At 47.5% G+C, this 121,896-nt stretch overlaps 1 protein-coding gene and 1 pseudogene across 4 annotated transcripts; both read left to right on the top strand.

Annotated features, from left to right (window-relative positions):
* Positions 1 to 6: 6 nt before the first annotated feature.
* On the top strand, positions 7 to 368 carry LOC119506761 (annotated as a pseudogene).
* Positions 369 to 43,964: 43,596 nt separating this feature from the next.
* SLC7A1 (solute carrier family 7 member 1) lies at positions 43,965 to 121,496 on the top strand. Of its 4 annotated transcripts, none has more exons than XM_037799983.1 (13): positions 43,965 to 44,187; positions 80,522 to 80,753; positions 93,401 to 93,783; positions 96,148 to 96,306; positions 98,031 to 98,205; positions 105,112 to 105,233; positions 105,828 to 106,050; positions 106,828 to 106,967; positions 112,181 to 112,283; positions 113,923 to 114,140; positions 114,394 to 114,560; positions 115,849 to 115,957; positions 117,086 to 117,189. In XM_037799983.1, the coding sequence occupies exons 3-13, from the start codon at positions 93,414 to 93,416 to the stop codon at positions 117,187 to 117,189; spliced, it is 1,890 nt and encodes a 629-aa protein (XP_037655911.1). In that variant the 5' UTR covers positions 43,965 to 44,187; positions 80,522 to 80,753; positions 93,401 to 93,413. The 4 variants fall into 4 exon arrangements, with proteins under 4 accessions (XP_037655911.1, XP_037655913.1, XP_037655912.1 ...); XM_037799985.1 differs by lacking the exon at positions 43,965 to 44,187 and adding an exon at positions 50,817 to 50,838; XM_037799984.1 differs by lacking the exon at positions 43,965 to 44,187 and adding an exon at positions 56,652 to 56,850.
* The last annotated feature ends 400 nt before the right edge of the window (positions 121,497 to 121,896 follow it).

Consider the following 121,896-nt stretch of genomic DNA (forward strand, 5'->3'; position numbering starts at 1 on the left):
GCAGCCATGTGTGCCAAGGAGTTCGTGTTGGCCCGGAAAAATGGAGACTTGGATAAGGTGAAAGACTATGTGGCCAAGGGAGAAGATGTCAGCTGGACACCAGAGGGTGGAAGGAACCTCTTCATCATGCAGCAGATTATGGCCAGGTTGAAATACTGGAATTTCTGCATCTGAAAGGAGCAGATATTAAGGCTCCAGATAAACATCCTATTACCCCTCTCCTGTCTGCTGGCTGTGAGCACCACGTTTCCTGCGTGAAATTGCTTCTGTCAAAGGGAGCTGATAAGACTGGGAAAGGTCCAGACGGACTGACTGCCTTTGGAGCCACTGACAACCAGGCAGGGAAAGCTCTTCCTCAGGGTGGTTGACCCTCCTGTGGCTTCACATGGCTGCCTGTCTGTCTGTCATGCTCTATCTGCCACCTTCTCCAGCTAAATACCTTAAGTGGGGTGAAGGGAGAGAGAAATCCATAACAAATCAGGCTACTAGAAAAGAAAAATGTTTTGGAAGAGGGGGAAATTACATTATCAGGCTTTTACCAGGATTCCTGATCAAGTCTGCCTCTTCCATTTCTAATAAAATATACAGCTTATACCCAAGGAAGACCAAAGACGAAACACACCATTCATTAACATTTGACCCTTCCAGCTCCCTGGCTAATTTATTAATTTGATTGGGTTGAAGGTCTGATTATACCAAGGCCAACGATACACATTTGGTAGCCCTAACTGTGCAAGCGGGAGTGGCTGCTATGATGGAAACAGGGTGCTGAGACAAGTGATTAGCTACAGCCTTCTGCCTGGGATTTCTTGGCATAGTTACGAGGACTACCTGGGGTTGGTGACCAGATCTTTCCTCGGTGCCTTTAAACTTGAGGTGAAAGCTCAGTTAAGATGAGGAGGAGCACACTCTTAAATTGCTGGATGACTGAACTTTGGATTTCCTCCTTTCACATGGATTTCATATATCTTCAGATAACACAAGTAGTTTTATTTATAAAATCTTAAAATTTTGTTCTAAAGGAAAAAATCATTCCAGTAAGAGTATTTGTTTGTCCTCTAGATTCAGACATCTATATAACATTGAAATACGTGCAAACTCCTGCTGGTAGTAAAAAGGGATTTAAAAATAGAATCATAGCAGTATGCTTATTTGTATCTGTTCTAGTTTGCTAATGCCGCCGGAATGCAAAACACCAGAAATGGATTGACTTTTATAAAAGGGGGTTTATTTGGTTACACAGTTACAGTCTTAAGGCCATACAGTGTCCAAGGTAATGCATCAACAATTGGGTACCTTCACTGGAGAATGGCCAATGGTGTCTGGAAAACCTCTGTTAGCTGGGAAGGCACGTGGCTGGCGTCTGCTCCAGGGTTCTGATTTCAAAATGGCTTTCTCCCAGGGTGTTCCTCTCTAGGCTTCAGTTTCTCAAAAATGTCACTCTTAGTTGCTCTTGGGGTGTTTGTCCTCTCTCAGCTTCTCCGGAGCAAGAGTCTGCTTTCAACAGCCATCTTCAAACTGTCTCTCATCTGCAGCTACTCTCTCAGCATCTGTGTGTTCTTCAATGTGTCTCTCTTGGCTGTAGCAAGATCGCTCCTTCTGTCTGAGCTTATATAATGCTGCAGCAAACTGATCAAGGCCCATGCTGAATGAGCGGGGCCACACCTCCATGGAAATTATCCAGTGAATGATCTCGCTCACTGTTGAGTGATCACATCTCCATGGAAACATCCAAGCAAAAGTCTCCAACCCAATCAACACCAATACGTTTCCTGCCCACACAAGACTGCATCAAAGAAAATGGCATTTGGGGGGACTTAATACATCCAAACCAGCACAGTATCATATAAAGAGAGCAGTTGTCTATGGCTTTTCTTCATTTGCTGTTTGAATGGATTGAGCTCAATTGTGTTTGGAGAATCAAGGAACATTCTTTGGAATGCCTCTCTCAGATCCATCTTGGATGCTGATTACTTATTGCACCAAAGCTATCACTGGGGTGAGATTTACTATTTGGACAAATTTAACCTCATCCCTTCAGAAACTGCTTGTTAACTAGGTTTTCCTGAGTTGTTGATAGACTTCTGCTGGCCATATGCCAACCCTCCTACATAATATATTTTTATTTGTTGTATAAATCTTGCATTGCATAAACTGTGACACTTTCAGATTGTATTCTGCATTCTTAGATTATAATGCCCTAGAATGATGTTCTTACAACCTGCAGAAAATATTTGGACACATCCCAAATGTTTATTCCATAAGCAGTGCAACTTAATTATTAATACATATACCCTTAAATTTGAAACCTCGCCTTTAAAATAATAAGATTCCTTTGACTTGCCATCTGTATAAGCTTACAAAAATATTATGGTTTTTCCTCAGCCATGTCCTGTACTAACTGAATGTACCTCACAGTTCTAAAAAGGGGGAGAAGGGTGAGTTAGGAATTGTATTCAGATTGTGGATAATAAGGAATTAATCATCATTTTTTTTCAGGCATTGTAGCATTCTACAGCAGGGTTAAACTTACCGAGAACCATCAGCCTAGCTAATAACAAATCTTGTTGATCAGTTGCTGATTCATTGGTTGGCGTGTGGGTTTATGTGTTGTGTGTTTTTCTCCAGGAATCCTTTTTATAACCCATGGCTTTTTCCCTCAAAACTAGCCTAAACCTGCAATTTTCCAAAGTCCAAAAAAAATCACAAAATAGTAGTGTACGTACTTTCATGTACTTGGCTAATTCCGCTGCCTAAAAATTCAGTTATCAGTACTCTGTTACAACACTGAACCAAACTATGGAGACATCCTTACTGGAAATGGACAGCACTCTGTTAGTTTATAATTATCACGGTAGGCAACACGGTGTTCTGTTATGTTTGTTTTCACCTCTTAGCATAATGTCATTTAAAAACTTTGAATTTTGCCCTTTACAGGATTTCCACCTTTACTTTCAAAGTGTTTTACTGTAGTTGGCTATTGCAGAGGACACATTGTCTCATCATTCCTGAACCTGGTCTGCTCTCTACAGTCACTGACTTATATTAAGCCATATAATTCTTTGTATAGTTTTTCCTGATGTTCCTTGTAAGGCAGTAGAAGGATATTTTTCCCTCCCTCTTCTTTCTCAGCCATTTTGTAAACCCCATCATTATGAAGCAATTGCTTGAGAAAATAACATGTAGAACATAGAATAGACTGACCAAGATGGTTTAACATTTGTTTTTTTTTTGTCTTGTTTTGTTTTAACTAGGTTATCTATAATGTACTTTTGAACTACTTGGCAGAGAAAAGTCGTAACACTTAATATTCATATTTTGAGTAGAGGAAGCTAAAACCATGTCTGCTTTTTGGTACTACATGCATTAGTGAAAGGTCAGGTAAGTTTTGTTCTCCACTGAAGTAATATTTAACGTCTCAGAAAAATCTTGCATGTTCTGTAGTTTTGTACTAAATCAGTCACTTCATATGCATTATATCAAGTGAAAACAGGATGATTTATCTGTTTACATTAGTATACTAACAAATTTACCCTTCATGGCTTCACACTGGTATTTGTAGACTTATAGTTCAATTCAGCACCTGAATATACACAAGTAGTTGTATGTATAGCACACCTTTCTTTTTTTCTTTTCTTTTTTTTTTTTTTTAGCAAACTATCTGGTTTTTAAAAAAAATTTTATACACTTTTATTCATGCACCATACATTCCATCCTAAGTAAACAATCAATGGTTCCCTGTATAATCACATAGTTATGCATTCACCACCATTATTTATATAAGGACATTTCCATTTCTTCCACAAAGAAAGAGGAAGGGCCAAAAAAGGTAAAAAGAAAAAAGAAAAAGAAAGAAAAAAAGTGACAACTGAAAAGAAAAAATAAAATTAAAATAAAATACAATTAAAAAGTCAGACAACAACACCAACACTGAGAATCTCATACCCCTCCCTTATAACCCCCTCTCATAGACGTTTAGTTTTGGTGTATTGCCTTTGTTACAATTAGTGGAAGCATATTACAGTGTTACTGCTAACTATAAACTCCAGTTTGCATTAATTGCATTTTTTCCTCCAATACCAACCCATTTTTCACACCTTGCAAAGTTGGCATTCATTTGTTCTCCCTCATGTAAAAGCATATTTGCACATTTAATCACAATCGTTGACCACTCTAGGTTTCACTAAGTTATACAGTCCCAGTCTTTATCTTCTTTCCTTCCCCCATCATCCTCCCTGCCCCTAACCTTCCTCCCTCAACCTTACTCACAGTCATCTTTGTTCAGTGTACCTACATTATTGTGCTACCATCACTCAGTATTGTGCTCCAAACCTCTCTCTCTTGTCTTTTCCTGTCTGTCTGTAGTGCTCCTTTTAGTATTTCCTGTAGAGCAGGTATCTTGTTCACAAACTCTCTCAGTGTCTGTCTGTCTGAGAATATTTTAAACTCTCCCTCATTTTTGAAGGACATCTTTGCCAGATACAGAATTCTTGGTTGGCAGTTCCTCTCCTTCAGTATCTTGTATATCACACCACTGCCTTCTCGCCTCCATGGTTTCTACTGAGAAATCTGCACATAGTCTTATCAAGCTTCCCTTTGTATGTGGTGGATTGCTTTTCTCTTGCTGCTTTCAGAATTCTCTCTTTGTCTTTAACATTTGGTAATCTGATTATTAAGTGTCTGGGCATAGATCTACTTGGATCTATTTTGTTTGGGGTACGCTGTGCTTCTTGGATCTGCAAACTTATGTCTTTCATAAGAGATGGGAAATTTTCAATGATTATTTCCTCCATTATTGTTTCTACCCTTTTCCCTTCTCTTCTCCTTGTGGGACACCTGTGATGCATACATTCATATGCTTCATGTTGTCATTTAATTCCCTAAGATGCTGCTCATATTTTTCCATTCTTTTCCCTATCTGTTCTTCTGTATGTAGGATTTCAGGTGTCCTGTCATCGAGTTCATGAATCCTTTCTTCTGCCTCTTCAAATCTGCTGTTGTATGTCTCCATTGTGTTTTTCATCTCTTGTATTGTGCCTTTCATTCCCATAATTTCTGCCAATTGTTTTTTCACACTTCGAGTTCTTCCTTATGTTTGCCCAATGTCTTCTTTATGTCTTTCATCTCCTTTGCCATATCTTCCCTCGACTTGTTGATTTGATTTTTGGATTGATTTAGGAGATTTTTTTGATTAATAATTAGTTGTTTCAATTCCTGTATCTCAGTTGAAATGTGAGTTTGTTCCTTTGTCTGGGCTGTATCTTCATTTTTCCTAAGGTGACTGGAAATCTTTTGTTGTCTAGGAATCTGGTTTCCTTGATTACCCCAATCAGGTTTTTCCAGACCAGACGGGCCCAGGTCTCAGGAGGAAAGTGTAATCAGTATCAAGTTTCCCTGAGGAGTGGGTTGTCTGACTTTCCTGTGAGGCGTCTAGACTCTATGCATTTCCTATCCTGCCCAGCAGGTGGCACTTATCAGCCTGCAGCTCCCCACTGGTATGAAGAGGTGTGGAGTCCCTTTAATTCACAGTGGATCCTGTCCTGACCAGGGGCTGAGGGTGTCAGAAGCCAAGCTTAAGTTGTTTCTTTTTCACACCAGGCCAGGGGTCTGAATTCTCTGAGGGAGGGCCACCACCTGAGTTGGGTCCCACCCCCCTTTTCTTGAGGTAGATACACCCTTTAGGGAGTTATCTTCTACACTTGAATTCCTCCTTTGTCTCTCTGACAGTCTTAAATCCTCCCTTGCCTGGGTCAGTGCTGAGAATTGAAAATGTGTGAGGCTTTCTCTAATAAGCTGCTTAGAATGAGAGTAAAAAAACGAAAAAGAGCAAAGGCCCCTTTTCAGAGTTAGCCCCCAGCCCCTCGGTTTTGCCGGTCAATAGGTGTTTGTACCCAGTTGTCTGTGCCCCTTTTCTTAGGACACAGCTGTTTTCCAGTATTCTGAGCTCAGCCATCTCCAAAAGCCTCCATTTTTATTTAGCTGTGTTTTTTTTTTTTTTCTTCAGCCCTGCCTCCTCTCTGCTGGGAGGAACCTCAGATTCCTGTTCGCTCAGGGCTTATCTGTCTTGTAGCTTGTATTCGAACAGTCCATATTTGTTAAATTAAAACTGCAGTTGGAGTTTGGTTGAGCTACATTCCTTTGCCCCCGGCAGGAACTGCTTCTTTCTCCCACAGCAAAGTTTTGCAACTCAGCCTGCTGTGCCGGGGGGGGGGGGGGGCACTGGCTCTGCAGTTTTACTTACAGTTCTGTGCTGCAGTCTCAGCCATTCCACCCATTCCTGACTGGTGTATGATGTATGAACAGTCATGGTTGTCCCCCAACGGTTGTTCCAAACTATTTTCTAGTTGTTCCTGGCTTTTTACTAGCTGCTCTAGAGGACTAAGTAAATTCTACACCTCTCTATGCTGCCATCTTACACCACCCCCCTCCTGCAGCTTTTTGATATAACTTCAAATTTACAGAAGTTATATCAAAAACTTGCCCCACTTCCAAGGCACACCTTTCTTAAACCACTTGGACACAGAGGACAGGTAGGTAGGTGGCAGTGTGTAGAAGCTGCAAGCAAGTAGGCTCTTTGTTCATTGATTTCTTTCCCCAGATAGTGGATTTTAAATCTATGTATACCTATTTGAAATTTTTTTCATAATTACAATTAATACTTCAACCGAGCTGCTGTTTCCTTCCATGCAATATTGTATACTCAATTGTGTTTAGGAGAAACTAGTGAGAGTGCCCTCCTACATAAGCAGTTGCAGTGTTTTGCATGCAAAAGTTTAAAAAATTAAATTGTCCTTATTCTGTTTTGTAAATGGAGAAACAATCATATCTTTCTAAGCAGTAATGGAAGAAAGCTAGTGCTTTGTCCATTTTGATATATTTGAGTTCATTTTTTTCCAAAAGAACATGTAAATATCCAGTATCATCACATAGTTGTGTGTACATCACCATGATCAATTTTTTGACATAATTGGATTTCTCATATTACCCCAGTTCATGTACATCCGAATGCTAAGTAATACTGTTTAAGTTTTGTGTTGTAAGAACAAATGGAATAGACTTGAATTGTGCTACAAAAAAAGTAAAAGGATGAAAAAAGTCATACCACATAAACACCAATTGAAATAATGTTAAAATGACTATATTAATATCAAAGTGACATCACTACATATCTTACAGACATTAAAAGAATAATAAGGAAATAAGCAACGTTATTCTAACACATTTCGTGAGTTAAATGGAAGGGACGAATTCCTTGAGAGTCATAAACTCCCCAAGCTCACGCAAGAAGTAGATAATTGAATAGCCCTGTATCTATTAAATAAATTAAATTTATAGTTAACAACCCACCTACAAAAAACACTCCAGTCCCATTTGGCTTCCCTGATGGAATTCTACCAAGTATTTCTGGAAGAAATAATGCAAATTCTATACAAATTCTTTCAGAAAAATTGAGGAGGGACCGCTTCCTAATTCATATTACAAGGCCAATACCCTGATACAAAAACAATAGCAAGGACATTAAAAGAAAACTATAAACCATTATTCCCCATGAACATAGGTACAAAAATCTTTTAAAAACTATTAGAAACAAATATAGCAACAGGAAACATTTTACTGGACCAGAAAGCCAGCAGGTGCTGAAAGATTGAAAGGGACATGCAGAATATCTTAATATTCTTTCATCAACAGTAACAAATATACCATACCAATACTATGGGTCAATAATGGGGGGGGGGGATAAGGGGAATGGGAGGATTTGGTCTTCGTTTTAGTTTTTATTTCTTTTCTGGAATAATGAAAATATTCTAAAATTGATCATGGTGACGTACACACAACTATGTGATGATACTGTGAGCCATTAATTATATTCTTCCGATAGTTTGTATGGTGTGTAAATATATCTCAATATAATTGCATTAAAGGACACAGGAGCTGACTTGACTGCTATGCATTATAATTTATTGAATAAAAAAAGAACCCATGAATTCATACTATTACTAAAAAAAAAGTAGGTGGAGGGAAAGTTCTTCTTTTGCTAGTAAATCTACTAGCTAATGAATGTAGAAGGACTAATAGAAAAATTACCATTTTTTGATTCTCAGTGTAATGATTGATCCAAACAAGGACCATGAATGGCTGCTGAAATAATTGGGTAAAATGTTACTAGATACTGGATATTTACATGTTCTTGAAGTAATACCCCCCAAAATAATTATAAATTACAAAGGCAAAAAGTTGCTTGTTTTATACTTGATGATCTGGCAGATAGAATACAAAACAAGTAACCAAACTTAATGTATCAGCTATTTCCACCAAAATGCTGTGTAACAACCCATCTCAAAACTTAACGGATTACAGAAGTCATTTTTTTTTTAAATTGATTTTTAGTTTTTAATATTTTTCAACTTTTTTTTTTCCTTTTTGATATATTTTCAGTCATTTACTTTTATAACTCAAGGCTGTGAGTTGCCTGGAGTTTGGCTGATCTGGGTTGCACTTGACCCAGTGGGTTTACTCGGGTTTTATCTGTGGGTCAGTTGGGAAGCTCGACTCTAGGCTGGGCTGAGGAAGCAGAGCTGGGGCAGTTTGGTCACATGTCTCCCATCCCCCTCCTGCAATCAGCAGCTCTCCCAGACCTGCTCTTCTCATGGCCTTAGTAGAGGACAGGAAAGCAGGTCTAACTGCACAAGTGCTTTTCAAGACTCTCCTTGCATCATGTGTGTTAACATCCCATCGGCCATAGCAAGGCTCATGGCGAGGTCCTGCAGCAGGGAGGCACAACTGGCACCACGGCAAAATTGTGTGGCAATGAGTGTGGATGCAGGACGGGGTGAAAAATTGGGGCCAATTACATTACCTGCCACCACTGGCATCGTCTGTGATCACCAGCAAACTGTCATTAGGTGCCTCCTGATGGGATGCAGGGGAAATTGCTCTCTACCACTGAGGGAGCAATCTGGCCAAATCTTTTTTTAACTTAAATCTAACATGAGGACACAATCAGCCCCTTCCAGAATGTGGGATATTCAGCAAGACATTTGGCCTAGACTCTTCAAAAATGCCAATGTCATAAAAGACAAGAGAGAAACAAAGAAAGAGAGATTGCGAACAAGGGAGAAAAGACGACAAGAGATGAGAAGAGACTAGAAGGGAAGAGAAAAGAAAAATAAAGAGACTGTTTTACACTAAAGGGGACTAAGGAAATATGACAATCAAATGCAATGGAGGAAACTTAATTGGATCTTAGATTTAAAAAAAGCTATAAAGGACGTATTTGGGACAATTTGGGAAATTTGAATATAGACGCATATCAGATGACGTTATTTAGTATCCTGAGTGTGACGTGGGCATCTTGACTGCTTAAGGCCCCTGGAGTAGCCAGAAAGATGCTTAATAACACATCAGAAGAGCCCCTAAACAGAGACTCAATCTCCACCTGAGTTGTCAAAGAAAAATATTTATTACATTATTAAAAATAAGTAACTATCCCAGCCTTCTTTACTCAATTTGTCATTTACAACTCAGAGTAATCATAGCGGAATATTTTATGTCAAGCAGAGGAATATATATATAATAAATGCATATATTTTTTAGGCCACTTCAGTTTCATGGGAAAAAAAAAAGGCAAAATATAGCCAAGGAACGTGAGAAATTGGGGAAGAGGTAAAATTCATCGTCTAGGTCAGAAACTCTCATTCATTCTAATATGAGTAAGAGAACAATGCAGTGGCGGGAGAGCTCTGGCTTCATCCTGAGTGATTCACTGACTCATTCCGGTGCGCTGCCAGTGACATAACTGGTGGGCTTGGAAGCTGCAGGTGCTGCAGTAACATCAAAATCAGTAAAATTCATGTCACAGATTCTGTTCTGAAGCTGCCGGCCTCTGTGGGGAACAGGGAAGGAAGAAACCGTGTGGTTAGGACGAAACTCGCATGCCTGAAACAGAATCCCGTGGACTCCCGTAATAGGTGCTAAGTAACCACTCCATCAGGAAATCGTACTCCAGAGGCAGGCTTTCCACTTAGGAAGTTTCAAAGGACTTTTCTTTCCTCCACTGCGATCTTTCTGCTGGCAGAAGAAAAAGCCCTTCAGAATTTGAAAACACGAGGAGTCAGAGTTTGGCCCCGGCGGATTATTTGCTAGCTCCATCTAGGTCACTTTTTTTTTTTTTTTAAATAAAACTGAACTAGCGAGAGTAATCCCATCCTCAAGCTGAGAGCAGAGCCTCTGCTGCGTTCTCAGCCCGGGTCCGGCGGTCCGGCTTCCCATGGCGCGGACGGTTTGAGCAGAAGTTCCCACGCCCAGTCCTCGCCTCCACCCCCAGAGGAGGACGGCAATGGCATTCTTTTGCATTAAAGAGGGTTCAACGTAGAACACTGCTGATGCTGCTGGGCAAGGAGCGCAGGTGTCCACGTTCCCCAGGGCTGCTGTAGCCAAGAACCACAAACCGGGAGGCTTCAAGCAGCAGGTCGTTATGGTCTCCCCACTCTGGAAGCCAGAAGTCCAAAGTCAAGGTGTTGGGCCGCGCTCCCTCTGAAGCCCGCAGGGCAGCCTCTCCCCAGCCTCCTTCGGTGGCGTCGGTGTCCCGTGGCCTCCTCCCCTCTGCCTGCGTCCACATCCCCTCTTCCTGCAAGGACGCCGGTCGTATCCTACTCCAGGATACGTATTTTAACTCAGTTGATTCCATTTGCAGTGACTCTGCCTCAAAGGAGGTTATATTCAGAGGTATCGGGGTTAGGGTGTCACTGTTTCTTCTGGGGGGACCCAAGTCAACCCAGGACCTGAGATGAAAGGACAGGGAGATGGGGAGTGGGGTTCACCAGTCACTCACCAGGCAGCCAGTTCTCTCCTCATGACGTCCCCGCAGGGTGGGTCAAAGCAGAGAAAGCCGAGGCCCCAGGGAGAGAAGCCCCTTGCCCGAGGTCACAGGTGGGGTCCCCGAAATCTCAACTCATGTCTACTTGATTTCAAACTCAGCTTCTCAAATAGGGGCGTGTCACCTAGGGAGCATGTTAAAATTGTGGAGGCCTCTATCCCACCCAAGATCTGCTGAACCAGCTCCAGGGCTGGGACCTGGGCCTCTGTATTTAATAAGCTCCATTGGGGGGGTGGGAGTGGGGGGCGCTGATGCACATCACCACTGGATTTCACATTGCTGTGGGAAGGGAGTTTCCCGTCTGGTGCTTTTTCCATGCTCCATAGATAGACAGACAACTCTCTGAGACTAGCAAAGTGAATTTAGCATCTTTCTTAGCCTCTCAATTTTACTGGGACTTCTGGAGATATGCTTTGCATTAGCCTTTATGGGGAAAGTTTCCAACGACTTCAATTTCAAACTAAAAACCCCTCCGAGTTGGCATGTGGCCTTGGGCCACCACCTAACTATTGTGGTCCACGGTTGTGAGGGTCTGTCTTGCTCTATGGCTCTGAGGAATTCCTATATGCATCTAAGAATTACTGGACTGGAAATTGCTGCAGGCTCTGACCCATTTATTGTCAGCCTCACCCAATACCACAAAATTTCAGCAGCAGGAAAAATATAGAATCATTTTGGAACACTAGTAACCCCTATTTGATTCTTAATGTTTGGAGAATTTGGAAGTTTGTTTATTGTAGTCTCACATAGTTGTGCACAGCCGTAATAAAATTATTTCTGGCCATTAGATGATGATTTTGTGCAGGAATCAGGCAAATATTATATATTCCTGACTATGTCCCCTGAACTGTCTCAATCTCAAGGAGAAAGATTCTCCTTTGTGCGAGACAGTCCATTATATTCTTAACATCAGCATATGTCATATCCTCACAGATATGGATTTGCCAGGCTGCCTCACAACCAGACAGGAACATAATTTTGCTTCTATGTGATTGTTTGAGGCCCAATTCTTGATTTCTTCCCCACTATTTTAGGAATGCAATAAATTCAGAAACTTGATTTGACTGCAAGGATTGTTAGCTAGTGTCCTAACTGTAGGGGAAAGAAGGAGTACACGAATGGAGAAGATGGCAACATCGTTAGAGGTTGTGTGAATCAGCTCCGTCCTCCCATCAGATGTCATGAGACTGAGCTGAAGTGCACTCTCAGCACGGGGGAAGCCCGTGGGCACGCCGAGCACCGGCGACAGCAGGACCGCAGGCAGGAGCCAGATGCCAGCTGGGGAGACAGAGGCAGACATGGGAAAAAGCAGGCCTGTTGCTTTCTTTCAGTTCACTTTTGTCTGAGGGAAACAAATTCAGGAAGAAGAATTGCTTCCCCAAAGAGCCTTGGCAGAGACTAAGCTGCAGCAGCCGGAAGAAAATTAGGCTCTGCAGAAAGAAGACCAGACCAAAGCCACTAAATTTACCCCTTAAAAGGGGGAATTTTATGGTATATGAATTATTTCTCAATTTTAAAAAATTGTATGGGCGGGGGGGGAGCTACACTAAGGGATACCATTTTAGATGCAATATGAAGGAAGAGAAAGGCATAAAGGAGGAGTAAGGAGAGATAAAAAGGAAGGCCTGGAACCTGGCAGATAGGTTATCAGTCTGCAGAAAGGACAAGCTGGCCCAAGTTCACCGTGTTTGCACAGACACGTGTTCCCAGATGGAGCACCACAGGCCACCAGTGTCACTTTGTGTTGTGAGATTCGCATTCCCAAACAGCCACAGAACGGCGGGCTCCCCGAGATTTAACACCTGTAGCTCCCACTACTATCCAAGGGACCAAAGCTTTTTGGTCCCCAGCTTTTGGTTGGAACCATAGGACCACAGCCTTGCTGTTCAAGCGTGACCCATGCTTCCCCTAGAGGTGAATCATCCACCTTGTGATTCTCAGGTGCCTTTAGGAACATCTGCTTCATCTCGTTTAAAAACCAACCCCAGGTCCAGCTTTGTCGGAGTCAGCTTAACCCACGAAACCTGTGAGCCAAGCTCTGTGTTGTTACTTCAGGCGTAACAGGCCTAAAATATCCCAAGGAACCCCACTGGTTTCTCTCAACCCTCTGTGCCCTCACCCAGAAGGTCTTGAACTAGCATCCAAGCACCCTCAGTGTCCAGGGCAACTTTAACAGGCCACTGTGTTCCCTTCAAACATTGTTCCAGTAAGAGAACAGCTGTCCCTTTAACCATTCAAGTTTTCCTTTCAAACATTCCTATCCCTTCTAAACCAGGATATCTGTCCTTGCTTCTTGCCTACCTTAATTGAACAATGCCCAGGAAAGATACACAGGTGTAAAAAAATGAAAATAAAAAAATTTTTAAAACCTAACATTACATATAGAAGTGCACTTTCTATATGTCTGTATATGGACATATAGAAATGGTCTGAAGGACATCCATCAAACTGGGAAAGAGTGGGTGTCTTTGGGAGAAGGAAGTGAAGCTGGAACAGAGAGCTCAAGTACTTTGCTTTTATTATCTATCTTTATGTATATCTTTATCATGGAAAAAAGACAATAAGTATTTGATGAGTGGAGAAAATTTTAATTGCATGAAATAATTCTTGCCTGGAGCAAAAAAATAAAAATGTTCATAAGACATAAATACCTTCTGAGGGTGAATTAGTTTTCAAAGCTCATAGGTTTGAGTATACATTTCTTCAAAATAATAATATATTATGCATAGTTAAGATGTACCAAAAAAAAAGGAATAAAAACTGATACAATGACGATCAGTCTTTACCACCCAGCTTAAGAAATAAAATACTATTGCAGGTGGGACCAGAGTGAGGCGGCGAGACAGGGGCTGGCGGCACTGGCAGCAGCCGTGGCTTATAACAGCCTGACGGTGCCTGTCATCATGAGCGTGCTCTGGGGCTTCGTTGTTCTCTTTGTGCCCTGGCTCTTCCCTAAGGGATCTAACCAGGGAGTTATCCTGTCGGTGACCTGTTCAGTTTGCTGCTAGCTCTTTTGGCTGACTGCAATTCCAGCCCAACTCAACCCTCTCTTTGGACCACAACTGAAAAATGAAACCACCCAGTATCTCAAGAATCATTGGCCTTGAGGAAGAAGACATCTCCTGCAGTGCTCAAGTCACTGAGGTCACGAAGAGAATTCCCCCAACTGCAAAATCACCTCCAACCCCAGACCACCTTTCTCGACTCACCCATTTGGGCATCAGCTGCCTTAAATATTCATACCGCGTTTGAGAATCTTAGAGAAAATGCAGCATTTTTTCTTGTCACCTTTTGTACACTTTGATGAATGACATCTCTACTTAACCTAAACTGTGCTGACTCTACAAAATGTGCATATGGTCTTCTGAGATGAAAGGCGCTATTCTTCTGAGAAATGTGGTGCTCTCTTTTTGGAATCTGTGGATTTGAAGGTGGCTCCTGTCTGCTCACACCATGAGAATCAGCAATGTGTTTAAGACCAGCCCAGAAACTGCTGCAAGGCAACTAAGACGCCAGTGGGGCACTCAGTGCGGCAGCACGTTCAGAGGGAGGATCTGCCCCCAACACGATATAGAATTACACCAAACTGTATTTTCAGGATGAATTTTTTATTTCTGCCATCCTTTGGAATAAATTATTTTTCTACTTTATATGGAAAAAAAAAAGACTTGGTCCAAGCACCCTGGTCCCCTCTCCCTTCTTGAGTCTTCTGGATCATTCCAGAAGAAGTGAGAACTGCTCCTCGTCCATCTGTAGCCGTCCTAGTAACTGATGGAGGTGTTTTCCTTTGCTCTCCAGATGGGAATTCCAGCAGATGTCCCTCAGGAAGTAGAGAGAAGGAATTTGAGGAAAGCCTCAGGCTGATTAGTTAGCATGTTGTGTTATCTGGGCTAATGCTTTCTTCCTGTGGCCAGAAAAGTTACTGGTGGAGAGAAGGTCCAAAAAAGTATCAGCCCAGAGCGGCCCCTCGGTCATCGAGCACTGGGGACCCCCCTTCCTGTGGACGAGTGATCCCTGGAGATGAGGCTGGCTGCTCTCCCCTGTGTTTCCAGGGTGGGCACAGGGCCGAGAGGCAGCTCTTGAGACCCTAGGGGTCGGTGACACTGTAGCTTTCTGAGAACTGTAAGGCCAAGGAAGGAGAGAGCGCGGTGAATGGAATCTTTTGTTTTTGTTCTTATTAGAGCTTGAGATTGGCTTTTCCCTAGTACATTTGTATGTACTATGAACTCAAGTCCGACAGTTATGTTTTCGGAAATTAATGACGTAATTAAAGGATCCTCCCTCACTAGATCTCTTGCTGGCGGTTACAAGGTGCATTTTGTCTTCTTTTTGCAGCAAAGTTCATGAAGCCCAAGCTGATTTTATGTAAATAAACTAAAGAATGCTTGAAAGATTGGGAAGAAATAAGAACCATAAACTGAATTTTCTCTAAATGATGAAGATTCTGTTTTTGATCATTCTAAACTCCCCTCCCCTCCTCCCTTTTTTTTTTTTTTTTTTTTTTGCCAATTACTGTTTCTGGGTTTCATATTGTTGTTTGTTTTCTGGAGAAATGCAATCTCAATCATGCTAGATATGGTTATATACCTGCAGGTTAAAGCCAGGTGTTGGTGAATGCTTGCACTTTCCCTGTTTTATAGTTGTAACGAGAATATGGCACACTGATTGTCTTTAAAAGTAACTCTGCCAATCGGCAGCATCAGTTTGATGTGACAATTCGGAAAGGCTCCAAGGTGAAGGGCAAGCACACCCAGAACAGAAGGGTATCTCCTGCATCCCCAACTTTAAAGAGGGGTTTGCTCACTGGGTCGGCCCCATCCACCCAACCAGGCACCAGGATGACTGGAAATGGGTCATTGATGAATATATCAGAAGAAGATCGCTCTTCTTAACACTTTCCAAGGGATTTCTCTAACTTGGAAAATTTAAAAGACAATAAAAGCATCAATTGAGAACAATGGAAACCTCAGGGTGTGTGTGCATATATATATATATATATATATATATATATATATATACACACACACACACAGACACACACAAAATATATATACATGTATATTCATAATACATAGGCTATAGAATCATATATATCATAGATGATAATACATTGTGTAATTTACTGAATGTTGACTTAGACATGACTGGACACACCATAAATTGCAAACAACAGTTGTGTTCTCCAATGGGCCTGCTGCCCATGGCCACCCCTCAGCCCTGGTACAGTGCAGAAGCCCTCAGCCAGGGTGGGCCTGGGGTTTTCATTGTGGTTCTAGCATTCTCTGGTGTTTTCGTGGTGGTTCTATCATTCTCTCCTTTCACCATCCTGATTAAGCCCCTCAGACCCACTTCTCAGTCTCAGTCACCTCCACATTTTATGTTGATGTGGTCATAACATTTGTTCTAATAAATCAGATAATATATATGAGGCATAATTATTTTACCCTCATTTTATAGACAGAAAAAAAAAAAAAACCAAGGCCAGAGACGCTCTGACCTGCCCAGGTTCCTGTGAGTCAGTGGGGTGAAGTCAGAGCTAGAATTCTGAATTCCAAGCCCCACTCCCACCCCCGGAAACTGTTCTTTCCTCCAGAACATTTTTGTCTTATAAAGAAGATGGAAAGATGCTAATTATGAAAAATGCTAATTAACCAGTGCACTGGGGAACTCCCACCGTTACAGGAACACATAATATTAGGAGAAAACCCCCACTTCCTAGGCTTTGCCTTGGTATCACACATCTTCTTACTGACAGTAAAGGCATAAATTCTTAGGCTTTTTTTACTAAGATTTGAGGATTGACACTTGATTGAGACAATTGTCTGTTTCAAGGAATCCCAGAAAACCTGAATTCCTGTGGATTTTCAGTATATTTGGATTTGCCTTCAATTTCTCAGCAATTGCATTAACATTTCAAGCCAGTTGGAGATAAGCCAGAAAATGAGAAAATTAGCTACAAGAATCCAATGCCCTTCATTTAATAGCTGTTTTCATGGAGTTAACATCAGGCTCTTCTTTGCCCAGTGATGACTAATTCTTGTAATATTCCATTTTCTACTGCCACAGCTTGCTGAAAATACTTTTCTTGAATAATCTTTCTGTCAAAAAAATTTCTGATTAAAAATAAAAAGCGAACGAAGATGACAGATGAACATAAAAGGGAAGGTTTTTAACCATTTCCATGGAATGAGGCTAAACCGAGGGCCCGGTTTCACCCTCACCTTGAATTTGAACGAGTACCAGTTAGGCAAACGAGACAAGCCGAGCAGAGGAGTCTTGTTCTGTAGGAACGTGGCTCTTTGTCCTTTTGCATTTGAGAGAAGGCTCTCTGGAAGCATTTGCCGCATGCTGCACTTACCCTTGTTTCAAAGATAGCAGGTAGATTGGTCCCCATAACCAGTTGAGTCATAGCTCACACTTTGATCAATTCCCTAAAAGCTGAACTTTGGAAGAAAGTTCATGAAATGCAGGCAGTGATCCTTTGCTTTACCATGAGAAGAATTTTGATGGGAGAGAGTGGGTGGACCCTGTTTGCTCTGAGTGCCTAGAAACCTCATCCAGATTGTAATCTAGACTCCACAGAGTGATCAGGGCTGAACCCGCCACCCCCAGGCAGGTTTCAGGGATCTGGATAATTTCTGAAGTGTCAATTCCCCGAAACACATTGTTGAGGTGTGGTGTTGGCAGTTTTCCCTGTCCCCGGGGCGCTGCATGTCAGCAAAAGAGGACGGAGGGCTGCTAGGGAAGAGGCCTCACCTTTGCAGATTCCCGTTCACATTCCAAGTCCACAGTCCCCATTAATGGGTAGGGGGTGGTGGGCTAAGTTAACATCTTGCATCAGATAGACACGTTGGATTGTCCTGTGGTTTCAGGAAATATCTAGTCCTTGTCATCCACCAAGGTTATTTATTTCTGGCTGAGGCTTCACATCCATCCAAGGTTGGCTGCAGCTCTTCTGCACGTCTTCCCTTTGGGAGCCAGGCTGACGTGGCAGCCCTGCCTGGGACATGCTGGCTCTCATGGCAGAGGGGAAAGAGGGCCCGTGAACCTCACTCTGGCCTTTAAACATCTGCTGGGAATGGGCCCCCATCACCTCTGCTCATGTTCTGTTGGCCAAAGCAAGTCTCACTGCCACACCTGGTATCAATTGGGTGGGAATGTGTAATCCTCCCCAGGGAAGGGTGGTGGGTATTTGTGAACAAATAACTGATTGGTAGTGCTGATTAAATGCTAGTGCATGGTCTCTTTCTAATGAATTTTTAAAAACATTTGACATATGTTGTAAGATTTGAGTTGGGGAGGGGAATTTTGACCGGTATTGTAAAGAATTTAGAGATTAATTTGGGAACAACTGGCACTTTAAAAATATTGTCATCCAGACTAGGAGTGTGGTGTTTAGCTCTCCATTTATTCGGATATTCTCTTTTGTCCTTTAATAAATTTTATTTTTTTTGTCCTTATGAGTGTTAGCTTTTGCTTGGTAGATTTATCTCAGAATTTTAGAGGTTTTGTTGGTGTTATGAATGGAAGTCTTTTTACAATTACATTTTCTAATTGATGTTGGTTAGCATATAAGAAAGCTATTGCTTTGTATGTGTTGACTTTAAACCCATCCACCTTGATAAGCTCTCTTATTGGCAAAGTGGGTTTTAATCTATTCTCTTGGATTTTATGGGTGAATAATTATGTCATCCTAAATCAAAGACATTTTGTTTCTCCTTTTCAATATTCATATCTTGTTTCTTTTTCTTACCTTATCACATTGGCTAAAGACATCCAGAACAATGAATGGTATACCAACTTTTCTTTGTTCCTCTAACAGTGATGCTTCTGGTATTTCATCATTCAATATGATATTTGCAGTCGATTTCTGGCATAAAAAAATCAAGTTCCCAATAAATTGATGGCATCTGAAATAGCCTGCTCTGAGGAGGGTTTGTTTATAAAAGGCCTGTTGTGGGGGTGGAGGTGCCACAGGGAGAAGGCAGCCTGCAGGGCTCAGGAGCGGCTGAACTTTCACCCCCTCTAGGTCAGTGGAGGATGGGAGGGAGCACTCACCAGCACCCAGAGGGAGAGTCCTGTGGCGTCTGCTGCCTCAAGAGGGAGGACAACAACCCAGATGACCTAGTAGGGAAGGGGACAGAGGAACAAGTACCCTGACCTCACCTTCCTCCCTCCCTCGAGTCTTGCTGAGGTTCCTGTTGGTCAATCGCAGCAGGAAACCAGAAGGTGCAGCAGGAGAAGCGCAGCTGTTGGCAGGGGCTACACAGAGGAGTGGAAAAGCACAGAGGCCGGGACTTAGGGGCCCAGGGAATATATCCAGCATGACGCATCGATTTAAAGGTTTCCCTGCATTCCTAATTTATGAAAGTTTTTTTTTTTAATGAATTATTATTGAATTTTATCAAATTATTTTTCAGCATCTATAGATTTCTCTTTTAATTCGTTAAGGCTGTTAATTACATTAATATGTTTTCTACTGTTAAGCTGCTTTGCATTACTGGAATAACTCAACTTTATCACTTTGTCTTATCCTTTTAATATATCAATGGGTTCAATTTGCTAACATTTTGTTTTGGATTTTTGCATCACTGGTAAGGTGTAAGTGAAATTGGCCTCTTGTCTAGTTTTCCTGTCTAGTTTTGGCATTATGGTTAAGCTAGACTCCAAAAATTAAATCGAAAGCTTTCCACATTTTCCTATGTTCTGAGTAATTTTTATAACATTGGAATTATCTCTTCCTTGAAGATTCTTTTAGAACGCATAGCACTTTCTGGACAATCTCTCCTAATGGTTTTATCAGTTTGTTCTTCATGTTTCATTTTTCCTTTTTTCCTTACTATAGTGCTCTTTGATTGCCATGGTAGATATGCTTGCTATAATAAGCACAACAATTTAAAGATATATTTAAAAAATGGAGATGTTCCTCCCATTCCGGTCATCATGATTACCCCTAAGAAGAGCATTTCTGATAATTTGGATTTATTCTTCCACACCCTTGCCCATGCTTGGACATGCACAAATATGTGGCAAATTTCTTTTAAAAAATGGAGCGCTATACACATCACTCTGCAACCTTCTTTATTCCCACATACAATATGTAATAAATATCCCTCCAGATAATAGATATAGATATAACTCATTCTTTTTTGATAGCTACGTATATTCCATTATATGACCGTACCATAATTTAGTCAAGCACGGACGCGTTTCCTTATAGATAGAGAGTTAGATTTCCTTTTCCTTCTTAACTGCATATGCTGCTGTAAATATTTTGTACACCAGAACTTTTATTTCTATAGCATAAGTTTCCCAACAGAGGGATTCCTGGGTCAAAGGGCATGCAAGTCAACAGGATGTAAAACAGGACTAAATCTTAGCTAGAAGTCCCAGAAGTCTGAGAAAAAGAAATAGCGGCTCTTTTGACATTACAAAGGACATCTACAGGATACACGCAGGACTAGCAAAGCAGGTGATCAAAATCCGGTTTTGAAACTCTTAGGCCAAACCCACTTAAGAGTGAAGAGTTGAGGCAGAAGAGGCCGAGGCCGAGAGGGTTTCTTTGGGGAGAGTTGGTGGGGAGCTGTGGCATCTTCCTCCTCAGGCACCCCGAGGGGAGTGGATGTGGTCACCTGTCCCTCAACTCAGGCACAGGCTCAGGACCTCAGGAGACCCCTGGAGAACTCAGTGTGGTCCCCTGGAGTCTGAAGTTACAAGGAATTGGTGCCTGACTCTTGTCCCCAAAGTTAAATCTGCAGGCAAGGGGCCACTGAAGCCGTCCAGAGCAGCAAGGTGGAGAGCAGCTGTGGGTCTGCACCCCACTTCACTGACCGTGGGAACCAGGGTGGGCGAGGGATTCCCGTGGCCTGGAGGTGGTCCCCACAGGGCAGAGCTGCCCCAGAGCAATCCTGAATCCTGCTCAAGAGGTGCCTGGAGGGTGACGGGATCCAAACACAGGGGAGTCTACGCGGAAAGGAGCACCTGTGCTGAGGAAAGTATTGAAAGTGGCGAAACAGACGGCACTTTGCACACTGTGGAAACAGCCATTGGGGGTTCCCAGCAGCAAAACATCCAGGCAAGCGCTCCCCAAGAAAAAGAGTCGGCTTCACGGATATGCAAAGTCCAAAGAGCACCCTGCTAGTTTATAACAGCCCCAGACAAGCAGTGCCTTCCTTATCTCCTAATCCTCACCACCCCTTCCCACCCCCCAACCCCTGTGGGGTCAGAAACCCCAGATCCGGCTCCCGTGCAAGAAGTGGAGAGTTTGTGCAAGCAGGGGAAAAAGGAGCAAGCCAGCGTGTCCTTTTTTCATTCTGTAGCGCCCACCTCGGGAGGGTTGAAGTAAAACCCAGAATACTGACTTTTAACAGGACTGGGCACTCAGTGTGGACATGAGACTGTTCTGTGAATAAAACTGACCTGAGACGTTTTTTAAAAGTCTAAAAGTGACAGAAAATGTTATGTAGACTGCCTGAGATTTCTGCCAAGAGCGAGGAAAGAAACCATAAAACAGATTTAAGGTGCCAGCAGGGGAAAGGATAAAGTTGCTTTCTGCTTGCACTGTTTGGTGCCCTGCTTTTTCAACATTAGAGATACATGAATTATCAAATTTAATAGGTATGGTCAGACTGCTTTCCAGCAATATATGAGAATGTTTCTTTATCTGAATCTTGGCCAGTACTGCTTATTTTAATGATTGCAATTCTGCTGAATAAAATCGCTTTATTTTAATTTGTACCTTGACACACAAATAAGAGCAAGTTCATCAAAAAAGGATAGCATTTGGAAGCTGGAATGGACATTAGAAATCAATGAAGCCCAGAGACACAGCCCACGTCAGTCTCAAAGTGAACCTACCCTGTTGGTACAATGGTTCTCAGAGCCATGGCTTTCCTTAAAAGCAGAACTCTTCCTGGCAACTGAGTTTTTAAAAGGAAGGACAATCAGCTGTGACCCTACAATTTCTTGCAGTATGATCTCATCCTCATCAAGGTCATTAATTATATTTATTAGGAATGAAGAAGGAAAGGAGGGAGGGAGAAAGAAAAAGAAAAAAGTTCTTTCAAAATAATTGCAAAGCAATTTAAATCTTAACTGCAATCTCCTTTACTCTCTGTCACTCCCCCCTCCCTTTTTACACACACACACACACACACACACACACACACTCACACACACAATACTGATGGATATTCAGGTTCCTGGCTCTTGACTGTTACAAACAGTACTGCAATCAATAGCCACATACATGCATGCCTTTGTGCATGTGTGAATATTCTGCAGCACAAATTTCTAGAAGTGCAAATGCTGCCGTAGAATGATGCACACCTAGCACTTTGTTAGATCCTGCCAAACTGCCTCCCAAAACAACTACCAATTTGCACTCTCACTGAAAGTGAATGAGAATGACCTTGTCTTCACATCTGCATTAATATTTTATATTATCAACCTCACAAAAGCTTTTTGGGAGACCAGTCTAATAGGTTAGAATTAGGATCTCGTTATTTAATTTGCATTTCTTTTTTCTGTTGCATATGTTGTAAGAATTTTCAACCTGTTGTTTGCCTTTAATTTTGCTATGTGGTGGCTTTCACCATGAGGAAGTCAAATTTGTCAAGATATGCCTTTATGTTTTCTGGGTTTCCTGTAGTTCTGGAAAAAAAAAAAACTTTCCCCACCCTAACATTACAAAATACATTTATAGTCTTGTTTTTGTATATATAGATTTTAATCCATTTGGAATTTGTTCTTGTGTAAAGAATGACATAGGAATCTATTTTTCTTTCCAATGGACTGCCAATCATTCCAATATGTATGGAATAGTTCATCCTTTCCCCACTAAATTAAAATATAGCTTATATCATGCACAAAATGTGTGTATCTGGGTATGTGTGTCTATTTCTTGCCTTTTTTTTTTTTTTTAGCATCATGTTATCTATTTCTGCAATAATGCCTCACTATTATACTTACCGTAGTTTTATACTGCATTTTGATACCCGGCGGAGAAAACTCCTCTTTATTGTTCTTCTTGGTTGAGTTCAGGGAAGAGCTGATCAAAGTCCATTTTTAAAATCCCAGAGATTTTTAATGCTATCTCATTGAATAAAGAGACTGTGCGCGGTCAAGCCCCTTGGGGCTTTGTAAAGCTCCTTCCCAGTCGTGGGATTCTTGAAGGCCACTCCCCGGTGCAGGGCAGCGGGCATGCCCAGGGAAGGACTGGGAAATCCCTGACCTTCCCGCTGTCCCTGACCTCGAGGCTCTGCACAGGCAGGAAGTGAGGGCTAAGACCGAGTGGTAAGCTGCCTGTGGGAACTTTGAAGGCATGCCCCTACACGTACATGGAGTCCTTTGAGAAAGGATGGGAGACTGATTGATTCAACGCAGATAAGCATAAAGACATAAAGTTTAAAAAGCTGTCCCAGAAAGTCAACTCAATGACGTGCGCTTCAATCTCAGTGATCACAAGTAGCTAACACAGCCACAGATAAGGGCTACCCTTACTTTACCCATAGAAGAGCTGCTGGGAGAGTATTTTCTGTTAGTAAGAAAGCAAGAGTGGATGTCGGGAAGGCAACTTGCAGTGTCTGCCACAACCTATTTGATTTCTATTTCTTGGAATTATTTTGAAGACAAATAGATTTTTGAAAACCCTAGGTAGTTTTGAGTATGCTGGGTACAATGTTGTATATGTATCAAAGTAAGTTTGCTAGTAAGATTTTTTATTCAATCATCCCTGTCAAAAGAGGGTTGTTAAAGTCTCTCACTGTGATTGTGTACTCAAGTATTTTATCTGGAAATACAAAGCCCTCAGAAGGCTTTCTTAAGAATCAGAGCAAACACTTACAATGCACTTGCCAGTTCAAGTGCTTTACACATATTAAATATCTCAATGCTCATGACAACCCTACGAGGTAGATGCTATTACTATCCTGTAATAAGGAGAGTATATAGGCATACAGATAATAAGTACCAGAGCCAAGATTCAAAGCAAGGTAATCTGGGTACATTCATTCTATCTTTCTATCTCTTTAATATATTACTCTGTTTTCTAAACACTAGAAAATAGGTTGTATACATCATATTTCTTGAACACTTAATATTTCCTTATACATTTCCTAAGAACAAGGATATTCACTTTAGTAACCAGTTTAATATAGTTGTCAAGTTCAAGATATTTAAAATTGATATAAAGCTTACCGTCTATATCCCAATTGTTTCATATGTCTCAGTAAAGTCCTTTGGGGCATTTCCTCCTCCATTATTAGATCCAGTCCAGGATCATGCATTGCATTTAATTGTCATTGTGTCTTTAGTCTCTCTCTCTCTTTTTAAAATTGTGGAAATACACACACACACACACACACACACACACTCACACACACAGTACTGATGGACATTCAGGCTCCATTCAGTGGCATTAATCAATTCCCAATGTTGTACCACCCTCACCACCGTCCATTGCCAGAACTTTCCCATTACCTCAGACAGAAACCCTATACACATTACACCTTAACTTTTTATTCTCACTCCCTTCACCCCAGCCCTGCTAACCTGCACTCTACTTTCTGTCTCTATGAAATTGTACATTCTAGCTATTACATATAAGTGGAATCGTACAATATCTGTCCCTGTTTTCACCTTCATTCCTGAAGAATATTTTCACTGGAATTTCACAAAATTATAAGATGACAATTATTTTCTACCAGCAGTTTAATAATATTCCATTGTGATTTGTCAATGAGATACTATTTCACACCCATTAAAATGTCTGCTATTTTAAAAATGGAAAATAGCAAGTGTTGGAGAGGATGCCAAGAAATAGCAACTCTCATTCATTGCTGGTGGAAATGTAAAATGGTGCAGCTGCTGTGGAAGGTAATTTGGCAGTTCCACAGAAAGCTAAATATAGAACTACCGTATGCTTCAGCAATCCCATTACTAGATATATTCCCAAAAGAATTGAAAGGAGGGGCTCAAACAGATATTTTCACACTGATGTTCATAGCAGCATTGCCAAAAGATGAAAGCAACCCAAGTATCCCAATCAATGAAAGGATAAATAAAATGTGACATGTACATACGATGGAATATTATTCAGCCATAAAAAGGAATGAAATCCTGATACATGCAACAACTTGGATGAAACTTGAAGGCATCATGTTGAGGGAAATAAACCAGACACAAAAGGACAAATATTTTATGATCTCACTGATTTGAAACTATTAGAATAAGCAAATTCGTAGAATCAGAATCTAGAACATAGGTTCCCAGGAGATGAGGAAGGGATACTGAATGAGAAGTTAAGACTTCAAATGTACAGGGTTTCTATTTGGAATGATGGAAATGTTTTGGTTACAGATGGTGATGGTAGCACAAAACTGCGAACATAATTAATAGTATTGAAATATATATCTGAATGTGATTAAAAGGGGAAATGTTAGATTGTATAAAAAATAAGTTTACCAAAAAAGCTCCATAGAATTACACTACACAGGCAGTGAACCTTAAGATAAACCATGGACAACAGTTAATACAACAATTATAAAAATGTGACATCATCAACCATAACCAATGTTCCACATCAATGCAAGGTGTTAGTAATAGAATGGTATATGGGAAACCTGTATTTATGCATGATTGTTCTGAAAACCCACAACTTCTCTAACAAAGGGGAAAAAAGTGATATGCTGATCTAATTATTACTCTTTTTAAGGAAAATTTTTTCCTACAGCTATTTTAAAGATTTTTCCTGTTTTTATTTGGTTTTCAGCAATTTTATTTGCTTTATCTATGCATAGTTTTCTTTTGATTTATCTTGCTTTGAGTGTGTATAGATTTTTTTTTCATCTATGACTTAATGTCTTTCATTAGTTTTGGAAAATTCTTGGTTATTATCTCTTCAAATATTATTTTGACTTCACTATAGTTCTCCTTTCCCTCTGAGACTTCAATTAAATATTCTGACCATATCCTATTTTTCTCACTCTCTTTTCTGGCTTTTCTATTATTTCTACTCTCTGTGTATTATTCTAGCTATTTTCTCCTGACCTGTCTTCCAGTTCACTAATTCTCTCTTCAGCTCTCTGTCTAAATTCCTGTCAAATCCACTCATCGCATTTTGCAATACAGTCATTGTATTTTTAAATTCTAGAATTGTCATTTGGTTCCTATTCATAGTGTCTAACAGTCTGCCAAAATCTCTGTCTTGTTCTTGACCCCTTGGGTATAGTAAATTTGCTTATTTTGAAGTTGGCATTTGATATTGACAATATTTGAAGACCCTGTGGGCTTTGTCTCTGCTAATTCTGTTTTTCTGCTTATTTTTTTTTTATCATGTTGCCTTGCCTCTTTATAGTCTAGAAATGCTTTACTGACTGCTGGACATTGAATTTATGAACTATTTTGTAGAGTTATTTGAAGTTTGCTTCTGGCAGGTGCCTGGGAGCAATAGCCATCTGGTATCATTTTAATGTAGCTTCTGGAACTGATGTAATTGAAAGCTGAGCTGTGGCCCTTGAAAACCTCTCTCTCCTTGTAGCTCATGCTTATCCCTAGGATTCAGCCCTTCAAGGCTGCAGCACAAAGCAAGAGAGGTTCACGAAAGCCCCCCTCACCTTGGCAGTGCCTGCACCCCATCTCCTTTCATTAGCCTGGGGTGCTGTAGTGCTCTCAGCCTCTCTGTGATCCTCTCTAAAATTGGAAAATGTCTCCAAGGCAAAAACAGCCTAAAATTCAAAAGAAAAAGCAGGCTTACCTGCCTGGGCCCCCTCTTTCCCCAAAGTCATGACCTAGGCACTTTTCACTATCTAATTTGCTCTTGCCAGTATTTTTATATTTTTTCTCACTTACTGTCAGCATAATGAAAGATCTGACTAACCTAGCCTAGCATTACTAGATGCCTAAATTGAGCTTTTATTTTCAGGGATTACATTTTTCATTTCTAGAGTTCTTTTCCATTTTCGTCAAGCTTCTATTCATTTAGTTAATGTTTAATGTTAAATATAGTTATTTTATATTCTGTGCATGATATTTCCCTAGCTGAAGTTTTTGCACATCTGTTTCTATTGTCTCTTGTTACTGCTGATTTCATCGGTGGTGACTTTTGGAAGAACAAGTCTTTTGTTTTGTTTTTTAATTATGACTTACTCATTTGCCTTAGAAATTAATCTGTGGGAATTCTTTGAGGCCTCAGTTAAAGGTGAGCTCTTCTAGACAGGATTTTTTGTTTGCTTCTGCCAGTATTATAAACTTAGGGCTACTTAAATTTAACTCTGGCTTAAGGTTTTGGCCCCATAAGTAGCGTGAACTCAAACCAAAATTTATGTGGGGGCAGCTTGAGATAACGAATTCTTAAGAGAAACTACTTTGCCCTCTGCAAATAACAGAAAGTTCAAGACAAGCAGGTTTTTCCATTGTTTCTTTCTACATGTTGGTTTTTATTTCTTTTTTACCCTAACACAGCATGGTGCTCTTGGGGTCCCAGCTGAATGCAGGAAGGAGTGTCTCCCATCAGATTTACTATTTTTAGTATGCTCTGGGTTTTATTTCCTTGCTTGAAACTTGATTAAGTTGAAAGAGATTTTACATTCCTAGAGGGAAAAATGTCTACAGCCACCATATAAATTCTTCTCAAATTAATGTGTAGTTTTAAAGAAATTCCATTCAGCATTCCCGAGTTATGCATGTGGCAGGGAATAAATGTGATAAAACGATTCTAAGAATAAATTGTTGCAAAGAGTAAGAATTTGAAAAACGAAAATGGGAAGAGGGAAGATTTACCCTACTTGCTATCGACCTATATTATAAATCCGTCCAAAGTAAAAGACATAATGCGTAATTAACACTAAATCAGTGGACCAGAGGAAATAGCTCAGGAGTAAACCCTATATACATAAACTTAATATATAATAAAGGACTCATCACAAATCAATGGGAAAGAGATAGATATTTCAATAAGCAGTGTTGGTAACTGGCTACGTGGTTGGGGAGAGCTATATTTCCACTTTATTGCATACCTTAGAATAAATTTAGGATAAATTAAAGAATTGAATATAAAAGAAGCTGTGAATTTGTATTTTATAGGAGTGACTGTTTAATCTCTGGTCGGGAAAAAGCTTTGTAAGCCAAAAGCAAATACAGAAATAACAAAAGGAAAAATAACAAGATAAAAATAAAAAGTATGTATAGCAAAAGACAAACAATTAAAAGGCTAAATACCAACTGGGGAAAAATCATAACCCACCCCCCACCCTGACACACACAAACAGAAGTAAAACAACCCTCCGTTGTTATGACATATGATATCACTTGATTACTTTAAAATATTTCAGTTTCTGCTTTTCCCCCAAAACTCTTATACATCCCTCAAAACGCTGCCTCCAAATAAAATGTATCCATTAACTGGGCACAAGCATGATGACAGGAAGCTTTTCTTTACTTCCTGTAGATGGAAGTTTCAATCTGTTACAATTTCCCTTCAACCTAAAGAATATCCTTTGGCATTTCTTACAGGGCTAGTCTGCTGGCAACACGTTCTCTCAGCTATCACTTATTGAAAATGTCTTTATTTCACTCAGGATATTTTTGTGGGATATAGAATTCTGGGTTGACAGGGTTTTTTTTCTCTCCCTCCCTCTGTCTCTCTTGCTTGCGCGCTCTTGCTCTCTCTTAAAAAATGTCATCCCATTATTTTTTGGCCCCCATTGTCTCTCAGGAGAATTCAGAATTCATTCTTAATGTTTTTCACCTGTTTGTGATGTGTCCTTTCTCTCTTGCTGCTTTCAAAAGTTTCTCTTCATCATTGGTTTTCAGCAGTTTGACTATGGGGCCCTAGGTTGGTTTTCTCTGTATTTGTCCTGCCTGTGGTTTGCTGAGTGTCTTGGACCTATAAATTGATATTTTCCATCAAATTTGCAAAATGTTGGCCATTATTTCTTCAAATGCTGAGCATGTGTTTTAGAGCAGAAAGGAGCTCATCTTCCGGCTGTCCTGAGGGCCTGGCTTGAGAGAATGGGCCCCTTATTGGCTCTGGGGCCCTTGGGCCAAGTCCTTTGAGCATCCAGGAGACGAAATTATAATTCCCTGCCTTGTGGGAGCTTTCTGAAAGTTAATTGCAATGGTGCTTGTAGAGGACCTATAAGGCATAAGTAAGTGGTGGGTATTATTTGATTCCAAGCATTTTTACAGGAGGCCCAGTTAAAATGCACATATAATCAACTATCCTCTAGTAACATTCTAAAAGACCTGTTCACGGAAACAACTGGCAAAGGGTAAAGTTGAAAGGGATGTTTAAATTCTTTTGTTGGGTTTGGAAAGGGGAAAGCACCAGTAAAGTTCTCGGCATGAGCCCCAGAGGTCCAGGAGCATGCTGAAAGAGATGGTGCGGAGAGAAAGAGAGAGAGAGAATTTTGTTGGAGAGGGGGAGTGCACACAGATATTGCAGTCAGTATTGATTAGCTGCGTGCCTTTCCCCAGTCACTGAAGAGTGGCAGGAGAGCTGGTTCACTAGTTCTTATTATCCAATATGTGCTACCCACAACAGAATGTGCAAAGTTAGTGATCTCTGTATTGTAGTGTCCTCTGATACAGCAACACTATGCAGTAGAACAGATGTACTGTCAGAATTCATCATCTTCCAGTTCTCTCCACTCAATTGTCTTTAATCTGATAAGTGTTTGCTTTAGAATTTGATTCTTTGTCTAGGTGTACTTTTCAGCACCAGAAAACCCACAGTGTCACAACTGCAAGAGATAAACAGTGTTTCTAAATTACCGGTTTCATTTCTTTACATTGCACAGAATGCTGATGTCAATCTGTTATCCTTGTGCGGCGGTGGGAGGATGTGTTGGAGCAAGGCACTCTAGAAGTGCTGTTTAGTGAGTAATCATTGAGTGATCATTCCTTAGGGGCAGATGGAAGTCAGGCTGGAAGCGAGTGGGACTGAATGCACTCTGCTGGAGGGAAAAGATGTGCAGATTCGGGTAGGGAGGACATGCTGGAAGGCAGGCTAAGAGCACACGTGTTAGCTGGAGGAATGGGAACCTGCCACAACGTGCCCGTTCCAGGCGAATGCATCTCTGAGTGCATTGGAATGCTGCCCAGGGAATCTGCCAGCATCTCTTTGCATATCTTGTTCCATTTGGCGGGCACCATGTCCAACGAATGGGAAGAAATTGGGGGGTACAGGTCGAAGGTCAGACACTTCTGCAAATACTCTTGGACTTCTGTCCAGAGTCAATCACTCAACAGTGACACTGACTATTCCTTCCATGCTTTACTTACAGGGCTTATAAATTAAGATTTCTTACTTGGGAGTAGTGATAGATAAATCAAAAAGAGTTGTGATGGAAGTACCAGTGGCCACAACAGCCGAAATGTCCGTCAGCAGATGAATGGATAAAAAAATGTGGTATATCCTTTCAATGGAATATTAGCAATAAAAAATAATGAAGGACTTATACAGGCTGGTACAAGGTGGATGAATCTTGAAAACATTATGCTAAGTGAAAGAAGCTGGACACAAAAGGCTACGTATTGTATGATTCCATGTATATGAAGTACCTGGAATACATGAAACCATAGAGTCAGAATGCAGATTGGCAGTTGTCTGGTGCTGGGGGGAGGAAGGAATGGGGAGGGAATGCTTAACAGGCTTGCGGTTTCTGTTTGGCATGATGAAAAATTTCTGAAACTAGATAGAGGCAGTGGTTGAACAGTGTTATGGAAGTACTAAACACCACTGAATTGTTCACTTTAAAATGGCTAATTATATGTTCTGTGAATTTCAAATCAATACATTCATTTTAAAAAAGAACACCAGTGGCAATACTTCTGGATGTCTTTCCTTTAAACAACAGTCACCAGCTCCACTGGGACCCATTCAGTCTGAGCCCTGGAACCACCCTGCAGAGAAGCATGCACTTCCCCACAGCCTAAGGACACACTGTCAGAAGTGGCATCCTTCTGTTTACTTCTATTTACTGAAACATTTGGAGGGGAACCATCTCTTAACACCTGCTCTGCAAAAGTCCAGAACCAGGTAAGTCTGTGTCATCAGTCGCAGTAAGTGCTTTGAAATACTCTCCTGTCCTCTGTTTCGTAAGGATGGGGACGAAGATAACAATGGGTGAAAGGCCCATATTGAGGCATTTTTGGTAGTCTGTTTGGTAGATACTCATTGAATGAACTTGGCCTCCACGAGATGCACAGCCAGCATCTGCTTTAATGTTTACTGCTTGAAAGGGGCCTCAACCAAAGGCTCGCTACAAGGAATGATATAAAACATATTTAACAACCCCTATGACACAGGCACCAACCAATGGGAACAGGTGCTGGGCTCCAAACAACAATTCTGCTGGGCTGGTGCTAACCAGGAGAATATCAGCTCTGCCTGTTGAGCTCATATATTCTCCTCTCACCCAAGAGACAGTGTCCACTGCCAGACAACCAGATGTTCCTCTAGATCAGTAGTTCTCACCTAGGATGATTTGCCTTCCAGAGGACACCTGGCAATTCTGGGGCATTTTTGGTTGTCACAACTTGGGGAGGGGAGAGTTTACTATTGACATCTAGCAGGTAGAGGACAGGGATGCTACTAACCATCCTACAATGCATAGGACACTGTCCAACAACAAAGAATTGTCTGATCCACAATGTCAATAGTGCCGAGGTTGAGAACACTTGCTCTGGAATATCCTCGGTGTGAGCCATAGCCAGGTTCTAAGTTATATCAAACATTTTGCAGATAGTTTTGATGACAGGTTCCCATCAGACTGTCAACTTGGGGTGTGCCATCAATTTACAATGCAAAGCCATTTATAAAGACCACTGCCGCATGCCTTTTTCTCCTTGAAACCTCTTAGAAGTTGAAGAATAAAGCAGCTGGGCACTAGCTGCTTTTGGAAGGCAATTTGGTTGTTTCTGAAGAATGTAAGTTTCTAGAACCGCCATATGATTCAACAATCCCGTTACTAGGTATATAATCAAAGAACTGAAAACAGGGATGCCAACAGCCATTTGCACACTGATGTTCACAGTGGCATTATTCACAATTGCCAAAAGATGGAAACAACCCAAATGTCGGATAAACAAACTGTGGTGTATGCAGATGATGGAATTTTACTCAGGCGTAAGAAGGAATGAAGTCCTGAGGCCTGTGACAACATGCATGAACCTCGAGGACATTATGTTGCACAAAATAAGCCAGGCACAGAAGGACAAATATTGTATGGTCTCCTAATAGGAACTAATTATAATGAGCAAACCCTGGGGTTAAAACCTAGAGTGTAGTTACCAGGAGATAGAAAGAGAGTAGAGAATGGGCAGTGATTCTTAAGGTGTACAGAATTTTAAATAAATTGATTGGAAATGTTTGGAAATGGATAGAGGTGATGGTGGCACATTACTGAAAGTGTAATTACAGCACTGAGTGTGAGTGTGGTTGATCAGGGGAAGTCTAGGGTCATGCATGTCACCAGAAGGAAAGCTACAGGATAAAAGATGGGGCTGTATAACTTAGCAAAACCCGTTGTGGATGATGATTGTGGTTAATTGTACAAATATAAGCAAGTTCTTACATGACCTAGAACAAATGTGTGTCACTATTACAAGGTGTTAATAATAGGGTGGTATATGGGAAAAAATGCAATTAGTGCAAACTATGAGTAAAGTTAACAGTAACATTGTAATGTTTTTCATCAATTGTAACAAAGGTACTATCCCAAAGTTTATAATAAGGGGGTAAGGGGTATGGATTTTTTTTTTTCTGGAGCAATGAGAATGTTCTCAAATTGTGATGGTGAATGAACAACTCTTTGATTATACAGAGAACCATTTATTGTACGCTTTACGTGGCTCATTGGATGGTGTGTGAAAAAACTGTTAAAAAATAGCCGGGTACTGATGAAGGTTAGGTGAAAAATATGAGTGATAATAAATAACAATAGTGATGGTGGCATTTATGGAGTCATTATTACGTGCCAGGCACTGTATAGGGAACTTTCAGGCTTGAGCTCAGTTCTAATAGCACCTCGTTAGATTCCTCATTTTTCAGATGAGGAAAAGGAGGCTGGCAGAGGTCCGTCACCTGCTGAAAGCCACCTAAGTGGCCATCTCCACCGTCTGTGCTCTCAGCCACGGCACTGTGCTGCTTTGACAGCCCACTCTTTTTTTTTTTTTTTTGCTTTGAAATGCTCTATTTTTCCCCCTTTTTTTAAATTGTGAACTTTAACATATATACATAACAGTGATAACTTTCAATGTATGATTTCACAAGTAGAGAGCAAATCTCAAAGAATGTCCTGGGTCACAGTTCCACAACTTCAGCCACTTCCATAATTGTAAAATATGACATACACACAGAAGGGTGTCAATTCTCGATGTATAGCTCAACAAGCCGTCTTATACATAATTTCAAAAAATTATTATGGGTTACAGTTTCACAATTCCAATTCTTTCCTATTATGCAATACAAGGTATATACAGAAAGGTGAAGACCTTCCAGGCACAATTCAGTGAGCAGCTATAGAGCAAATCCCAAGGGATGCCATAGGCTACAGTTCCACCATGTCGTTTGCCTCCTTTCAGCCATTCCAAAACCCCAGCATCCAAAAAAATATATATATATATAATTATATAAAGTTTCAGTGTTCATAGACCTTTGTTCAATCTTATCTTGTTTGTTGCTACTCCTTTTCTCATTTAATCTCTTTCTCCATTTCAGGGATGTCTAAGCAGTGAGCACCCTAACTTGTTAATATTAAAAGGGGTACATCTGATTAGTTAATCTTAATCAGGTGTTGCCTCTGGGTTTTAGGACTTGTCTGGCATAGAAACACTCTGATGGATTCAAGTTTCTGAAAGATAAGACTTAGTGAGTGCATCTTTTTTAGAATATCAGGTAGGGACCTAGGTATTTGGGAAATACTTTTGGTAAGAGCATGGCTTGCTGTGGCCAATTGGGATTTCTAGCTGGACAGCCCACTCTCATAGGAGGAGCGTGTGTTGTAAGATCCAAACGTAAGATGCCTAATTCCTGATACAGAATCCAAGGCTGGGAGCTCGGAGGGGCTCAAGGTGCAGATGGGCTGTCTAGGAATCAGGTTATACTTTTGCTTAACCGAGCAGAAACTGCTAAGGCATTCACGTGGCTTCTGTCTTAACAAAGCAAGGAACATCTCCAGGAAGAACGAACCACCGAGACCAGGATCGGCCAAAGCAAGTCCATTATCCATGTGGCACCCCTTTTAGAAATTCAAAGAAGGGGATGGCATCTGTCAAACCAAATCCCTGCAGAAATTAGCTAAGCCCCACAGAATATAATGATCTAATGAGTGGCCTCCAGGTCTGACATGGAACCCTAAGATCCACAGTGGGTGCCTTCTGCGTTTCAGTGGAAATGGCAGTGGAAGGAGTCAGGGAGCTGGGTGGTGGGCCCTGCTACCCTTTGCTCTTTTCTCCTGACAAGAAGCCAAAGGAAGGAACCACAGGAGGATGGAGGCAAGAGAGAAGATAGCTTCCTCCTCTCATTCATTATCTCCTGCAGTCTTCCTAACAAGCAGTCAAGCATAGATGCAGTTGTCCCCATTTACATTTCAGGAGACTCAAAGAGGTGAAATAATGTGACTAGCGTCACACAGGCCATGAATGATGGACTCCAGATTCACAAGCATACCTGCCTGATGCCAAAACTCGTTTTTCCTACTCCCCCACTCTGCTCCCAGTGGGAAGTGACCTCCTTCTGAAGCTGATAACATTGTGTTCCTGTCAGTTTGGAGCAAATGCCCTGCTTGTGTTGGCAACACATCTACTCAGCTGCAAAGAATAAGGTGAGGACTGCAAGAGCATCTCCAAGGCTTTCCTGTCTCCCACCTTGGGCACAGGAGCCAGGAGCAGGCAGGGCAATTGTGGGAAGCATTTATCTTAAAAACAAACAAACTGATGGAAAAGCAAATGGAGACGGCAGCCTTGTGTTGTGCAGAGTCCGGCACTGTTCTGTCTCTAACTGGTCCTGCGCCCTCCGGGAAGACATGGTGCAGCTATAAAACCAGAGATTTACTCGGGGGTCAGCGCTCGTCTCTTTCAACTCCTACATTTGATCTTCTTGATAAATACAGCTTCCACCATATGTTCCAGAATGTTCCCATGTTTTTTCCTAAATTTAAATGTCAATGGATACAGCATTCAGATATTAAAGAACACAGAGAAGGTATGGGAGATTAGTTAAAAATTTTTTATGGAGTACAAAAAACTTGCAAACACTATGGGAAACCCACTAGGAAACACGTACTATTGGGGTCAAATTCAGAGCAAATTTAAAACTGAGAAGGTGAACAAAGAAGAACCCTCTCTCAGTGATGACATGAGTCAGGGCTTGGGAGTTCTTTGTCAATAAAAATATTTGGGGGAGGATGGGACTAGAGGTAGATTTTTATTTTATTTTTTGCTACAATTCTGGTATTTAATGCTAGCTATTGAGTTTATTGTAAATTTTCATTTTAGAAAATTGAGATAAGTATGCTGTTTTAGTTTCCTAAACTAAACAATGAGAAAATGTTTAAAACAAGGAGAATTTGTTGGCTCATGGTTTTGAAGCTAGGAGAAGTCCAAAATCAAGGTGTCATCAGGCAACGTTTTCACCCAGAAGACGGTGGCTTTCTCGGGGCTGGCTGCTGGCGATCCGTGGTCCTTGGCTTCTCAGTCACGTGGCAAGGCACATGGGGATGCCTTCTCCTTTCTCTTCTGGGTTCTGTTGACTTCCAACTTCTGGCTGCTCCCTGAGGCTTTCTCTTTGTGGCCTTCCCAGTAAGGCCTTCAGTAATAGGATTAAGCCCCATGCTGATTCATCTGGGCCACACCCTAACTGATGGAACCTCATCAAAAGGTCCTATTTACAAGGGCTCACACCCACAGGAAGGGATTAAGTTCAAGAACATGTTTTTCTGGGGTGCATAGCTCCAAGCTACCACATACGCAAAGGAAAGGAAAACTTCCTCTAGGGACAATATTTTCATCTGTTTCCATACTGATTATATATAATATAAAACCCAGAGGCAACAGCCTCTTCAAGAACATCAACCAGATGTGTCCCCTTTTCCTATAATGTTGACACCCCTTTTCAACATGAACAGGTTAGGGTGGTCACTGCCTAGACATCCCCGAAGATCAGGAAAGTGATTAAACTAGAGGAAGGGGCAGCAATAGACAAGATGGAATTTAACAAAGGATTATGAACTGAATCTTCATATAATTTTCTTTTTCTTAGTTGCTAGGGTATTAGAATAGTTAGAAGGAAAGAATTGAAATGATAGAACTGTAACCCATAGCATCATTTGAAATTTGTTCTATAGCTACTTCTTAAATTGTAATTTGGAAGGTATACCTTTTTGTATATATGTTATATTTTGCAATAAAGAAATAACTGAAACTATGGTACTATAACTCATAATCACTTTGGGAATTTCCTATATATCTACTTGTTAAATCATAATTTGAAAGATATTACTTTTTTGTATATATGTTATATTCATAATAAGGAAATAACTGAAACTGTGGAATTGTAACCTATAATATTCTTTGAAATTTGCTCTGCATTTCTTAAATTGCACTTGGAAAGCTATCACTTTTATATAAATCTGTTATATTCTACAAGAAAATATATGATAAAAAATATATAATGTATACAATGTATTTATATATGTGGATATATGTGTATATATGTATGTGCTATATATGTATATATAAAAATTGGAAGTATTCTGCAGATAAAATATGATACCACTCTTTTCATAATATTGTCTGAGTACTTTCTACAGCATTAAATTTTATTGGAAAACATGATATTTAATGGCTGCTTAGTATTCTATTTTATGAAGGCATCTGAGTGTATTTAACAGATCCTTTATTTCTGGGCATCAGGAAGTTTCTTCTTTTGCTACTATCTATGACCCTCTGATAAATATTCATGTACATAAACTTTTGTGGAGCTCTCTCATCACTTTCATATAGCTGTATTTTTTTACAGACATACATTGCCCTTCTTCTGGGCCCAGACACAGCATTTTTGTGGTGGACAGAAAGCGCTTTCTACCCATGGCAGTCATTCATTCACACGCTGCCTTCCAAGGCCTCCTGAAATTTTTGGTAGAGAGCTAATTTAATTTATTAACCAACCCATAGTCAAATCCTCTAAGCTCCAGGGCTGCAATTTGCAATCCGAATGGCCATCAGACATGTCACTTGCTTTATTTTCTGCAGGGGCAATCCTCAGTCACAATGTTTGTAGTTGTTCCTGTCTGAACCAGATTAGAAAAACTCTTAGGGTAGAAAAGCTGTATGACTCAGGACTCTTTTAGATGTAAGTGACAGAAACCCAAGATGAAATAGCTTGGGCAAAAAAAGAGCGTCTCGTTGGCTTGTGTAAGTGGACAGCGTGGTCTCAGTGAACACTGAAGACTGTCAACACTCGCTTCATCTCTCACCTCTGATCTTCCTTGACGTCCACTTCATTTTCTCAGACCTGCTTATTTCACAGGCTGGAACCGTGGCTGTTTGGCAGTACCTGGCTCGTGTCTTTGTAGCTCTGCTGACAGAGAGGAAAGGGATCTCAATTCAAAGGTGCTTGGGAAGGCTTCTCAGGGGGCCCTAGCTTAGGTCATCTGCCCACACTGTGGTCATCGCTGCAACCAGGGGTGCTTGACCAGCTTGGGCCAGGAGCCTCCCACCCCCAACATTTCTATGTTGAGGAGGATAGGGTTTTGTGATATGGCAGTTGCCATCTAATCTACCATGGTGGGGAGAGCTGGGAGGGCCAAGAAACAGGATTTCCCAAAAAAAGGTGGGCACGCTGGTTTCAGGGGAAGGGAAGGGAATGGGCCAGGCAGAACAGTAGGGTTCCCTGAAGAAGGCAGCGACAACTGCATTCCTGCCCTCTCCACCTGCGCTACTGGGGAACCAGACGTTGAGACATTACCACTCAGCCCTTGCAAGGCCTTCCTAGCAAAGGTGTCCAGATGTGCACGAAGAAGACCGAAGGAGGACACCCCTAAAGAAACACTCCTACCTTTAGAATTACGTGTGACCCTGCAAATCAGTCTCAGGTCATACATAAATAATGTTCACTTGCTTCCACTATGTGCCAGGATGGTGCTCATTGCCTATGAGAAGGTTGTCCATTCTTCATGAGAACTAATATCCCTATCTTGAAAATTCTGCAACTGAGTGTGCCAATTTGGATGTATTATGTCCCCCAAAATGCCATTATCATTGATGCAATTTTGTGGGGACAGAGGTATTAATGTTGATTAGGTTGGAATCTTTGATTGAGTGTTTCTATGGAGATGAGACTCAATCAACTGGGTAAGACCTTTGATTAGGTAATTTCCATGGAGATGTTACCCCACTGTTCTAGTTTGTTAATGCTACCAGAATGCAAAACACCAGAGATGGATTGGCTTTTATAAAAGGGGGTTTATTTGGTTACACAGTTACAGTCTTAAGGCCATAAAGTGTCCACGGTAACACATCACCAATTGGGTACCTTCACTGGAGGATGGCCAATGGCGTCCGGAAAACCTCTGTTAGCTGGTAAGGCAAGTGGCTGGCATCTGCTCCAAAGTTCTGGTTTCAAAATGGCTTTCTCTCAGGACGTTCCTCTCTAGGCTGCAGTTCCTCAAAAATGTCACTCTTAATTGCACTTGGCGTATTTGTCGTCTCTTAGCTTCTCTGGAGCAAGAGTCTGCTTTCAATGGCTGTCTTCAAAATGTCTCTCATCTGCAGCTCCTGTGCTTTCTTCAAAGTGTCCCTCTTGGCTGTAGCTCTTCTTCAAAATGTCACTCTCAGCTGCACTGAGCTCCCTCTGCCTGTCAGCTCATTTATATGGCTCCACTGATCAAGGCCCACCCTCAATGGGTGGGGCCATGCCTCCATGGAAATATCTCATCAGAGTTATCACCCACAGTTGGGTGGGGTGCATTTCCATGCAAACAACATAATCAAAACATTCCAACTTAATCCCCACTAATATGTCTGCCCCACAAGACTGCATCAAAGAATATGCCCTTTTCTGGGGGACATAATACATTCAAACTGGCACACCCACCCATTCAGGGTGGGTCTTTATTAAATCACTGGAGTCCTATAAAAAGAGTTCACAGACAGAAGGAGCTCAGAGCTGCAACTTAGAGAGACATTTTGAAGATGGCTGTTGAAAGCAGATTTTTGCTCTGGAGAAGCTAAGAGAGGACAAAATGCTCCAAAAGCAACATACTGAAGAATGCACAGGAGCTGAGAGAGAAGCTGGAACACAATCCAGGATCAGTAGATGCCGGCCACGTGCCTTCTGAGCTTGCAGAGGTTTTCTGAATGCAAATGGCCTTTCTCCAGTGAAGGTACCCTATTGTTGATGCCTTACCTTGGACACTTTTTGGCCTTAAGACTGCAACTTTGTAACGAAATAAACCCCCTTTATAAAAGCCAATCCCTCTCCGGTATTTTGCATAACAGCAGCATTAGCAAACCAGAACACTGAGCTTTAGAAAGGGGGAGAAATTTGCCTAAGTATGTGTGGCTTAGAAGTTGCAGAGCCAGGATTTGAAGTCCTTTGACTCCAGAGCCCGTACACCTAACCTACCCAACATACTGCCTTGGAACTCTCTAGAAAATGGAGGGACTCAGTTTCCTTCATCTGCTTAAAATAAACCACTATTAACTGAGTACCTTCTGTGTGGAGACCTGTACTGGGTGCATTACACAGTGTGCCAATTTGAATGTATTGTGTCTCCCAAATGCCATTATCTTTGATGTAGTCTTGTGGGGCAGACATTTTGGTGCTGATTAGATTTGCTTGGAATGTGCCCCACCCAGCTGTGACTCTGATGAGATATTCCCATGGAGGTATGTCCCCACCCATTCAGGGTGAGACTTGATCGGTGGAGCCATATAAATGAGCTGACTCAAAGAGAAGGAACTGAGTGCAGCTGTGAGTTACGTTTTGAAGAGGAGCAAGCTTGCTAGAGAAGAACGTCCTGGGAGAAAGCCATTTTGAAACCAGAACTTTGGAGCAGACGCCAGCCATGTGCCTTCCCAACTAACAGAGGTTTTCCAGACACTATTGGCCATCCTCCAGTGAAGGTACCTGATTGCTGATGTGTTACCTTGGACACTTTGTGGCCTTAAGACTGTAACTGTGTAGCCAAATAAACCCCCTTTTTATAAAAGCCAATCCGTCTCTGGTGTTTTGCATTCTGCAGCATTAGCAAACTAGAACACACAGATTCTCTCATTTTTACCATGAACTTCAAATCTGTCTGGCAGGGGGTAAATGAAGCTGAGCCTCAGTGTGGATGAACACACTTTTCCGAGGCCAGCAGCTAGCAGGAAGCAGTTAGAACTTGAAACCACATCTATCAGACTCTGATCCTGCACATTTTCTGCATCGGCGTGCCGCCTGAGGGGGCCAGGCTGGGACTTGGTCTCTTCAACCTTGAACTTAGACTGCACTTTCCAGGGCCTAAGTTCCAGCATCCCCTTTCTCGATGGCCTCGGAATCTTGACTTGGTCGTTCTTTGCACTTAATCAAGGCTGTCACTTGTGGGCCCTCTGCCCTGTAATTTGAATCCTGACCTGCCTAAAAGTTAGCTTTGTTTTAGAAATTTTCTCAGTATCCTTTAGCTTTCCCTTGAGACCTTAAGCATAATTACTCCCCCCCCGCCCCCGCATTTGCTCAGGGGCCTGAATATTAACTTTTTCTTCTATTTTAAATTTTTGTGGTAACATATACAGCACAAAACTTCCTATTTTAACCACTTTCAGTTTTACAATTCAGTGGTGTTAATGATATCCACAATGTTGTGCTACCATCACCACCATTAGCAGAATTTTTCCATCACCCCAAACAGATACTGTGTACCCATTAAGCAATAACTCCACATTCCCCTCCTGCTGGCCCTCGAGTAACCTGTAATCTGCTTTCTGTCTCTGTGAATTTGCCTATTCACATTATTTCATATAAGTGAAATCATACATTACTGACCTTTTGCATCTGGCTTATTTCTCTCAACTTGTCTTCAGGGTTCATCCGTGTTGTACCATGTAACAGAACTTCATTCCTTTTTATGTATGCATATGGTGAATGTGTATACCACATTTTGTTTACCCTTCCAGTTATTGATGGTTGCTTCTTCCTTTCAGCAATTGTGAACAATGCTGCTACAAACACTGTTGTACAAATATCTGTTTGAGTCCCTGCTTTCAATTATTTTTTTGGTATAGATCTAAGAATAGGATTGCCAGGTCATGTGGCAATTCTATCTTATCTTTCTGAGGCACTGCCGAACTGTCATCCACAGCAGCTGCACCATTTTACATTCCCACCAACAATGTAGAGAGTTCCCATTTCTCCACATCCTGGCCAGTACTTGTTTTCTTCTGTTTAAATAATAGCCTTCCTAGTGGTTGTGAAGTGGTGTCTCGTGGTTTTGATTTGCATTGCCCTAATGGCTAAAAACATTGAGCACCTTTTCATGTGTTTATTGGCCATTTGTACATTTTCTTTGGGGGAAATGTCTATTTAAGTCCTTTGCCCATTTTTAAATTGGGTTGTTGGTCTTTTTTATTGTTGAGTTACAGCAGTAATTTATCTACTTTTTCTTTTATTACTTGTACTTTGGGGTAAAATCTAAGAATCCATTGCCTGATACAAGGTCTTGAAGATATTCCCCTCTGTTTTCTTCTTAGAATTTTATAGTTTTCATTCTTATATTTAGGTTACTGAACCATTTTGACTTAGGTTTTATATATGGTGTGAAGTAGGGGTCCCCTTTCATTTGGGTATCCAGTTTTCCTAGTACCATTTATTGAAGAGACTATTATTTCCCCATTGAATGGACTTGGCATCGTTGTCGAAAATCAATTGGCCACTCTCTCTCTAGCTAACCCAACTCAGCAGGTGAATTCATTGCCCTCCCCCTCTACGTGGGACCTGACTCCCAGGGGTGTAAATCTCCGTGGCAACACAGGATATGACTCCTGAGGATGAATCTGGACCCAGCATCGTGGGATTGAGAACATCTTCTTTACCAAAAGGGGGATGCGAAATAAACAAAATAAAATTTCAGTGGCTGAGAGATTCCAAATGGAGTCGATATAGATAACCCTTTTTAGATTTTAATGCATTGGAATAGCTAGAAGTAAATATCTGAAACTATCAAATTGCAACCCAGTAGCCTTGACTCTTGAAGATGACTGTATAGCAATGTAGCTTACAAGAGGTGACAGTGTGATTGTGAAAGCCTTGTGGATCACACTCCCTTTATCCAGTGTATGGATGGATGAGTAGAAAAATGGGGACAAAAACTAAATGAAAAATAGGGTGGGGGGGGTGATTTGGCTGTTCTTCTGTACTTCTATTTTTTATTCTTATTTTCACTTTTTCTGGTAGAAAGAAAATGTTCAAAAAATAGATTGGGGTGATCAATGCACAACTATATGATGGTACCATGAACAATTGATTGTATACTCTAGATGATTATATGGTATGTGAATATATCACAATGAAACTGAATTAAAAAAAAGAAAAAAAATCAATTGGCCAAAGATGTGTGAAGGTTCGCTTTTCATTGAGGGTCTCCTGTTGTCTTTATGAAGCCTGCTGGGTGGAACAGCTAACCTGAGGACCACACTAAATCTCCTCTCGCTTCAATTCTGGCCATACCCCCATCAGGGCCTGCAGCACTTGCTCTTGGAATATACAAACACTAACTCTAGGTTGGCTCTTGGTGTTGTCCAAGCAGAGTATTTCTACAATCTACTAAATTATTTTATTGCCAAAAACTCAGTTAAAAAAAACAACCCATATCCATATTTCAGGCACTAAGGGATAATCTTCTGATAAAGATAAAAGGATTTACTCTAAACCGAGGTGAAATACCTTGCAGAAACATCTCAGTGAGTGAAGCAACAGTTCAGATTCAAATCTGGACGTGATGTCAAAGGCAAAACAGGCTCTGAATGACACCTTACGTCCCCTGAGGGAAGGGGGCATCCTTTGGCTGTAGTGCCAGCAAGTAAAAGGGGCTTTGCCCAGGTGTCAGGGAACCAACTTACGCAACTTGAGGACATCATTTCACCACTGTACAAGTGAAACTGAAATTGTTTTAAAACAACACATCTGTAGTTGCTTATGATGCCAGACACTGTTCAAAAGGCTTTACAAATATTGACCTATTTCTGTGTGTTCATAAAAGCCTTTTCTGCATCTAGCACCATACAGTTACATGCTGTATGAATTGTTAGTCTTATTCCAAGAGAGCATAAAATCCCGTGGCTGGCAATGAGCCCACATTATTAGCGGGGTACAGAGGGCGTGGAAAGGACTCAAAGGCCATGTACTTCCATCCATCCGTTTTTCTCTTTTTCTCGAAAGGCAGAGGGAAGCCGGCAGTATTCAACTATGATCAGCTCATCTCCCCCTTGCCACTGGCTACTGGCTCTTCATAGACTGAGGTTCTTGACTGTTTTTTTTGGAGCCCAGAGAGACAGCAAGGCAGGAGCTTGCGGGGTGAGCCCTGTGGGCATTCTGGCTAAAGTTTCTGTAGGATCTCGGAGAGTAACTCCGGAAGTGGGCTGTTTGGACCAGCGCTCTCGCCGAGGGGCACAGGTAGAGCCAGGCCTGGGGACCTGACAGCAGGCAAGGATACGTTATTAAAGGCAAAGAGATAGCAGCTGGCATAATTAAACGACGATATGCACATTTAAGGTAATCAACACACACACACACCTCAAACACCCAAACCCTTCAAGTGCATTCCGAGTCTTTCATTTGGGGGATAGAAAACCCGGTTGGAGCCCCTAGCTGGGCCCCGGGGTCCGCGGCCGCCGCGGGCGGGAAGATGCAGCGGGGCGCGGGCGCGGGCCAGGATGGGCGGAGCCAGGGCCCCACCCGGGCCCCACGCCCGCGAAAGCCTCGGCAGGCGCCGCCGGGACCGTCCCCTCCGCGCGGCCTCCCGCCCCCGGCCCCCGCCCCCCGGGCCCGCGCCGCCGCTCATTGGGGCTGCCAGGCCCCGAGGGCGGGAGCGCGAGGCCGGGGCGGGGCCGGGGCCGGGCGCGCGCGGCTGATGAAACCCCGCGCCGGGTCCTGCCGCCCGCGCTCCAGTCACTCCGCGCGCGCAGGTGTGAGCGGCGGGTCAACTGCCAGGCGCCTCTGCCGGCCGCAGCGCTCACGCGGGCTCCGGCGCGCCGTCCCCGCCGATCGCCGCTCCGCCCGGGCGTCCGTCTGTCCGTCCATCCATCAGTCCGCCGGCCGCTCCGCCGGCTCGGTGAGTGCCCGGCCCCCGCCGGCTCCGGGCAGCGCTCCGGGGCCCGGGTCACCTTGGCCGGGGCCCTGGCGCGGCAGGGGGCGGCGGGGGGGGGGCGCGCGGCGGAGAGGGGAGGGTCCCGCGCCGGGGGCGCTCGCTGGCTCCGGGGCGGCCCCGCAGGAGGGTGAGCGCGGGGCGGGCCGGGGTGTGCGCGCGGGCCGGTGCCCATGCGGCTGTCGCGCCACCGGAGTCCATTTTGGACTGAAGGCGCGGCGTGGTGCATGATGCAACACCGAGTGAGGAAGCGTGGGCGACCCCGCGCCTCGGCGGTGCGGGCGCCGCGCGGCTCTCCCGGGACCCCGGGGGTCGGAGTGGGTAGGGGGCGACCCGGAGGCACCGGAGCCCGGCGGGCGGCAGGGAGCCCTTCCCATACATGGCGCGGGGCAGAGCTCCCCGCCCCGCCACGAGGCCGGGGATGTGTCATCGCAGCGGGCCGGGACCCCGCCCGGCGGCCCCGAGGGTGGTCCCGCGGCAGGTGGGCGGTCTGGGGACCGCGCCTGGCACAGCCGCCCGTGGCCGCGGCGCCGCCCCCCTGCCTCCGCGGCCCCCGGGACGCGCCCTGGCCCCCGCATCCCCGATTCCAGGTCCCCGGGATTACTTCAGGGAGGCCCCGCCTTGGTGGGCTTCCTTGTGACCCGAGTTGACCAGAGAAGGCAGCGTTCAGCCAGCCTTCCAGATGGTTTGGGGTGGGAGGAAGTTCTTCCGGCTTAATAAAGACAAACCTATTCTCAGACTTTTCCTTTCTCAGTGGTAGAAAACTTCCCCGGCGCGCAGGTCGGGCAGCCGCTGTCAGACCCGAGCGTACAACAGGGCGGGTACGGTGCCATGCGGCTGCCCTCGCAGCTACTTCCCCTTTCCCGCGGGTGTGGGAAGCAGATAGGAGCCGTGTTTGACGCGGATGGTTAGGATAGCTGGACATGTGCCTTCTAGAAAAAAAACAAAAAACAAAAAACTACACTTCCCCATACACGGCCACGCTCTCGTGTTTAGAAATAGTCTGGAGTGGGGTTTATTCCGAAAGTTGCGGGAGAATGGGCTGGGATCCCAGTACCAGGTGTATTTACTCCAAAGAAGGAGTTTGAGGAGTACAATTGTATACCAGTTGGCCTCTGGCTGAATTTCTAATTGTGTTTCTTTGAATTATAATTTATTTGTGTCTTATCTTGACATTTCTTGCCCTTTACCTTTGGTTCAGATAATAGGAAACAGTGATACATTTATTCCCCTGATATTTTTAGTTGGTCTCTGTGGAAATGATCATTATTTTTACATGAACACTCCCTTCTGTCATTAAAACAAAAGATCTTATTTAAGTCACCCAATCAGAATAGAATGTGAGTGGGGGGAAAAGGTCAATAATGGATTAAAATAGTTTTCGAGATTTGGCATAGTAAGAGCATGTTTGATCATTATAAAGATAAAACTCAAAGACTGTCAAAGGAGTTTTGAGTAAATGACTTAATAGAGAGCAGACATGTACTCAGTTGCCTGAAACTGGATCTTTGTGCTCGTGGGTACTCTTGTGCATATAATTATTCGATTTAGAGAGAAAAAGGCTTGAGAAACGATTGCCGACCTCTGTGAGTTTGAAGTCTAAGATGTATGTTAATTGCATTTGATTCTTTGATGGAATGAAATACATGTTGACTGATTATTCTCCTTTGCAGTTTCCTTTTAGCAAGGCCAATAAAAATAGGTGATTGTGTTGGGGGCCTAGTCTTATGTGCAATGCGATGAATCCCTTTTTGTTACGAATTAGGTACTGGAGGTTTTGCTCTAGTTAATCCTAGGGAGGAATTGGAACCAGGAATAGGAGCTTCCCTGGTGAGGAGAGAAATGTTTTTCTCTAGCCCAGGGGTGTACGGGCCTCTGTGTCCTCTGGCTGCAGAGGTGTCTTCCGCGTTGTCCATTCTCCCACCTGGTCCTTAGCCATCACGCCAAGGGCACCTGTGCGTGAGGAGTCATGCAATGCCCGTGGGCCAACAGGAGCCGGCTTTCACTCTGAGCGAGGGGCAACCTTTGGAAGTTCAGACTTAACTTTCTAAGGCTCAGTCAGCTGCTATGTGGGGAATAGGTGGGGGGTGATGTCGAGCCTGGAAGAGGGACACCAATTGGGAGGCTGCTCGAGTTGTTTGGGTGGAGAAGGTGGAGATGTGAGGTGGTGAATTCTGGATTTATTTTAAAGGCAGACCCAACGAGATTTGCCAGAGGATTTGAGGTGAGGCGTGAGACAGACGTCAGATGGGATTCCAAGGAGAACCGAGGTGGGGAAGAGCCTGTTTGGTGGAAGTCAGCAGTGGTCGCGGCCGGGGCTGGGGAAGGGAATGGGGAGTTAATGCTTAAATTGTACAGAGTTTCCGTTTGGGGCGATGGGAAAGTTTTGGTAATGGATGATGGTGATGGTGGCGCAATGCTGGGAATGTGCCGCAGGGCCTCCTTGGGAAGATTCCCTCGGTGCAGGTCCTCGGCCAACAGGATGGGCACTGCTTCCCAGTGACTTAGGAGCCGGCCCCCTCGCCCCGAGTGGCCCATGCCTGCATCCCAGAGACTGTCCCGGGGTGACTCGGCTGCAAGGGTGACCACTGCTCCGGGAGGCTGGTGAGCTCCAGCCACACTGTGGGCCCCACTTGGGGAACAGCTGCCTTTTCTCGATCCTTCTCAGAGCCACGTGTGAATTCTTTCCTGCTTACTTGCACTGATTCCTCTGGTGGCTACCTGTAGGACTGAGGATTCAAATGAGTTAATCTGTGTTTGCACTCAGCACAGTGTCTCGCATACACCGTGTGTTTTGTTGACTGTTACACTGGAAAGAAGTCTCAGTTCTTTGATGCAGGCGTAGGAACGAAATAATTTTTATAGCAACTTTATTTTGCTATCCCATTCTGCCAAGGTGTTGAGGCACATATCCAATCCCCCTTCCTTGGGGTGGCATCTCAATTACAGGGTGAGGGTAGTGCTGGGCTGTTGGGGGCTGTGGGCTGCTGAGGCGTCTGCTGAGTTCACCGCCCCCCTGCGTGACTCTTGCTTCTGCACCGCTGTCCCCCTGGGCCTGGGGCTCTCTTACCACCGTCTGTTCACAGGTGGGGTCGTAGAATTCGTCTCTGGGCCGCTGGTGGCCTGGATGGACCTCACAGCCCTTCATGCTCTGGGGTCTCCAGGCCTCCCTGGGCGGTGGGTGCAGGTGTCAGTAGCTCCAGATCTCCCCACTTTCCAGAGTCTTGCTCCCCCACCCCCAGCAACTCTGGCATGGAGACCTCAGAGGCCCTGTCTCAGTGTGTGCCTGCATGCATGTGTGCACATGTGTGTGTGCTGTGTGGGGTGTGTGTGATGCGTGTGCATGTGCTGTGTGTTGTGTGTGTGTTGTGTGCATGTGTAGTGTTTGTGTGCATGTATGTGGTTTGTGCATGGTGCATGTGTGGTGTGTGGTGTTTCCATGTGTGGTGGTGTGCGCGTGTGTTGTGCATGTGTGTGGTGTGTGTGGTGTTTGCATGTATGTGTGGTGTGTGTGTGGTGTATGTGATGTGTATGGTGTGTGCATGTGGTATATGCGTGTGCACGTGAGTGGTGTGTGCCTTGGTTGCATGTGTGCAGTGTGTGTGTGGTGTGCATGTGTGTGCATGTGTGGTATGTGTGCGTTCGTGTGTAGGGCTGGCTGTCATCCTTCTGACCCCTAGATTTTGGTCCACATCCCCTTTAGGGCCTGGGGTTTTGGCAAAACAAGCCGAGAACTTGGGACTGCTCCTGTCTTCTGCCTTCTTTGGGCCCTTCCTGGAGGTGATGGAAGGGCTGGAGGGTGTCATCACCTGGTGGCAGGTGGCAGTGGGAGAGGGGATGGGGAGCAGGGACTGGAAGGGACATGTCCTCACATTGCCCTACATTTTGGGATTCTGCTGCGAAGCCCCTTGTAGGGGGTGGGGAGTGGGGTGGGGTCGGGTGGGTGGGGGAGCTGCTGTGCTGGCCCGGGAGATACCCCTGTACCTTCTTGTCTGCCTCCTGGATAGCTGCTGGGTATCACTGGTCAGGCCCTGAAGGAAAGGGGCTGGGCCCGGATGGGGTGGCACCTACAAGTGCAGACACTTCAGTTGTTGCATCTCGTGTGTTTTCATTTGATCCTCACAACTACCCAGCGAGGAAACTGAGGTAGCTGCCAGGAGCGGCTCACGAGCGCCAAAGCTCAGCCACCGGCCGCCACCCTCCTTGCGTCCGAGTCAGCTCGGGGATGCTTAGCACCCCGCTCTCCTGCTCACCCGCCGCCTCTCTGCTGCCCTTTCTTCCCGCCGCCCGGGAGGCCGAGCCCGGCTCTCTGGGCCCAGCTGGACCCCGGGCGTCTCTGGGGGCGCGGCGCGGGCAGTCCCTGGAGTGGGTGCACGCCTCAGAGGCTGGGCCGTGGGCTCTCGGGGTCCCCAGCGCCCGGCTGGACTCAGAGCTGCCTGCCTAGGCCGCGGGGAGCCCGGCTTTGTTTGCTCTGCACCCCCTGCCTCCCCACGCTCCGCCCCCTGCGTGGCTGCGGGAAAGCCCCGCGCCGGGGGTCCCGTGGGAACCGAGACCCGGCTTCCTTCCCCGGACTCCACCCTTTCTTCTCACGCCCTGCAGCTGTAGTAGTACTGCGCCCCGATCCTTAGTCTGCTTCTTTCTCTAGTGCAGTCATTTGGGGAAGTGTCTCCTTCCTTGGAATGCACCTCTTTGGCGCCCTCAAGAAGCAGGGGTTAGGGCTGTCCAAGCGGGAGGTGGGCAGCGGGCCCGTTGCCCCCGGTGACTGGGGGGTGGTTCCGGAGACCCTTCGCCTGCGGCAGCGTGGGTGCCTCCCTCCTGCGGGGGCTGTGGGCCTTGCAGGGAGCCCCTAGGACCTCCTGCCTTTCTTCCTTTTTCCTTCTTTCTTTCAATTTCTTTTGGGATAGCTCTTCCAGCTTACAGTTGCAGGAGTAGTATAAGCAACTCCTGTGTACCTTTATCTCAAATCCCCCAAAATGCGATCCTTTAATTTTATCATTCTCTCTCTGTTGGCGAACATATATATGCATGTAGATACACACACACACGTGCTTTTTGTTCTGAATCATTTGCAGGAGTGGAAGACATCCTTCCTCTTTACTCCTACACACTGCAGTGTATTTCCTAAGAGCAAGGACATTCTCTTACATAACCACAGTAAGATACCAAATTCAGGAAATTTAACATTGATACAAAGCTGTTACCTAGTCCCTGGTCCCTATTCAGCTTTCAATTGTCCAAATAATGTCCTTTACAGTTGGTTTTTTTTATTTTTAAGGAAATCTTTTAAAGGAGCTATTGCTCTGATTTTTCCACCTCACTAGCCTCTTTTTTCCTTTTTTTTTTTTAAAGGGTTTCTAAGAGGTAGACTATTCATTGTTAAAAATTTGGAAATTACAAAGTAAAAAGGAGGAAATAAAAGCGATTCATAATTCTGGCACAGCGGTTTCGTGCCCAGCCAGGGCTCGCGGAAGGTTCCGGGAGACTTTTCCTCCATTCAGGGGGCCCGACCACCACACAGCCCCCTGCCTGGCACATCCAGGAGACACGGAGACCCAGCAGCCGAGCCCTCGGGCCACAGCACGGAGCAGGTTTGCCAGGTGGCGTCTTTGCTCACCTCCGCCCTCCTTGGACAGCCGCCCACCCCAGTGGGAGAACCTGACCCAGTCGGGGTGCTTTTGTGGTGTCCTGGGGGTAGGGAAGGGCCTGCATTGTTATTAAATAGCAGAACCTGTTGAAGACTTGAAAGAAGAGGCCACAGGTCGTCTCTTGTCTGCGGTGAGCCACTGGCCTGCTGGCCTTGGCGGTGGGTCAGGAACGGGGGCCGGGGCCCCTCGCGTGAATCGTCAGTGGGGCTCACCCCGGCCAGTCGACCTGTCGCCTGATGAAGCTCTTGGGCCCCAACCAGAGGGCCGGTGGACGCAGCAAAGGCGAAGTTCCCAGCTGAGAATTTGTGCCCCGAGTTAGCCCCCTTGCAGGTAAAGAGTTGCCAGGAGAAGATTTCAAAACCGTCATATGAAGTGGGGTTCGGATCTCAGTTTTGTGCCCCATTTACCCCTCTTGCCCCCTTGTTTGTTACCAGAAATAACCCCGAGAGGTATGGCTGCTTCTTCCTGGGTTCTGGAAAGATTTCGTTCTCGGGAGCCACTCTCATGGTGACCATGGCGTCCTACATTCGTGCCTCAGTTTCCCTAAGCTGCAAATCAATGTCGTGTGTGAGAAGGGGCCTCTGTGGGTCATGATCAAAAGCGTCTGGTATTTTGACCTGTGTTTGTTCTTTCTTCCCCTGCCCCAGACCCTCCCCTGGAAGGAGCTGGCCTTGAGAGTGACTTCAGTGGGCGGGTGCCTGTGGCGGGCACCCCCTGCGGGGCCCAGCGATTGCAAACCTGGACAGGCCGTCGGAGGGGCCGCTCTTCAAAGCAGCTCTTTGAAGTGCAAACATTTCCTTTCCTGAAAAGAGGGGAAATTGAAATTAAAACATATTGTTCTGTACAGACAATGTTCTCTTGGATCAAAGAGGGGAGTGGGGTTATAAAAGGAGATCCACAAACCAGACCTTAATGGGGAACGGGGCAGGTGACTATCGGTACCTGCCGCCTGGGGGAGCGTATCGGGAGTTGGGTAAGATCCCATTTTCATTTTCTTATTTTTCCCTTAAGCCTAAATCTGTGTCTCACCTGTTCTGTTTAACTCTGTCTCTTCCATGAGCTTTTATCTCGTGGTAAGCCTTTGGAAATGTCTTTGGGTAAATGATGACACCACGTCACGATGGAATATTAGGTAGCCAATAATAAGTGGTGTTTTCAAAGAATGTTTGATATTAGGGGAAAACCTTGAATGTTAAAAGTGAAAAAAAAGGATGCATTTTCTATATTCATTGTTATCTTAATAGGTTATGTAAGCATTTTCACAGAAAAAAGTACTTAAAATTGGACTTTTTTTGACTGCTATGTGTGCAGCACCTAAAACAGTGCTCAATGAGTATTTGTTGGTCGACTATTTTTGTAATTAGAAGCATCGTGTCATTTTTTAGAGGAGGAATGCCTTTGAGCTGAATGGTCACATCTTGGTAGGTGGAAGGAACAATAAATTATTTTGAATTTCTGTTGTAATTGTGCCCTGGCCTCTTGGTTTGTGGTTTGTTTAGTACTTGGTTATTAAATCACACTGTGAATGGGTGGTTTTGTCTTCTTTTTGTGGAATAAGCCCGTTCTGTTGGAATTAGAGTGTCAGCACTTTAGGGGGATCTTCCTGGGTTGTCCTTAGGCACTGTGATGGACGGGCTAAAATTACAACTCTCTCTCGCTCACCTGGTAGCTAGTGTGCCATTGGTTTGGCCTGTTCCATCCTTTGTTGAGGATTTCTGCAGGCTTGGCTCAATCTTTAGCATCTTTGAACATTGGGACCTTGTTGCTTTCTCTTCCATGTGGACCACCAAGATATTCTGGCACTGTGCCATCCTCCTGGCTAATATGTAAAGTTCTTTAGCAGGCAGCACCTGGTTTCCCCCTGCCACATGGGCTTTGACAATGCCCCTGGATTTGGAGATTTGGTGTAGGAAGGACGAACGGCACTTTGCAGCTGCAGATCTCTCCTGGCAATAAACGTCACCCAGGTTCTCCTTCTGTAGGACATGTCCACGGGGGTTTCAGAGCCCCGGTGCTGTCAGCTCGGTGTTCCGGAAGCTCGGAAGGCACGGGGAAGCTCTTCTTTGGGCTGTGTTTGGGATGGGGCTAGTGGTCCGGAGGACAGTGGCTGTCAAGCTTTTATGGTTGCAATCTGTGATAAGAAATAGGTTTTACATTGTGATCAAGCACACACACACAGACACACACACGTTTATACATCAATTAAAATGAGAGTGTTCCTGAAACAGTCGTTCAGATTCTTAATACCAGCAGTGGTGGCTCACTCTCCTAATTCTTATTGTTCTCCATTGCATGACAAAAGGAGAGGAAATCCAGGTGGCAGGTTGGAGTTTGAGAAGCACGGAGAGCCTGAGCATGCACCTTCGGTTGGTGGTGTCCTGCAACTCAGGGTCCTGGGCCGGAGGCGGGGGGAGGCCTCGGTCAGCACCGGTTTGAGCAATGAAACTCAGGCAGTAGAGGTTTCTTTTCAGGCGACGTGCAGGTTTCTGACTGGGGTGGACTGTTTTCTTTGTTCCCACAGAGGCCATAGGCTTCTGGGGCGAGGCCTGAGGACGGGAGGTTCCATCGTCTCCTCACCCAAGGGTGGCCTGGCCAAGCTTCTGCATTCTTTAGACAGGTCGTACATCTGTTAGTCTTGGTGCTTCGGCTTTTATCACGTTTATTTTATTCATTGTGATTTGAGGAAGAACCAATCTGGAAGGATTTATAGGAAGAAGACAGAAAAGACACTCTTCTAGAAATACTCATTTTTGGGCTCTGAAGTCTGGTGGATTAAAATTGAACAGGTTGAAAAGGTTCAATGGATTTTACATAAATTTAAATCTTTTTGCTTGAGAAGTGTTAGAGGGTTTTGTTTTTCATTAGAAAATAAATATTCTTTAAGTAAGAAGTCTGGGTATATGATTCCTGAAACAGTTGGAAATCATAGGACTTGATTCTACGCAACAAGACTGTAGTAACGTAACATAACTAGAACAAGATAAGTTGTCTGGTTTTGGGAACAGTCTGTCCTTGTTCCTAGTAAACTTTTGTTTACTATGCTTCTCAATAAATAAATTTATTGTACGAATTCAGGGTTCTTAATTTACAGTCTTGTAAAAAATTCTTCTGTAAGTTATAAATACTACCACCACTATCGTTAGCATTTGGTAAGAATCCTCACGAACTTGATATTATGCTATTATAACAATGTATTAGTAATCTCTGGAATAAGGGAGAATCTGCAGTTGTAGTTGTGTAATAATTCCCCCATAAATTCATAACTTCAAAGTTTTAGTGGCTAGTTAAAAAAAAAAAAAACACACACACACACACACAAACTTTTTTTGGAAGAATTTTTTTCTAGCCTGCTTTTCTCCGGGGCAGTCTGGGGATATAGTAGCCAGAGCATTGGTGAACCTGCCAGGTGATGGGGCTGAGCTGGGAAGGTGGGCTGGCTTGGCTCGGTGTCGGGTACAAGCGGAAGGCCAGCCGATCACCAGGTCCAGTCTGCACCAGGCGCTCGGCCCTAGTCACGGAGATGGTCTCGGGCCTGCAGCCCGCTGAGTCGCCACCTGAGACTTCCTGGGTGATTTTGAGGCCCCCGCAGGAGCTCATGCCGCGTTGCCCAGGCTCCCGGCCGCCTGCTCGTGGTCCCGGGCTCCGCGTCTCCCGGGAGGCCTGGCTGCTCGCCCTGGGGAGCCTTCGGGGTGCCGGCAGATCTGGAGCCTCCCAGGGGCTGCTGGCCCTGCCCTCCCGAGGCCCCAGCGATACCCCGATGCCTGGAGGGGCCCTGGGAGCCAGCACTTGGTGCTTTATGGGAGCAGGCACTACTGCCCCCCCAAAATGAGATATTTAATTTCTCAGAAATGCCAGAAATGCCAGTCTGTGGCCTTCCCCTAGAACCACCCTTGTTGCCAGCTGTAGTGAGTTAGCAGGGCCTTAGGGTGGCTTTGTTATGTGGGTGGGCACAGCCTGGGGGCCAGAGGCCCCTTGAGAATTCTGCAGAGGCCCCCAAAGATGCAAACCGCCTGTGAAAATGAACACTGAAACCCAGGAACATGACCACCGTGTAGAATTTTGTTTCTCGGAATCTATCCCACAGAACAAGAGGCATTTCTTTTAATTTTGCATATTGGGTGAATTTTGTGGTATTTCTCCTTCATCCTAATCCAAAAAGCAAATAGCTGAGTACACCCATATAGGTAGGACCCCTGGGCGATAGGGCGGGCATTGAGAGAGGAAGGAATACATTTCCAGTAAGGATGCAAGTTAAAGAATTTGCATTAACATAACAACGCCTATCACAAGCTACCCTTACACTTCAGGTAACTGACAACTGACACCACCTCGCCCGTGGGGCCCCCGCAGTGTGCACATCACCTGGGGATCTCGCCCCGGCATAGATCTGGGCTGGGGCCTGAGAGCCTGCATTTCCCCCGGGCTCCCAGGATCGCAGTCTGCTCAGCAGCTGCCTCTAGGACTGCTGGGGTCCGGGACTGATTGGGGACCTGGGTGCCCCTGAGGCCCTGTGTCGCCTGTACCCACCCAGGGCAGGGCCTCGGAGACAGTGGATGCTCAGAAATTATTTTCTCAACTGCACGGAAGAAACGGCCAGCGGAGATCTCCCTTGCTCTAGCCGGGTGCCCTGGGGCGCGCTGGCCTGGTTATCTGTTTGCAGCACCCGCAGGTGGGAAGTGGTGAGCTGGGTGGGGCTCCCCAGGGTGGTGAGAAGTGATGGTTCGGGACCCACTCTGAAGAAGGAGCCGGGAAAATGGAGGTCTGTGTGTCAGGCTGCCTGCAACTCTGTGCCTCAGTTGCCTCGTTTGAAAAATGGAGAAGCGATGGTTCACACTCTGGGGGCTTGTGCTGAGGAGGACACGATGGGTCTTTATAAAGCATTAATAATTGTGAGCAGCAATCGTGACTGGTGTCTAAGGGGTTAAGCTTCAGCCCTCTGGGAGGTTCCTCCCAAGTGAAAAGTCCTGTTCCCGAGGCTGCACCCCACTAGGTGGAACTGTAAATTAATATGCAGAGCCACCCCCCACCCGCTCCCCACCAAGGGAGACGAGAGGTGAACAGGGCAAAGAAGAGGCTGCTCCTTGCTCTCTTAGAGAAGTCTTAATAGAAGAGGTGGATTTCTGGAGCTTTCTAATTGAAGGGGGGAACATGGGGGGCTAGGCAGGAGATGCTTCTTGCACCCCGGGGCCTCCGGATCTGGCTTGAGGACCCAGCTGGGGAGGCCTCTGAACCCAGGACGACAGCCTCTGGGGATAGGGCTCAGCTGTTCAAGCCTCCTTGCGTTCTGCTTGGGTTTGGTGCTTCGACAGTTCTAAGAACAGATGTAGTAAGGTAAAAAGGGGTGCCCCCCCACTCCAGAAGGAGGTGGCTTTGTCTTTGAATATTCAGGAAAAATGCTTGACTGTCCTTCGATCATTGTTCACTTAAAAGCTTTCTGTATTTCATGTGTTTGCATAGGGAAATTCAGGAGAAAGAGGTAAGCAGAGCAGGTCTCTTCCTCAAGAAGCTTCAGGGTGGTCCTCAGTTTCCCCAAGTGTTCTGCTGCAAATGCCTCTGAAGACGTCTAGAAGTCCTTCGAAATTCCTTTATCTAAGTGGTGTTCTTTTACCTCCACTGGAAGACACCATAAGGGGCGCAGCGGGGAGACGTTTGTTAAGTTCAGTTGTATGTGATTTTTATTTTAATTCATATGCTGGTTAGAAAGCTTTCTGTTAAACAGTATACAGAAATGTCATTTATATTTTTCTTCAAAATTTGGGATTTCTAATGACTCCTGTAAAAAAGCAAGAGTGGGCCCATAGGGAGAGGCCGTGGGTGGCCGTGACGGGGGGGGTCAGGGATGGAGGGGCCCTGCCCTTTGGAAGCTTTTGAGTTTTTGTGTCCTGCGTGCGTTACCTTTATGAAACCCCCATCCTGGCAGTGTTTGTTGGGAAAAATCAGCTTTAATTTATGGTGCCTGTTGCAGGAATGTAGATAGTAGCTTATTGTCACCTTTTTTGTTTTTTTTACACATTCAGCTTCTAGAAACTTGCGCATTATTTGTTTCACCAGTGTTAAGACTAACAGCACATTACATTAGCAGCCATGACCCCTCACCCTGCCTTAGAGCCCCCATCACCTTGCAGAAGGTAACTCAATGTGCTAAGCAGAGGCCTCTTGCTTGTTGGGCAAAGCAGCCTGTGAGGAAATTCAGACCTCGTTTTTAGGTGTGAAAAATGCCTGTGCAAGGTGTGCCCTCCAGACCTGCATGTGTAGGTGTAGGTAGCTCCTGGAAGGTGTTTTCTAAAAGGTGTGGTGTTCCCCTGGTTACAGACCTAGTGAGGAGCTCTGTGCAGATTGTCGTCCACGCTGTAAAAGTGGGTGTCGCGTGGAAACGGTGATCATCAGACGTGGCAGCAACAGGGCCTGGGTGCGGGGCGGTGGCGAGGGGCTGGGGGCCATGGAGGGGCAGGCGGCTCTGGTGCGAGAAGCCGCTGCTGCCCACATCCGTCCGCGGGGCCTGGGGAGGAACTGCTGGGAAGAGGGGTGTTTCTTGCGTGTGCCTTGCGGGAGAAGCAGGGTTGGACCCAGCATTTCCCGGTCTGCTGGGACCCCCTGGGACGCCCCTCCACGGAAAGGGCAAGAGAAACCCCAGAGAAGGGTGCTTTCCGGTTGTGGGGTGGGGTGCCAGACCCAGTGATCTCACCACCGGGGAGGCCACTCCAGAGAGGTTATATTTTGAAAGGACCGGCCTGCCCCACGTTTCAAAATATTTGCAGGCCTTTGTCAGAGCAAAAAGAAGGGATGGCTGCCCGTGTTGACCTACCTGGCTGGAGTCAGGATGCCGCGTTCCAGCAGCAGGCAGCGGAGCAGCGCCGAAGCTCTGCCCGGGGCGTCTAGAAGGAGCTGTCTTCTGCCTAGAAGTGTGTATTTGGGGGAACCCTTCACAGCGTTCTTGCTTCTGCTTCTCCCCTGCCTGCTGAGAAACATCCTTTTCCCCAGTGAGGTAAGGATAAAGGAGTGAGAGCAGCACGTCAGAGTTCTTGCCACCTGCAGAGGTGGAGCAGAGGTGGGGGGAACGCTGAGGACAGGAGCACCCTTGCTACTTGGCAGGCCGTGACAGGGAGCCCACCCCAGGGGCTCTGGAAGGCTGTCTCTCTGGCCTTGGTGGGTGCTCGGGGGACAGGCCCGGGCCCAGGGCCTGCCGGGTGCTTCCATCACTGTAAACCTTTTCAGCAAGAGCCCTCTGCAGCCTGCCCTGCATCCTGGGGATGGCCTGGGGACAGGCAGCAGGACCCGGGCCCCTCTCCTTTGGTCCCTGTGAGGTCCCATAGCAGACCTGCTCTGCGGCTGACCCAGCGTCCTTACTTAGGTATGCAGATGTGTGTATAAAAATAACTCGCCCTCTTCCGGAGCAGTGCACTCTCGGCTGTGCCCCCTGGTCATCTGAGGTTTGCGGGAGCACAAGAGATGGCAGAGAGCCACATTTGCAAAAAGAGGCTTCGATTGTGCAGCTGAAGTTCAGGCGTCTTCAGTATCTGCTCTCTGGACAGAAATCTGGAAAGGGTTGTGTTGCAGAAGAGGGGTAATTTCTTGTTTGCCACTCCCAAGGAAGCCTTAGCTTTCGTTTGGGGATGGAGGAGAGCCCCTAAGAGGTTGAAGAGGAGCCGGGACTGCCCATTCTGGAAGGGCCAAGAATGAGAGATGTGGTCGTGGTTTAAAACCCCTATGGCATGGCCAGGCGAACTGTGGACTATTCCACCAGCTCTGGAAGTCAGTTCTAGAGAAGAAGCAAGTGTAGGGATGTTAGAATGGTTTAGAATAAATAAAAAAGCAAATAGTGCTTTCCATAGCTAGTAACAAACTGACAGACCAGAGGGAGTTGAGATGTAAAAGGGAAATAGGCTCAAGAAGAATGTTCCAGACAGATGCACTGCACACAGGAGCCAGGGCTGTGGGGGGTTATCACTAATCTTTTGAAAATGCTGTCACGGGACATGCCTTCTCACAAAGCTTGCTTTGTGAGCTCCACCAAAGACAGGACACTTGGCCGGAATAGACTAAATATAGCCGGGAAGCTTCTTTCTTACGTTGTTGGAGCACTCTGAATGTGCATCGCTTGGCATTCCAGAACGGAGCAGAACCCACTCGGTGCCTGTTGTGACACCCACTAGGGCTACCTTGTCGAGAGTCTCTTGGTTGTGATAAAGTGCACCCCAGGATTGACAGGGCCCTCCTCTGACTTAGGAGCCCCCAGAGGAGCCAAATTCCAGGCGATTGCCCTGTTCTCTCCAGTGTGTGCCTCTCCCTCCCTGCCCACCTGCCCCTCTGCCCTCCGTAGCCCGGGCACGCCCCCCACCCCCCAGCATCTCCCCAGCAGAGGTGTGGAGGTGCCTTGTGCAATTGGCTCCGGCTGTGGGAGCTCAGTGAAGCTGGCGCCCGGCCCGGCTGACCCTGACCCAATTGGGTGGGAGTGCGGATCCAGAGCTGGCGTCCGGCCAGGCTGCTGCCTGGTGCTACGGAGAAAAGCCAGAGGCAGCCGGAGAGAAGGCGGCCGTCACAGAGAGGAGCAGGGACGGAGAGCCTTCCGCAAGCCCAGAAGTCATAGACCGAAGCCAGCCTTGCTATCAGCGGTAGCTCATGGTGTCTTTCACTAAGTCAGACCACAGCAAAAGTGAGTTATTACGTCTGGATGGAGTTTTACTGGAATTCTAGCATTGACCTTGTATTTCACTCTTGATAAAGAAATTGGTAATGTTTCATAGAGGCATTTAAATTTTTCTTCAAAAGAAATCAGCCATGGAGGTCAGATGCCAGGCATTGGGCTCCTCCGTAGGGTGACATGGATGGGGAGTGGGAGAGGGTCCGACTGGCTCTGTGCTGACCGGGCCTGGGAACCTGGTCAAAGCCTTTCTCCGCTTGCCCTCCAGGACCCACCTTCCCGGCTGCCTGCGAGCACTGAGCGAGGGGCTGCAGATACTTTGCACGGTAGCTGGACAGTGAATTAGTTCCTTCTTATAGTCCGCCTCATTCTTCCATTTACTTTTGAATGGTGCTGGAGAGGCGGCATTTGTTTTCAGAAAGACCACCAGGCACCTGTCTAACAAGGTTCTTAAGCAAAGGCACGGATATGCCGAACCATGGAAATCACGGGGGCAGCCAGTGGCCGGGGAATGTCCCAGCTCCCTTCCGTGTCTCCCATTCTGCAGTTCAGTGGAGCACGGGTGTGATCTGAATGGGTGCTGCCGGTGCCAGCCCTTAGAAAGCAGGGAGAGCTCGTGACCCCGTGATGCAGTGAACACAGTGCAGGTGACCGGTCCCTCGTTTTAAGACCGTGTCAGTTGCTTTAACTAGTTCCCCATGTTAGAAAATTGGTCAGTCTTAACTACATGAGATAAGTTGTGTGGTTCTTTCTACTTGTAGAAAGCATATTTTTTGATGACCCTGCTAGTCCCATAAGTTCACATGGCTCTTACTCAAAACTTACTAGGCAACATTAAGCATTCATGGTAGTTGGTGAGAATTAATAATCAAATAGGGCATCTTTAGCTCGAATTGGGGCTGTAAGGCTCATTGGATGGGTCCTTCCTTGGAAGTTGCAAGGCAGTGGCAGATGACCACAGCCACTCCAGGACCTCCGGCTGAGGACAGAAATACGTTGCCTTGGGCCAAGTGGGCATCGGTATGAAATACCTTTGGTTTAATTTATACGTAAACTGGCTCTTAGCTTAACTATTTTAACTCCATCATAAAATACCTGAAGGTTTAGGGCAGAGGTCGAGCACTCCCGCTTCATACCAGATAATCCACGTCCAAAAAATTGAGCTTGCATTCGCTTGTAAATTCTAAATTTGGGGCCTTTGAGCAGAATGGAAAGTCCACAGCAGCAAAGCAAATGGAGATTTATTTTTAAATATTTGAACTATACTGGGGGCTTATCATAAGTGAGAAGGAGTATACAGGACTCTTTTTAAAATATATATCTTTTTGTTTTAAGTTTATTGTTTTGATAAGATGTCCCTGGGATTTCTTCCAACACAGATCAAGGGCAATTGGCACAGGGTGGGATAAATACTTCTATGTATAAATAAGAAAATCAGGGTGTTCTTAGCTGTTTGTTTGATTAAGGGCTCCTGTTACTAAAGAAGTTACAACGGTTACACAAAGGAGCGTAGAAAAATGCATTTTGAACTAGGTTTGCTTTAGTGTGGGAGGTGGTAGCCTTGCTTGTCACCCTTGTATGTGGGAGTCTTGCCATGTGCTTCATCAGGTGGACTCGCAGGTGTTTCTGTTCTTTGTTTGGTTTTGGCCCGTGCACATACGTGTGATTTGTACTGCAAGTGATCCTCAGAAGCCAAACTGGTTAAAGCGTGAAGACTATTAGGCACCGTGGTGGAGTGCTACGGGAGTTTAAGATTTACCCTAGACTTTGATTTTCAATCATTATGTAGGATTTCAAAACGAGCTCTTGACATAGGATAGCATTCATTCACTCATTCATTCATTCATTCAGCATGACTCGTGAGGTCTGCACGGATGGTGGGGTGGCACGGGCCGCCGGCCGAGGATGCCGTGTCTTCACAGTGAAGCTAACTCGAGAGAGAATGCCGAACTCCTCCGCCTGTTTCCATGCTCCCGGAGACCAAGCTCCTTCTCTTACACGGAAACTGCTCACAGTTGTTCCTTTTGCTCCGTGCTTAGCCCTCCTCCCGCATGGTCTCACTGGGATACGTGATGAGGTTGACCATTCCCTTCCTCGGCAGAGCCTGTCCTTTCCTGGTCTGTTGAAGGCGGTTTCCTACACGCATGGCGTGTGTGGGAGCTTGGAGACGTTGCTCGAAGCTGGGGTGCGGAAGTGCCTTTGTGGAGGGGCCCAGTGTCCGTGGAAATCGGGGCCCACAGTCAGGATCGAGGAAGTTGGAGGGTGGAGCTGAGGCCTTCAGGCCCGAGCTGCCAGCAGCTCAGCCAGGGTTGCCAGGTTTGGCAAATAGGAATACAGGATGCCCAGCTAAATGTGATTTTTATGTACACAGTGAATGCTTTTTTATTATAAATTTTCATACTAAAATGACTCAATGTTGCTGTATTTGGGACATACGTATGCTGTATTTGGGACTTATGCAGTTACTGGGGACATAGTTATACCAAAATATTATCTGTTCATCAGAAATTGAGATTTAACTCTGCCTTTCACAGCACCATGTCTTGACAGTAGTCTGGGGTGGGCTGCCAGGTAAACTACAGGATGCCCCGTTAGATCTCAGAGAGAAGCTGGAGTCACGTACTCCTTTTTCGTTTTCAGAGAAGTAGATCTGCTTTGGGGCTCTTTTAAAAATTGCTCTCCCCCCTGCACCAGGGGGCTCCCGGGATGTGGCTGTTCCCCCGGAGCTGTTAGCAGCCTTCTTTCCCAGAAGTGTCCTCACCCTGTCCCTGTCAACCTTACCTCTGTGTAATGCCCACATCTGGAGTCTTCGCAGATTCTCCCAAACCCAGCCGCTCACCAGATATTTCCATCTCTTCTGCGGGACACAGGACGTTTTGACAGTGTTTTGCTCTGAGGATAGTTTGACTCTGTTTATGTATAAGTATTTGATCAGAAAGTTATCATCACAAATGAATTTCTGATGAAAGTGTTTTCCTGAGTGATCTTTGGTTTCATTTGTTAAATTCTTAGAGCACCTATTTAAAAGTTTCAGTGATTTTCCACTTACAGTTTCAGGAAAGATTTTCTGCATTTATCAGGCTTTTCTCCATGTTGGATTTTAGTGGTATTAGTTTCTGCCACTCTTGTGTGCTCTTAAATTGGTCTCAGTAGATGTAAGTTAGATGTAAGATAAGACGGATAGAGCTATTGAGTCCAGTTTTGCAGATGTGAACCTGTTTCGTGCGCAGGTTGCGTGGGTGCTGACTGCTCCTGGTGTGTGTGTGTTGACCGCTGATCCCCTGCGGGGTCGAGAGCACTCTGCTTCGTAGTCCAGGACGGCGTCACTGGCCAGCGCCGCTCTGTCGCACTGCAGGATCAGTTCTTCCGTAGCCTTCTGGAAGCTTTCTTCATTGTAAGCCAGAGCAGGGAGCAAATGATGACGTTAAAACAGCAGAGCCAGAACGTCTGGCTTAGGTCTCGCCCTCACCGCAAACTCAGTACCTCCAAACCCAAATTTCAGATTTCTCTGCCCAGATGAGTTTTTTCCTGACCTTGCTTCTTTGTGTGTCCTCTTTCTGCCAGTCGCCCAGGCTTGAGCTTTTAGACTTCCCTGTGACTCCATCCCTGCTCCTGCCCCAGTGGTCAGTAATTGATTGATTGATTGAGTCCATCCTTTCCTGTCTCTTCTTTCCATCCTATTGCCCCCATCCCATCACAGTAACCTCCTTAGTGACCCCTTTTGGTTTTTGAACCCTCGGTCTTCCTGAAATCCCCCTTAGAGGTCTCCTCACCTGTTTTTGCCTCCCTCTGGGGCAGGGAGCCCAGTGCCACCTCTTTTGGCCGCCCACAGTTCAGCTCTAACAGGGTGTGAGTGCGCAGGAGAAAGTGCAGGTCCTCACGCCAGGTGGGGGGATCCAGACTCTGCCCGGGGCTAGGGCTGGGGGCTTGGCTGGTGGGGGAGCCCCTGGGGTGCAGGTCGTAGCTCAGGGTTGCGTCAGGCAGCCTGGGCAGGGTCGGATTTGGGCACCCGCGGGCACCTGTCTTCCTTCCCCCACCTGCCTGTGACAAGCACGTGACAGGTAGCCCTGCTCCAGGGAGGGCCTCTGGGAGCCGGTGCCACCCTGGCCGCAGGCCACCAGGCCTCCTGCCCGGCGACATTTCACTTTGACCCTTTCTTTGAAGAAGGTTTTTGAAGCAAGATTTCACACATAAAGGTCAGCAAGGAGGGAGGGCATGATAAGTCGACAGAAATATAAGTTAAAAGGCAGGAAGTGAGGCTGCTTAATAGAACTAGATTGGAGGGGATGAGCAAAAACAAAAAAGTGCCCTTGAAATGATTCTTTAATCATTTTTCTTTACAGATGCAAAATGGGACACAGAAAACAAACATTTCCATTCAGTGTATACACAGTTTGGCAAAACAAATAATCAGGCTTTGTGATATGGGAGCAGCCTCTCCCTGGCTGTTCTGCCTCCCCCAGAGCTAGAGAGGAAGGAGCAGCTCAGAGGGGCCCAGCAGCCGGCAGAGAGAGGCACTTGGTTTTCACTCACGTAACCACCTGACGTGCAGTTACCAAGTTCAAGAAATTGAGCTTAGATAGACGGCTTACACTCTATATTCCAGTTGTTTCATATATTCCAATAATGTGCTTTTGGCCATTTTCTCTGTTATTAGTTCTGGTCCAGGATCATGTATTGCATTTAACTGTCATTGTCTCCTTAGTTGCTCTTTTTTTTTTTTTTTTAATTGTGGAAACATATATACAACATAAACTTTCCCATTTCGACCGCTCCCCAGCACACTGTTCAGTGGAATTGATCACACAAGCTGTGCTACCCTCACCACCATCCATTACCATCATCCCAAACTGAGACCCTACAACCAGTAGGCAGTAACCCCCTGTCCCCTGCCAACTGTCCTCTGCTTTCTGTTTCTGTGAATTTGCATACTCTGGCTATTTCACATAAGTGGAACGAAGACTGTATTTGTCCTTTTGTGTCTGGCTTATTTTGCTCAACGTGATATCTTCAGGGCTCACCCATGGAGTGGCATGTATCAGAACTTCACTCCTTTTTAAGGCTGCTTTTGTTTTTAAAGGAGGCCCTCTTCTGTTTTTGATGGCTTTTTTAGCATTCTCATGACATGTTGAGATGAAGAAGGGATATAGTCACTGCCAGTCCTCCAACCCCCAACACACATGCACTATGGAAACTGGGACATTTAAATAAAAACCAGTATTTAAAAACTCAGTCATTATTCATTATGCTTTTATAATTTCTCTATTTTATTTATGTTTTTAATAGTTTCCAGTCTAGGCAGCAGCTCTCAAGTCTTCTACCATCAGAATTAGCACAGTGGAACTGAACCCCAAACTGTAAATTTATTTTTCTTTTTTTAAACCGAATGTTTGTAGAGCACTCTGTTGATTACAAAATACCTCCAGAGAGTAAAAGCACAGTTTTCATTTTGGGTACTTAGTCTTCACAACACTTTATGAGTTGGCTACAAATGAGGTCTGAGCTCTTCTTTGCAGATTAAGAATCTAATAATGCCAGCGAACACATTGCATGTGCTATGGGGGCTGGCCTCTTTGTTTTGTATATTAGTTCAGCTAAACCTCCCCCAAATCTAAAGTAGCTATTGTTATTATCATCCCCATTTTTCAGACACAGAAGGAACTCAGAAAAGGTGGGTCACTTGTCTACAGCTAATGAGTGGCAGAGCCAGCTTTCAAATCCTGCTTTAGCCGAGGTTTTAACCTTCTGCTCTCCTGCCTCTCTGTTCCGGAATCTTCACAGTAGGAACCTAGTTGTGGCAGGCCTCGTTATCTCGGTATCCAGATGGAGAGTCTAAAACAGAAATGGTGTGGCTTGCCCGCGACCCCCACAGCCAGGGGAGATGATCAGGGCGCCGAGCAGACGTCGTAAAACAGGACCTAGCAAAAGCCTCCTGTATTCACTGTTGATGCAATTCAGCAAGCCCATGGCCTTCCCGCTGTGCACGCCCGGCCCCACGTTGTTTTCCGTGCTGAGTTGAGGGCAGAGGAAACGGAGGAGCAGGACCCCTGGGTGGGCCAGCAGGGTCATGTCATTTTACTCCATGAGTGCCCTGTCCAGATAGTGGGCTTGTGAGGGAGCTGGTTTCCTTTCCCCTTCAGTTGTGAGGTGGGACTCGATGTCTGCAGACAAACTAGATGGAGCCCGTGCCCTCTCCACTGGCAGGGGCTTGGTCAGGCTCAGAGGAGGGTGCTGTGGGGCAGGTGGGCTGAGGGGAGAGGACCCCCCCAGCAGCCACTGAGAGTGCATTTCCTCATTTGTAAAAAGAGGATCAGTGTCAGATTTTCTGGGTGTGTGAAAGCACCTAACGCAGTGCCCGGGGCCCGCCAGCTGCTCGGATTTTATTAAATTAAGTTGAGCATTCTATTTTGATGATGCCCTGTGTTGTGATAACTGATCTCTGGGATCGCTCTTTCTGGGTGGTGATTAGTCGAGTGTAGCTCCAGAGCGGATCACTTCAGAGAGAAGAGGGCATGCCAGTCGATTCTTCACGGCCCTTCCCAGCTGTGAGGTTGTACACGAGAGACATCACACCTGGGACGGCCGAGTTGGCATTAGTCACTGCAGACAACAGGAGCTCCCTCCCTGGAAGGCTGTGGCTGTCAGGGTCCCTGCAGGACACAGGTGGTGCTCCCAAATTGGGTAATTCGAGGAGATATTGATAAATTTACAGAGGTGGGGCATGGTGTGTGTGGAATCCAACTGTGCCACAATAGTGAGGGAGGGGCCCCAGCAGCACTAGACCCCAGGCCTGGAGGGGCAGGTGGACGCTAGGCTGACCCAGCTGGCCATGTGGCGGTGTGATCGTAGCCAGAGGGCCCCCTGCAGAGGGGGTCTTCCCCCACCTCCCTCTTCCCCTGCCTGTGCCTTTAGCCAGACGCAGGGGGCTTTGGGCGGGGTGAGCCCCGAGCTCCTGGAGCAGAAGAAGTTGGAAAAGGCCTGGGGGGCACAGCACTGGGTGCCCTCGGTGGAGCCAAAGTGATTTCTGTTTGCTGTAGACAGGGCTCAGTGTTTAAAGGGCCGCAGAGGCGACTGCACAGAGACCCCCTTCGGAAGCCCGTGTGCTGGCGGTTTCTTCGGCAGTCTTTCCTCAGTTACTGAGCAGCCCCAGGAGCTGTGCTCAGGTCAGTCGGGGGCTGGGGCTTCCATCGCCTGGTTGGTAAATAAATAAAGGGGTGGCCTTGGCCGGGGCCCAGCAGAGCTCCTGTGAAGCGCCAGGTAGAAAACGCCGCAGGCTTTGTGGCCACGTGTTGTCCCTGCCACCTGATCTTCCTCTTCTCTCTTTCTCTCTTTTTTATACAAATTTTAAAAAATAAAAACCATTCTTAACTCTGTGGACTGTCCAGAACGAGGCCAAGTGCCGTGGCTTGTCAACCCCTGCGCTAGGTCGTGGATGGCCAAAGCGCGGCTTCTGGGGGCATTTTAGGGCCTGAACCTTTTTATTTTCACAGGTAGGTATTCATTTACGTGGATATTAGAAGCAACAGGTAACTAATGCAGCATATCCTTGACTTCAGGTGGTGCTCCGTTTATGAGAGTGATACACAGTTTCTTTTTTTAAAGATAAATTTATTTAAATTGTAAAAAGGTGTCTTTGTTTAAGGAAAAAAATAGTAACAGCACCCTAACTGCACAAACAGGGCAGAAACACCAGGTGGGGTGCTCAGAGGGGCTGGTTTGGAGTGGATGCCCTCGGACCCCGGCGGTTTGGCCGGTGTCTGGTCCTTGGGCAGGAGCCCCCCAGGATTCTTGGAGCCCTCTGCCCACTCGACTTGGGGTGCCTCCCAGGACTTCCCCAACTGTCCGTGTATAGAACTGTAGCGACATATCTAGCAATTTAGTCCCAGGGGAACAAATTAAGTCTATACAAATACAGGAATTGAGTGGCAAAGGCTTGCAGCTGCTTGCCTGATTCCCCTGGCAGAGAGACGCTGGTGGGCACACGGCCCTGTCTTCCCGCTGGCGATGCCAGGCTGTGTGGAGCCTCCTGGCTCATATATAGGCTCCTTGTGAGCTGCCGCGCAGCCCGGGACACATCCAGGAGGGCGTGCGGGCTGCTGCGCCCAGCTGCTTGCGGATGCCCAGGTCTGCCCCAGGTGCCCCAGGGCACTGTCCCAGGCAGACAAGAGGCCGCAGACACCCACGAGCACTGCAGACAAGCTGTGGGTGCAGCTTGCGCCCTGCATGGTTTCCCCCCCAGCCACCAGTGGGCACGTCTGTTCTCCCTCCTCACCGGCGGTTGATTTGTCCTGGTGGCAGTAAGAAACACTGTGCCGGTGCTGGGGGGTATTGTTAGATCACCCCCTGCCTGATGACCTTCCCGTCTCTCCTCTTTACCGACGATAACCACCCCGTTTTTCTCTGCTGGGCCCTGTGCACCACAGTGCGAGGGGCTCCCTCTCCCCGGTACCCTGTTTGGGCTCAAAGGTGAAGCTGAGTGTATTAGGTTAGTTAAACCAGCAAATGCCACAATCTTCCTCAATTGTTACTCTGTGCCCCGCCCCTGGGAAATATTTAAGCTGTGCAAACTGGAGCTCACATGCACAGTGCAAGAGAGCATAAAAGCTGCGGCAGCGCCCGTGGGCAGGGTTTATTAAAAGGAGCTAATTTCACACCCGTGGAATTCTCAAAGCGTGACTGTGACATGTAACAGATGGGTTGCACAAGTAGAGAGGCATTCCTCTTACCAACTGCAGCCAGAGCCATAATTATCATTTTTTGGGGGGTGACACAGTTTTAACTTGAAGTAGAATTAAAGCTTGTGGGAGACAGTGCTGTTTTAATAGCTGAACTTGTGTGTACGTTGTCAGGTCTAGCTGGGCATGGTTCATAGAAAAACTAGACTCAGCTCCTGGTGGAGCTGGGCTTCTCTTAGTTTTTTTTGTTTTTTTTTTTTAATTTTTTAAAAATTTTAAACAGCTTATTGAATATAATTTATATACCATAAAGTTCACTGGTTTAAAGTGTACAGTTGAGTATTTTTTTTGTGTGTATTCACAGAGTTGTGCCACTGTCACCACGATTAATTTTAGAACATTTTCATAATCCCAAAAAGGAAATCAGTGCCCATTAGCAGTAACTCCCAAGCTTCCCCCTTTCACACCCCCCTAGGCAGCCACTGACCTACTGTGTGTTTCTGTGCTGGACGTTTCATGCAAGTGGAAACATACAGTATTTGTTCTCTTGTTTCTGGCTTGTTTCACTGAGCATACTGTCTTCAAGGTTCGTCTGTGTGTGGCGTGCATCCCTGTTTCATTCCTTTTTATGACGTAATACTCCATCGTATGGGTATATGGCATTTTGTTTTTCCATTCATCAGCCGGTGAACATCTGGGTTCTTTCTGCTTTTGGGGAATTGTAAACAAAGCTGCCGTGAGCATTGCCCTACAGGTGTTTACGTGGACACGTTTTCATTTCTCTTGGGTGTGCACCTGCAAGAGGAAGTGCTGGGTCCCATGGTAAGTCTATGTTTAATATTTTGAGGAATCCTCTTAGGTTTTGATGAAACAATCAACACCACCTCTTGGGCCCTAGAAAGTAGAAGTATCTTTTGACTTTGCAGAGAGATGGGTTAATAATGTGCCAACTTACTGCCCTTTGGAAGCTGTGATGGTCAAGACAGGATGATGGGTCCTTGGCTGAGAACCATAGAGTCTCTGCTAGATGCTCCTGGTGGGGGGTTGGGGTGGGGGTGGGACCCGGGAGTAGGGGAAATCAGAATACAGGCTACTGTCTGCACTCGTGGGTGAGCACCCACTGAGCATGTTAGAGAGACACTGCTCTTCCTCGGCGCCCCTCGAGGATGCACAGTAGGTGCACACGAGGTCTTTGTCCCTGATGGATTGACAGACAGAGCTGTCTGGGTCCTGGCAGGTGGCATAAGGTGACCCTGAGGATACAGGCCCATGGACTGTATTTGCTGAGTCATGGGCAAACATACAAGCTATAGTTTTAGAAAATGGATCTCTCTCCAAGCGTGGGGCAAAATGTGAGTGTATTTTTAGGGGGACCATCGTAGAGCTGGAGAGTCCTTAAAGAAGGCTGGCACGGAACATCAGCAGCACAGCTCCTTCCCCGTCACATCTTGGGGAGATCTGGTCTCCTCACTCTCCCTGAGCCTTTGTGCTCCCCAACCCCTGTTTGAGGGCTGCATGCCTTCTTCCTCTCTCATCCTTTGCCACTAAGTCTGCTGGGACCCATCTGCCTTGGGTCTGTTGACCCTGTCCTGAAATTCCACCAGGCTCCATCTCTGCTGCCATCTTGGCCATAATCCTGCATGGCTTCCGTGCGTCTGCACACGTTTCACGAGCAGCTCTCTCACAGTCTCAGTAGCACAGTCACTTCCTCACTGCCAGTGTTGTATTTCATACCTTTTTTGGTTTGTCCTCCTTAAGTAACTGACAGACAGACATTCAATGTCCAAATTCAGGATGGGCAGCACCCCCTCTACTCCAGCAGCTTGCCAATGAGACAATTCTTTAAAAGTACTGACACACCATCTAATTAAGAGCCGAGTTCACAGATCAAACAATTCTTCACTTAAATTAGAAGATTTCTTTAAATAGCAGCTCCCCCTGGTTGCATTTATCTATGTGTATAGGTCATTAGCTATTTGGCAGAGAAATTTCAAAATGCCAGTGTGGAGCCATTGCAGTTGTCGAAAAGTGTGAAACGAAGAGAAAGTATTTCTGAAATTGTCATCAATTCAGATAAATCCTCCAAGAAGGTATCTATTTCAAAAAGTGCTTAGTATATTTATATACACGATCTCAATTTAATTTCCTTTTTTAACAATTCTGCGAGCTTAGCGGTAATTCTTTCATTGGAGAAATAAGGAAATTGAGATTCAGAATAATTTGCCCAAGCGCATTCAGCCAGTAAGTGCTGGAGCAGAGATGGAGAGTGAAGGTTCTTCAGAACCGAGGTCCCTTCTCGCTGCACCCTGCCGCCTGCACTTGCTCCGTGGAGGAAAAGGAGGATCGGCCTCGCATCTAGTTAAAGGGTGCCCTGGAGCACCTGTAGGGTTTCAGTAGTTTCAGGGGGATTCTGAGTTCAGCACGCCGAGGTCCAAGGCAAGGCTCCACCTGGCACTGAGTTTGCACGGCTCTTTTCACGCGTGCAATCATTGTACACATGCCATGAGTTTGGTTTGCACATTAAAGGAGATGACACACCTGGTGTGCCTCGGGGAGAGGGCCCTGGCACCTGGGTGCCCTTATTAGCGATGCCAGCTGCCCTTCCTGCTGCTGTCACTATCACCGTTCGCAGGGACATCCCTGACGCAGGGTGTGTGCGTATGGATGGACCAGGGGCCGAATGGGCGTCTGGCCTCTGGGGCCTCGGCGGGGTTCTTCTCTCCTCCGGCCTCCAGCCCGCTCTTCCCTTACTCTGCCCCCCCCCTACCCCCGTGATTTTTCTGCCTTTGTCATCTTCCCCGTTACAGCCTGAGAGGATTTCTGCATTAGGTGGCTGCTTGGTTCCTCCAACTCTGAGAACTTCTGCTTTCATTCTTCAAATTGTCAGGCACAGCCAAGTCTCAAGGCTCCTGGGCAGGCAGAGCCGTGCTGGTGTGGAGCTGCACCTCCCCCCACCTCCCCCCGCTGCACCCCACCTCTGTCTCCGCACTTTTCTCGTAGTCACAGGGGACGTTCCTTTCCACTGAGGCAGGGAAATGATGCACTTTTTTTTTTTTTTTTTTTTTAATGATAAGAGGACTTTTCTCTGTAATGGCAATGCAACCTTAATTTCAAAGTCGAGTTCCTTAGCGTCTCTGAGCTTCAGCATCTCATCTGTGAAATGGGGACCCACTCTCCCCCCTCGAGGGCTGTGTGAGCTTCATACGGGAGACGCAGAAGCAGCACGGAGAAGGCCCTGCCCGGCCAGCCCGTGTCCGCGCACTTCTGCCCTCCTGGGTGAGCCAGGAGCAGGCGCCGCTGCAGGGTCGCAGGTGCGTCTTCGTTCCAGAATTGCCGCAGCCCACCCTGCGTCTCTGGTTCTTTACTTTTCTCTTCATGTCTCTTGGTTATTTATTCTCAATTCTGCCTCAGGAACATGGAGGGTTCTCCAGGGATGTGGTGACTAGGTTTTGCTTTTACATGACTGCACGCTCACATGCAGACATTATCTGCAGTTTTTTTTTTTCTTTCATAGTAAAACATTATTTAAAAATAATTTTAAAACCAGTTCAATTTGAAAAAATTCTGTAGACCCCTTTGCAGTCTGCAGTTTATGCTGGAAGGCAGGGATTCTCGTCCTTGTGGGGCTGGCTGTCCTTTGTATCCCGTGGCCCGTACCCACCAGCTGCAGCAGCACCCCTTCCCTCCAACTGTGACCACCCAACATGTCGCAGACGTTGCTAAATGCCCTGGGGGTCAGAATCTCCCCTCCGTGGAGGGCGCTGCCCTCCCCCTGCTGACCTGGGCCCTCCCAGGCCCCTGCCCCTTCCTCTCCGAGCCATCGCTGGAAGATTTCTGCTGTTCCACCTCAGCAGGGCTAAAGGTGGCTTGACTGGCCTTTTGCAGGGCACAGCAAAGAAGGATTTTGTAGAACCTTCCCCGGAGTATCTGCATCTGGAAGGCTGGACGGATCATCAGATGTGGGCCCTGCGGTGCTAAAGGGGCTGGAGTAAATTGCAGAAGTGTTGGAGTGGGGATGGCTCTCTTGCTGTTACTTCCTTTAGAGTTTGCAAACAATTCTTCACTTAAATTAGAGGATTTCTTTAAATAGCAGCTCCCCCTGGTTGCATTTATCTATGTGTATAGCTCATTAGCTATTTGGCAGAGATAATGTTGGTGTAGATTGGTGTGGTCTTTCCAATGGCTTCTACGTTTACATTTTATTACTGCCGTAGGAAGTGGACAGAAATGGTGTTGGCCCCACGTGAAAGGGGCATCAGGGCGAGCACTGGGGATGAGGAGAGAGAAGTGGCGAGATACATACTTTCTGAAGTGGACACCGGCAGCCGTTCTGGGAGTTGGCCTGGGAGGCCGTTGAGCCTCTGGGAAGCCGCCGATGTGAGGTGGAGGACGGGCCGTCATCCGAGACGGGCTGGGGGGCATCTGCGGTGCTCTGGTAGAGACAAGAAGCCGGGCGTGGGTAAGAGTTTCCCTTCTAGGACTGTGCAGAGCCAGCACTTGTGAGTGTATTGCTTCAGTTAATGAGAGGCTGGTCGCTCCTGGACGGATCCCAAACTGGAAGAGCAGAGCGAATCACTGCACCTTAGGGTGGTCCCGGAAGCCCCTCCAGACCCACCACCTCTCCGCGTGCCTGCAGGGGCGCCTGCTGTCGCCGACAGCCCCGGACCCGGGTCCCGCAGTGCCCGGCTGCAGCTTATCGTGGAAAGAGGCTGAGCGTGCGGGAGCCTCTGGGGACACTGCTGTGAGGCCTGGGAGTCTCTGCTTGGGGGATGCGCTGTGGTTCACTGAGGGCTTCATTCTGCCTCCACCATCCTTTGCTCTCCTTGCAAGAAAAAGTTTCTTCAGTCCACTCCTTAGCCCGTGCTCCCTCTTAACAGAGATAAACGTGTGCTGGTGTTAGCAAACATCGTGCCAAAGAGAAAAGTTCAATTAATGGCAGTTGGCCGCGTCAGCCTTCAAGCTCGCTCCTCCCGGAGCCTGCCGCCCTCACACCCCGTCGCCGGCTGCCCTGGCTTAGCTAGGAGCCTGGTCACCCCAAAGGAGCTCTGCCCTCGCCCCGGTTCTTGGCCCAGGTAGAAGTCAGGAGACAGAACCGAAATCCCCAAGGTACCTTGGGCTGTGCTCCTGTGCAGCTTCCTTCCTTCCTGGCCAGGTCCCTGGGACCATATTTCTGACTTTCTCGTGGGCTGGGCCGCTTGCTTGAGGAGCGGGAATGCGGCTCATTTCTCGTCATTTCACGGAGCTGCCCCAGGAGGGCAGAAGCGAGCTCCCTCCGGCTGACATCACCTCTGCTCCTGGGTGCCCCGCTGCACCCCCAATGAGGAGTAGGGTAAAAGCTCATTCACAGGCAAAGCAGGCAGAATAAGTGGCTGAAAAGTTGGGCATTGTGTTTGCTCAGATAAACCGAAAACCACTTTTAGTGGTTCCTACCAATAGCCTACCAATATTTATAAATCATTCAGTGGCGTGTGTGCGCTCGTATTTTCAGGTTAGTGCATGCATGCCAGGTGCCGCTGTTGACGACTGGGCTACCCTGTGTTACGTGCTCGCTCTCACAGTCCCCCGTGCTCCCCCAGGCCCAGAAGGGGTAGCTTTGGAATGTACTCGTTGTGTTTGTGAAATAAATGATGTTGAAGTCTTCAGCTCTGAGGTGTAGCCCTTTCATTACTCAAATCTGCAAAATGAGGATAAAGCATTTGGAACATTCTTGGATTAAAGAAAACCAGGACTAATTAATTTATTCGCTGTGCATTCCAACCCCGTTAATCCTGGCGAGTTTATGCTGGATTAGTTTGCTGCACACCTTTCTTTAGGTCGTTTCAGATTAGCTTTTGTACTGTGATGGGAAAATGCAACTGGAGCAAGAATTACCACGACGGGCTGCTTATCTCGTGCCCAAAGAAGCAGGTCAGCTGCTCTCCTGATGTCGGGGTCCGTTAAGGTTGGCCTTGTTCGGTTGATTGGGCACCCCTTAAAGCAGCCCTCCTCAAACTGGTCTCAGAACCCCTTTTACTCTCTTAAAAGTTACTGAGGACTCCAAAGAGCTTTTGCTTATGTGGGTTATATCTGTGGATATTTATCATTCGAAATTAAGTTTGAGAACAATTTAAAATATATATACATTAATTCACTTTAAATGGCAGTAATAAACCTGTTTTATGTTAACAAACATAACATTTTCTTGAAAAATGACTATTTTTCCAAACAAAAAATTTTAATGGCATTGTTTTACACATTTACAAATCTCTTTAATATTCAGCTTCATAGAAGGCAGCTGGATTCTTGAAAACTGCTACCAGATTCAATCTGTTTGATGTTATTTTGGTGGAAGTATATAAAGACAATCTGGTCATTGTATAGATTGCAAACACCTCCGACAACCACTGCAAATGCTGCAGTAGCTGCAGCCGCCGCAGTCACTGCCACCACTGCTACAATTCGGTTCTCACTCTGCCCGGTGTAGCCCGGACCCTGCAGGTCCAGGGGTCTTCTACAAGGCCATCCTCCTGGGCCACCTGCAGTCTAACCAACTGGCTACAAATTTGGGGGTTCTCACCACCCACTAGAATAACTTGTAGAACTCAAGTTAGCGCCACACTTAGGATTATAATTGCATTATAGCGGGAAGGGCACGCATAAGAAGCCAAAGGAGGAGATGCATAGGAGCAGGCTGGGGAAGGTCTCACGAAGTGTCTGTGTCTTCTCCATGTGGAGTTGGGGCGCATAACCCTCCGGGCACAGCGATGTGTGTTATCCATCAGGGAAGCTCTCCGAGCTTCCGGGCGCGGTTTTTTTTTTTTTTTAAATTCAGTTTTATTGAGGTTATTCACATGCCATACAATCATCCAAAGTGTACAGTCAGTTATTCATGGTACCATTATATAGTGTGTGTTCATCACAATTAATTTTTTTCAATTTTAGAACATTTTCGTTACTCCAGAAAAGAAATAAAGACAAAAAAAAGAAGAAAACTCAAATCCTCCCATACCCCTACCCCCTCCATTATTAACGCATAGAATTGGTAGAGTACATTTGTTACTATTGATGAAAGAATGTTAAAATACTACTAACTGTAGTACATAGTTTGTAATAGGTATATTTTCCCACTATATACCCTTCTTTTATTAGCTTCTAGTTATAGTGTCATACATTTGCTCTAGTTCATGAAAGAGATTTCTAATATTTGTGCAGTTAATCACGGACATTGTCCACCACAAGATTCACTGTTTTATACGTTCCATTGTTTTAACCTCCAACTTTCCTTCTGGTGACAAACGTGACTCTGAGCTTCCCCTTTCCACCACATTCATACAACCATTAGGCACTGTTAGTTATTCTCACAATAACGTGCTACCCTCATCTCTGTCCATTTCCAAATGCTTAAGTTCAACGTGGTTAAACATTCTGCTCATATTAAGCAACCGCTCCCCATTCTTTAGCCTAATTCTATATCCTGGTAATTTACATTTCATGTCTATGAGTTTACAGATTAAAATTATTTCCTGTCAATGAGATCATACAATATTTGTCCTTTTGTGTCTGACTTATTTCACTCAATATAATGTCCTCAAGATTCATTCATCAACGCGTTTTTTTTAAGACGGTTTTGTTCATGCACCATACATTCCATCCTAAGTAAACAATCAGTGGTTCCCTGTATAATCACGTAATTATGCATTCACCACCACCACCAATATCCATATAAGGACATCTCCATTTCTTCCACAAAGCAGGAGGAAGAGTCAAAAAAGGTAGAGAGACAAAAGAAAAAGAAAAAAAATGATAGCTAAAAAGCAACAAAAGAAAATATAAAAATAAAGTACAATATAAGAGTCAGACAACATCATCAATGCAAAGAATCCCATACTCAGCTTTAGTATATTGCCTTTGTTACATTAAAGGAAGCATAGTACAATGTTTCTGCTAACTATAGACTCTAGTTTGCATTGATTGCATTTTTTCCTCAACACCACCCCCCTTTCAACCCCTTGCAAGGTTGACATTCATTTGTCCTCCCTCATATAGAAACCTATTTGTACATTTTATCTTAATCATTGAGCACTCTAGGTTTCACTAAGCTATACAGTCCCAGTCTTCACCTTCCTTCATTCCTTCTGGTGTCCCACATACCCCTAACCTTCCTCTTTCAACCATACTCACAGTCATCGTTGTTCAGTGTACTTACATTGCTGTGCTACCATCACCCAAAATTGCATTCCAAACCTCTCACTCCTGTCTTTTCCTTTCTGTCTGTAGTGCTCCCTTTAGTGTTTCCTGTAGAGCAGGTGTCTTGTTCACAAACTCTCTCAGTGTCTGTCAGAGAATATTTTAAACTCTCCTTCATATTTGAAGGACAGTTTTGCCGAATATAGGATTCTTGGTTGGCGGTTTTTCTCTTTCAGTATATTAAATATATCACACCACTGCCTTCTTGCCTCCATGGTTTCTACTGCCAGATCCACACATAGTCTTATCAAGCTTCCCTTGAATGTGATGGATCACTTTTCTCTTGCTGCTTTCAGGATTCTCTTTATCTTTGATGTTTGATAATCTGATTACTAAGTGTCTTGTTATAGGCCTATTCGGATCTATTCTGTTTGGGGTACACTGCGCTTCTTGGATCTGTAATTGTATGTCTTTCATAAGATATGGGAGATTTTCAGTGATTATTTCCTCTATTATTGCTTCTGCCCCTTTTCCCCTGTCTTCTTCTGGAACACCCATGACATGTGCATTCATGCACTTCATATTGTCATTCAGTTCCCGGAGACATTGCTCATATTTTTCCATTCTTTTTGCTGTCCCTTCTTTTGTCTGTAGTATTTCAGGTGTCTTGTTCTCCAATTCCTGAATGTTTTCTTCTGTCTCTTGAAATCTGCTGTTGTATATCTCCATTGTGTTTTTCATCTCTTGTGTTGTGCCTTTCATTTCCATAGGCGCTGCCAGTTGTTTTTTCAAACTTTTGAGTTCTTCCTTATGTTTACCCAATGTTTTCTATATATCCTTCATCTCTTTTGCCATATCTTCCCTCAACTTGTTGATTTGATTTTTGGAATGTTTTAGATTTGTTTGATTAATTATTAGTTGGTTCAATTCCTGTATCTCAGTTGAAATGTAAGTTCCTTTGACTGGGCCATATCTTCATTTTTTCTAATATGATTTGTGGTTTTCTGTTATCTAGGCGTCTGGTTTCCTTGGTTATCCCAATCAGATTTTCCCAAACCAGAACATGTTCAGGTCGTAGAATGGGGTTATATTCAGTTTCAAGTTTCCCTGAGGGTGTGTCTTAGAAAATTGACAGACTTTCCTTTGAGGCCTCTAGCTTCTGTGCTTCTCCTAATCCGCCCAGCAGGTGGTGCCTGTCAGCCTATTGCTCCCCACTGGTGTAAAGAGGTGTGGCCCCTTTAATTCTCAGCTTAAATTGCTTCTTGTTTGATTGTTTTCCCCAGGCTCTGTGTTCTTGCGTTCTGAAGGGAGGGCAGGTGCTTGAGCTGGGCCTCACCTCCCTCCTCTTAGGGAAGATACACCCCCTAGGGAGCTAAATGCCTGAGGCTCTCTCCACTGGGCCACTCAGATTGAGAGAGAAAAAAGGGGGAAAGAAAGCCCCTTTCAGAGCCAGTCTCTGCCCCACTCCCAGTTTTACCTTTCGGCCATATAGTGCCCGGTCTTCTGTGCTCCTTTTCTTGGAGCACTTGCTTTTTTGAGTATTCTAAGCACAGTCGTATCCAAAAGCCTCTATGTTTTTTTCCCGTCAGCCCCACCTCGTCTCCACTGGGAGCAACCTCAGGGCACTTTGCAGGTTGTTAGGGGTTTGTCTGTATTTGTAGCTTCTGTTCAGCAGCCCATATTTATTAATTAAAACCCCAGTTGGAACTAGATTGAGCTATATTCACTTGCTCCCGACAGGGACTGCTGCTTTCTCACACAGTGAAGTTTTGCAGCTCAGCCTGCTGTAGGGGGAGGGGGCTCCCAGCACGGTTCTGCTGTTTTTACTTACAGATTTTATGCTGCGATCTCAGCCATTCCACCCATTCCAAGCTGGCATACAATGTATGAACAGTCACGATTGTCCTCCAGCAGTTGTTCCAGACTATTTACTAGTAGTTTCTGGCTATTTAGTAGTTGCTCTAGAGGACTAACTAAATTCCACCCCTCTCTATGCCCCGCCTCCTCTGGGTGCAGTTTTCACGGGAGTTTCATTACAGGGTCATGATGGAATCAGTGCCCTTGTGGTTGAAGGTTGGACTTGGTCTCCAGCATCCCTCCTCTGGGATGATACGATCCCTCGAGGGTCTTCCTGGCATGGCTGTCCCCTCCCCACCCATTTCCATTATTGCGTTAGCATAAACTTGCAGGTGTGGGCCACGGCTCCCCCATGAATAACACAGACCCTCTCGTCATCGGAAAGTCCCAACATTGGGGATGTCTCGGGGACCAGGGGCAAAGATCAGCCATGTTCTTTATTATGTGCAGCTTCCAAAACTGATCCCTGAGCCCAAGCAGCAACGCTGTACTTGGTGAGCTTTAATTCCTCCTTCCCATCTCCCACCCAGGTTATATGTGTGATCTACTTTCTAGCTCTATGAATTTGCATATTCTAGTTATTTCATATAAGTGGAATCACACAGCATCTACAGTATTTGTCCTTTTGTGTCTGGCTAATTTCACTCCACACAGTGCTTTAAAGGTTCATCCGTGTTGTAGGGATCAGTACTTCATTCCTTTTTTACAGCTGTATACTATTCTACTGTATGTATTTATCCATGACGCCACGTTGTGTTTATCCATTCTTCTGCTGATGGATGGATATTCTTTTCTGATACTCACCAAACTTCAGATTCTTGCTGTGAAGCTGAAACCATATCAGTGAACTTTTTTATGCAATCCAAGTACCTTGGTCTGTCTTGCACTTTACTCAGTCATTTACTTATGCATAATTCTGCTTTACTGAATTTGTTTTACTGAATTATGTAGTTCTTCAAAATGTTGACACATTTAATGGTGTAATATTTGAAAATAATCATGGTTGTCAGTTACACCACCAGTGTCGCCAGAAGGTATTACGATCACGGTGGCAGACACAAGTTTCCAAAACTCCCATTTTGCTTGGAAGCTCAAATTTTATCATTGGCAACACACAATTGCCAGTTGTTTTCCTTTTTACTCTATCTCTTTTATTCCAGAGTTATCTTCCTAAAGTACAAATCTGATCGTGGCCCTTGGCTATCAACCCTTCTTCCCCTCTCTTTCCCCAAGGATATAGTAAAATTTTCTTGGCTACGGGCACTTTGACAATGTCATCCCCAAGCCCCTGCCCTTTGACAGCTTCCATTTCAGCACCTTGTTTCAAGCCTCTACAATTTTACATTTTGCTCCACTCCCTGGAGCAATTCTTTCCCTTCCCCATGGTGCTTGATCAGCCTCTCACTGGACACATTCCCCCATCCCGAAGAGCCTTCGGCAGACTGAGCCGACTGCTTTCTTTTCTGCCAAGACAGCTTTGCCTGAGAGTCAACAGCTTTCAGCCTCCTCACTGCAGGGGCCCCAGCCTGTCTCCCCATGGGCCTTGCCGTGGCACTTGGCAGAGCATCAGGAATGGCAGTGTGATGCCACCGGAAACATGTGATCCCGGAGCGTATTTAGGTAATACTGAATCCACGGCACGTTTCTTTGCTTTGATGGTGGCACCACAGTTACGTAGGAGAATTCTGTTCTCAGGAGTCAAGCCTACAGCTCATGAGAAAATGCGTATTTATCCAAGTAAGATAAGCCAATGTGGCAAGATGTTAGTGGATAATGCGGATGAAGAGTAGGTCAGTATTATTTGAACTTATGTGTAGGGTTGGACACTTTCAAGAAAGGAAGTGGAAAAGGATGAAACCGCTACGTAGAAGTGAACGTACCAAAGGTTTTGGTTGGGATGGAATGGGAATCAGTCATTGGAAATCTAGTTTGCTGCTGTTCAAGTTATAAACTCGAGCTGCTGCTTGGCATCTCTACATGCATTTCCGCATCACAATAATCCTCTTTGGGTTTGCATTAGATGCACGTCATATTCTGCAGGCTTAGAGTGTTCTCCCTCCCGGGTGAGTGCTGAGTATGTGTAGAGTAGAAACAGTAAGGTTTAGAGAATAGGAGCTTTACTGGGCACTTTCTGGGAGGTTCCTTGGAGGAAAAGGGACCCTGGGGCACTGGTGAGGTGAGGGGCTGATTGTGTTCCTGCTGGGGCCCCAGGCCCCTCTGCCAGCCCGGGGGCCGCTGCAGGCCCCGCTTGTAGAAACACCATTGCAGTTCATCGTGAGACGCGTGCTGTGCTGGGGTCGTGCAGCTTGTGGGCGTCTGGCGCAGGAGAACCAGGCCCATGGTACAACTGCAGCCCAGCTGCTTCCCGAGGAAACCTGGCGTTTCCCTCAGTTCGCACACAGACTCGGGGGACTGCTCCCCTCTGCACCCCCTTAACCAGGGCCTCAGAGCTCTGGGGATCCACCTCTGGGACCCCGAGAGTTTGCACATAGAGCCGTTGTGGTGCTTTTTACCGCCCTTGTTTAAAATCTGGTAATCCCACCTGCAGAGGTAGCATGTCCCCGTTCGGAGGGTGGTGGTTTTAGTTTCCTGGGGTGCTCAAGCAAATCCACAAAGTGGATTGGGTTAAAGAAGGGGAATTTATTTGCTCACGGTTTTGAGGCTAAAAGAAAGTCTAAATCAAGGCGTCATGAAAGTGACGCTTCCTCTCTGAAGACTGGAGCCTGGGGCTGGCTAGGGTGATCCTTGCTCCTGGGCTCCTCAGTCACATGGCAATGCACATGGCTTCCCCCCCGGCCTCGTCTTTCTCTTCTGGCTTCCACTGGATTTCAGCTTCCTGCTTCCGTTGGCTGGCCTCGCCTCCGCTCTCTCTCGCCTGAATTCATTCTCTTATAAAAGACTTTGGGAATAGGATGAAGACTGGGGTGGGCATACCTTAACTGAAGTAGCCTCATCAAAAAGTCTTACCTTGCAATGGGATAGATTAGGTTTAGATTAGGAATAGCTTAGGTTTAAGAACATGTTTTCCGGGGTCCATACAGCGCCAAACCATCACTGTGGTGTGTAGACGTCTGTTTACACCTGGGCCCCCATTTACAACCCGAACTCCCGGTAAGTCCCCTGCCGCGGGGGCATCCGCCCCATGCCCAGTCTGTCCGCTGATGGACCCTCTCGCCTTCCCCGACACCATTCATTGCCATTAGGATGTCCTTTTGATGCTGAGCTTGGCTGAAATCATCCTTCCCTGTCAATAGACATATGACTTTGAGGTCTGGGGTCAAAACTGGACAAGCCCTGATGTCTTTCTTGCCTTTCAGGAGCCTGAAGCCCCATCTGACCCCTGAGACGTCTGTGCTCCAACGTCCAGGAGCCCCTCAAGCGACAAAGGTCTTTATCTTCACGTCCTGCCCCAGGTACAGCCGCCAGGCAGGCCGTCCAGCAGGCCCGCCGGCCGGATTGTGCTGGATTGCGGTGGTTTATTTAGACCCTGAGGCTTGTAGCACCCACGGTGTGCTGTCGACTTTTTAAGTTGACCGACAGTTGAGACCCGTAAGTCTTCGTCTATGTTTTTCTTTTATAAATTTATAACTGCCGTCCTTTTCCAGGCTCTGGTGGCTCTTCTCCTCATGTCTCGTGGACTCAACGGAAACAGGTTTGCCTTTCACGTCACTGTGTTTCTTCAGTGACTGCGTCTCCTTCAGCCAGAACCCTGGACAAAGGCTCGCTGCCGTGGGCTCTCTCTGTGGCGCCCCACGGCAGCTTGAGCTCGCCCACCCTAGGGGTGTCCTCCCGGCAGTGCCGCTGGCCGTGGTGCGGCCAGCAGGCCTCAGTCCGTGTTCGGGCCTTGGACCCTTGGGCCTTTGCGTCTCCCCAAGGGCAGGCTGCACGTTCCTTTTCCTTCCGGCCCAGAACCGTTACCTCGTGCCTGCCTCTTCCTCTCCCTCTCGTACTTGCTTTACCTCAGAGTTCTGCAGTAGCTTGTCCCTTGTGTTTAGGGGCCAATGATGATCTGCTGTCGGTCCGTGTGTTTCCGACCGCCCTGGAGTTACAAGGGGCAACCCGGAGCCCAGGCGGGGAGGCTCTCTGCCCCCCACCACCTCCCTCTCCAAATGGCAAGAGCTCCAGCTCTGGTTATATTGGGTTTGGATAAATATATTTGGGGGAAAAAGGGGTTCTGCTATTAAAATATTTGAAGATGGTTGCTCTAGTTATTTTCAGATTAAAATACTGCACATGAATACTTCCTCATTATCATCACTATTTTATTCATCACAAAAATATTGAGGAAAGTCTTTTTTTTCCCCAGGGGTTTGTGTATGTGTGTGTGCATAAAGAACCTCACCAGACCCCTGACCCCCCAACGCGCACACATTGTTACGTTCATTCCTGGGCCGTTCACCGTCTCAGTTCTGAGCATGTGGCTGTACTGAGAATGCACACGTCGGCCGGTCCCGCCGAGACCTCGGTCACAGGGAAGGGCTTGGTGGGGGGTGTGGCAGGTGACCTTTGCCACGCGGAGGCAGCTCCGAGCAGCAGAATTAGCAGGCAGGAGGAGGGCTTCCTGGGGAGGATCGAGGCAACAAGCCAGGACCTCGTTTATGAGGCCACGGCAGCCTTGTAAAGGTCAGAAGCAAGGGTGCAGGATTACCAGGTGCACTTTCCCAAAGACAGTCAGTGAAACCAGGCCCCGCCACCCGGGAGGGGAGGACACTACCGCGGGTTGAGGCTTTGGACGCCTTTTCTTTTCTTCTTCCTTAGGTGCTTATTTAATAATATCGCTTAAATTAGAGTGAGCTCATTCTGCTTTCTTCCTGTGGCAGCATCTGTGAGATGTGTTTTGGTCGTCTTAACTGGCTATTTTAGAACGCTTTCCTGTTACCTAATACATGGGGGCTTGTGGGTGCTGAGCGAGCAGCGTGAATCGCACACTTCTGTGTGTGTCTCAGGGCCGGGCAGTGCTGGGTTAGGACGTGGGGGAGCTCTCGGTGCTGTCAGGTCCTGGGATGAGGGGGCAGTTCACAACCCGCTAAATACAGCAGGTCACCGCCCCCTCTGGGGTGAAGGGGCACAGATGTAGGAGCATAACCCAGGGGCCAGGTGGGACGTTGACTGCACACCTGCAGGCCTCTCGGGCTCGTCACACTCAGGTCCCTGGGTTCACCCGTCATCTCTGGTCTCCCCCCACGAGGACAACGAGGCTTGTCCGCTCAACTCCCTGGTGTGTGCTCAGTGAGGGGCGCAGAGCAGGTGTGTGATCCGTACCTGCCGAGCTGCTGGGATAGCTCTGCGGCTCTGTTCTTTCCTTTCCAGGCAGTGAGCACTTGAGGGGAGGAGCAACATATTGCTCTCTTTGTGGCTCCTTAATTTCTAGAGCAGGGACACAGAGTAGATACACAATGTAAAAAAAAGTGACTAATATCCACTTCATGGTACACCATTCTTTTTCCAGAAGGAGGAAATTACTTTAAATCATTCAGCCTTAAAAAAGTAGTTTAGGTGAAGTCAGGGTTTACTCCAGCACTGGTAGCAGAGGAAGGTAAAGAAACATCGGGGGTCTGATGTCTAGCTACTTTGGTTTAAATAAAGAGAGAACAAATGCAAACTGCTAAGACCGTTTGGGCCACGTATCTGTCTGCCGTGTGACAGATTGCCTCACCTGAGCAGCGCATTGATTGGCTCACAGCTTGTGGCTCGGGAGCCCGGCAGGGCTGGGTTCCACCTGGAGACCTCACTGGGAAAGACTCTGCTTCCAGGCTTCCCACTGATGCCAGCAGAATCCACTCCTGTTGGTGGCCGCACGTGGGGGCTGACCTGCTCCCAAAGGTCCCCCGCAGTCCCTAGGCCTCCTAGGCCCTCCCCATCCATTCTCCCAGCGCGGCCACTCCCTCCACCCTCACGCAGAACCTGCCAGCAAGGTGGATCCTGTGCGAAGGGATGTGCACACAGGTGTGACACCTGCCATGGGGGAGAGCGGGAGGCAGGGGTCGAGGGGACCACCCAAGAGGTTGCCCACCGAGGAGCCTCCCTCACTCTCTGAGGAGAGATTGAAAGGCAGCTCTCATCTGCTCTTTTGTGAAAAATGATCCCGCTCTTTTTTCTACAATGAAATTATGATTTTAAGCCTATTAAAGGGCCACAGCCCTGCAGCTCCGAGTGTCCTCTCCCAGCGTCTCTGACCCACCGGGGCGGATGGCTCTGATACGGTTGCTTGTACTTTGGGAACGTTGTGGGGTCCGTTGCTTTCCGTGAGCTGCCTCAGAACCCTGCTGCAACTTTGTCACATCGTTTGCACGGGAAAATGTGGTCCTGAGTTCTGAGTGATCGGCTGGACAGCGAGCTTCTAGAAGGCAGGACATCCTCAGAGTGGCCTTTCTGTGGCAGTGGGGAATATGGAGAGAATTGTTCGCAGCATAAGTTGCAGTGTCTGTTTTCGGACTTTAAGAAGTCCTTAAAACAATGGAAGCAATCTGTGCTCTCTCATTCTCTAAAGGTGTGGGGTCCAATGGTCAAAAAGAGGAGAATATTGAGTATTCTCAGTCTGGATAGTTGGAAGTTGGCCTGTAGGGGGATCTGGGGCTGAGGCTCTCCAGGAGCATTTGGGGGTAACAGTAATTATGATACTGGACTGGAGCTGTTAACAGAAAAGCAGGTGGCCCTCATCACAGCAGCTGCCCGTGGAGGGTGATAAACTCTGAGACCACCTGACATCCTGAGCGAGCTCTGCCCGCTTGACCCCGTCCAACAGTGTCCTGTCACTGAGTGCGTCCAACATTCCGGGCTGTTTGGCTCTCTCTGGAAAGCTGCCTTCTCCTCTGAGAGGACCCCCTCCGGTTCCTCGGTCACTCGGTCAAGCATCCTGGGATTCTCAGGCACTCCTGGAGTTGGCCGTTTGCTTCAGGTGCCTCAAAGGAATTTCAGGCAGAGCCAACACCCTTCTTCCCTGTACTAGACTATTCTGTTCCCTCCTGCTAGGACACCTCCCAAGCATCTTACCTAAAGGGAAAACCTTGCGGCTGGAAAACCAAAGAGAGGTCCTTGTTGAGGACTGAGGACAAGTAAGGTAGTTGGCTATGCCAGGAGGCTACAGCGTATCTCAAATTGTAAATGCTTTCCTTTTGGGGTAAGTTTCCGGAATTCTGGCCACCAGTGAAGACGGTTGCAAATAGGAAGGAAGACCTACCATTAAAACGTGGTATTTCCTGCTCGGGGATTTGCAGACCTGGCAACTGCATCCAGTAAAAAGGCCTGGCAACTGCATGCCTCATTCCAGATAGATAATTTCCATGGTAACTGGGTGTGTGCATGACGTAGGTCTCCGGATGCTTAGGGAGGAAAACATGGATCAGGAACAAATGGCAGGCAAATGTGAAAGGCTGTAGCATTTGCTTCAGCAGAGGCGTTTTATTAGTTGGATTAAAATACCAGGCTCAAAGGTAAATGTATTGATTTGCTGCTAAGCAGAAGAAGGGCTGGCTGAGCAGCTCAAAGCGCTCCAGCCCAGTCTTTCCCTCCAATCTCTTTCAAACAAGGCCCCCCCGAGGTGGCTGCAGCGGCTGCACTCCCTCTGCTTGAAACATGTGCCTTCCGGATCCCTCTGCCACTGGCCACCGGGCCCTATGCCCCTACTCTGCTGCAAACCCAGGCTCTGACCCTGCCCTTCACCGCCTGATCTGTGGTCTCCTGCCGCCCAGCTGGGGTGGGGTCGCACCTGCCGACAGGTGAGAGGTGAACCGGCACCATGTATGTGTAACACAAAAATGTGTGCCCCCACCTCCTTCTCTCTGCCCCACCCTCTCCCCCACCCCAAGCTTTTGAATAACCCATGCATAGATCCTTTTTTCTTTGCAACCTGCATGGTCTGTTGGAAACGGCATACTTCTTTTATTGTACATTCAATTTTGGAAGTTTCCAAACATGCACAAATGTAGAGAGAAAAGCATAATGAAACCCATGTACCCAGTTATCAACATTTCCTAGACAGAGTCTCATGATGTGTTTAACTTGTGTTCAGACCCTCATACCTTCCTTTTTCCCCCTTGTTTGTTTCATTAAAAGAGATTTCCTCCCCCTCAATTCAGAAGCAGTGCATACTCAATATAGAAAAAAATATTGGCAAAATGCAGAAAAATAAAAAACCCATAATCTCCTTCTGCCCAGAGAGAGGTACCTCGAGTCTCCCTCCAGATGCTTCGCCCCTGCTGTCCTTATGTTTTCCAAAACTTCCTGAATAAAGCTGCAGCTGCCCAGAGCCAGCAGGTGGTGACGAGAAGCTGGGGGAAGGGGGAGGGGGTGGGTCCACTGCGTGAATCACTTTTTTCGACTTAACTTTTGCAGGGGTTCTATTAGCATTCAAGGAGAGGGTGCCCCTTAGCCTGCGTGAGTCTCACTTGTAGGATTTCAGACAGAAGTGCTGTCAGGCAGCAGGCAGCAGGCATTTGGTCAGATTGGAGTCAGTATGGCACTGGAGTGGCATAGGGCTTCTGGAATCTATTTAGACGGTACAGGTGCAAGTCCTGGTTCCAGGACTTACCTATAAATTACGGGATTGCGGGCAGTGGAATCTGCTACCTAAACGCCACTCTCTCGGTCTTACAAGAGGAGCGGGGATGAAATCGGAGCGTTTGTGTGTCTTTCCTGGAGACGGCTGCTGTTGTATAATGTGGGTTGTCTGGAGCAGACCCCGGGTCACCAGGAGCCTCTTCAGGGGGTCGGTTCCCGCAGCTGCTCCTGCTGCTCACAGCGTCTGTCTTCTTTTGAATGGCAGAATTGTCTAGAAAGTTCTTTTTCACAGAGTTACTTGTAATTGTGCAGACACTGGCAGAGGGGTGAAAATTTACAGGAGCTTGAGGGCCCAGGAATCCCCAGGCTCGCTGTGCATCAGTGAACTGCCTGTGTTGGCTGAGCGAGTAAACTAGGGAATGGAAAAACATCAGTCTGTGGACGTTGAACGAAACTTAAATCGGTTTTGCATGGAATTCTCTGCCTTGCTCCGCTTCCTGTTGTCAGTTCTTGTGCTTTTCAAAAGAGGGCATTTCTAGAAGGTGCCAAGGAACACTCACCCACCTTTCAGAGTACTTCAGAGGCCTGGGCACGGAAGGGCCAGTCTCCGATAGGTAATTCTGAATTCTAATCTCGGGAACTTTGTTTAAAACATTTTTTTTCCAACTGGGATTTTAGAGCCAATTAAATTCCATCCCGGCTGTCGAGGCCCAAATGAAACGTTCCCGGTTCATGTCAAGCCTGACTTAGGAGAGCACCTGGCTCCTGGGGTTGGCTTCCCGGTTTATATGTTCTGGCAAGTTGAAATTTACGTGAGACTCAATGGCAAGTCTCAGCTTTGCCCATTTTCTTTATGTATCACGAGTGTGATTTAAAAGGCACACACCGGAGGACGTCCAGGAGGCTGCAGGGTGTGACTTGGTCGTAACACGTTTGTGCACACGAGGCTGGGGCAGGGCTCCGGGTGACAGCACGGCCCGCTGGGGTGATGGAAACGCCCGTCCAGAGGCACAAAGACTCTTTAATCACATCCTGCTGGCTGGAGGCGGAAACAGTTCTCAGGTTTCTTCCAGTTATTGTGGATATATATTTAATAGCCTTTCCCCTGGGTTCTCTCTCTCTCTCTCTCTCTCTCTCTCTCTCTCTCTCTCTCTCTCTCTCTCTCGGTCATTCTTTGATTGGGGTAAACAAGATTGAACAGGCTGTGTGTAGGTTAGTAGTTGGTACTAGCAGTATCTGTGGCAGAGCCCCTGCAAATGAAAACCTCAGCGAGGTTTTAGCCGATGGGATTTTATGACTGACAAAGCGCTAACCGAGACTTAGAAGGAGGAGCATGGCGTGCCCTCACCACTTGTGGGCACAGCTCCCGCAGTGATTATCGCCTCTGTTTATAAGCTTATGTTTGCTGAGGGTGAGGACCGTGGATGTGTTACCCTAAAGACCCTGCTGTGTCGAGCATGGTGCTTGGTGGATAACAGGTGTGGGGGCAGCCAGTGAATTTTGGTGGAACTTAGTTATATCTGCAGCTTGTCCCTCACTCCCCTGCACCCTGGGGGGCTTTAACCAGAGGTGACCCAAAGAGTCCCGGGTTGGGAAGTTGTTGCTCACTGAGGCAGACCCCTTGGCCCAGGGAGGGCCTCTGAGTGTGAAGTGTACGGAAAATTTGAGTATAAAGGAGATAATGAATAAGAAAATACAATTACTGCTATGAGTATTTTGATGTACTTTTGACCTGGTGAGGGAAATATACATGTATTTTATTTATTCAAAAATATATACTGCTGTAGCATTTTCTGTTAACATAGCTTGAGCATTTCTTAATTGTCTATATGCAGTCTAGGAAAAAAAACAGCATTTTGAATAACTAAGTTATTCAAAATTTTTCCTTTTGTTGAACAGGAAGGGTTTCTGCCTGTTTTTTCCACTTCTGTAAGTGACATCTTGAAACTATCCAGTGATTTAAAGTTAAATCTTGTTCAGCATTTGTGAATAGATTCCTTCAGAGTCTCTTTATTTATCAATGAATATCTTCTATAAATTGTATGTGAATGGAATTTTTATAAATTGAGGTTTTTGCCTTTTGCTATGCATTCACTTGCTGCGATTTATCCTCTTATGTGATTCTCTTCCTCCTGCCAATTTATCCTCTTACCTGATTCTCTTCCTCCTGCCGCTGTGCCCCCAGCCCCCCGTCAGCAGGGGCTCCCTGAGCTTGTTTGTCGTAGGACTTCTCCCTCTGCACCCCTCCATCCAGTGCCGAATGCTGTATAAACAGTAAATCAGGTATTCAGGGAGCCGAAGTAGACCTGCAGTAGACGAATTTTTCCCCTCCTTGGGCACGGGCCTTTCCCATCCCTCACCTCCTCTGCCCGGGAAGCGGCCTCGAAGCTCCGGCTTCCTTCCTGGGGCCTTCCGGTCTCGCTCTCTCCTGCTGTCGGAACACGGCACCTGCTAACCCGTCCCAGCCACACGCCGAGCTTGTTTCCCGTGAGCTTGCACCTGGGCCTGCTGACCCCCGGGGGAAGTGGAGCCTGCCTCGTCACCCCTTCCTCCAGCTCTGTCCTTTCGTCCCCCTCAGTGCCGAGGTCCCGGCACGCCCTTTTGGGGGCCCCTCCTGTCACCTGGGGTCCCGGGTCCTTCAGGCCTGAGTGTTTGTTCCCTTCCCCATCCTGGCGGCACACAGGGTGCTGGGAACACCCCTGGCAGCCCCCCCTGTGCCAGCTGCTCGTGCCTGGGGAAGCCCAGAGGACTGACCTGGGTGTGCCCACCCCGTGGTGACCCCACGGAGCCAGAGTTCCTGCACCCCACAGCCGTGGCCCGCAGTCTGCCTGCTGCTGGGCTGGTGGAGTTCACGGCGGCCGGACCCGCCAGGGGTTGCTTGGAGCTGGGACCCTCGGGAAGGCCCCTTCAAGGAAAAGCTTGACGCCATGGCTCAGATAAGATTTTAGTGTTAAGATGTCCCTGAAAGGATCGCACTTAGGAACTGAGTGTACCAGTCTGCTTCTGACCCATCTCCAGTCTCCCTCCCGCAAACCTTAAGGTGGACTTTTTCAATCGTGGAATCATCAACTAAATTTGGAATGAAGTCACACCTTTTCACCTGTATCAGAAACCTTGAAAACAGGGCATGTGAAAGTCTGTCTCAGAAACCCTGACCCATCAGGTCACTTCACTCCTTGCTGTTTAGTGATTATTAGAATAAAACTTGGAGTTGGCAGTTCTCGGGGGGAAGGGACAGATTTTCTTTGCTTTTCTAAATGGATCCCACCTAGGGCAAATGTTCCTTCATAATAAGTAAGTGGGGAGGAGACAGATCTGCGACGGGGGCCAAACCCGTCTCGCCGTCACAAGATTTCTGTCACCTCCTCAGAGAAGATGGGTATCCACCATGTACACCTCCTTCCCCACGAGAAGGGATAGCCTAATTTCCAGGTAGTGCTTTCAAAGCATCCTGGCAACCTTCTGTGTCAACCCCAGCAGCAGGTTGCCTATGCAAAGCCGACATCCCTGGGATTAGAACGGTTAGGCTGGTTTTGAGCAGAGAATTTTCACCTCTTCTCACTGTTGGTTGAACGAATGGCTTTGGCATCGTAGCAGGAATGTGAGTGAGCCGGGAGAGGTGCTGGGATGTGTCCAGGATGCCAGGAGGTAGTGCCACTCGGAGAACAGAGCATTTCTTCCAAGGAAACAGAAGGGATCTGCCCCCAGCCAGCTGCCCCTCTTTCTAACACCTTACCTTAGTGTGGTATGTGAGGTACAATTAGTGGACATGACTGCATTGACTGAGTCTGTAGTCAACTCACATTTCCTTACACTTTCCCCAATGTCCTTTTCCTGTTCCAGGATCCCACCCACGATGCCACATTACATTTACTCATCACATCTCCTTGGGGCTCTGACAGTTTCTCCATCCGGTATTTTGTAGAATGGCCCTCAATTGGGGTTAGTCTGTTTTGCTCATGGTTAGACTGGGGTGATGGGTCTTGGGGAGGTGACCACAGAGGTAAAGTGCATTTTCCTCACTTTGCCCCAAGGGTCCGCAATGTCAGCATGACTTACCACTGCTGGTGGTGACCTCGATCCCCTTGCTGGGTGATGTTGATCAGTTTCTCCAGAGCAGAGTTCCCCTTTTCCCCTTTTCCACACAGTGCTCTTTGCTAGGATGTCACTCTGCAGAGCCCTCTCTTGAGCAGGGAGTTACGCTTGACCTCCTTGAAGGTGGAGTTATTTACATGGGTTGTTTGCAATACTTCTGCACAGGACATGTCTCCCCCATTTATTTATTTATTCAGTCATTTGTATCAGTGTGGACTCATGGCTATGGATTTTATACTTCGGACTATGATCCAATACCACTTTATTTTGTTGCTCAGATTGTTCTGGCTTTGGCCATTGGGAGCTCGTTTGATCGGCTCCTGGGTCCCTTTGACATGCTCCTATTGGTGTGGGTTTTGTGTTGTTTGTGTTGTTTTGGAGTACTTCCTTACCCTCTGGCACTACAAGATGCTCTGGGCTCATCTTGTGTATTCCCTGTCAGTCCCACGGTCACCCAGTTCTCCAAAGTGCCCTGGTTCCTTTCTTTGGAAGATGGTCTTAGAAACCAACATTTGGGCGCTGGCTGTACTCATGACCGCTGGGGTGTCACTGTGCCTAGACCCTCACAGCCGACAGCAACGAGATGCACGTGGGCATCCTGACCTGCATTTGTTCGCATATCCATGAACATTTCTACATGTAACCATCTGTGTCTATATTATGCTAAGCCTGAGTTCTGCTGATGTCTCCGAGTCTAATCCAGTACCCCATGGATTCTTCTAGCCATCTCCCCTGGATTATGAGTAACCTCTCACTCCAGTAGTGAGAAACGGGTACTGCAGTATGAGGACCGTCAGTTAACCTGCACCCATGGGAAACAGCTCCATCGTCTAGCGCACAGGCTGATTTTCTGCCTTTAGTTTTACTAGCTCCACTCGTTTCCACAGTTACTTAGGTGAGCAACTTTCTCCCTCATTCCCTACTGTGAGGTTGTTTCATTCATATGTTTTTAAGGCAGATTGTTTTGTTGCATTCTGCATTCATTCTATTATAAGATTCTCCCAACCTCTTAAATGCTTTAAAAATTTACATATGTGAAGCTTCAGTCTTTGTGCTGTAAAGTCTTGACAGATACATAATGTCCTGTATCCACCCTTATAGTATCATATGCAATCGTTTCACTGCCCTAAAAATCATCCCTCCCCTCCTTCCTCTGGAACCCTGGCAACCACTGATCTTTTTACCATCTCTGTCGTTTTGCCTTTTCCAGAATGTCATATGGTTGGAATCATATAGCATGTGACCTTTTCAGACTGGCTTCTTTCAGCTAACTATGTGTATTTTGGATTCATCCATGTCTCTAAGGACCTGATGAAGCCTTTCTTTTTCATCACTGAATAGTGTTCCGCTGTAGGGATGTACCACAGTTTGCTTATCCATTCGCTTATTAAAGGGCATTTTGGTTGCTTCCTGCTGTAAGCATTCGCCTGCAGGCTTTTGTGTGGACGTTTTCAAGGCAGTTGTGTGCACCTGCTCCTTTTCATTTGTTCCTGGAGACAGCTTTACAAGATTCTCCGCAGGGCTTTTTGATCATGTCCATTTTACAGACAAGGAAGTCAAGTTGCCCAAGGTTAAAAACTAATGGGTAAAGGACTGGTTTGCTGATTGTCAGTCTAAGGTAGTTTTGAATATCTAAGAGGTAGTTTCAAATTCATTGATTCTTGACTTACCTCAAGCAGGGAAAACCTCTACCTACAAATGGATGAATAGAAAACAAAAAACTCATTGAGAACAGAGAATGTCCTTGGTCTCATATGCTCACAAAGCTTGAGGGAATCCTCTCTGTTGTTGGTCACACGAAATAAAATGTATGTGAAACACACAACAAAAAAACCAATAACCACCACAGTTAGCTTTCATTTATTTCACATTTGCTGTGTGTCAAGCACTGCGCCAAAAAACAAACAAACAAAAAAAGTCTTGACTGGATGTTCACAAATGCTGCTTGCTGCACTGCTCTGAGAGCAATCTGGCTCACAGTATGTGCTCAATAAAATGTGTTGAATAAATCCCCTTTATCCCATATAACAACCTTCAGAGGTTGGTATTATTTCCCCCATGCCAGAGACGAGGAAACTGAGGATCAGAGAAGTTCCCAAGCTCCTGCAGCCACAAGTGGCTGAGAAGAGACTTGAATCCAGGGCCACCTGATGTGGAACACAGCCTTCTAACTCTTCTGCAGTTTAGGTGGGGAACTGCCAGCCCTATCAGGATTTTCACATTTTGCTGAGCATTTCAGAAATGATAGCTGCTTACTGGGAGAGGAAAAGATTAATAGGTCATAGCTTTCTTCTTAACTCAAAACTATAGTGCTAAAAACTGAGTATGACTGCAGTTCATGCGATAATGGAAACAGAAATAATGAAACCATCTAACTAAATCTGAACAGTTGTGTGGTAAATGTGCTTAATTTAATGTGCTGTTTTGTCTGAGCTTGAAATTGGGGTTAACCCTGCAGCCTGGAATCTGTTTTGAAACAATACATTGTTAGCCATCGCTCTATTCTAGGATATTTCCGGAGTCTAGAAGTAAAATCTGGGCTTTTTCAGTCACGGTGCCTTTTGTATGGCTTTCTCAATCTGGGGTTGCAGTGTAGAGGTTTGGGTCCTATTGTGCCACACCTAGATGCCTGAATTCTGTATTTGGAATGTGTTTCCCCACCGAAACTGAGTCTGGAGTAGGTTAGATGATATTAAAGTTAATTATAGTGGCTAGAGAGGCCCTCGTGAGCTCCCTGGAGACCCAGTGGCTGTGCAGTGCTTTGCTGCTGCAGAAGAGTGCGACTGGGTTTCAGCTCGGGCCTTGGACCCCATCTCCCTGTGTCACAGCCGGGGTGGGTGCTGCCTGCCGGCCCATCCTACCTGCTGTGCTCCCCTCAGAGGAGGTGCCCAGGGCAAAACTGCCCTGTCTCTCATATGAGGACAGTTCCCACCCAAGCTGTGGCTGCTGCCGCCTGATGTTTGGAGCTGTGTCCTCCTTTGTGCTCCAGGCTTGGATGGCATCAGCCAGATGCCAACACGTGCCGTTCCTCAATCCATACTCAGTAGTACGTTAGTGCATTCAGCCAGCATTTTGGTCCAGAAGAAAGGGGCTCCTGGAGTAGTCACAATTAGAAAATTCAGCTGAGAAGTGGAAGCTCTGCAGGCTGTGCCCTCGGGTTCCTGGTGATGTCTGTCAAGCATCTCACTGGTTTGTGAGGCCTTGGCATTTTGATAATCAAGTTAAGGTATGCTTGGGTTGCCTTGTGTTATGGTGGACTGGGAATGACACCCCATGTTTCCTGGTAAATGACAGAATTCTTGAGGGCAGGAGCAATGTCATTTGTATTTGTGTTTCCCATGTTACATGATTTCTGTCCGGAGAAGCTTCTCACGTAAGAACCAAAATAAATATGGAAGCTCAGGGACCTCAACAAAAATCCACTGATGGGGCACTTCTGTGTGTGCTGGTCACCCCTCAACCTGGAGGCTCACGTGTGGCATGTGGACGCTGTCTCTGGCAGCCGCGGTGGTGCATGTGCGTGGCAAGGGATGTCAAGGGGATGGCGCTGTGGTGGGGGGCAGGCGCGGCCTTATGAGCTCCTCTCTCCTTCTCCCCCGCAGGGTGCCTCACGCCATGGGCTGCAAGGGTCTGCTGGGCCTTGGGCAGCAGCTGCTGCGCCGCAAGGTGGTAGACTGCAGCCGGGAGGAGAGCCGGCTGTCCCGCTGTCTCAACACCTTCGACCTGGTGGCCCTGGGCGTGGGCAGCACACTGGGCGCTGGTGTGTATGTGCTGGCCGGCGCCGTGGCCCGTGAGGATGCCGGCCCTGCCATCGTCATCTCCTTCCTCATTGCAGCACTGGCCTCGGTGCTGGCTGGCCTCTGCTATGGCGAGTTCGGGGCTCGCGTCCCCAAGACGGGCTCGGCCTACCTGTACAGCTATGTCACCGTGGGTGAGCTCTGGGCCTTCATCACTGGCTGGAACCTCATCCTCTCCTACATTATCGGTGAGCCCACCTCCCTCCGTGCTCCCTGGGCCCTGCCTCTCCACCCCAGCCACCCAGCCCCTGACTGGGAGGCGTGGAATCACTAGGACATTTTTACGTAGTTACAAATGATTTTGCTTTTTTAGTACTTCTTTCTGAGTACTAGAGGAAATCCATCAGTGATATAGAAAAAAGTAGAAAAAGAGAGAAAAACGCAAAGAAGAGAGTAGATGTTTCTCAATCTGACAACATGGAGAAATGGGGTTTTCCCATTCATTCATTCATTCGTTTTTTTAGCAAATGTCTGCTGAGCCCGGCTCCGTGCCAGGTGTTCTCTGCCTTTGGGGTGTGGAGGGCCGAGGGCGGGTCTGAGCGTTCACCGGCCAGTGAGGTGCCACCGTCGGGACTTGGTGAAGTTAATGTATATTTTTTGTATAGTATGTCTCTTTATTTACCGAACAGTACGTGCTAACATTTCTCATATTGCTAGCTGTTTTTCCATAGTAATGTTCCTAATGGTCAACAGGCATTCGATATAGATTAATATACACAGATAGCGTAACTTACTGGATAAATGTCCCTGTGGGGTTTTGAGGTCATTTCCGTTTGTGTTGTTATTACAAACAGTTAATTATTTTATAGGCAAGTCTTTGGTAACCATGATTTTTTTTGATTAAAACCAAGTCTAAGAAGCGGGGTGTCCAGTCAAAGGGTGTGCAGATTTTTGAGGTGTTTGTGGACTAACGTGCCACACTGGGTTGGCGCCTGAGAGTGTTCATTTCCCAGCACCCTCCCCGAGGTGTGTTACTAGCAGTGAAAACAAACAGACCACACAACCAAAACAATGTGAACTCTTTTCAGTTTAGTAGGTAAAAGTGGCTGGTTTCTTTTTGTTATATTATTGGTATTTTGATTACAACTGAAGTTGAACACATCATTTAAAAAGAAACAAACACCTGAATATAGGAACATGCAAAGAATATGAATGCCTGGTTTACAAAAGCAGACATGCAAATGGATGGCCCCTGAACATTTATTTAGAATGCTGAAAAGCGACACGCTCTGGCAGGTGGAGTTGTTGGGGTCCCTGTGGCTTCTGGGCCTCTCCAGGGACTGCGTCTGCTGCGGGCTGGGACCCATGGCCTCGGGGCCTCAGTGGTCTTGCTCCGTTCGGGGCTGCCTCTTCTGGCACCTGCAGCACCTGCTGAGAGCCAAACCTACCTTCCTCCTCCCAGTTCTGAAATAAAACGCGTCATCGGGCTCTTTTACTGAGACATCAGAACTTGTAACCACAAATGGCCCTTACAAAGCTGAGTCCCTCGGTGGGAAAGGAGCAATTTTAAGAGGCCCGTTCTGCTTCCAGAGGGTTTCCCTGGGCATGGACAAAATACTGAGCCTGAGGTGCCTGGACTCGCTGCTACAGTGCTCTTTGATTGTCTCAGACTCAGGCATGTGTCACTGGGATCTGTCCTCAGCCTCAGCTACTGGGGAAGAACAGTGTCTCCATCAAGCCTGATTCAGGCGTGGTGAGGGGCCGGGCGGGGGAGGCTGGGAGGAAACGCGGGGAGCCTCTAACCCCACGGGCTGTGCCTCAGAGCCCGGGTCAGCAGTGAGCTGGCACTGCACCGGTGGGGTTCATCATTGCACCATGGCCTTGATGGGCAGAACCCGCAATGGGTTGGCCACTCAGGACTAAGAAATGCTGTTCAATTTTTGAGACATTGGGAAAATTTTTATCACGAGACCAAATAGCAACATCAGAGCTCAATGCAGATCACACCGTGTAAGATTCTGTGGGTAATTCAAACCACTGTCAGTGGCAAGACCAACTTGGAAAATAAAGGACGATGCTATCTGTTAATGCTGTCATTTGGCAATGTCCCTGGGTGTGCAGGTGCCTGTCCCTGAAGACGAGCATCTTCCCCTCTCTGGGACCTTCCGGGTCCCCTCTTCCTCCGGGCAGCAGCGACCTCAGCGAGGCTGGTGCTCCCAGCTCCGCTGCCAGGTGCTTCCTGGAAGAGGGAGCTTCCGGAGCAGTGCCGATTGCAGCCGAGCAGGAGTTAGTGAAGTGAAATAGGTAGGCTCGAACAGATGCCACCAGGTGCTTCTCAGGCAGTAAAGGCAGCTACTGTTTTGTACAGCTTTTATTTGGTATCTGTACACTTGAGACACAGCATACGTGCGCGTGTTGGGTTGCCTGGTAAAGCGCATTTCTCCCATGTCCCGGAAACCTTCTCTTCCCTTTCACCTCTGCAGAAGCACTGATTGAACCCTGCTTCAGCAGGATAGCATGTGGTGGTCTGTGACCCCGCGCGGATGCTGTGAGCAGTGGGCTTGGTGGCAGACCCTCCTTCAATTTCCCCTGGTACCCGCATTTTGTGACAGGTACTTCCAGCGTGGCGAGAGCCTGGAGCGCCACGTTCGACGAGCTCATCGGCAAGCCCATCGTGGAGTTCTCGCGGACGCACATGGCCCTGAACGCCCCCGGAGTGCTGGCTGAAAACCCAGACGTGTTTGCTGTGGTCATCATTCTCATCCTGACAGGTACAGCACCGACATGTCCAGAGGTCAGGCCCCACGGCAGGCTGCTCTGAAGCTGCTTTCCCTTTTCTTCTTTTCTCTCTCTCACGCCTCCCATTTCTTTTGCCTTTTTTCCTTTGTATTTGTCATTAAGGCGATCACCTTCATTTGTCCCTGCCTTCATGGCTTTTTGTAGGTTCACACAGGGTCGGCCTACTTAAGAGCTGTTGTTACATGTCATTTAATTGAAAGGGAGTATCAGGTGGGTGGTACAGCGGTTTGCACAGTATGATTTTTTTTAGCACCACGGGGTTTTTGTACAAGTAATCCAGGAATAAAAGTCCCTTTGACTCGATGGGTGACCATTTGTCAAGACTGATGAGCTGCTAGTTGACATCATTAGTCAGCTAGGAAAATGTAGGGGAGAGAGAGTCCATCTGGGGCAAAAGTGCGAGCCTGGACATTTAAAGGCATCTTGGTTGGTTTTACACCCAACAGCCATCAAAACATCCTTGAAATAAACACGTTTCACGTGAACGTCACAGTTATCGGGTTTTAAAGTTCCAAATATTGCTTGAGCCCCAGCTGATGGCAACTGTTTATCCATGACATTTATGCATGTCTCAGGCACAAGGGTGGGAGGAGGTTTTGTTCGATGTGGCATTTGCTGCATCAACGTTAAGCTAAAGTGCAGGTAATTTCTCATTTGAGGTTAGAAAATCCTGGATGAGTTTTAAAAACAACATGCCTCATATTACATGCCACCTAATGGAAATAATTTCATGCAGGCCAGTCTCAATAGTATTTCTGGTCCAGCTGGCAGAAAATAAGCTTGCACTTGGGAGATTTTCATTTTAATAAACGGGAGGGAGGGACACGAAAGAACAAAGACACCAGAGGGTGAGGAGGTGTTCCTCTGCGATTAATTGACCAATTCCCTTCTAACATTTGCCTTTCAGAAGTTAATCGAACACATACAGCATTTTTAATTTTAAAATATAAAAAAGGCTTATGTGGTGAGACATTGGTCTCATTAAATAGCGAATGTGTGTCTCCCGGAGACTTTTCCTGCCTCTTTTCTTGCCCGACAGAGCGGTCAGCTCTGGAAGTGTTGAAATGGCATGTTTCCCGTGGGATGGTCCTGGGACTCAGACCTCAAAGAGAGTGTGGTTGTGAGGTTCCTGCATGTTCTTAACACTTCATTTTTTTTTTTTTTTTTAATGTGAGTTTACGTATTTTTTACTGTACATCGAGCTCGACTCCCTATGTCCAGGGGTTCCAAAAGCACAGGGTAGTTGTACTAGTTGTGACAATAATGGCCACATCTGAACATCCAAAAGGCTCTCTTTCTACCAAGCCACAGAGCAAAGTATCTCCTACTTGGAGAAAATAAAGCCCTGGCCCAGACCGTGCTTCCCCAGTTCTGTACTGCGAGGTGTCTGCTGGTAGAGCCTGCCCTGCACCCCTGGGAGGAACCTGGTTTCCACAGCTGTTTGTCCACAAGTTCCTGAGCTCTGCAGTGCCAGGGGACCCCCGGGCGGTGTCCTCAACCCACGGGAGCCCAGGAGGCATCCCTGCCTCCAGGACAGTCCATCCCCAGAGGCTCCCAAGGTCTTAAGAGGCTCGAGGCCCCTGGATTCTTTCCAAGTGACCCTCTTGTCCGCTTCTCCACCCTGGTCCCCGGAAGTTTCCACCTGGTGTGCGGGCAGCATGTTGAGCCCAGGTTTTCTGCCTGTGCCCTGTTTCAGGACTGCTCACTCTGGGAGTGAAGGAATCGGCCATGGTCAACAAGATCTTCACGTGCATCAACGTGCTGGTGTTGGGCTTCATCATGGTGTCGGGCTTCGTGAAGGGGTCCATCAAGAACTGGCAGCTCGCCGGGGAGGACTTCCGGAACGCGTCCGGGCACCTGTGCCTGAACAAGTATGCCGTTTCTTCAGTCTCTTGGCGCGTGACAGTCCGTTCGTATTTGGTTTTGAACAACGTACACGTGTGTTTGTGGACACAACTGGCTAGAACGTCACATTCAGAAAGAAAACCATGGCTAGGTGAAGCATGGTGACATTGCTGAAAACCAAATAAAAACAAAAATCTTTAGAATAGCTATAGGAGAAAAGTTTCCTTAAAAGGAGCTATGATCAGACTGGCATGGTACTTTTTTCAACTTTATTAGAGAAGTTGTGGGTTTACGGAACAATCAAGGATAAAATACAGGATTCCCAAATACCGCCTTATTATTAACACCTTGCATTGCTGTGGAACATTGCTTACAATTGATGAAAGCACATTTTTATAATTGTACTATTAACTATAGTCCATGGTTTAACTTAGGGTTCCCTGTTTTTGTAGTGTAGACCCATGGATTTTTTGGTAAATTTTTATTGTTACCATATATACAATCTAACATTACCCTTTTAATCACATTCAGAATATATATTTCATTGCTATCAATTATGTTCACAGTTTTGTGCTACCAGTCACCATCATCATTACCAAAACATTTCCATCATCCCAAATAGGAACTCTTTACATTTTAAGTCTTAACTTCCCATTCCCTATCCCAACCTATATTCCAGATTCTGACTCTATGAGTTTGCTTATTCTGATTGTTTCAAAACAGTGGTATTGTACAATATTTGTCCTTTTGTGCCTGGCTTATTTCACTCAACATGACGTCTTCCAGGTTCATCCAGGTTGTCGCATGTATCAGGGCTTCATTCCTTTTTACGGCTGAGTAATACTCCATTGTGTGCTTCTACCACATTTGGTTGATCGTTCATCAGTTGATGGACCCTGGGTTGCTTCTCTCTTCTGGCAGTTGTGAATAATACTGCGATGAACATCAGTGTGGGGTTTTTTTTAATAAGTTTGGAATTTGTGTTAATGTTTATTTCCCTAAACTGGACAGAACGTTATATGACAAAGGGAGGCATTCAGGGAAATGAAAACCTTCATGTCAATTCCGAAACTGTGCATAGCTCAGGATCATTGTCAGACTCACAAAGGCATTCTCTTGCCCTCATAAGACCTCTGAATCTTTTGTATTCAGAAAAGATTTTATCTGTAACACCCTGGTAATAACACTTTATTTTTAAATGCTTTCCTATTATATTAATGATGTAGAAGGGAAGAAATACAGGGAACTTCTATCATAGCCTTTCATCCAAGGTTTCTCGAATTACCAAAGTGTCAGCATCTGATGATGATCGCCTCTGTCTTCTACTCCCTGCCCTGGCTGCTCTGCCTTGAGAAGCAGTGGTTCTCTCACCTTCTGTTTCTGATTCCGGAACCCTGTGTTGGAGGCAGGCCACGTGGCCTGGGTGGGCCCAGGCCTCCTCCCTCACCAGAGCCCCCCCGCCCCCGGCAGGTGTGGGTGAGCCGGAGAGCCCTGATGCATCTTTTTGATCCGATTTAGTCAGATTTTCAAGTGACCCTTAGCATCCCAGTTTGGAGAAGGGGGACTTTGATTTTGTCTCTGATTCCGTTCTAATGAGGCTGATGGTGAGGCCGCTGTGCAGGGGCTTCCAAATGAGGTCGCTTCTGCAGAGGGTGCGCCCATGGCTCGTTCCATGCCCTGGTCGGGGGCGGGGTGTGGACTCAGACGTGTCCCTCTCTCCCACAAAGGGAAGATCTGGCGGTGGACGGATCTGGAGGACTCAAGTCCCTCCTGGGCATGCTCCGTTGGCGAGGGTCCCGCGGACACCCATCGGAGCCCAAGGGAGGCTGAGACAGGGGTTCCATGCAACATGTTGGCCCCGGGCTCTGCCATGCCACCCAGGGGTCCAACCCCAGGACCCAGCGTTATCGTGCCCCTCGTTGACCATGGAGACTCAAACAGGAAACCATGGCATTAAATGCAGTTAACATTTCAACTGAAAATAGCCTCCCTTTTGGGAGCTAAACTCTATTACAGAGAAATGAGGACTGCTAGTGTACCATTCCCAGGCATTCCTGAGTAATATTTATGCTGATTTTATTTGTGCCCATTAACTCAAAATATGCTTTGAAGTAACACGGTAGCCTTTGAACACTGGGAGGGCAGGTTTGGCTGGTTGGTAGGCACAGGCTGGGAATTCAATATAAAGGACGCCTCTTGGATCCTGGTCGCCAGTCGGAATTTAATTTTATTGTTGTCATGGAGAGATTATTTGTGCCAGCTGATGGTATCTCCCTCCGCCAGTCGTGCTCCCACTTTACGTCCTGGGAGCACTGAGATGTCCAGGCTCCTCCGTCCTCTGTCCGCTGTGGCCCTGCAGTCACCTCTGGTGGCCTCACTGCCAGGCCCCAGCCCAGACCCAAAACCGCAGCTGGGGGAGGTGGTGTGACCAGTCGCTTCAAGAGGCAGGGTTTTCCAGGCCTGCAGCAGGGGTTGCTCTTTCCTTTTATTAAAACCTGTGAGCGTGTATTCTTACTTCCCAGCTGTAGACGGGTGTTTCTGTCAGCAGCCAGGTAGCTGGGCCTGAAATTGCATGTCCCTCTGGAATGGCAGGGCACTGCCCAGTCACACCACGTTACAGTGGGCAAGGGTGCAGGCAGGCCTGGGGGCAGCTCTGGGTCCCTCGGGTTTGTCACGTTAGGACACACTTCCCGTGGCTCCTTGGAGCTCGTGAATCACTCTGGCCCGTGCTCTGCTCGCCCTCACATCCAAGATGCGAGTTGTGCTCTGCTTTCTGGGGCTTTCCTCACTGCCTTCGTCTCGTGCCGCCGCCGCCCACGGCTTCCTCAGGCAGTGCCACCCAGTGTGCAGTCGTTGGGAAGCACCGGTTCTGCCTAGAAGCCTCTTAGGAGAGCACTGTTGGATCGTGTTCCGGTTTGCTAATGGTGCCATTATGCAAAAACACCAGAAACGGATTGGCTTTTATAAAGGGGGCCATGAAGGCATGAAAATGACCTAATTAAGGCATCAATAGATTATACCTTCGCTGAAGGATGGCCAAAGGCATCTGGAAAACCTCTGTTAGCTGGGAAGGCTGTGCTCTGCTTGCTCCCAGGTTGCGTTTCCAAATGGCGTTCCCCAAAATGTCAGTATCAGCTTCCCACGGCCTTCTTCGAAATATCTGTCTGTGCTGCAGCTTCTCTGAAGTCCTTGTTTCTGAGCTTTTATAGGGCTCCAGTAATTAATCAAGACCCAAGCTCTATGGGCGGGGCCACACCTCCATGGAAACAGTCCCGTCGACAGGTCATGCCCCAATCAAAGGTGTTACTAGTCACACCTCCATGGAAACAATCAAAAGGTTCCAACCTAATCAACAGTAATATGTCTGCCCACACAAGATTGCATTAAAGAATATGTTTTTTTCTGGGGGCCATAATACATACAAACCGGCACAGATGGGTGTCCGTCAGGGAGGATGGAGATCCGAAAACCACATCGGCTTGAACAAGACAGGGCTTTTTTCCCGGCAGTCTGTCCGGCCATGGTGGGCTGCTTCCCTGCACGGAGAGGCCAGTTTCTCCATCCCACGGCTTGGTACCCGGCCCACACCCCAAGGTCACCTGGGGCCACAGATCCGGGGCCCACAGCCCGGTCTCCAGTGCTGGCCACAGGCAGAAGCCCCCATCCCTTGGGGGAGATGCATGCCACTCTGCCTCCACCCCCTTGCCCAGACTCAGGTGCGACACCTGGTCACCGAGGGCCCAAGAACCAGAGCCCTTGTTCCTTGTGGCCACGTGTGCAGCTAAAACTTGGGGGGCGTCCAGTGGTTGTCAGGGTGGCAGTTAGGGGCTTGGAGTCCTGATGAGGGAGGGACGTTTGACATTGATGGAGGGGGAAAGGCCACACGTGGAGACCTCCCCCCACCTCCCCTACCACCCCCTGCCGTCCCGCGGGGCCAGCTTCCCACCAGCCGAACCCCACAGTCATAGGAAACATTGATGAATATGACTCTTTTTCTTCTTACTTGGCCATTTATTCTCTTTGCTGACTTCTGAGTGACCAGTGAGCATTGATGACCCAGACTTGGTAGAAAGCTGGCTGGACCAAGGACAGGCCTGGGGCTTCAGCCTGGCTCTGCTGGGCACTCGCCGGGCTGGGCGGGGGCTCCCACTTCTCCATCCTTCCGTCCCTCACTTTTGTGCACCCGGCTCTTGAGTGGGAACTTCCTACCCCAGCTGCAAACCAGCACGTGTGCCCTTGGGGTGAGAACTGACCGTATATTAAGAGCTAGTAAGACGTTCTGGAAGGTGTTTTGGTGGCAGGCTCTGTGGAACTGGTTTCATGGTCGTTTTCTCCTGACACGTTGCCACTGTGACAAGTAACTCCCAAAGCCTTAAAAAAGCTGAATTTAATCTCTGGGGTATCTCATATTTCACACGGTTCATATATCAGCACATTATGAAATGGTTTACATGAAAAGAGTTGTTCCCAATCCTATTTTCATCTACCTCTTTCTTCCACCCCCCATAGGCAGTCATTTCTATTTTTCTTGTGTTACCATTTTACTTTTTGTGGGACCTTTCCATTTTTCTTTATGCAAATACAAATACATATTTGTGTCCCCTGTCTTCTTTCACAGAGACAGCCGGGTTTGCACTTTTTACCTAATTGCACATGCTGCAAGGCTCTTACACCTGTGCCTCGTTCTCTAGAGCTGCACGGTGTCCTGTTGCCTGATGTCCCCTGGCTCCAGGAGGAGGCACGGGTGGTGTCAGGCAGTTGTCACTGGTTTGTGTTGCCAGCTCCAGAGTAGCTGCCGACATGCTTCTCCGTGGCCACAGGGCCTGGGCCCCGTGGGCTAGCCAGCTGCCCCACCCTGATGCTTTCGGGGGGCTAAGGGGCTTCCCCTGCCCCCTCCCCCTGCTTCCCTTGGTGCTGACGCTGCAGCGTTGTGCTTGGCACAGCCACGTCCCAGCCCTTGGACCACCTCCCTGCATCTCTGGCTCCTTCTGCAACTTCATGTGCGTGAAGCCCCTGCCTCGGCCTCGGCCTCCGAAAGAGTTTTCTAAACCAAGCCTGTTGGTGATGTTGTGAACTTTCTTCCTTTCGTGGCTGTTTCCACAGGCCTGTGCGCCATGGGGAAGGCAGGCCTGGGGTGGGCCCCCAAGGGCCTTTCTCCATGGGTCCGATCCATCCGTCTGTCTGTCTGGACAGTGACAGGGACCTGGGCAGGGGGAGGAAAGACCTTCCCGTCTGTCAGTGTTGTGTTCACGAGACACCACAGGAAGAGCCCTGGCAGTGTTTCTCTCGCACGTGGGTCTTCTCATCCTCCACCTGAGCGGTTGGTTGCCACCTGGGCCTTGGTGGAACGTGGTTGTCTGCTCAGGACTCCAAGCTCACAGGACTTTTGCCCACAGTCCCTGCGCCCAGCCCCGGGAGGACGGCTCGCAGTTAGTTCTGTGTCGCCTTCTTGGAGTGTCGGATTAGTTGTCTTCCTCTCAGATGATAAAATAAATGTTTGTTTGAGTCCAACAGCAGTTTTCCTAGATCCCATTGTTTATTCCTTGGGGTTTCCCTCGTGCTGTTACTTACTAAACCACGGTGGATGCTATGTTTAGAAACTTAATTACCCACGAAAGTCTGGCGTCTCCGTGGCAGTTTCTGCAACTGAGAAATGTGGTTATTCTCTTGGAATTAAGACTTAATCCTCCTAAGAGAATAACTGTGTCTGAAGTTTTTGCTTGTTATATTAGCCGGTGGCTAAATCTCACTGAGAGTACATTTCACAAAATGAGCCCGTCCCCCTCGCCTGACGTGCACCAGCGTTTACAGACCTGGAACATCCAGTCACGTCTCCCCCTCTCCTCTCGTTGGGAGGTGAAGGTGGTTTGGGGCAGCCGTGTCCCCGGAGCCGTGGCCACACGGGGACTGACCGAGGCGGGGGCAGTGGTCTTCCTCTGGGCTCCCGGGCACCAAAGCCGGGTCCCGCTGCCACCCCAGGGTGTGGGGGATGAGGGGGAGCAGAGCGGCTGCCGGTCCCCACCTGGAAAGGAATTTGGACACTTCCCAGGTGGCGACAGGGGGAGCGTGAATGGGATGGTTCGGGTGACTGCACCAGGCAGGGTCTCACGCTGACAGCTCAAGACCATGGCCAGGGAGGCGTGGGGACTGGCTGTGCAGCGCCCAGTGGGCAGCAGGAGGCACGGACGCCTCCCTACAAGGGGAAGATGGGGGCCCAGGTGCCAAGCTACACCCGGAAGCACATTGGGGTGATTTTTTGTCATAGTTATGGAGGCATGCATCTTTTGGCCTTCTGGGGTTTAAGAAAACATAGTTGTTTTACTTTGCATTCATTTATTCAGCAAACATCTATGCAGCCCTGAGTGCAGGCCCGAAGCCAGGCTGTGTGCTGCAGCCCCACCTGTATGGAGAGGTTGTGCAAACTCCAGGCCTCTGGGATGGCTCCTGGGCTCGTGCAATGGGTGCTAAGAGAGGCTGCTGTTGTCGCAAACACTTGACTCTTTTTCACCTTTGCTTTAAAACTCACGTCACTGGTACTCGCTGGCAACTTCTGTGTTTGGTTCCTGGGGAGGGGTCCGGCGCCCTTGGGGATGCTAGGGGTCGCCCTGGAGTGCGTGGTCTTTCTCTGGGGCCCAAGGAGGGAAGCATGTGGGACCAGCCGCAGTCATCGGCTTCCCCTCGTCCCACTGCCCCTGCCTCTCCCCTACCAAAGCCTGCGTTTATAAGATGCTTCTGGAAGGGGCTGTGCAAGCCACTGTGGCTCTGGGCCATTTCAAGCAGGGGTCTGGGTGCGGGGGCCATCAAGCAGCTGCCCCCAGGGTCGTTTGCAGAGGGCTCTGAACCCCCCGGGCCGGGCAGGGATGGCAGGCTGGGTGGGGGGCCGTGGGCATCGTGCTCTGCCTTGGGTGTCTGACTGTGGCTCTCTTTTCCAGTGACACGAAGGAAGGGAAGCCTGACGCCGGGGGATTCATGCCCTTTGGATTCTCTGGCGTCCTGTCGGGCGCGGCGACCTGCTTTTACGCCTTCGTGGGCTTCGACTGCATCGCCACCACAGGTAGGCCCGCCCGCCGTCCACCTGCCTGGAGCCCAGGGCCCTGGCCGAGCCGCTCTCCCAGCGGACAGGCCCGGGGCTTGTGAGGTCACTTCCCGTGGACGTTTGCCACTTGCCACTCTCTCATCCAGGAGTAACTCGCAAGTCATTGGCTTCCTGCTACCCTTCCCATATCACTTCCCCAAGTGGCAGTGCCTGAAAGGGAGATCTGCATCATCAGCGTCAGTAGTCATTCTGCAGTCGCAGCGAGATGGTAAAAGCCCTCGCTGCGGCCTGATTCCGTATCTGTGCACCGTCTGGGAGGAGTGAGGCCATCGAAAACACTGTCATCCCGGCGGATTGCACAGGCTGGGCCTCCTAGAGCCTCCTGGGTTTTCTCTGCCAGAGGAAACGTGCCTTTCCTGTGCCCGGGCCATGCTGGGAGGGCCAAGGCTGCCACCCAGGGCCGCACTGGTCTTGTCTTTGTGACAATGATGGCCCCGAGCCCCCAAAAACCCAACAGGGCTTCCCTCAGCACCTGAAGGCCCAGCATCCCACGGGTTCCGTGGGTACCTTCTGCTGCCTTTGCTCCCTGGGCTGACCCCTTGTTGCTTTCAGGGGAAGAAGTCAAGAACCCCCAGAAAGCCATCCCCGTGGGCATCGTGGCGTCCCTCCTCATTTGCTTCGTGGCCTACTTCGGGGTGTCGGCCGCCCTCACACTCATGATGCCGTACTTCTGCCTGGACAAGGACAGCCCCTTGCCGGACGCCTTCAAGCACGTGGGCTGGGAGGGCGCCAAGTACGCGGTGGCCATCGGCTCCCTGTGCGCACTGTCCACCAGGTGAGGGAGGGCCCTGCCCCGAGGCCCCTCGGCACCAAAGCCGGACCCACGTGGCGGCTGCTGAAGCCACTAGTCCCCCTCGAAACAGAGCCCAGACCCCAACCCCCATTCGGCAGCAGGGTCTCCCCTTGTGGTGGCCCCAGAGCAGCCTCAGAGCTGTTGGTGCTCCTGATGACTTGGAAGGACCTGACCCCTCCCTGGACACCATCCACCAGCACGGGAACACTCTAGGCCCAGACGCTTGCGTCGGACCAGGCCGCCCCTTTGGATGCTGTGCTTTGGCCCTTCGTTTGGCCATAAAGCAGAGGCTACCTTGAGAAAGGAAGAAAGGGCCTTTCAGCAAAGACCGTTTCGCCCTGGCGTTTCCTCCTAGCTTGTATCAAAAGGACGTATTTGCTAAATATCCATGTACTGCAGAGAAATTCTTATTAATGCAGTGACACTTTTACTTTCTCTTTGGTTCAGCTAGAAAGAGCAGCAGGAATACATACAGAATTTCCTTTCCGTAACAGTTGTCTAGATTTAACGGGAGCTTACGTCCGGGGTTTCCCATTCTTTAACTTACTCCATAAGTAAAGTGTTTGCTTTCTCTGCGGTGGATTTACTGACTTCCAAGTCTCTTAGTTGCGAGCTTCAGGCATTTCAGTGGGATGGAGTTCCTCTGGGAGAACTTCAGGGAAGGCTCTCAGTGATAAACTCCACAGTTTCATCACGCTGGCTTTCTTCCCGATAAGCTCGTTTCACTGACGCAATTCGCTGTTCTTTTCCTCCTTCTAGTCTTTTAGGTTCCATGTTTCCCATGCCTCGAGTTATTTACGCCATGGCTGAAGATGGGCTGCTATTTAAATTTTTGGCCAAAATCAACGACAGGACCAAAACTCCAATTATAGCCACGTTAACCTCGGGGGCCATCGCCGGTAAGAATGGGAGCTAATGGCACGTGCCAATTGATACTTTAATGGTGGAGTCATTTTTTCCCTAGGGAGATACCTTGAGTTGCACAGATCTGTATGAAATAGTAACTTTTTGTTTTGTGTTGTTTTTTAACACTTGCCTTTCATACTTGGGACCTGGCCCTTGAAGGGTAATGCTCTTTTGGCAAAAGGCAAAGCCCGAGGGAGCTCTCCAAGCGTCTGCGCTCGTTGTTACGCCCTCATGGACACAGCGCAGCACACACAGCCTGCTTCAAAGCCATTCCCTTCCCCTTTTCCTGAATGTTTCCCGGAGTGGTTATTGTCAGGTGACATCATCTCACACAGTGTAAGCCAAGCAAGACTCGGTGTTAGGACCTGGAAATTTCAGTGTCCATGTAGCTCAGCTGGTGAATTCTCTGGAAAGTGAGTGTCCCATGTGGTTATTGTTTTAGGAAACGTGTTCCCTGTCCCCCAGGGGATACTGAAAGCTCTGCTTCATGCAGCCGTCTTACCCCTAAGCTTCTCAGCAAGGGCAGACCCAGAGAATGTTTATCTTAGCAAGGTCAGGTTAGTAGAAAATAAAATTTGACAGATCAAATAAGTAGACCACGAGAAACCATCTGGCTGCTTGTCGTGTCCATGGGCCTCTCCTGAAGGAAAGGGAATCCTGAAAGGAAGTGTAGCTGCACAGGCACTGTGGGCTGGTCACTCATTTTACAGGTTTTCTCTTTGATTGGCCACAGTGGATGGCCCTGAGAGGCAGGTTTTATCACCGCTGTGCAGATGTATTCGTGGAAGCTCAGAGGCGTGAAGTGAGGATGCTGTGTGGGAGAGCTGGCTTCTGAGCCCTGGCGGTTGTTTTTTCTTTTTTTTAATTTTATTTTTTTTGTTAGAGAAGTTGTGGGTTTACCGAAGACTCATGCATGAAATACGGGATTCCCATGCACCACCTCACCCCCAACACCTGGTATTGGTGTGGAACATGTTACAATTGATGTTAGCATTTTAAAAACAATTATACTACTGTTTTTTTACAGTAGTAAATCTTTGAAAGATTATTAAAATTGTACTGTTATCTATCATGCATAATTTACGTTAGGTTTATTTTTTTCCCATATACTACTCTCTTATTAACAGTTTGTATTAGTGTTATAACATTTGTTATAATTCATGAAGGAACATTTTTATACTTGTACTGTTAGCTATAGTCCATCGTCTACAATAGGGTTCAATCCCATGTTTTATCTTTTGATATTTTTTCTAGTGATAGATGCATCCAATATATACATCCTAAAGTTTCCCCTTTTAACCACAATCACCTCAGTGCCATTGATGACACTGATGATAATGGGCTACCATCACCACCGTCCATTTCCACACCTTTACCATCAACCTGAAGAGAAATTCTGTACAAGTTAAGCACCAACTCTCCGTTTTCTAACCCCAATCTATCTGATGAGAAATCGGGACTTGGTGTTATCGGCGATCCCTTGTATGTGACGAATCACTGTTCTCTTGCTGCCTTCTGAATTCTCTCCTTGTCTTTGGCAGTTGACATTCTGATTACTATGTGTCTCGGAGTAGATCTTTTAGGATTTATTCTGTTTGGAGTATGTTGCGCTTCGTGGACATGTATCTTTACGTCTTTCATAAGAGTTGGGAAGTTTTCAGCCATTATTTCCTCAAACATTCTTGCTGCCCCTTTTCTCTTCTCTTCTCCTTCTGGGACACCCATGACAAGTATGTTTGTGCACTTTATGCTGTCACTCAGATCCCTGAAGCGCTGCTCAGTATTTTCTCTTCTTTTCCCTATGTGTTCTTCATCATGATTTACTGCCCTGTCTTTTAGTTTGCTGATTCTTTCTTTTGCCTGTTCCAGTCTGCTGTTGTATGCCTCTAGTGTATTTTTAATCCTACTTTTGTGCCTTTCGTGGCCATAATTTCTGCTGTGTTTCCTTTTATACTTCCAAATTCTTCTTTATGCTCACACTGTCTTTTCAATATCCTTTATCTCTGTATGCATGTTTTCCTTCATCTCCTTGAATTGATTTAGGAGATTTGTTTGAACATACTTCATTAGTTCCAACTTCTGAACCTCCTTTAAAGTTTTAATTTGTTCCCTTGGCTGAGCCATATCTTCCTGTTTCTTAGTAGGGCTTGTGATTTTTGGCTGATGTCTGGGCATCTGGTTCTTCTGATGGTTTCACTCTGAAGGTCCGTTTCTCCCTCTTGTCTAGGGTTTTATTGTTGATCAGCTTTGTTTTAAGGCTCTTCTTTGATGCTTTGTCCAACTTCTTCTGGACCTTTAGAGTAGCCCATTTTATCTGTTCAGGTTTTCTCAGCTCTTCTTCATCTGATTCTTGCCCTGGATATGCAGTACAGTTTTTAAGATTATACTTTTTGTGCAGTTGTTTCACCTTGAGGAGAAAGTTTCCTTTCCTCTATTCCTTCTCCAGGAATCTTGATTTGTTCTGTTTGTTTTTGTGCAGAATTTTCTCCCCAGCTCCTATGATTTGTTTAAATTCTCTCCCTCATGCAGTGCCCTGTTTTCCTTTTACTTGTCACTTCTGGGACTCTCCCATCTTACAGCAGTTCAGTTTAAGCCTCCCCCCCTTTTTTTTTTTTCCTCTATGAGGCTTTTCTGCCTCCGGTTTCTTTCTCATTAGGGTATCCCACCCCAGGGAGCCTGGTGGGATTAGTCCAGGAAGGTGGGTCACTCCAGGAAAACCCGTTTTGCATTTAGGTGCTCCTGGTCCAGCCGACTGAAACTGGATTGAGTGAGTCTAACACTTGCCAGCGGCTGTTCTACTGTGGCCTCTCTCTCTCCCTCCCTCTCTCTCTCTCTCTCTCTCTCTCTCTATCTATCTATCCATCTATCTATATGTATATATGTATATTTTCTCCCCTGGAGGCCCTTTTGTATGCAGCACTCCTCAGCACTGGTGTTGCGCCCTGGGTCTCTGGACCGGGTCCCTGTGCCTGGATACGTGCGGGGCTCTAACTCGCTGCTGCGAGTTCCTCCTGGAGGGAGAGCCCCGGGCTGCTGCCTCCCAGCAGCTCCCAAAGCTGCACACGACTGAGGGAGGAGGCGGGAAGTGGACCGGCGGGTCAGGGACGGAAATTTCCTACCTGATATTTTACTTTTTCTTCGATTCAGCATTTGTGGAGTCCTTCTCCAGTCTCTGCCGCCCTCCAGAGTTCTAAGCAAGTGGGATTTGTCCCTTTATTCGCTGAATCTCTGGGACGTTTTTGCAAGGGATGTCTTTTCCAGGGGATGCCTTTTCAGGGGTTGTCACCAGGTTGATGACATCACTTTTGGCTTTTTTTTTTTTTTTTTTTTTTTTTGACCGCCAAGCGGCCAGGCCCTTTCCAGGCTCTTAGTCAATTGGGAAACGTGATACCAGGCACGTTTTGTACCTGGAGTCTCGCTGAAGGTCCATTAATTGTTTTAAATGAATGAATTCTTCACCAAGTTTTATTAGCACAGGTGCGCTTATCTCGGTGTGCCTAGTTTCATAGATTAGTATTTTGCAATTAACAAAAACAGGCTTTTTGCATATTTAACCAGTGTATTGTGTAGAATGCTCTTGAGTGATAGCAGTGGCTAGCTGACGGGCCACTTTGGATGTCAGGGTATGACCAGTATATTTAAGGGATTAAGGAATCGGAAGTAGTAAATTTTTTCAGTGTTTACCTGTAATCTGATCATATTGAAGCCAGGCCTTCACTTCCTACTTGGGCTGATAATGGGAAACCAGACTACAAGCTTTAGAGTGATTATAAAGTCTGTGCCACTCACCAAGCCAAGGACTTAGTCTTTCTTTTCACTTGGCAGCAGTGTAAATCAGTAGTCGGTTTTCTAAAATCACCTCCCGTGGAGGAAATATGGTTTAAGCTTCTTGGTGAGGAGGGATGTAGGTGCTTTTGGTGTGCACAGTTGGATATTGTTTTCATTATCCAGAAGGCCGTCATTGCTTTTTAATCCTATTATTTATCCTCAATTTAAACTTGCTGTAGCTGTAGTGAGCCAGAGGGACTTGAGAGATATTTGTGGGAAAGTAATGCTTTTGTGTTTATCCTGTCTGGGTTAGGAGTCCCTGCAAGTCCTCCAGAGCATCCGACTTGCCCTCTTCTACTGCTGCATCGCCATTGTCTCCTACTGATGCATGTGTCTGCCTTTCGCTGTTGTATACCTAGCCCCACAGACTGACATTCAGTCACTGTCACATGGACCTAAGATGGTTGGATGGATGGATGGATGGATAGATGGATGATGGATGATCAATGGATGGTTGGATAGATGATGGATAATGGATGGATGGATGGATGGATGATGGATGATCAGTGGATGGTTGGATAGATGATGGATAATGGATGGATGGATGGATGGATGGGTAATGGATGATGGATAGATGATGGATGGTTGGATGATGGATAAACGACGGATGAAGGATGGATGGATAAGGAATGGATGGTTGGATGGATGATGGATGGCTGATGAATGATGGATGGATGGATGGTTGGATGGATAATGGATGAAGGATGGATCAGGGATGGATAGATGTATGGGTGGATGTATGGAAGGATGTATGAATGGATAATGGATGATGAATGGATGGTTGGATGGATAATGGGTGGATGGATGGATGATGGATAAATGATGGATCAAGGATGGATGGATGGAAGGATGGATGAATGATCAATGAAGGATGGATCAAGGATGGATGGGTAATGGATGATGGATAGATGATGAATGGATGGTTGGCTGGATGCTGGATAAATAATGAATGAAGGATGGATGGATGATGAATGGATGGATGCACATGACTGTATAAGGCAGCACAGTACAGAGGAAGACACTGGACTCAGAGTTACAAGAACCTAGTTCAGATCTTAGCTCTCTACTTAGGATCTGTGTGGCTAGAGATAAGTTTCCTAATCTATCTGAACTTCAGTTTCTCCATCTGTATTGTAGGGATGACACACCAAGTTTCTATGAGGATCAAAAAGGGCAGGTTGATAAAAGTGCTTTTTAGACAAGTGTTAGTTATTAACATCTGTCGAGGCCTGTGTATGTGATTTGATCCTGAGCTTCCCCCTTTGAGTGATGTCTCACCACGGTACAGTGAGGGGTGAAGCTGTTGTGGCAGATGGTACTTCTGGCTGTCAGCATGCGGAGGGGTGACTGTGGATCCTGATGTCTGTCTCCTCCCCAGCTGTGATGGCCTTCCTCTTCGACCTGAAGGACCTAGTGGACCTTATGTCCATCGGGACTCTCCTGGCTTACTCCTTGGTGGCTGCCTGCGTGTTGGTCTTACGGTACGTGCAGATTTCTGGGCCATGGAACAGAAATGCAGATGCACCCAGCCCCTCCCCTCCATGGAAATTAGCATCTTAACAGTTCAGATTGATGGTGTAACTTTGAGGTCAGTGGTTGCTCCGTTGGGGGCTGCCAAGGAAACAGTGGGATCTGGTGGCTGAAGCCTGTTTACCTAGAATGTCCTGGAAAAGAGTCAAGGTGGGCCCACCTCCCTCGACCATGCGATGCTGGGCGCAGAGACACTGGCTGTCAGCCCAACTTTTGGGCCTGGATCCATTACTCAAGTGACCGTCACAGCTTGGTCCAGGCTCTCGGGATAGAGTGCCCTGAGGACTGATGAGCTCCAGTGGGTACTGGGAAGATCTAGGGCCTGTGAAACTTGGCTCAGCGTGACGCCCCTGTAGCTTCAGTGCTCTGTGCTTGGCGGAGCGAGTTCCACTGCGTGGCCCACCTGCTGGGCCCTGGCTGTTTTATTCTTGAGTGGGCCAGGTAAGCCTGTGACAGCTTGGCTTCAGGGCCCTGGTCTTCTCACCCGCCCCGGGCCCCCTCCCAAGACACATCCCCAGGCCTCAGCTTCCCCTCGTCCCCTGGGGCACGGGGCTCAGATTATGTACCCCCAGGGACAGCCCCAGGCAGCACCATCATGAGACATGTTCTCAGGGAGACTGGGTGCTGCAGCCTTGTTTCTTTTCAGGGTTGTATAATTGCCAGGCCATCAAGTCCACATCTCGTGGTCAGCAGCTAACCCAGGTCAACCTGGGCTGAGCCTCAGGCATGGCTGTGTAAAATCAGCCAAAACTAGTTTGCCAGTTTGCAGACCCCTTATTCCTTCCCGGGGCCTCAAATCTAGAATCTTCTCTGAAGTGCCTCCACTTTCCTAATTGACCAGTTGGTGTTGCACAAGTGAATCAGTGCAATGATGCTTAAATATCTCTGTGCTCACCCCTAGAAGTGATTCCATGTAAAATAACTTATAAAGCATTGTGTTTTTCAAAGCTGGTGGAAAAGATTTGAGTTCTTTTTATTTTGGGTGGAACGATAAGGAGTGGTTTTTAAAGCAAATGCTTTACTTGCAGGTCACAGCCACGGGCTACAGCCTTCATGCAGCTGTCTGAAGTTATTTAGTCCCAGGCACTTGGGGTTTTAAAATAAATTGGTCCAATTAAGTCATGCAAACAGGATTTCTTAAATCTATCAGTCTGCAGACACATTTCTCTAGCTCTCTGCACCAAATCGGATGCTAATGTCATTGCTCTCCATTTCTGTCCTCATATTTAGCTCTGCCTAGCCATAGTGCTCTTAGAAGTGGTCCACTCTCAGGCATTTGAGGCCAGTGCTGCTTTACAGGGGAATAGGATCAGTCTGAGGGCATTTCTTCAGGCTGCTTAAAGGTGGAGGTCATGTTCCCCCAAAACAGACACTAGAACAGGGTGTGTGGGCCTGAGGCAGGAGCAGGAGGTGAGAACCCAGGCTCTCCACCTCTCTTTGCCTGCGAAGACACCTTTCTGTCTTCTTTCCGTTTTGTGCCTCATGTCTCCGGCAACCTCCTGTGAAGGCCTACTGAGAACGTGAGTCGGTGAGTGTCCTTTTGCCTGATCGGAGCAGATTATGGTGGTCATGTCATCCATGTCTTTATAGGTATCAGCCAGAGCAGCCTAACCTGGTATACCAGATGGCCAGAACCACAGATGAGCTCGATCAAGTGGACCAGAGTGAACTGGTGAACAACACTGACTCTCAGACAGACATTTTACCAGATGCAGAGAAATTTTCTTTGAAAACCATGCTGTCGCCAAAAAATACGGAGCCTTCCAAGTTTTCAGGGCAAATCGTGAACATCTCGACCTGCCTCATAGGTAAGCTCCTGCCCTTCTCTGAAGGTGTTTGGAATCTTGCTTCTTGGCCTTGCATGGTTTCCTGCAAATGAGGGTGGGGGCGGGGGGGCACCTGCCCGGCTGCTCGCTGGTGACCGTCAGTGGTTCTGTCCTAATTGTACTCGATGCCTGCAGAAACGGAGCCTGCCTCTCGACAGGCTTTGGGGAGAAGTGCGGGTATCTGGGAGATGTGGCGTGACTGAGCTGCAACTTTCTTCCCCTCTCTCCTTCCCAGCCATCCTCATCATCACCTTCTGCACTGTGGCCGTGCTGGGAAGTGAGGCGCTGGCAGCTGGGGGGCTGTGGGCCATCTTCATGCTCACAGGCTGCGTCCTTCTCTGTGCCATGGTCACTGGGATCATCTGGAGGCAGCCTGAGAGCAAAACCAAGCTCTCCTTCAAGGTGAGGGGCTCAGCCGGGGCTCCTTGGGAATGTGGGGTGGGGGCCACGGGCACGGCCAGTGCCTGCTGAGGGGCCTGCATGGGAGGCGGTGGCCGGATCCTTAGAGAGGGGGAGATATGGGAGCACCCCCACCCCTCAGCTCTCAGCTTGTCCATTGAGCATCTCATAAATGTCTATCCATATGGATTCCACGTCATCGCCAAGCCTTGGAGAAGTCCCCCTTCTAGCCCTTTCTTTAGCAGAATACCAAGAGGGGAAAATCAGAGCTCAGCTCACTTGGGCAACTAGCAACTGAGAACCAAACTCCCACCAATTAGGATTTGTCCATTTGTATGTGTGCATGTGTGTTGGTGTATGTTGGGTGGGTGGAGATGTGGGTATTGGGAGGTGGGGTGTGTGTGTGTGTATGTTTTGGGGTGTGTGGATGTGTGTTGGAGGGTGGATGTGTGTGTTGTGGGCTGTGGGTTTTGGGGGGTATGGTATATGTGTGTGGGGTGTGTGTGTTGGGGTGCACATGGGAATGTGTATGTGTTGGGGTACACCTGTGTGTGTTGGAGTGTGTGTTGATAGGTGTGTTTTGGGATGTATATGTGTTAGGGTGTGCAGATGGGTGGGTGCAGCTGTGTGTGTTGGGGTGTGTGTGTTGGGATGTGTGTGTGTTGGGGTGTGGGTGTGTGGGTGTGTTGGGGTGTGGGTGTGTGTGTGTGTTTGTGTGGGTGTGTGTGTTGGGGTGTGTGTGGGTGTGTGTTGGGGGTGTGGGTGTGTTGGGGTGTGTGTGTGTTGGGGTGTGTGTGTGTGTGTTGGGGGTGTGGGGGTGTTGGGGTGTGTGTGTGTGTTGGGGTGTGTGTGTGGTGTGTGTGTGTGTGTTGGGGTGTGTGTGTGGGTGTGTGTTGGGGGTGTGGGTGTGTTGGGGTGTGTGTGTGTTGGTGTGTGTGTGTGTGGTTGTGTGTGTGTGTGTGTGGTGTGTGTGTGGGTGTGTGTTGGGGGTGTGGGGGTATTGGGGTGTGTGTGTGTGTGTTGGGTGTGTGTGTATTGGGGTGTGTGTGTGTGTGTTGGGGTGTGTGTGTGTGTGTGTGTTGGGGTGTGTGTGGGGGTGTGTGTTGGTGTGGGTGTGTTGGGGTGTGGGTATGTTGGGGTATGCATGTGTTGTGTGTTGGGGACTGGTGCTCTGGCCTTGCCTCCACCCCCATGGCGGTCTCCGGCCCCTCCCATCCTGGGTCTCGCCCCTTACGAGGTGCAGCCCAGCCCCCTGTGCTCCCCGCTCAGCCGCGTGGCCTGTGTCTCGCAGGTGCCCTTCCTGCCGCTTCTCCCCATCCTGAGCATCTTGGTGAACGTGTACCTCATGATGCAGCTGGACCGGGGCACGTGGGTGCGGTTCGCCGTGTGGATGCTTGTCGGTGAGTGGGGGTGTGATCTCCTGGCCTAACGCTGTGCAGCAGTGACTGCACACGGGGTTTCCTGGTTCCTCGAAAACTTGGGGCTCTCCTGGCAGGGGTGAGTTGGTGGTGGGCGTCTGGCTGGACTGGTTACGTCCTCGGGCAAGAGCTCGCTGGCAGTGAGAACAGGGCTGTGTGTCTGCTGCCCACGGGAACAGTTTGTTCCATGTCATATGGCCACACCGGGGCCACGACAGGCTGTGGGTGTTACCAGGCAGCCCCGGGTCCCCTGAGCCTGTCCCGACAGCGGCTTCTGGGGCATGCGTGAGGTGCTGCAGAAGCCGCAGGGTCCTTGGGGGGGATGGCCGAGCTCGGTACCTGTCTGACCTTAGCATGTGTGCCCTTTGTCGGGCTGGTGCCCTGCAGGTGAGGCCCCCAGGCTTGCCGGAAGCTGCAGGTGCAGCCCAGGAGACTGAGGGCCCCGCGTGGGGTCGCCATCTCGGGGCCTGGCCCCCTCGGGACAGCCTCCAGGAGGTGGCCCTGTGGTTCCTTTCTGCACAAGGTCAGGGCACCAGCCTTGATCTTGGGGTCCCTGTGTCAGTCCGCAAAGGCTGAGCAGGGCCTCCTTGGGCCACTTTGCCGAGACCGGGGTGCGGCGCTCCCCAGGTGGGGAAGAGGGTGCCTCCTCTCCTGCATCCCCCAATACAAGCTCTGCATTTGGTGCCCAGTAGGTTGCTTCCTGGACTGAGTTCTTGCTTTAAGCCCTGGTCTCCCATGTCAACTGCAAAAGTGTGGCCTGCTCGGCCTGGTCCCCGGGCCTTGCCCCACGGAACGGGTCTGCGAGTGCGTGTTAGAGGCTTCCTCGGGAGACTGGGTGCAGAGCCCAGAGGGCCATGGGTATGCGCGGACAGGACAGGCCAGCGCCCCGTCCCTCTCCTGTCCCTGAGTGCCCGGGGGGACACGTGGCGAAGCGAGGCCACCTGCTTGTGACCCTGTTGGAGAGCTGTGTCGTTTTCTCAAATAGAGGAAGCCAGACCGCGAGGGCCCGGCTGCAGGCCCAGGCTGGGTGGGCACAGGTCGGGGGGCAGGCGAGCCCTGGGGGCCGCACTCGGCGTGGCTCACGCTGGTCTCTGTCCTCCTGGCCCACAGGCTTTGCCATCTACTTTGGCTACGGCCTGTGGCACAGTGAGGAGGCGTCCCTGGCCGCTGACCCAGCAAGGACTCCTGATGGCGAGTTGGGTCACTGCAAGTGACGGCACAGCCCCCGCCCCCCAGGGACGCCTGCGAGGGCTGGAACGCACCTTCACCCCTGCCGCCTGTGGGACAGGAAAAACCCAACTCCAGAGAGCAGCACAAGGTGCCTTTGCTTGACCTGCGGCCTCAGCCCCCAGCCTGCATTTCCTGCGCAGACTGCGACCTCCGGGGGGTCCCGGGAACCCTCAGGCTGCGGGGGCCAGGCTGCCTGGCTGCGACCACGTCTCCTCGCTTCTCTCTGAAGAGAAAAAGCAGCTCCTCTGTCTCCAGCTCCCTGTCCTCACCGCTGCGGCCATGTGCAGGTGGACGTCACCTGCTCTCCTCACCTTGGGGTCCAGGGCTCCCTCCCCGGGGGCTGCTTCTGGTATCGAGGTTGAGCGTACTCCAAACTTAGTGCCCTCGCCCTCCTCAGCCCCACGCGGCCGGCCACACATGCACGACCGTCCCCCGAAGCCGAGCGTGCCCCACAGCCCCTGACCCACAGAGCCACACTGCAGTGTGTGACTCCGAAAAGAGCAACAGGACGGTTGTCCCTTCTGCTGCCCTCTTAGCTCACTCCAGAAGGGCTTTTAGAGACCCATCTCTAGGACCGTGTCCGCCCCCACTGGTTTCCGCTTCCAGACAGGGCCAGGGCTCTGTGCTGTGACGACGCCCGTGCACAACTGGAAGCGCCAGGGTCACATCTCGGACCAGGGAGGAGGGAGCGCTCCGCTGCAGAACAGGGTTTTGCTTCCCTGTGCAGATGAGGGGCGTTCCCAGCGCCGTCGCCACCAGGCCCTGCTTGTCCTGCCGCTTCCAGACTCCTCTCCGTGGGCCACGTGTCCTTAGCAGCTGCAACACGAGGCCCCGTCAGCCGGGCAGGCTCCGGATCAGCAGAGCTGAGAACTGGCTTCTCCGAGGGTCTCTGCCACCCTCCCAGGCTCCTTCCAGGCCACCCCAGCCCCTGACTCCATCCGCTGACCCCTTTCCAAGTCTGTTCAGATTGAGTTCTCCTGTTTGTCACCATGAATCACTCCACCCAGCTCAGTTGGGGCTTAACGTTACCTTGGAAATTGGCCAAACAAGAGAGCCCACCACAAGGGTCCTCCATCGGGGAGCGTGGCCTGGGGCCGCGCTGCTCTCCCTCGTGAGCCTGTGGGTCACTCCCACAATGCCCGTGTCCACCGAGGAGGCCGTCGCCTGCCCTGGCCTCGTGCTGCCTGTTGCTGGACCCACGTGCTCTCCATCCCCACGGGCGCCCCTTCCCCACCTCCCCTCCGGCCCGACAGGTGGACACACACTCCCCGTGGGTTGAGGCTGGGAAAACAGACGCCATGGCCTCACTTCTCTCCCGGGTGTGGTGAAGGCCGTGGGGCTGGGGGTTGTGTCTGCTGGCGTAAGCAGTGTGCACCACGGAAAACGTCAGGACTGGGTTCAAAGCTCTGTTTCCCATTGCAGCAGCCGAGGGTGCTTGTCTGCCTCTCCAACCCAGAAGTCTTCTTGGAGAGAAAAGTGACAAGCAGCCAAATGGCCATAAGGCTGGGGGGCTCCTCAGCCAGGGGAGGGGATGGGGATGCGAGGGCTCAATAGTCTCCCAGGTTGCTCACCGTGCTGGGGGCTTTACTCTAAATTCCAGAGGGAGGATCGAAAGAGCCCACAGCTCAGATTTCCAAAGAAAGTTACGGACATTTATGTAGACTGGTGCTGTAAAATATTTTGATAAATGTTAACTTATTTTGTTGGGGTTTTGGTTTTCTGCTGTTTTCTTGGGACCTGTTAGCTCTTTGTTTTGTTTTTTTTGTTTTTGTTTTTGTTTTAGTTTTTGTTTCTGTTATTCTTCTACATGTGCAAAAAACTTCAGGGAAGGAGATCATCCAAGAAAGGAGGGAGGGGAAAGAGAAGAGTTTTGTGTTTTTTCCTCCACACTTTTATTTCTCTTCCTGCTGAAATTTCAGTGGAAGACGGCACCCTGCAGACTGGATGTTCGCAGTTGCCACTTCATTTAGCCACACAGATCGTGCCCAGAAGGTGTATTCCCCGTAAAGTTTCTCATGACAGGGTTGAGTTCCCTGCCTCCCCCGGAGCCTTAAAGTACTAGAGAGAGATGCTGGGCTTCCTAGGAATGGGGGCCCCATCCCTCCGGCTTAGGAAAGGAGCCCTCAGGGCGGTGGCAGTGCAGGGAAGGAACGGTGAAGGGGCTCAGCCTGGGAATTTTGACAGGCTTTTCCTCCTCCCATTCCTCCCTCCTCCCCCTGCAATGAAAATGTAAACACACACTTTTCTTGCTCACACACGCAGGCAAATATCCCAAACGTGACTGACTATCCCCACTGCATCAGTGTCACTCGGTGTTTCCCTGCCTCGCCAGCCTGCGCGTTTGTCCCCATCTGCAGCATCTGCTTTATCTCTGCACCCGAGGCAGACACCTGCGTGGAGAGGGTCAGCTCCCCCTCCTGGCTCCCGGGACACCCCAGCCACCAGCCTCTGTCTGCAGAGGGGTGAGGGGGGCGGGGGTAGCAAGGCCCAGGGGCAGGGGTGAAAGGAGCAGCTTACAGGCCTGTGCCCCCCCCCCCTTGGGGCATGAGTGGGGACCCTGGCTCCACACCCCCCACCCTCCTGGAACAGAAACTCCCCTACAGCTGAGCTTTGTGCAAGTCAATTTGTTTTACAAATTCACACTGTTAGAATTGCTCAGACCCTCCTTGACTTTGGCTTTGTTTTTGCAGCAGCAAAACATGCTGTCACCTGCTGGGGGCTGGGCCTTCCCGCCCACCCCAGGCCAAGCCGCTCACCAATGCCCTTCCACCTGTGGCCCAGCCAGGGCCTGCGCATGGACGTGCCGTGCTTGCTGGTCTCCATTTCCTGGGGGTGGGGGGGGGGCAGGTGGCAATTCTCCCAACCCTGCAGAGCTGGTGGGTTCTAGTCCCACATTGTTGGGCCTCCAGCCTGAAGTCTGGGAAACCTGGGAGCCGGGGCAGCAAGCAGGACAGCAGCTGGGTCCCCTGCAGGTGAGGCCGTGGGCGTGGCGAGGGCGTCATTGCTGGGAGAGAGACGCTGCCCTTCCTTTATGTTTTTACACAGACACGTGTTCTCTTCCTTTATAATAACAACCAACAATTCTGTGGGCTCCCAGGACTCCTCAGCATGAAGACAGGGCCAGGGTCTCCCTGCCCCTCCCAGCATGGATGCATGGGGGGGGCACCCCTGCGCTCTGGCGTCCTCCTGGCCCCCGGAGCATGAACTTGCTGCGAGTGGGCACCACTGCCCGGAAGTGGATCTGTTAAGCTTCGAATGGAACTGGTATACCCCCGGGAACCACTGTGTCTGACTTAAAATATACCCTTTCACCATTGTCATGAGCGTATCATGCACAAGGCTCCATAGGGAAAGCAAGCTGGACCTTTTTTCAGACTGTTGCGGACTTTTTTTTGGCAATGAAATGCTTTATTGATCCAAAGGTGCAAGGAACTAACTACACTCCGTATTTCATCATTGTCACTAGGATGCCTGCTGTGTTTTTCAGGCAGAAAAGATGAGCTTTCATATCCACCACTCTAAATCAAAGTCTTTCTGTGCCCACTGCTCCACAGAACAGCATTGCTCTCTTGGGGAAATGGATGGGCTGAGTGTCAGGGCCCAGTTAGCAGGGAGCCCTTCCATAACATCCCATCTGTGTGTGCCGGCCGTGAATCCACGACAGCAGCAGGAAGCAAGCCTGGGCAGATGCCTTCAGACCTTAATTTATTAACAAGGCCCATGACTTTGTGTTTCTTGATGACAAACGTTTATGTTTGGGGACTTCTTTTTCCCATTTGAGAAGTTGTAATATTTATAAGTTTCCTGCTTAAGCTGTGCCTTTCAGCTTCAAAGGGTTTCAGGAACACTAAGGGTGATGATAGTCACGAGGGTTGGTTTATTCTCAAACCTGGAATAGCTGTGGTTTCTCCAGTAAACTTTTCTTCTACTGAACAAGGAGCCATTATTAAAAGAGTTGTGTTTTTTTATTATGTATATTGTATAATATTTTTTTGCTTGCTTGGACCTTATATTTTTCTAATAGTTTCTTATATAATTGTGATACTATATTTAGTTTCTGATGCTAACTGCAAGTCGGGTTGGTCTCTGCTGGTCCCTCCTGGGTTTTTTTTTGTTTTTTTTTTGCTTTTAAGGACAAACGTAGTTATCATCCGTCGCCTTTAAAAAATGTGAACCTCTGTGTCCCATTCATGCCAACAACTTCCTGCCATACTTTATGTTGTAAAATCAAACTATTTTTGGTACATTATCTCATGCTTCTCCAACTTCTAATAAATTATGTCTGGCTTCATCCTGGTCTGTCCGTGTGCACACCGGAGCCTGCTCCTGCACTGGGTTTCCCACATCTGGTGTCCCACCCGCCGGCAGCTCTCCCCGCCCTCAGGGCTCTAATGGGGTGCGCCAATCACTGCTCGGCCCTTTGGTGGCGATCCATTCCGATTATTTGTGTCTCAACCAGGGAGTCCCTTGAACCCCTGTTTCGGATCCCCTGATGCCCCACCCCCCCACCCCTCCAGAGGCGCTTGGCTTTGAGCCCTGGAGGTCCCCACTGTCAGGTGTGGGATGAAGCTGCCCGGGAAGCCCGTGGGTGGGGAGCAGCCAGGCCACCTCTCCCCGGGGTGGAAGCCACCCCAATAATTCTTGCCTTTTTACTCCCCCATCCCCTTGAAAAAGGAAACCTGTTTTTTTTT

The sequence above is a fragment of the Choloepus didactylus genome, chromosome 12, assembly GCF_015220235.1.
Source record: "Choloepus didactylus isolate mChoDid1 chromosome 12, mChoDid1.pri, whole genome shotgun sequence".
Classification (NCBI taxonomy): Eukaryota; Metazoa; Chordata; class Mammalia; order Pilosa; family Megalonychidae; genus Choloepus; species Choloepus didactylus.

Excerpts from the sequence above, each read along its gene's own strand:
- SLC7A1 (XM_037799983.1), top strand. The coding sequence starts at position 93,414 with ATGGGCTGCAAGGGTCTGCTGGGCCTTGGGCAGCAGCTGCTGCGCCGC. Across the intron at positions 96,307-98,030 it reads CATCATTCTCATCCTGACAG|GACTGCTCACTCTGGGAGTG; the intron begins GTACAGCACCGA and ends GCCCTGTTTCAG. Across the intron at positions 105,234-105,827 it reads CGACTGCATCGCCACCACAG|GGGAAGAAGTCAAGAACCCC; the intron begins GTAGGCCCGCCC and ends TGTTGCTTTCAG.